This window comes from Salmo salar, chromosome 03 (assembly GCF_965601325.2).
Source record: "Salmo salar chromosome 03, fSalSal1, whole genome shotgun sequence".
NCBI classification, from domain to species: Eukaryota; Metazoa; Chordata; class Actinopteri; order Salmoniformes; family Salmonidae; genus Salmo; species Salmo salar.
In genome coordinates, this window is record NC_138293.1 from 13,159,867 (window position 1) to 13,304,045 (window position 144,179).

Here is a 144,179-nt window from a genome sequence, read left to right on the forward strand (position 1 = left end):
TTAGTAGTTCTAGGATGACTAGGTTGTTGAGAAGCAGGTGTCCATGTATGGACTACAAGTGGAGTTTGTTCTGGTGTTTGAGTTGCAGGCCTAAGCAGGATTGTAATTGGCTTAGCTGGCTCAGGGTAGAACTGTTGGTAGTGATGAGGGTAGTAGGGATGCAGGGGAGCTTTTGGCTTTTCAGTAGCAGGGGGAAGCATGGCAGGTGTAGGCTTTGGAGTCACAGGAGGATGCGTCACAGGCTTGGCTGGTTGAGGGTTCAAGGAATCCCAAGGAATTTGGGGGTATTTAGGGGGAGAGCCAGTTACAGGCTTGGGATGTGGTGGATAGAGAGGATGTGGGTAGTAAGGATGCTGCACATGGCCCTGAGGAGCTTTGGTAGCAGGAGTAGACACTTGAGGGGGAGGAGTTACAGGCTTAGCAGGCAGAGGGTAGAATGAAAAGTAAAACTGAGGGTTCCCAGGAGGCAGAGTATCAGGTTTTGGGTAGTAAGGATGTAGTGGAGCTGTTGGCTTTTCAGTAGCAGGGGGAAGCATGGCAGGTGTAGGCTTTGGTGTCACAGGCTTGGCTGGTTGAGGGTAAAAAAACTCCCAAGGAATTTGGGGGTCTTTAAGGGGAGAGACAGTTACAGGCTTGGGATGTCGGTAGTAAGGATGCAGCACATGGCCCTGAGGAACTTTGATAGCAGGGGGAGGAGTTGCAGGCAGAGGGTAGAATGAAAAGTAATACTGAGGGTTCACAGGAGGATGCGTAGCAGGTTCTGTGTGGTAAGGATGCAGTGGAGCTGTTGGCTTTTCAGTAGCAGGCTTTTGAGTGACAGGAGGATGAGTAACAGGCTTGGCTGGCTGAGGGGCATAAGGATATTGGTAGTAAGGATAGTACACCTTGCCATTTGGAGCATCTGTTGCAGGGGGAAGTGTGGCAGGCATACGAGTTACTGGCTCAGCTGGCTGAGGGTAGAATGAATCTGAATACCAAGGAGGCTGGGGGTCTTTAGGTGGAGAGCTAGTAACAGGCTTGGCTGGCTGAGGGTAGAAGGAAAAGTAATAATGAGGGTTCCCAGGAGGCAGAGTAGCAGGTTTTGGCTTCTCAGCAGGCTTTGTGTAGTAAGGATGCAGTGGAGCCTGGGGTTTAGGGGGTGGAGTAGGCCGATGAGGAAACATTGGCCTTGGTTGAAGCGCAATGGTGGGAGGAAGAGGAAACACAGGGTTTTGGGGGTAATTGGGGTGAGGGAAAGACTGGTCAACAGAACTAGGACAGGACAATTTAACCTCCCCTTCTCCAGCAAGTTCAAGGGTGAACATCCCATCCTGCAATAAAGAGATGAACATTTGAGTCAAATCATTGATTCCCATCCATGTCCTTCAAAACCAGCAAGGACAATATTTACACAAACCTTACAATTCAGGTAGCCATACCTTAGTTTCCACACAGGGTTCATAATGAGCAGAAATGATCACAGCTTCTAGATGAGCTACCACACTGTAGCCACACTGCTGCGAAACTCTCATCAATGGCTGCCAGTGTCCATTGACTAGAAGAGGGGAATGGAGTAGAACTTAAAGCATACAGTTAAAATGTACTTAACCAACTTGAGCTTGTGTTCCTCTTGAGAGAATGCACAAGGATTGAGACTTGTGGAAATTACTTACACTTAACCCTGAGATCCTTGGCAGAGGTGCCACCTTCCATTTTCACCACCATGCCCTCAGGGTAGCAGGAAACAGTAGGAGCGTTGGGTTTAGAGGGCTTTTTGGCAGGGCAGGACATTTTAAGTGGCAACCCCAACCAACGCAAAGGCAGAACATAATTACCATCCTGCAAGATAACATTTAAAGTTACTCATCTTGAATAAGTGTTAATTCAAATTAAATCAGAAACAATATAAATGATTTCCAACCTCCAGTGTGACATAACAGCCATTATAGATTGCAATGAAAAGCCAATCCTGGCGAGTGGCTATGATGGAATGACCACAGCTTGTGGGCAACTGTGACAAAGGCAGGGGAGACTGATTTCCTGCAAAAAATTGTAACAGCAAGAGAAAGTAAATGTGTTAACCAGTCACAACAAATTGCATCTAACTTGTACAGCTTTCAAATGACTCAATATCAAGTACCAGAATAAACAGCTGGATACTTGCCTCGGTCCACAAAAAAGAGAGACCCTGGTGTAGAGCCTGTGTCATGGAACTTCAGTTTCATGGAGTCCCCAACACATTCAACACTTGGCTCCATCTGCAAAAGACTTTCCACCACTGGACTACTTGGGCTAGCTTTGCCATAAACTTGTCCTCCCAGCTGCTTAGACTCCCAAGCTTTAAAGTAGAAGACAACTAAGGTATTTAACTACACCAATGGTAGGCCATTCTAAGCCTAGGTTGTAGGGCAATGCTACTAAAGCCATTCATGGGACTTAATCCCTAACAGCATTGTTTAAACCAAACACTTCCATTTACACTGGAAGGTGCAACTAATTGTTGGTAATTAAGTCACTGATAAATAGAAACAAAATTAGCATAATAAAAAGCAAGTTAGAGATCATACATACCCATGTCAGACTGGTAGTCAGCATCATCATCCAGTGAACCATTGGATGATCTGACTCTGGAGACAGTAGGTTCATCAGTAGAAAAACTCGCATTTCTTGGTTTGACATTACGTCCAAGTATAAGCCTTCCAAGTCGCACAGCACCTGTAGACTGCTCCTCTTTACCATTGTTAAGATCCCCCTTAAAATGGGGTCCCAGGACAATGGAGGATTTTGACGAGCTTGTTTGTGCTAATGCAGTGCACTGACCAAAGGAGTTCAATACTACCACAACTAGCCCTAAACATATTAAAGCGAGACGGCCTCCTTTTGCGTTCCATGCCATCGGACTAAAATCGCGTTTCACAAACACACCAGACCAACACATCAGTGTGCTGAAAGAGTTTCCTTCACTCACTGTGGCCAGAGGCTGAATATGATTACCGACCAATTAGACTTCAGACCTCCCACTCACAGGTGTCTCTAATCAAATGACCCACGTCACCTTCAGGAGGGTGCGACATTCAGAACGACGCAGACAGAAATGTCTTGTTCTGAGCTGACATGATTCCCTATTCTACATGAGAGGCATATGTCTATTCTACATTACAGCCTACATTTCTATCTGAACATTGCGTCCAAGTTGAACGCAACTGTGAGGATATGCAGCTGTGATCAATTAGTGGTATTTGGTTGATTGACGTGTACGCTTAGAATATTTTCCATCTATAATGGTTGATTGACGTGTACGCTTAGAATATTTTCCATCTATAATGGTTGATTGACGTGTACGCTTAGAATATTTTCCATCTATAATGGTTGATTGACGTGTACGCTTATAATATTTTCCATCTATAACCAGGTTTCCATCCACAGGAGGATGGTGGCACATGAAAACTAGGCTCATGGTAATGGCTAGAGCTGAATCAGTGGAATGGTATTAAATACATCAAACACATGGTTTCCATTTGCGCCGTTCCGGCCGTTATTATGAGCCGTTCTCCCCTCGGCAGCCTCCTGGGTTTCCAGCCAACCTTTTTATGCGAGTAAGGTACATGTCGGATAAAAAATGTCACTACACACATATGGAAAAAATAATATATTGACATATATTTTAACCTGTATGTACATGTGTTTACATATATATAAATGACCGATATCTAAATAGCAGATGAGGCTGGTGGGAGAGCCATAGGAGGACGGGCTCATTGTAATGACTGGAATGCAATTCATGGAAAGGTATCAAACACATCAAACATATGGAAACCACACGTTTGAGTCAGTTCCATTCATTTAATTCCAACCATTACTTTGAGCCAGTCGTCCTATAGGTCCCCCAACCAGCCTCCACTGCTAAATCTATGTTTAAGCCTTATATGTACACAAAAATATATGGACATATAACAAAATTTGCTGTTTTCATATATTTCTACATATATGTTTATATATTTAAATATATGGTGTGGAAATACACTTTGATAGCATTCTGTGGTAGCTAGTAAAATATATTCCAAAATACAAAAAAAATATAAATGCAACATGTAAAGTGTTGGTCCCATTTTTCATGAGCTGAAATAAAAGATCCCAGAAATGTTCCACACGCACAAAAAGCTTATTTCTCTAAAATGTTGTGCACAAATTTGTTTACATCCCTTTTAGTGAGCATTTCTCCTTTGCCAAGATAATCCATCCACCTGACAGGTCTGGCATATCAAGAAGCTGATTAAACAGCATGATCATTATACTTTAAAAAAATATATTTTTATTTTTTACCTTTACTTAACTAGTCAAGTCAGTTAAGAACAAATTCTTATTTACAATGACGACCTACACTGGCCAAACCCTAACCAGGACGACGCTGGGCCAATTGTGCGCCACCCTATGGGACTTCCGATCACGGCTGGTTGTGATACAGACCGGGATCGAAACAGGGTCTGTAGTGACGCCTCTAGCACTGTGATGCAATGCCTTAGACCGCCGCGCCACTCGGGAGCCCCTTACACAGGTGCTCCTTGTGCTGGGGACAATAAAAGGCCACTCTAAAATGTTCCATTTTGTCACACAGCACAATGTCACAGATGTCTCAAGTTTTGAGGGAGGGTGCCATTGGCATGCTAACTGTAGGAATGTCCACCAGAGCTGTTGCCAGATAATTGAATGTTCATTTCTCTACCATAAGCTGCCTCCAACGTGGTTTTAGACAATTTGGCAGTAGGTCCAACCGGCCTCACAACTGCATACCACGTGTAACCACGCCAGCCCAGGACATCGACATCCGGCTTCTTCACTTGCGGAATTATCTGAGACCAGCCACCCGGACAGCTGATGAAACTGTGGGTTTGCACAACCAAAGAGTTTCTGCACCAACTGTCTGAACCGTCTCAGGGAAGCTTATCTGTGTGCTCGTCGTCCACACCAGCGTCTTGACCTGACTGCAGTTCGGCACCGTGACCAACTTCAGCGGGCAAATGCTCACCTTTGATGGCCACTAGCATGCTGGAGAAGTGTGTTCTTCAGAGGAATCTTGGTTTCAAATGTACCAGAAAGATGGCATTGAAAGGGGCGAGCAGTTTGTGGATGTCACAGAATGCCCCATGTTGGCAGTGGGGTTATGGTATGGGCAGGCATAAACTACGGACAACGAACACAATTGCATTTTATCGTTCCAGTTCCCGACAATATCCAGCAACTTTGCACAGCCATTGAAGTAGAGTGGGACAACATTTACACAGGCCACAATCAACAGCCCGATCAACTCTGTGAAGGAGATGTGTTGTGCTGCATGATGCAAATGGTGGTCACAACAGATACTGACTGGTTTTCTGAACCACGCCCCTACCTTTTTTTAAGGTATCGGTGACCAACAGATGCATTTGTATTCCAGTCATGTGAAATCCATAGATTAGTGCCTTATGAATTTATTTCAATTGACTGATTTCCTTATATGAACTGTAACTCAGTAAAATCTTTGAAATTGTTGCATGTTGGGTTTATATTTTTGTTCAGAGGTATATTTCATAAATGTTAAATGTAGCTTTTTACCTTACATACTGTAGCTAGGCTACATATAAATTCAATGCATAAAACTAAAACATTCAGCACTAAATCACAATGGCATGCTGTGCTATACTATCAAAATATTAAATGAATGACTCAAGACTGACAACTAACAGAACGATTTCAATAATCTTTCTTTCTTTTTTAGCAAATAACTTGGTCCATTGTTCAGTTGTGGAAGGGGAGTCACCGGAAGGTCGCATCTGAAGGGCAAAACAATGTACAAATTACCTCTGTGCACTTAACACCTGTATGTGAAATGAAAAATGTCTTTATAGATCAAATTGATATTTACAGATTCCTTCACATCAAGTGTCAATTTTCAGACTCACAAGTTGACTGTTAACCTGTGGATAATACGGAGGTAGAGAAAACATTCCCAACAAATGAAGAATTAGGGGTTAATGTTCATTTAAATCTAATTGATATGTACAGTGCAGATTCCTTCACTTCCAGTGTCCATTGCTGACTCACACGTTGACAATAAAAAGGCTCTGCACGATCAATGCGACATCTGAAGTTACCGTACAGCATTTAATGCGATGCAGCCTCCGCAGACGTCAGCGCTGTTGTGAAGGAAGTTGTCAAGGAAGTGAGTTTGTGTTTATACAGGACGTTCTGACCCCACCTACCGTCAACCAATCATGTCAACGCTGAGCTATGCGGTGCACTCCACATTGTACCAAAATTTGAGTCGCACGGCGATGCGGTATACCACACCTTTCATACGAATCCTCCGACCACATTTTCAGTGGATAATGCAGACGAGTAACAGGCTTGGGGGGCAGAGGGTAGAAGGAAAAGTAATACTGAGGGTTCCCAGGAGGCAGAGTAGCAGATTATAGGTAGTAAGGATGCCGTGGAGCTGTTGGCTTTTCAATAACAAGGTAAAGGATGGCAGGAGTAGGCTTCTGAGTCACAGGATGATGAATAGCGGGCTTGGCTGGTTGAGGGTCATAAGGGTAGAAGGGATCTCGATACCAAGGAGGCTGAAGGTCTTTCTAACCCGAGCCAGTTACAGGCTTAGCTGGCTGAGTGTCATAATGATATTGGTAGTGACAATGCAGTGGAGCCTGGGGGTTTGGGGGCATAGAGTAGGCAGCAACCTTTCACACACAAACCAGACCACCACATCAGTGTGCCGCAAAGGTTATTTCACTCATTGTCACCAGAGGCTGAAGATGATTACCAACCAGACTTCAGATCTTCCATTCACAGGTGTCTCTAATCAAACAGCCTGGTCTCATAGTTTATACGTAAAGTAGTAAACGTAAATCCAAGACACTCCAAATGACATGTTATGTTTGGTATGTCTACATACGACAGAAGGTTACTTCATGCAAAAACGTAAGAAAACATTGGTCAGGGTGGAAGTATAACACGAACGTCTAGCAACCCAAAGGTTGCTTGTTCGAATCCTAATGGGTGGACTTTTTCAAATTAATGCATACCATACATAACATCAAACTAATTGGAGTGTACCATATTTAAATGTACTGTGTTACATCTACCCGAGTCCAGGTTAAATCAAATGGCCAGTGTCACATTCAAATGAGTTCAATACTATCACAACCAGCCCTAAACATGTTAAAGATAGATGCTGTCCCTTTTGTGTTCCATGCCATCAGAATAAAATTGTGTTTCACAAACACACCTTTCCAGCTGTGCATGATGACATAGTGCACATTTTTCCACAACATATCGTGTGATTCCAAGTTTACTTCAATATGGCGATTATTATATCAATATTTGTGCATTGATGCGGTTTCACCGCCATTTCCTGCATATAGAATTTTACCGACCCAAAAGTTCCCACCTTGTCTAGCGTATTTTGTTTTGTCGCCATTGGAAAAGTTTACAGACAAATTTGCTGTTTCCATCATGTCGGATATTTTTTTATCCGACATGTACTTTACTTGCATAAAAAGGTTGGATGGAAACCTGGTTATGGAGTCTCATCTCTGTAAGACTCTTTTTAAAACGACATCAAATCTTGTTCCTCTCTGTTTCCCCAGATCATGTAGTGTGTGAGGAGGAATTCAAGTATGCCATGTTGGCCCTGAACTGCATCTGTCCAGCAACCTCCTCCCTCATAACCCTACTGGTCCACACTTCACAGGGCCGGTAAGTTACACAACCACCCTGCACCCTCATATCTAGTCGACTCTTCAATGGTCTACACTCCATAGGATCTGCAAAGTACAGTAGGCAACCCACCTACCACTAAGTCTCTACCCACCAACCCACCAAGTCTCTACCCACCAACCCCACCCCCTACCCCCAAGTTTCTACCCACCTACCACTAAGTCTCTACCCACCAACCCACCAAGTCTCTACCCACCAACCCCACCCCCTACCCCCAAGTTTCTACCCACCTACCACTAAGTCTCTACCCACCAACCCACCAATTCTCTACCCACCAAACCCCCTACCACTAAGTCTCTACCCACCAACCCACCAATTCTCTACCCACCAAACCCCCTACCACTAAGTGTCTACCCACTAACCCACCTACCACCAAGTCTCTACCCACCAAGTCTCTACCCACCAACCTCACCCCCTACCCCCAAGTTTCTACCCACCTACCACTAAGACTCTACCCCCCAAGTTTCTACCCACCAAACCACCAAGTTTCTACACACCATCTGTTTATGGTCACCATTTGAAGACATTGGCCCCAAATCGACCCCTAGACCCTGGTCGAGTTCCCCTGCTCAGACGTTGGCCACATCATTGACTTTTCCATCAGGCACCAGATTGCTATAACTTACAGTGCATTCAGAAAGTATTCAGACCCCTTGACTTTTTCCACATTTTGATACATTAATGCCTTATTCTAAAATGGATTAAATTGTTTTTTTCCCTCATCAATCTACACACAATACCCCATAACGACAAAGCACGTAGTTTTTTTGGTGCAAATTTAGGAAAAATGTAAAATCACATGTACGTAAGTATTCAGACCCTTTACTCAGTACTTTGTTGAAGCACCTTTGGCAGCAATTACACCCTCGAATCTTCGTGGGTATTACGCTACAAGCTTGGCACACCTGTATTTGGGGAGTTTCTAACATTCTTCTCTGCAGATCCTCTCAAGCTCTGTCAGGTTGAATGCACAGCTATTTTCAGGTCTCTCCAGAGATGTTCGATCGGATTCAAATCTGGGCTCTGGCTGGGCCACTCAAGGACATTCAGAGACTTGTCCAGAAGCCACTCCTGCATTGTCTTGGCTGTGTGCTTAGGGTCGTTGTCCTGTTGGAAGGTGAACCTTCGCCCCAGTCTAAGGTCCTAAGCTCTCTGGAGCAGGTTTTCATTAAGGATTTCTATTTTATTTCACCTTTATTTAACCAGGTAGGCTAGTTGAGAACAAGGTGTCATTTGCAACTGCGACCTGGCCAAGATAAAGCGTAGCAATTCGACACATACAACAACACAGAGTTACACATGGAATAAACAAAACATACAGTCAATAATACAGTAGAACAAAAGAAAACAAAAAGACTATATACAGTGAGTGCAAATGAGGTAAGTTAAGGCAATAAATAGGCCATGGTGGCGAAGTAATTACAATATAGCAATTAAACACTGGAATGGTAGATGTGCAGAAGATGAATGTGCAAGTAGAGATACTGGGGTGCAAAGGAGCAAGATAAATAAATAAATACAGTATGGGGATGAGGTAGTTGGATGGGCTGTTTACAGATGGGCTATTTACAGGTGCAGTAATCTGTGAGCTGCTCTGACAGCTGGTGCTTAAAGCTAGTGAGGGAGATATGAGTCTCCAGCTTCAGAGATTTTTGCAGTTTGTTCCAGTCATTGGCAGCAGAGAACTGGAAGGAAAGGTGACCAAATGAGGAATTGGATTTAGGGGTGACCAGTGAGATATTCCTGCTGGAGCGCATGCTACGAGTGGGTGCTGCTATGGTGACCAGTGAGCTGAGATAAGGCGGGGCTTTACCTAGCAGAGACTAAGTACAGGATCTCTCTGTACTTTGCTCCGTTCATCTTTCCTCCATAGGGATGGTGGCAGGTTTCCTCTATAGGTGAAGCTTGGTTGTTCCAAACTTCTTCCATTTAAGAATGATGGAGGCCACTGTGTTCTTCGGGACCTTCATTGCTGCAGAAAATATTTTGGTACCCTTCCCCAGATCTGTGCCTCGATACAATCCTGTCTCGGAGGTCTACAGACAATTCCTTTGACATTCACTGTCAACTGTTGGACATTATATAGACAGGTTTGTGCCTTTCCAAATCATGTCCAATCCATTGAATTCACCACAGGTGGACTCCAATAAAGTTGTAGAAACATCTCAAGGATGATCAATGGAAACAGGATGCACCTGAGCTCAATTTCGAGTCTCATAGCAAAGGGTCTGAATACTTATGTAAACAAGGTATTTTTTTTATTATTGTTTTTTAAATAAACTTGCCACAATTTTTAAAAACCTGTTTTGCTCTGTCATTATGGGGTATTGTGTGCAGATTGATAAGGAAAGTGTTTTATTTCATCAATTTTAGAATAAGGCTGTAACGTAACAAAATGTGAAAAGTCAATGGGTCTGAATACTTTCTGAAGGCACTGTAAAAAAAAGCTAAACAGAAAATGTCTTTTCATTTGTTAAATGAATTAGACCAAGCTTATTTCTACAAAATAAAAAGTTAACAGAATATTTAGACAAGTTAGCTGGCTAACTCCATAATCCTGCTTTGTAGTATACCTCTGGCATTCATCAGCAATGTCTGGACAGAAAAACGCACCCACTATATGCACTGAGATTGACATGTTCCCCTGCTCAAACGTTGCATGCATAAACCAATGGTTGCTGCCACGTTATCCACTGTGCCATCGGGCACCAGATTGCCCATATGGTGTATATTGTGCTTTCAAGACAACTGGGAATCCTGTGGGGAAAAATTCTCTAGGGTGATTCCACAGTTTTCCGAATTCCAAGTTGGATGACCGTTCAAAAGGATTTTTCCCAGTCGGAGTTAGTTTGTTTCCAAGTTCCCAGTTGTCTTGAACGCGGCATTAGGTCAGGGGAGAACGACTGGCCTCTCTCATTGAGGACGTCAAGTTCAAGGCAAACCGGGGTACTGCGGGCAATGTTTTCAGAAAGCAGGATCCCCCATTATAGTCAATAGGTTGCTTTTTATATATATTTTGTTGTTACAATTAACTGCCGAAAATGTTGTTATCAAGGTAATTTGCTTAGTAGGTGACGTTAGATATCAGCATGTGGGAGAAGTCAGCGCTCAGGGATGAAAGATGAGTTTCCCGCTAGTAATTACAAGTTGGAGGGGCGTTCAAGTGGATTCTTCCCAGTCGTATGTGGTAAATACAACCTACCCACTTTTTTAATGACCGCAGCATTATACGATAAAATCCTCTCACGCTGTGTTTACACAGGCAGCCCAATTATTGTCAAAAGATCTGATCGGCCAAAACGACCAATAAGTGGTAAAATATCAGAATTTGACTGCCAATGTAAACGCAGCACCTAGTTTGGGAAACCGTGGTCAAGTGTGCACAGAAGTCTGCTGAGGGAAGAACGCCTCATAATAATGGCCGGAACAGAGCTAATTTCCACAGCGCCAGAGTCCACTGGCGGTGAGCTTCACACCACTCCAGCAGATGCTTGGCATTGCGCATGGTGGTCTTACGCTTGTGTGCGGCAGCTCGGCCACGGAAACCCATTTCAAGAAGCTCCCGACTAACAACTATTGTGCTGACGTTGCTTCCAGAGGCAGTTTGGAACTCGGTAGTGAGTGTTGCAACCGAGGACGGTCCCGTTCTGTGAGCTTGTGTGGCCTACAACTTCGCAGCTGTTGCTACTAGACGTTCCACTTCATAATAACAACACTAACAGTTGAGCGGGGCAGCTCTAGCAGAGCAGAAATTATACGAATCTACTTGTTGGAAAGGTGGCGCCCTTGGACGGTGCCACGTTAAATCACTCACGCCATTCTACTGCCAATGTTGGATTTATGGAGATTGCATGGCTGTGTGATCAATTTTATACACCTGTCAGCAAAGGGTGTGGCTGAAATAGCTGAATAAACTAATTTGAAAGGCTGTCCACATACACTATATACAAAAGTATGTGATTAGTTGTACGTAGAATACCTATCCAGGCATTGTAAGATCGGTAATGCGTCAGCAAAACCTGGGCAGAGGAACGCTCACATTATGTTCCAGCAATGTGGTGCTCGACCGCAGCTGATGACAAGGAACGCAACCATCTTCAATGTGGTGCTCGACCGCAGCTGATGACAAGGAACACAACCATTGGTTGATGGATGCAACGTCTGAGCAGGAGAACGCCAACTATGGCTGCGTTTACACAGGCAGCCTAATTCTGATCTTTTCCCCAATTATTGGTAAATACCAATTAGAGGAGAAAGATGAGAATTGGGCTGCCTGTGTAAATATGGCATATATTGTAGGGTGTCTTGCACGTTTTCCCACATCTCCTACTCTAATGCTGCAGCATTTTTACCGTAAAGATCAGTTTAATCAAATAACTCAACTACAGAATTGAAATCAGTTAATAAACCAAGAACACACAGGGTTACAGTTCTGGTTGGAATAGCTTTTATTTGATCCGTCTGTAAACAAAAGGTGATTTATCAATTTATAGCATTTTCCCAAATGTTGAAAATGCACATTTCATAATTTTGAATCCAAATGCATAAGGGGGAAAATGTATTTTTTGGTCTGTACATAGTCCACAAAGCCTGGAGTGTATCGGTTGATGCCAAAATATCCCAAAGGAAAATGCCATTAAAGTTAGTCCTTGCTGGGCCAGCAGTTTAAAAAAAGAATAATCTAACTCAAAGTAGCAACAGACCAGATCTGTGTTATGGCACAGGATACACAGTTTTTCTTAGAAAGTTTTCACAAGACAACTTAGTGTTCTTATTCCAACCAACACCATTTTTCTTAAATTTAGTGTACACACTATCACTATTTTTTCATATTTTTTTTTTTATTTACTGTTAAGTACCGTGCTATGACAGTTGCTGATACACATGATGATAAGTAGAGCACTAGGCAATAAATTCAAAGAGTTTGTTGCCCAGCAGAGCTTGGATTTACAGTCAAATGCATTCAGTGAGAATACTCTGGTTACCACAGGTGTCAAATGAGAAGTGCAATTATCTGTTAACAACAAATTATCAGCAAATCAATTCGTGTTTTAAAGTCATCATAAGAAGCAGTGTGTTTTACAGTCATCTGAAGTATAGTCTAATGATTACAGTCAAACAGAGGACAACAACAATCATCCTTCACAATGATTTGAAGCAATTCTGAAAAGTCCCCTAACTGTGACAACAATTGGTCCTATGGAAAATATAACTTGCCAACTTGACAAAACATGGTTATGTAGGGAGTCGGGACGATACGCTGCACAATAAAATCGGCAGCGTGAAATACAGGAGCTGGCAGATGGAATGTCCATGGAGACTTCAAGATGTAGTGAGAGTTCATGGGAGGAATTTCTATCAACAAAAAAACCTCAGCAATACTGATTTAATCTGCCATTACAATATTCCAACACCACAATGACGTGTAAGACCACATTCAAGTTACAACAGCAAAAGCATTTGATGGAAGACAATGCAAAAGGAAAAGTGGTCTGACTCATGGGTTTTAAGGTGTATGTATAGAGGATTATTCTGGATTTATGTCGTATCCAATGACAAAGCAAGAAATTGAGGGCTGAATGAAAATAACATTTTGCGGGAATATACAAGTTTTGGGAAGGGCAAGGAGAGTTCAGCTCTGTATGGTTATAGACAGGGTTAGGGTCAATTCCATTTCAATTCAGGAATTACACTGAAATTCCAATTCTCTTCAATTAGGAAAATGTGGAATTGGGTTAACTTTCTGAATTGTCTGGAAATAAAATGGAATTAACCCCAACCATGCTAAAAGATATGCATGCAACTTTCAAATCCTGACATGGAAGACACCCGGAGAAAAAGAAAACAATAGCAGCCGGTTCTCTCTTCAGTATGCTCATAAGGCATTGTCCCATCCAAAACTATCTGCACCATTGAATGACACAGCCATTCACAGTGTGATTCCTCATTTTCCAATTACTAAGTATTTGTTTTTACAAGCCGAGTCCAAATTTGGTATACACTTTATTACATTATTCATTTCTTTGCACATGTGTTTTGGTAAATATAAACTTCAACAATTTGTTATTGTAGTGTCAGAAATAGAGTTGAGTACATACTGTAGTGTTAATACTCTAAGAAAGGAGAAAAAAAAAAACATGAATTAACATGAAAATAAAATAAAATGGGTGTACATAAAAATGGAACTGGGAGAGAAATGCATCTGCTAACTAATCCTGGAAGTACTGTCAACACAATGAGGGGGAGCCAGAGGGAACTGCTAGGTGGGTAGACAGGCTGCCTTAAGATCCAGACTTCCTCAGGTACTCAGCCATAGTAAATGCTTTCTTGTTGAGCTGTCCGCCATGGACCCCTTCTTTTCCCATGACTAAAACCAATGCTGGAGCACACAAGGAAACAAAAGGAAAAATGACAAATTGACAAGAAAGTATTTTTCCCCGCTAAAAGTGGGGATAAAGGTGACATAGGACCTTACCGCCACCATTACTCTCCATTGCTATTAAAGTTTCCACGACATTTGACTGCTTGCAGGAGAAATCTTAACAGCAATATTTTATTTTCTCTTCTTTTTGTCCCTCAATTTTAACTAAGCAAGCTTGGTGACACTAGAACCCTGAATCCCTCAAGTATTTTGCCATTGAGTATGCCTTCTTATTCAATCCACCTCCATGGACCCCTTCTTTGCCCATTACAAGAACCAAGACTGAAAGAGAAGAAAGGAAAGGGGAAAGTTTAGAGCGGTCAAAGGGAAAGACAGTCAAGTGAGGAAAAGAAGGTTAGTGAGCCTATGGAAGTGTTTCCCCTATATTCATTTAGCAGAGGTGGCCCACTGCTGAATTTTTGCTACCGCTGCAACAAAAAAAAGATATTCGATATATATATAAAAAAAGATACATTTCTGCCGACACACACTTAAAAATGGATAGTTGTTGGCTCAATGAATGGAAGTTAATGGGAACTACCACCACTGCTGAAAAAAATCCTAGGGGAAACACTGTACAGTTGGCATAACAGAAGTTAAAGTTACAGGTAGTGATGAGGGTAATTTTTTTTTTTCTTTTTCGATAGTTCCATAATCTGGATATTTTTTGATCGTATCGTTTTGACAACTTCACAATATTACTTTAGCACTAATTGGCTGTACCTGCACCAAGAATTTTTTTTTCCCATCATAGTTTTGTTCTCCATTTACTGAAATAGGGAGCCAATTTGTTTTCAGCACTTTTATTAAATTAACCTGACTGATCAAAACTTCTCATGTCTCTTGTCCCTCTGCAACAGACATATGGTGAGCAATATGTTTGGAACGTCAAACCGCAATTACAATATAAAGTCGCAATACATACAGAATTGTGACAATCGCAAGATATGTATCGGTGAGGTCCCTGGCAATTTCCAGCCCTAGTTGCAGGGTAGAGCATGCATGGAGGAAATACCCCAAAAACCTTTGTAGGTGTCTTGACCACTGACAACACAGCTAACTACTGTTGTAGAATATATTTTTACGAGGTTAACACTTCTCATATTGCTACGCTATCAATCATCAATGTCATTGCCTGGATTCAAGCATATGGACAATGTACAGAATTGTATACAGACCTGACCGTAACTTCAACACGGCTTGAGAATTTATTATCTTTCTATAAACTGAAGCTTTACATTAAACCAAGTAGAGCCCATCCTTCACAAGTCACCTGACTACCTGCAAAGAAGTTCAACGCACAAATGTTTCGGATAAATGTTTCAAACAGATAAATAATGTAATAAGCCAGATGACCTCTAAAAAGTACAGCAAACATTTAAAAAACAAGCCATCTACCCTTTAGGAGTGTGATGCTCAGGTACCTGCACGTATCTCTGGTTTATTAGGCCACCTTTTGCAGTGTCATAACCACTCTACAGAGCACTTCACTCACTACATGCATATAGGACCTTCCCTCTGAGGAGTGGGGGTCCTGTGTGGTTCAGTTGGTAGCGCATGCCGCTTGCAATGCCAGGGTTTTGGGTTCGATTCCCATGGGGGGGGGGGGGGGGGACCAGCACAAAAAAGTATGCACTCACTACTGTAAGTCGCTCTGGATAAGAGCATCTGCTAAATGACTAGAATGTCAAAAGAGTTGAATGTGGCCAACATAAGGTAAATGGGTGGGGGATGTGTGTGGTATGTTTTTAAAGCCCCTTCTACACTGGAATCTAACTTGGGGTTATTACAGGGCTCTACAGTGCCGACCATTTTAATTGCATATGCGCCTACATATTTTGCTGTGCAACCTGGAATTTTAATTTAGGAGCACCAGTGTGCCAAGAAAAATGAAGAATTCTAGCTTTATTACCTCCTTTTTCATTGTACTCCTAAAGTTCTTTGTGTGGTCCTACATTTTCAAAATAGGCACACGTGCTCACTGTAAAAATATGTCAGCGTAGAGCCCTGTATTAGTGATGGTAGGGGTAAAGTGGCACAGGGAGATTGGACAGCCATCTACCATTTCTCTTCATAATACTTGGCGGTGTCTTGCCCAAAAACATTTGAGGCAGAATAACAAATGCAAGCAGCATATTAAAAATTTGACATTGCCTTGAAATTGGAAGTCCATGGACTGCTAGTTAATCAAAATGTAGGCTACAGACCCGTTTTGCCTGCGCCAAAATGTAGAGACATTGTAGGCTACTGTCCAGGGAGACGATAGAGGGCTAGAAATAATGTTAAACAGACTACCATAACAGCATGCATCTAAAATGTTAGTGAGGTTGACAACCACCTAATAGTTAAGAGGCAAGAAGAAGCCGAAAAAGGGTAAAGACCCTCAAAGTTGTTGATTAGACTCAAATGACAGGCGTCAGTAAGGACCACAAAGGAAGATGGACTTAAGAGTAGGCAAACCTTGACTTCTTGTTTCTTTACTTCTGCCATTTCAATACACTAACTTGAATGAGACCGCTTGTGAATTAGGCTTCATTTCTCTAATACAAAGCATGGATCTTCATAAGTAACACCTACGTACTTTGCCTCAATGGACATCTTGCCGACCGGTGATGAAATTCAACAAGTTCAATTCGATTTTATTTTTTTTAAACCCTTTTTCTCCCCAATTTCCTGGTATCCAATTGGTAGTTACAGTCTTGTCTCATCGCTGCAACTCCTGTATGGACTCGGGAGAGGCGAAGGTCGTGAGCCGTCCAAAACACAACCCAACGAAGCCGCACTGATTCTTTACACAATGCCCGCTTAACCCGGAAGCCACACGCACCAACGTGTCAGAGGAAACACCGTACACCTGGCGACCTTGTCAGCGTGCACAGCGCCCCCGGCCCGCCACAGGAGTCGCTAGTGCGCGATAGGACAAGGACATCCCTGCCGGCCAAACCCTCCCCTAATCTGGACGATGCTGGGCCAATTGTGCGCCGCCCCATGGGTCTCCCGGTCACGGCCGGCTGCGACAGAGCCTGGACTCAAAACCAGAACCTCTAGTGGTACAGCTAGTACTAAGATGCAGTGCCTTAGACCACTGCACCACTCGGGAGGCCCAAGTTCTCTTCGATTTCTATCCCAAAGTCACAGCAATGTCCTAGCTTAAATTGTACCATTGACTATATTGATAAATCAAATTGAACATGTGGATATTTCCCTTTGCATTTGACATGCTCAGAACACCGATATATGTTGTGCTGTATTCTGTTTCATAGTAAAAAAGCTGCATGATGTACTAATGAGAACAGAGCACTAGAACGAATCATCACCACCAATCCACAAGACGCTTGCATTGACTATAAGGCAACACTTGAGTATGTTAGGCTGTGATAGAAAGGCAGCCCTATTCTGATCTTTTTCATTAATTGGTCTTTTGACCAATTAGATCAGCTCTGATCTGAAAAGATGCGATTGGTCAAAAGACCAAATAGTGGGACAAAGATGAGAATTCGGCTGCCTGTCTAAACGCAAACTCGTAGGATGGATCTGGGGCTATAACGTTGCAATCACTGAAATGTTTTTACCACTAAAAGTAGTCACCCTTTACCTTTTCCGGCTTTGCCTACAGTAACATTGTATGTTGGCTCTCCTCCTTGACTCTTTGTCCTGATGTCCATTGTCCAGTCCCCTTCAATATGGAGGCTGTCTCTGATGACCGAGCACTTCTTCGAACCCAAGGTCATGCCGTTGGTGAAGAAGCTAGTCCTGTCCTTTCCAATGAGGACATCAATTTCTTGAGGCTGAAACACAGTTAATGCAGATTAAAAAGTGGACATGTAACATTTAGAAATGGCAGCACTACTAAAAGCATCTGGAATGGGGAGCACATCTGGATTTAAGTCATTTTGTAAAAAGGGTATGGTATGGCAAGAGGGATGTATCTACCAAAAAGACGGCAACTAAAGTTTTTCGTAACACATAGGTGATATTTTATACATTTTTGAAAGCTGACACGTTTCAACCTCAATTTTTGCCGAAGCTTGTTAGTTTTTTTGGTGGGTGCGACTACCCTGAACTCTTTTTTTTTTTTTAAATACACTCTGGGAATAATGAATAAGTAGTACAGCACTTAGTCTAAATTCAAAATGCATTAGTGGAGTTGGCTAGCGACACTTGTCTACAAAATAATCTAACTAGCTACACTGTACAAAAACAAAACGCAACATGTAAAGTGTTGGTCCCATGTTTCATGAGCTGAAATAAAAAAAAAACGGACATTTTCCATAAGCACAAAAATATCACAAATTGTTCACATCCCTGTTAGTGAAGATTTTCCACGATAATCCATCCACCTGAGGAGGGATATCAAGAAGCGGATTAAACAGCAGCACGTTGTGCTGGGACAATAAGGCCACTAAAATGTGCCGTTTTTTCACAACAGAATTCCACAGATTGAGGGAGTGTGCAATTGGCATGCTGACTGCAGGAATGTCCACCAGAGCTGTTCCCCAAGAATTGAATGAGACCAGATCCTGAGGCCTATTCATCCACCTCATGTTCAGCATGATAATGCATGGGCCCACGTCACGAGGATCTGTACAAAATTCCTGGAAGCTGAAATTTCCCAATTTACCAATGGTCTGCATACTCAGACGTTGAGAATGTTTGGGATGCTCTTGATCACTGTGTACGACAACATGTTCCAGTTTCCGCCATATCCAGCAACTTTGCACAGCCATTGAAGAGGAGCGGGTAAACATTCCACCGGCTACAATCAACAGCCTGATCAACTCTTTACAAAGGAGATGTGTTGCGCTGCATGAGGCAAATGGTGGCCACACCAAATTCTGACTTGCCTTTTTTTTTGTTGCCACACCCTTGCCTTTTTTTTTTAAGGTGTGTGACCAACATACACATATCTGTATTCCCAGTCTTGTGAAATCGATTATAGATTATGGACTAATGGATTTATTTCAATTAACTGATGTCCTTATATGAACTGTAACTCAGTAAAATCTTAGAAATTGTTCAGTTTACATTTTTGATCAGTATAGTTAGTAAGCTCACCCATTGTGGATGGCATGGGAGAGCCGCCATCTTGGGAAGCAACAAGGCAAGTTAGGTCCTGACTTGCGCAAAACGCTTAAGCACTCTTTCTGCAACTAGTTAATATAAACTACTACCTTGCACATTTACTTAGTTAACTAGCTATAACATAAAATGTCGAAATGTATCAATTGTCTAGGTTCTCCAAATGGAAACATTGGGTAACAAGCCGTAATAACTAGCTAGCACACCCGTATAGAATAAACAGATTAGGCAGGCCGTTAGCTAGTGACGGTTGGCAAGTGTAGGTAGGTAGCTAGCTAGCCACATTAGCTAGTTGGCTAACTTAACTATGGTATCTGACGTTAACTTTAGACCACGACACTCATTCATTGGATCTAACCTTAACGGGCTCCCGAGTGGCGCAGCGGTCTAAGGCGTCACTACAGCGACACTGGTTCGAATCCAGGCTGTATCACAACCGGCCGTGATTGGGAGTCCTATACGGCGGCGCACAATTGGCCCAGTGTCGTCTGGGTGTTTGGCCGGTGTAGGCCGTCATTAACTGACTTGCCTAGTTAAATAAAAAGGTGATATTTATAAAAAATAAAAAGGTTGTCTAGCATGCCAACTAGGTAGGCTAATTCTGGACAGTTAGCTAACGTTACCTAGCTAGCTAACATTGTTAGCAGCCAGGATAAATCCATAACAGTTTTAGCCTAATATTATTGGCCAAGTCGCATTGTACATATGACGTTAGCAATAGCAAGCTAACATGCTAACGTTACTAGCTTGCTGGCCAAACGGAATGGACGGTGGAGCTAGCTAGCAAACGAACTCGTTAGCTAAACTAGGCTCGGCAAGGTTATCATCCCTGCCAGCATTCATCCCTGCCAGCATTCATTCTGATTTACATTTGTTATTGGTTTCCATTTCATTTCTTACCGTTATGTTGTTAAAAGTACCACCGGCATGTGCTGCCCAAACGTATTTGGCGTCCGTATACCCAACAATGGCGGAATCCTGACAGCTGCCATCCGCCATCAGGTTATCCACGTAGCTTTGCCAAGACATGTTGAAATATACAGCTCCCTATGAACTCCGAAGTGTAGTTTATGGGATAAGACAGTTACAGCCGATTTTACGCTGCTTACGGATCAATTTAGTGTCTCTAATTGTACCCCCACTTTGACGTTCACACACGTCTTGGCTCGGGCAGTAAAGAAAGCCAATGTAATCAGGCAGCGCATGGGTGTAGTCTGCGTCAGATCACTCCGCACAATGAACTCACTGGCGCTTTAGCATAAGGGGCGGAAGAATAAAAAAGGACATGTCCTGCACTTCAGAGTTCTCTGGAGTGTCTTCAAGTTTTTGTACTGCATAATCCATTTTTTCCGAAACTTTATTGTTGTCAGTTAAATTGAGAAATTCATAGACAGGGTGAGTGTCTATAGCATGTTGCTGTAGTAATGTAACAACACCCTTCCTGATTTGTGGACCTCTGTATATTATTTCAGACAATATTGTAGTTTGACTCATAATACCCATAAAACCTAGCGGTCAAACAGGTAAATGGGTCCAATCAATTTTCCACCATTCATTTTTCCCATAGAGGATTTTAAGGCCTGTGTTTCGTGTAGGCTTACCTTAGCTTACACGTAAAACTTATCTATAATCAACTGACATTTCTTGATGTCTATAGTATTCTCTCTGGTATGCAATCTGGTTTCTGCTCAGGTTATGGACGTGTCACTGCAACCTTAAAGGTCCTCAATGATGTCACCATTGCCCTTGATTCTAAGCAATGTTGTGCTGCTATTTTTATTGATATGCCAAAGCTTTTGATACGGTTGAGCATTCCATTCTTGTGGGCCGGCTAAGGAGCATTGGTGTCTCTGAGGGTTCTTTGGCCTGGTTTGCTAACTACCTCTCTCAAAGAGTGTAGTGTTTAAAGTCAGAAAATCTGCTGTCTCAGCCACTGCCTGTCACCAAGGGAGTACCCCAAGGCTCGATCCTAGGCCCCACACTCTTTTAATTTACATCAACAACATAGCTCAGGCTGTAGGAAGCTCTCTTATCCATTTATATGCAGATGATAGTCTTATACTCAGCTGGCCCCTCTCTGGATGTTGTGTTAAATGCTCTACAACAAAGCTTTCTTAGTGTCCAACAAGCTTTCTCTACCCTTTACCTTGCTCTGAACACCTCCAAAACAAGAGTCATGTGGTTTGGTAAGAAGAATGCCCCTCTCCCCACAGGTGTGATTACTACCTCTGAGGGTTTAGAGCTTGAGGTAGTCACCTCATACAAGTACTTTGGAGTATGGCTAGAAGGTACACTGTCATTCTCTCAGCACATATCAAAGCTGCAGGCTAAAGTTAAATCTAGACTTTCCTCTATCGTAATCGCTCCTCTTTCACCCCAGCTGCCAAACTAACCCTGATTCAGATGACCATCCTACCCATGCTAGATTACGGAGACATAATTTATAGATCGGCCGCTAAGGGTCCTCTCGAGTGGCTAGATGTTCTTTACCATTCAGCCATCAGATTTGCCACCAATGCTCCTTATAGGACACATCACTGCACTCTATACTCCTCTGTAAACTGGTCAACTCTGTATACCTGTCGCAAGACCCACTCGTTGATGCTCATTTATGAAACCCTTTTAGGCCTCACTCCCCCTATCTGAGATATCTACTGCAGCCCTCATCCTCCACATACAGTACAACACCCGTTCTGCCAGTCACATTCTGTTAAAGGTCCCCAAAGCACACACATCCCTGGGTCGGTTCTCTTTTCAGTTCGCTGAACAGTTTTATCGCAATCTCTTCATTCAAAGACTCAATCATGGACACGCTTACTGACAGTTGTGGCTGCTTTGCATGATGTATTGTTGTCTCTACCTTCTTGCCTTTGTGCTGTTGTCTGTGCCCAAAAACATTTGTACCATGTTTTGTGCTGCTACTATGTTGTGTTGCTACCATGTTGTTGTCATGTTGTGTTGCTATCAGGCTGTGTTGTCATGTGTTGCTGCCTTGCTATGTTGTTGTCTTAGGTCTCTCTTTATGTAGTGTTGTCTCTCTTGTCGTGATGTGTGTTTTGTCCTAAATTTATAAATATATATATTTTTTTTTTAAACCGAACCCATGTCCCTGCAGGAGGTCTTTTGCCTTTTGGTAGGCAAAAAATAAGAATTTGTTCTTAACTGACTTGCCTAGTTAAATAAAGGTTAAATAAAAATAAATAAAATAAAAACCTTGGCTTGACGTTTTGATAACCATGTAAATATCTCTAGGACAAGGTATATTATATATCAATATATTTGCCTATATTTCCCCCCCATAAATGAAATGCAGCTAATATGGCTATCATAAAGAACTACAAATGCCATGATAATCTGGACAAGACTGCCAAATCGCCTCAAAGGTAAGAATCTCTGGATTAACTATCTAATGTTAGCTAAATGTAGTAATGAATAAATTGGCTACATTTCTTTAAATTTACAATTCTGCGAACTGTCTTGTGTACGTTTTAAATGGACACAATGCCTGTTAGCAAAAGTGTCAGCTGGAGATGACGTGCAGGAGCTTGCAGGGATTTGTAGTTTTGCATGATGTCTGGTTTGACGCTAATTAGCATTTTAGAATCAGAGAGTAAATAGAACAGAATATATTGATAAAACTCACCTTGTCCGAGAGAGATTTACATGGTTATCAAAACATCACGCCAGGGTAAGGATCCACGAAACGCAGCCCTTATTTTAATTGTTTGTAAAATTACCTATTGGAAAAATGAATGGTGGAAAAACTATTAGGAACCATTTCCCTGTTTGTCCGCTAGGTTTTATGGGTATTATGACACCTCCACTGTGGGGCTCGATGACCCCTAAATACCTATACAATAGGCTCATTATGATCTCCCTAACTGGAGCAGTGGGTAGCAAGTTGCCCAAAGGTTGGAAAGCCCAAGTTTGAAATCCTTATGGTGCATTGCACTGTCGCTGTTCGCTACACTGGTGTCACAAGTGGGAAGGCCTATGGAGAGGCGTGTACACGTCATGAGAGGTGTTAGCAGCAGGGTTGCCTATGGATTGGGAGACTTGTATTCAAGACCCATGACTGTGGTTTTATTTTAATTCCACCCGTGTCATAGGCCTTAGCCTGATGGGCAATCGATGAAGGCTGAAGCTTCAATTGAGCAAGTATGCCAGATGTTCACTTTCAACTAAAATGTTTGAGCTGGTCAATTTCCATCGCTATTCCTCTACCAGTCTATTCAGATTTTGAGACTATTACTTGTATTTTTAATACAACTCAGTAGACATAAGATGCCATTGCAGTGGATAGAGCAAGGATAGATCAGTTGATCTCATTTGTGGTCAACATATAGCAAAGTGTAATCATGTCACTTGTTTTGGAGAGCATTAGAGGATTTAGTCATTTTAAATAATTTCTGACAATTGTATTTTTGTCTAGGTTGTGTATTATAATTATCGAGATATATGTTTTTTATATTTTCCAGATTCTTCAAGAACTCTTCAAGAAAGAGTAATTTATATTTCTTGTTTCCATTTATACATTTTATTATTTCTTATCAAATCAAATGTTATTGGTCACATACACATATTTTGCAGATGTTATCGGTGTTGCGAAATGCTTGTGTTTCCAGCTCCAACAGTGCAATAACACCTAACATGTCGAAGTCGGCTCCTCTCCTTGTTCGGGCGGCGTTCGGCAATCGACGTCACCGGCTTTCTAGCCATCGCCGCTCCATTTCTCATATTCCATTGGTTTTGTCTTGTTCCATTACACACCTGGTTTTCATTCCATAATTACTGCATGTATTTAGTCCTCTGTTTCCCCTCCATGTCTTTGTGTGTAATTGTTTGTTTGTGATGTGAATTATTGTCAGGCGCTTTACTTTTGCAAAGTTCCGTGTTCTTGGCACGTTATTGTTTTTATGTGCTCTATTTTGTGGAACGGAATTAAAGTGCGCCTGTTCACTACACTCTGCTCTCCTGCACCTGACTTCGCCTCCCGTACACACCCTTGACATAACAATACATGCAAATCCCAAAAATACAAATAAAGGAATTAAGACATTTTGAAACATTAGAGTCCGGAATATAAATGTATATGATGGTGTGTATAGATGGTGTGTTATTGTTGCAAGGTCAAGTAGGAACCTGTAAGTAAGCATTTCATTTGATAGTGTACAGTGCCTTCAGAAACTATTCACACCCCCTTGATGATTTTTTTCCACATTTTGTTGTTACAGCCTTATTTTAAAATTGATTAAATAGAGATTTTGTGTCACTGGCCTAGACACCCCATAATGTCAAAGTGGAATAATGTTTTTACGAATTTTTGAAAATTAATAAAAAATGAAAAGGTGAAACGTCTTGAGTCAATATACAGTTGAAGTCAGAAGTTTACATACACCTTAGCCAAATACATTTGAACTCAGTTTTTCCCAATTCCTGACATTTAATCCTAGTAAAAATTCCCTGTCTTAGGTCAGTTAGGATCACCACTTTATTTTAAGAATGTGAAATGTCAGAATAATAGTAGAGAGAATGATTTACTTAAGCTTTTATTTATTTCATCACATTCCCAGTGGGTCAAAAGTTTACATACACTCAATTAGTATTTGGTAGCATTGCCTTTAAATTGTGTAACTTGGGTCAAACGTTTCAGGTAGCCTTCCACAAGCTTCCCACAATAAGTTGGGTGAATTTTGGCCCATTCCTCCTGACAGAGCTGGTGTAACTGAGTCAGGTTTGTAGGCCTCCTTGTTCGCACACGCTTTTTCAGTTCTGCCCACAAATGTTCTATAGGAATGAGGTCAGGGCTTGTGATGGCGACTCCGATGCCTTGACTTTGTTGTCCTTAGGCCATTTTGCCACAACTTTGGAAGTATGCTTGGGGTAACTGACCATTTGGAAGACGCATTTGCGAACAAGCTTTAACTTCCTGACTGATGTCTTGAGATGTTGCTTCAATATATCCACATAATTTTCCTACCTCATGATGCCATCTATATTGTGAAGTGCACCAGTCCCTCCTGCAGCAAACACCCCCACAACATGATGCTGCCACCCCCATGCTTCATGGTTGGGATGGTGTTCTTCGGCTTGCAAGCATCCCCCTTTTCCTCCAAACATAACGATGGTCATTATGGCCAAACAGTTCTATTTTTGTTACATTTCTCCAAAAAGTACGATCTTTGTCCCATTGTGCAGTTGCAAAACGTAGTCTGGCTTTTTTTATGCCGGTTTTGGAGCAGTGGCTTCTTCCTTGCTGAGCGGCCTTTCAGGTTATGTCAATATAGGACTCGTTTTACTGTGGATATAGATACTTTTGTACCTGTTTCCTCCAGGATCTTCACAAGGTCTTTTGCTGTTGTTCTGGGATTGATTTGCACTTTTCACACCAAAGTACGTTCATCTCTAGGAGACAGAAAGTGTCTCCTTCCTGAGCGGTATGACGGCTGTGTGGTCCCATGGTGTTTATACTTGCGTACTATTGTTTGTACAGATGAACGTTTGTACCTTCAGGCGTTTGGAAATTGCTCCCAAAGATGAACCAGACTTGTGGAGGTCTACACATTTTTTTCTGAGGTCTTGGCGGATTTCTTTAGATTTTCCCATGATGTCAAGCAAAGAGGCACTGAGTTTGAAGGTAGGCCTTGAAATACATCCACAGGTACACCTCCAATTGACTCAAATTATGTCAATTAGCCTATCAGAAGCGTCTAAAGCCATGACATCATTTTCTGGAATTTTCCAAGCTGTTTAAAGGCACAGTCAACTTAGTGTATGTAAACTTCTGACCCACTGGTATTGTAATACAGTGAAATAAAAGTGAAATAATCTGTCTGTAAACAATTGTTGGAAAAATTACTTGTGTCATGCACAAAGTAGATGTCCTAAACGACTTGCCAAAACTCTAGTTTGTTAACAAGAAATTAGTGGAGTGGTTGAAACACGAGTTTTAATGACTCCAACCTAAATGTATGTAAACTTCCGACTTCAACTGTATAACTAATAAAACATACAACTTACAAATTGTATGTACAGCCTTTCACTATACTGTAGGTCTTAGAATGCATTATTAGGAAAACCCTTGTGGCCCCCCTAAATGTGGACTATGAAATATTTTTTACATCAGTTATTAGATAGTGGCAACGATGATGATTATGAACATGGTCTTTTGCATGCTAATGCCCTCAATGCAGTGAAGAAAACGATATGACAACAATAATGTCTAATGTAACTGGCCCCTCTAACAGTACAACTGGCCCCAGCTTGGCCCCCCCAGTTGAAATGGTCTAGAACCGCCACTGGTCATCCACCACCACAGCTACTTATTTGCACCCAACAACCATTCTGCACCAGAACGCTCCCCAGTCGCCACCAGAGTATGTGAGCAGAGTTTAGCGGTCGGAAATCGCGCTCATCGCGTGCAGTGCTCTGGCTTCCACGTCCTTTCCAACTGCTCCACTAAAATAATCTCATAAAGAAAAAACTGCCACTCCAAATTCGCTCCATTCATTAAAATCACAATTTAATTAACACCCATCAATTTTTGTGACTACCTGGACCTACCATTTGGTTTTCAAGTATTGAAACCAAACCATATGATTTGAATGAAAAGTAATATACTGCTCAAAAAAATAAAGGGAACACTAAAATAACACATCCTAGATCTGAATGAATGAAATAATCTTATTAAATACTTTTCTTTACATAGTTGAATGTGCTGACAACAAAATCACACAAAAATAATCAATGGAAATCCAATTTATCAACCCATGGAGGTCTGGATTTGGAGTCACACTCAAAATTAAAGTGGAAAACCACACTACAGGCTGATCCAACTTTGATGTAATGTCCTTAAAACAATTCAAAATGAGGCTCAGTAGTGTGTGTGGCCTCCACGTGCCTGTATGATCTCCCTACAACGCCTGGGCATGCGCCTGATAAGGTGGCGGATGGTCTCCTGAGGGATCTCCTCCCAGACCTGGACTAAAGCATCCGCCAACTCCTGGACAGTCTGTGGTGCAACGTGGCGTTGGTGGATGGAGCGAGACATGATGTCCCAGATGTGCTCAATTGGATTCTGGTCTGGGGAACGGGCGGGCCAGTCCATAGCATCAATGCCTTCCTCTTGCAGGAACTGCTGACACACTCCAGCCACATGAGGTCAAGCATTGTCTTGCATTAGGAGGAACCCAGGGCCAACCGCACCAGCATATGGTCTCACAAGGGATCTGAGGATCTCATCTCGGTACCTAATGGCAGTCAGGCTACCTCTGGCGAGCACATGGAGGGCTGTGCGGCCCCCCAAAGAAATGCCACCCCACAGCATGACTGACCCACCTCCAAACCGGTCATGCTGGAGGATGTTGCAGGCAGCAGAACGTTCTCCACGGCGTCTCCAGACTCTGTCACGTCTGTCACATGTGCTCAGTGTGAACCTGCTTTCATCTGTGAAGAGCACAGGGCGCCAGTGGCGAATTTGCCAATCTTGGTGTTCTCTGGCAAATGCCAAACGTCCTGCACGGTGTTGGGCTGTAAGCACAACCCCCACCTGTGGACGTCGGGCCCTCATACCACCCTCGTGGAGTCTGTTTCTGACCATTTGAGCAGACACATGCACATATGTGGCCTGCTGGAGGTCATTTTGCAGGGCTCTGGCAGTGCTCCTCCTGCTCATCCTTGCACAAAGGCGGAGGCAGCGGTCCTGCTGCTGGGTTGTTGCCCTCCTACGGCCTCCTCCACGTCTCCTGATGTACTGGCCTGTCTCCTGGTAGCGCCTCCATGCTCTGGACACTACGCTGACAGACACAGCAAACCTTCTTGCCACAGCTCGCATTGATGTGCCATCCTGGATGAGCTGCACTACCTGAGCCACTTGTGTGGGTTGTAGACTCCGTCTCATGCTACCACTAGAGTGAAAGCACCGCCAGCATTCAAAAGTGACCAAAACATCAGCCAGGAAGCATAGGAACTGAGAAGTGGTCTGTGTTCACCACCTGCAGAACCACTCCTTTATTGGGGGTGTCTTGCTAATTGCCTATAATTTCCACCTGTTGTCTATTCCATTTGCACAACAGCATGTGAAATTTATTGTCAATCAGTGTTGCTTCCTAAGTGGACAGTTTGATTTCACAGAAGTGTGATTGACTTGGAGTTACATTGTGTTGTTTAAGTGTTCCCTTTATTTTTTAGAGCAGTGAATAATAAACATGAAAAGGTCTATTGAAGAAGCGCTCATCATTTCAAGTAGGCTACATGTCATATTAAACAGCATAAAACACTCTTAAAAGGTCAGGAGCCAGACATGGAGCCTGAGAAGGAACAAAATGAATTATTCAAGCTATATTATTTCTATTATTTCAAGGCTATAGCCTACAAAGAAATACATTGTGAAGCATTTGCGAGTGCGACACACTAGGCTGGTAAGGAGTCAGGACATTAAGCGTTCGGCATTTAAACAACATATCGTTGTATTAAATCATTATAGTCTATAAATTGTGCACATAGGCTGTCACTTGCTTAGAATTAAATACAAATGAACAAAAAATGCCTTATTTGACTCAGACTACAGTGCCTTTGAATTCATTTTTAGAAACACCAGTTTGGCCAATCAGGCTCATGCGATGGCGCCTGGAGAGCAGGCCAGCAGCGGAGAATATCCTGTCCGTGCTGGCAGAGACAATGGGAATGCTAAACACCCTTTTGGCCACTCTTGCCTGACTGTTATTTCTATAGGTAGACCTAAAGGTTTTAGGAAAAATAACCCAATCAAAACAGAAAGCTCCTTGAAAGTTGGAATATGCCAGGACTATTGGCACAAAATCAATTATGGCCTATTGTATAGATAAGATAAAGGTAAAATAAAGTTAAAGGTAAAATACATTTAAAAAAAATATTCCACAATGATTCTTCAGTTGTGGACATCACCGCACTCCCTCTCGTGTTCTTCATCTTTGTGCGTCATTCTTGATTTTGCACCTGTGTGTTTTATCCGTTTTTTTCTGAAAATATTTAGTGAGCTCCGTGTCAGTAGCTTAAGCAAGGGGCTATAGCCGTAGACTACAAATGCATGCTGGACCGGGCATGGCCTTAGCTGGTGAAGTGAGCGCTATTGGCGCTATTGGCGAAATTGGCGCTGACGCCAAAGGCTGCCTTTGGGAATCTCGCTCAGTCAAATTGGGCCCGCTCCGCTCACATACTCTGGTCACCACACATCAGTATCATCACAGCTGATAGGTGAAGGCCTGAGGGGTAAATGTGATGTGATGGGTATCTTTTAGAAACACCATAAGCATTGAGATACAGTAGGAAATATTATAATTCATTTAAAAAAATGTTGCAACTGATTTTTTGTATACTAAAACGCAAGACACCATTTCGAAGCTAATGTTATTGATGCAGATGTAACCTCTAAAACTTCTACTTCAACATTATAAGGAAAACTCACTTTGCATACAATGAAAGACATTGACCCTCAAGGATGAAAACCCTCAAAAACTACATTTTTGGTTCTCTATGGCTCAGTTTTCTAGAGCATGGCACTTGTAATGTCAGGGTTGTGGGTTCGATTCCTGGGTCCATTCATATGTCAAATGGATGCACGCAGGACTTTAAGTCATTTTGGATAAAACCATCTGCTAAATGGCATATATTATTATATTATATATTATTATACATTTCCATTGGTTGCACACAGGCCAATTTGAAGATATTACCAAAGATACTTAAAATAACCCCTTCTGTCTGTGATATTACTGTGTGAAAACGAATGCAAACGAATATACTGGAAAAGCTGTTTGTCTGTAATATGTTTAAATATATGCAAAGTTTTACCTAAAAAGGGCAAGCCCCTATGAACTCAAATCTGACAACCGGATTTCAAGGAAATGTTATAACAACATTCCCTTTGTGCTGCTAACAATACCTCTACAGGATCGGTGGGTCCCCCACGGGACGGTTGAGCTAACGTAGGTTAATGCGATTAGCATGAGGTTGTAAGTAACAAGACAATTTCCCAGGACATAGACATATCTGATATTGGCAGAAAGCTTAAATTCTTGTTAATCTAACTACACTGTCCAATTTACAGTAGCTATAACAGTGAAATAATACCATGCTATTGTTTGAGGAGAGTGCACATGTAACAGTTTTGCTTCCGTCCCTCCCCTCGGCCCTACCTGGGCTCGAACCTCTGCACACAGACAACAGTCACCCTCGAAGCATCGTTACCTATCTCCCCACAAAAGCCGCGGCCCTTGCAGAGCAAGGGGAACAACTACTTCAAGGTCTCAGAGTGAGTGACATCACCAATTGAAACGCTATTAGCATGCACCCCGCTAACTAGTTAGCCATTTCACACTGGTTTCACACAGTTATGAACTTGAAAAGTTATTAATAAACCAATTAGGCACATTTGGGCAGTCTTGATACAACATTTTGAACATAAATGCAATGGTTCATTGGATCAGTCTAAAACTTTGCACATACACTGCTGCCATCTAGTGGCCAAAATCTAAATTGCACCTGGGCTGGAATAATACATTATGGCCTTTCTCTTGCATTTCAAAGATGATGGTACAAAAAAGGAAAAAAACGCATGTTTTTTACTTTGTATTATCTTTTACCAGATCTAATGTGTTATATTCTCCTAAATTAATTTCACATTTCCACAAACTTCAAAGTGTTTCCTTTCAAATGGTATCAAGAATATGCATATCCTTGATTCAGGTCCTGAGCTACAGGAAGTTAGATTTGGGTATGTCATTTTAGGCGTAAATTTAAAAAAAGGGGCGGATCCTTAAGAGGTATTTAAATATACATTTTATAAAATGCATATTCCCATGGAAATGCAATGATTATGTTCTTCTAGTGACAAAGAACACTGTCTATGTCACTACCTGATGCAACGCCAGAAATATGTTAGACATTATGCAGACTATGCAGAGTTACGCAGTGTTTCCTTTTTCAAATATAAGAAACCGGTGCATCAATATAAGTAATAGAATTTAAAAATCCCCTTCAAAATATGTCAATTTAAACTAGAGATATATAATTTTTGCATGGGCTGTGTCTCAATCCACCACATCCTCCAATGGCGGCCTTCTGCATTTGCGGTGGAAGGTGGCTGAGCTACAGTGGTGTTTGTCAGACCATGAGACATCCCAAAAATAGGTTTTCTCACAAAAACGGCTGTAGCATCAGAACGGTTTGGTCTACAAACTAATTTGACCAATCCACAAGTGACTCCTCTGGAGGCAACCCCTACTTGTTTAAAAAATGAATGGAAGTGCGGAGGGAGTTTTGTGCCTACACCAAAAAAGGGGTTAAATATGTGTCAAAATATATATATACAGTACCAGCCAAAATTTTGGACACACCTACTCATTTCAGGGTTTATCTTTATTTATTTTTTATTTCTACATTGTAGAATAATAGTGAAGACTCAAAACTATGAAATAACACATATGGAATCATGTAGTGACCAAAAAAGTGTAAAACAAATCAAAATATATTTTAGATTTTAGATTCTTCAAAGTAGCCACCGTTTGCCTTGATGACAGCTTTGCACACTCTTGGCATTCTCTCAACCAGCTTCATGAGGTAGTCACCTGGAATGCATTTCAATTAACAGGTGTGCCTTGTTAAATGTTCATTTGTGGAATTTCTTTCCTTCTCAATGTGTTTGAGCCAGTCAGTTGTGTTGTGACAAGGTAGGGGTGGTATACAGAAGATAGCCCTATTTGGTAAAATACCAAGTCCATATTATGGCAAGAACAGCTCAAATAAGCAAAGAGAAATGACAGTCCATCATTACTTTAAGACATGAAGGTCAGTCAATCTGGAACATTTCAAGAACTTTGAAAGTTTCTTCAAGTGCAGTCACAAAAACCATCAAGCGCTAGGATGAAACTAGCTCTCATGAGGACCGTCACAGGAAAGGAAAACCCAGAGTTACCTCTGCTGCAGAGGATAAGTTCATTAGAGTTAACTGCACCTCAGATTGCAGCCTAAATAAATGCTTAACAGAGTTCAAGTAACAGACACATCTCAACATCAACTGTTCAGAGGAGACTGCATGAATCAGGCCTTCATGGTCGAATTGCTACAAAGAAACCACTACTAAAGGACGCCAATAAGAAGAGACTTGCTTGGGCCAAAGAAACACAAGCAATGTACATTAGACAGGTGGAAATCTGTCTCTTGGTCTGATGAGAAATTTGAGATTTTTGTGTCTTTGTGAGACACAGAGTAGGTGAACGGATTATCTCCGCATGTGTGGTTCACACCGTGAAGCATGGAGGAGGAGGTGTGATGGTGATTTGCTGGTGACACTGTCGGTGATTTATTTAGAATTCAAAGCACACTTAACCAGCATGGCTACCACAGCATTCTGCAGCGATTGCCATCCCATCTGGTTTCAACTTAGTGGGACTATCATTTGTTTTTCAACAGGACAATGACTCAAAACACACCTCCAGGCTATGTAAGGGCTATTTGACCAAGAAGGGGAGTGATGGAGTGCTGCATCAAATGACCTGGCCTCCACAATCACCTGACCTCAACCCAATTGAGATGGTTTTGAATGAGTTGGATCGCAGAGTGAAGGAAAAGCGTCCAACAAGTGCTCAGCATATTTGGGAACTCCTTCAAGACTGTTGGAAAAGCATTTCTTATGAAGCCAGTTGACAGAATGCAAAGAGTGTGCAAAGCTGTCATCAAGGCAAAGGGTGGCTACTTGGAAGAATATAAAATATATTTGGATTTGTTTAACACTTTTTTGGTTACTACATGTTTCGATATGTGTTAATTCATAGTTTGATGTTTCTCTATTATTCTACAATGTAGAACATAGTAAAAATAAAGAAAAACCCTGGAATGAGTATACTGGTACTGTACATATATATTTCCTGAGCTGTCTTAGATTTCCTAGATATAGGACAGACACTTCAAAACCTTATTCCTTATTATGCATTTTTTGACTGTCTTATTTTTTCCCATGTATGAATCTGTTTTTCAATGCATTTCTATAGGATTTGGTACTAAAGTCCAAATTCAATATTTTATCAAATATTTTTTTTATATATTTTTTTTACACTTAAAGGATCCTAAAATTCAAATTCAAATAGCTAAATGATCCATGGTATGACCATCTTAAAACGATTCCATAGGTCAGTTTATAACCTCCCTAACATCTTAGACTCTAGAGAATGAATCATGGGTTTTTCAGTGGAGGTTGGCTGTTCATAAAGTGTTGAAAATGCTTCGATACAACACTATGATCAATTTGTAAAGAATATGAATATGACCAAGTCTGGTGATCAGAGAATCATCAGTCATAAGGCTTTGCATATTGCTGCCGTGCCCCAAAGCAAGGCAAGTTACCATGAGCTAATTCAGTAAATAAGCATCTAAAGAAATTAAATATTACAGTGCTATGCAGACATTGTTGTTGTCAAACATTTTCTCTGTAGGCTACAGTAGATGTGTCTCACGTGGGTCCCACCTGGAAAACGAGGTCTCATGGGGACATTACAGCTGAAATAAATGAAAAGAGACAACATTTTGAAGAAGCTGAGTAATATTATGAGCAATCCAATAATCTCAAACGAATAAAGCAAAAATTATCATGACATGCTTGGAATGTCCCTCTAGTTATACTGTGAACAAGGTCAGATCTAAATATCTTTAGGCAGTGGTTCTAACTTACCCAGTGGTGGAAAAAGTACTACTATTTGAGTAAAAGTCTAAAAGTATTTTGTTTACTTAAAGTATCAAAAGTAAAAGTACAAATCATTTGAAATGTCTTATTAACCAAACCAGATGGCGCCCTTTTCTTGTATTTTCTTTTTACAGAAAGCCAGGGGCACACTCCAACACTCAGACATCATTTACAAACAAAGTATGTGTGTTTAGTGAGTCCGCCAGATCAGAGGGAGTAGGGATGACCAGGGAATTTTTTAAGATTTGTATACATCGGTGTGCATAATCAGAACCCGTTCAAAACAAAGACCCCCAGGGGTCGATGGAGGGGTTTTACTTTGAATTGTTGCCAGTCCCTTCAATAGTGTTAATCACCCATACATTGAGCGGAACAGATAGTAAGCGGTGGAGTTTATTACTAACTTAGCTTTTTTTGTACCCTTGTTTTACCAGGTAAGTTGACTGAGAACACATTCTCATTTACAGCAACGACCCGGGGAATAGTTACAGGGGAGAGGAGGGGCATGTCAGCCAAGTGAGTAATAAAAATGCCTAATTCAAATGATGCCTCAACAAATAACAATCAGGTTTAAAATACATTGAGAAATCTTGAGCTGCATACTAAATGTAGTCTGTAAATGCCTTTCAATTAAGACAAGTTGTTTAAAAGCTACTAAACTCAGCAAAAAAAGAAATGTCCCTTTTTCAGGACCCTGTCTTTCAAAGTTAATTCATAAAATCCAAATAACTTCACAGATCTTCATTGTAAAGGGTTTAAACACTTTCCCATGCTTGTTCAATGAACCATAAACAATTAATGAACATGCACCTGTGGAACGGTCGTTAAGACATTAATAGCTTACAGACGGTAGGCAATTAAGGTCACAGTTATGAAAACTTAGGACACTAAAGAGGCCTTACCACTGACTCTGAAAAACACCAAAAGAAAGATGCCCAGGGTCCCTGCTCATCTGTGTGAACGTGCCTTAGGCATGCTGCAAGGAGGCATGAGGACTGCAGATGTGGCCAGGGCAATAAATGGCAATGTCCGTACTATGAGACGCCTAAGACAGCGCTACAGGGAGACAGGACGGACAGCTGATCATCCTCGCAGTGGCAGACCACGTGTAACAACACCTGCACAGGATTGGTACATCCGAACATCACACCTGCGGGACAGGATGGCAACAACAACTGCCCGAGTTACACCAGGAACGCACAATCCCTCCATCAGTGCTCAGACTGTCCGCAATAGGCTGAAAGAGGCTGGACTGAGGGCTTGTAGGCCTGTTGTAAGGCAGGTCCTCACCAGACATCACTGGCAACAACATTGCCTATGGGCACAAACCCACTGTCGCTGGACCAGACAGGACTGGCAAAAAGTGCTCTTCACTGACGAGTCGTAGTGTTGTCTCACCAGGGGTGATAGTCGGATTCGTGTTTATCGTCGAAGGAATGAGCGTTACACCGAGGCCTGTACTCTGGAGCGGGGTTGATTTGGAGTTGGAGGGTCTGTCATGGTCTGTGGCGGTGTGTCACAGCATTATCGGACTGCGCTTGTTGTCATTGCAGGCAATCTCAACACTGTGCGTTACAGGGAAGACATCCTCCTCTCTCATGTGGTACCCTTCCTGCAGGCTCATCCTGATATGACCCTCCAGCATAACAATGCCACCAGCCATACTGCTCGTTCTGTGCGTGACTTCCTGCAAGACAGGAATATCAGTGTTCTGCCATGGCCAGCGAAGAGCCCGGATCTCAATCCCATTGAGCACGTCTGGGACCTGTTGGATCGGAGGGTGAGGGCTAGGGCCATTGACATCAGAAATGTCCGGGAACTTGCAGGTGCCTTGGTGGAAGAGTGGGGTAACATCTCACAGCAAGAACTGGCAAATCTGGTACAGTCCATGAGGAGGAGATACACTGCAGTACTTAATGCAGCTGGTGGCCACACCAGATACTGACTGTTACTTTTGATTTTGACCCCCCCTTTCTTCAGGAACACATTATTCCATTTCTGTTAGTCACATGTCTGTGGAACTTGTTCAGTTTATGTCTCAGTTGTTGAATCTTGTTACGTTCATACAAATATTTACACATGTTAAGTTTGCTGAAAATAAACGCAGTTGACAGTGAGAGGACGTTTCTTTTTTTGCTGAGTTTATTTTGCAATTCACGTGAAAGTGAGATTTTATATCACGAGAGAGAGAGAGAGAAAGAGAGAGAGAGAGAGAGACGAGGGAAATGAAATTCTCAATAATCATGTACGTAAATATGGTTGCGTACGGTACCCACGATGCAATGCGGTTGTACATAACTAGCCTAGGCTAGCTAGCCATCTTGACAAGAATGAGGGAGGTAGCCGCTGTTCGGAATTTCAGTTCCCTAAAGTGTGAAATAGAGACGATTTATTCTTGGAAATGTGTTACATATACCTTTGAAACAAGTGTTAGTATTGAATCGTTTTAAGTTCGTAAGTCAAGAGGGGAGAGGAGACTTGTTCCGAGAGATGTCTTACATACTTGTCCCAACGTAAAGGAGTGTTGTTGTAGCCAGCTAGCTAGTTGAGTGGAGAGGTACGGGCCCGCTTCACAGTCGGACTAAAGTAGCTGCCGCAGCTGGGGAACTATATCTGCGACAGCCGCCATCTGACAACTACGGGGTCCGGACATTACTTTACTGAACAGGCCGGTACGGACGGATCAAAGCTTTGGATCAGTTATCGAATTACTACTTCTATTGGCAAACGCTGCATTGCTGGACTTGGAAGGGTTGGTCTTCAATGTTATGAACTCGTAAAATGCAACAGGAGACGAGAGGAGGAAGGAACAAGGATGACTCATACTCCTCTTGATAATAGTTAAAAAAAACTTACATCGATGCAAATTCGCTGTTTCAGATAGCCAGTTGTCAGCTGATATTAGCTAACTCGCTTGCTTTTAACGCGAGACATTTAGACGGGAGTTGTGAACGCAGGCTCTCAAAATGTCTAAAATGCCGGCTAAAAAGAAAAGCTGTTTTCAGATCACAAGTGTGACACAGGCTCAGGTGGCGGCCAGCAGTGCCACGGACGACACGGAGAGCCTGGACGACCCAGACGAATCACGGACTGAAGACGTGTCGTCGGAAATATTCGATGTGTCCCGGGCCGACTTCGAGCCGGAGGTATGTGATCGAAGTTCGTCTGAGGAAACCCTAAACCATGTAGGGGAGCAAGAGGCACCCGGTGTTATGGCCCCACCGCGTAGTGTACCTAAAGTTGGGCAGATACCCGCAATGTCGGGGCCTCCAAATGAAGGTTTTTCTATTCGAAAGGCAGGAGTGGCAGGCTCGCCTCATGTTAGCCAGCAAACACTGGGAAGTGGTTCGTCAAGCGGCCTCCCTATTGCTCAGTCCGGGCTCATGCCACAGCCTGCCCCAGTGGCCAGTTGGGGGGTTACAACAGTGTCAGTGAGCACATCCCAGCCCGTAGTGACTAGTTTAACCCCTACTTCTACTACGTCATCGACAGCAAGTTGCAGTTCACGTTTCAGGGTCATCAAACTTGACCATGGTACTGGAGAGCCCTTCAGAAAGGGCCGATGGACTTGCACAGAGTTCTATGAGAAAGACTCAGAGGGTAACACTGTGGTTAACAGGACTACGGATAACATTAGGCATGCCAATGCGTTTGACCCCAGCGCTGACAGGGACAGCGGGCTGGGGTTGACGGGTGGTACGGTGGTTGCACCGTCGACTCACTCCGGCCAGGGCCTAGACTCCATAGTGGACGCTGCTGCTCTTAATGCCTTGCACGTTCACCCAATGGACACACTGCAACAGCAGCAGCCCCACCACCAAAATTACAACATTGGGCAGCCTGGAACAGCCACACACAGCACTTTCCCCACCAACAACCTCATGGCTGTCCCTGGTCAGCAGCCAACGCTGAGTACTATCCAACCCGCTGCCAACCAGAACCTTTTTTCTGTGGGGCTCAACGGTCTTCCTCAAAGTGGCATTCACATACAGAAATCCCCAAGCATGACCCCTGCAGCCCAGACCCAGACGCTGGCTTACCCTCCCCAGCAGCAGGCCATGCTACAGCAGCTTCCACTGGGACAGCACCTGCCCAACCAGCCCCCAGGCCTGCCCCAGAACCAGGCAGACTACTACCAACACCAACAGAACCAGCCTGGCATGCAGGCAGTGGCCTCAGCCGGCCAGACCCTCTATGTGGGACAGACTGTGGGTCAGGGCCCGTCACTGGTCATGACTCCCGCCACCGGGGTTCCGATGCTGGGGCAGGTAGGGGAGATGGCAGCGGTGGGGGGAGGAGGTTCTTTACCTGTCAGTCAGCCAGCTTCAGGCCTGATGGGTGGAGGTGTTGGGTCATCCATGGTACTGGGCGGAAGCTCTACTCTGCAACAGCTTGTAGGTCAGTATGCCCCCACGGGTATTCGTCAACCCGTCAGCCTCCACCCTTCGCCCCCCGGCACCCAAAACGTACCCACCATTGTGCCCAGTGCCTCCAGCGCCACCACATTAGCCCCCACTGTCATGCCAAACCTGACTGCCTCCTTGTTGCCCGGGAAACAGGCCCGCGATGGCAGGGGGGCGCAGGGCCTCCCGGCGGCCGGGTTCAGCCATGTGGAGGAGGGCCAGCCTCCCGCCTTCTCCGAGAAAAACCTGATGAAGATCCCTGAGAGCCTGCAGCTGGCCAACAACCCCTCTGTGAACAGCCTGTTTGGAATAGCCATAGACGGGGACGAGGACAGGTAAGCCACCACCTTTCACCCTGTCACAGTTCATTTATCATATGGAAGGGAATAACCTGGCTAGAAAGTCAACAAAATGCTGTCGGGCCACATACTGGAGACTCTCAGGGGCAGGGCCATTCAGACGCATGACTGAGGCCTAGCTAATAATAGCTATTGTGAAACAATAGCTCAATCTCATATGTTGAGGTTTAAAGCATTTTGGCACTGTTTCTCTCTTTTAAGCAGTACAATAGCTTGTACAATTAAGGGCTTGTAAGTAAGCATTTCACTGTAAGGTCTACACTTGTTGTATTCGGAGCATTTGACAAATAAAGATTGATTTGAATTGGCAGGCTTTTATAGCAGTGTGGAAAAACATTGCAGCTGTGGAGTGGTTTTATGAAGCGGGGGGGGGGGCATAAGCATGTGTGTGTGTGTTCACGAGGGGGAGGGTCTGTCTTTGAACTCATGGCTGCATGTAGCATCCAGCCAGCCAGCTCCCTGGACATGTAGATGGACTGGAGATCTCCTATTCCTTTCCTTTTGTCACGATGACGTCTTGTTGTCAGTGGTTTGGTTGGCGTGGCTGGACAGACAAACGGGGCTTTCTTCCAGGGCTCTGTTCAAAAGTAGAGCACTATGTAGGGACTAGCGTGTCATTTGGGATGTAGCATAGCTGTACATGGGAGTGGAGGGAGCAGAGGGGCACACAGGAAGGAAATATGTTTCTCAGTAGGCAGACTCGAAAGGTAGAGTGTAGCCCAAGTAACCCCCCCCCCCCAACTTAACACCTGGGTTAGATAGCAATGAGCATACATTATTAACTCCTTACTGGTGTACAGAAGTGTGTGTACTCGTGTTGCTTTGATGTATTCTGTTTTCAGTTGTTAGTCTAAATACATTATTGCTGACTTGACCCAGGCTAATCTCCAGCTATCCTAATTCTGTTGCCATCACACGTTAAAGGTCCAATTCAGATGTTTTTATTTCAAAATCAAATCATTTCTGGGTGTCAATTAAGTACCTTACTATGATTTTATTATATTGACATGGTCAAAAAGAAACAAAAATAGCTTCTTAGCAAAGAGCAATTTCTCAAGCAAGAATTTTGCTAGGACTGTCTGGGAGTGGTCTGAGTGGGGAGGGGAAAACTGAAAAGTAGCTGTTATTGGCAGAGGTTTGGAACTCTATTTCTTATTGGTCTATTAACCACTTTATCGCCTGGTGATGTCACCAGGCCAGACACAACTCCCGTTCTACCAAAAAAGGCAGACATTTCAGGTGGTTCCCCCCCCAACATAATTTTCACTATTTCACAGTACACACGTACATCACAGGCAAGTCACGTTTTTGACTGCACTCGGCCTTTAAGGCAATTTCTAAGTCGATGGCCTCTGTAACAAACTTGCAAAATAAGCTTATAGCCAGCCACCTTCTACACTGGAGGCTAGATATTCCTTTTGTATTAGTCCTCCTGTGTGCTTGACCTGTTTTAACAAACAAAAAAAATTGTTAGCTCCTGACCTAGAAAAAGGCTTCCTCGTTGAAGTATAGTGGAGGCTGGAGCTGGTGTTTTGCCACATTTCATGCTATCATAATTTCCATTCACTTAGCTAGTAGACCCCACTTAGGAAAAGGTTCTGAGAGGATGGGCTTGGAGTTGGTGCAGTGCTGTTGGGTGTTTTTTTGGGGGGGGTAAGTCTAGCCAAGTGGATTGCTCAAGGACTGTTAGGCTGTATGATGTGTATACATTTGATACAGGAGTCAAGTTTAATTTTTTTTAGATGGGCCTACAAACAGATATATTGAAGGATTGACTACAGTCTGGCATAGGAGCTTTACAGATGGTGACCTTTGACTGAAAATAGTCGTTTTAGTGTATACAGTTTAGGAACTAGACTTCAAAGCAGATGATCACATCCTAAATTATCATACAGTTAGGGTTGAGGGGGTTAGGGTTGAGGGGGTTAGGTTTGTCGGGGTTGTTAGGGGTGAGAGGTGTCACTCACACTTCCTGTTCATATGCTAAAACTTTCAGTTCCTGAGTTGAGTGCTCGTCGGGGTCGGCAAGCGTTAGAGGAAACCGTAAAGTGCCTCAAATCTCTTGGTGGTTTCCATATACCGGTTTTATAGACTGAAATATAGCCTAGACTAGGCAGCAGCACAGGCATTTTGTTTTCGGTCGCATGTCCTAGATACCTACAATCGTTTGACCTTTTTTGTTGATTTACGAGCCCAACTTGCCTTACGGGCTTTTTCAAAAAATAGTTTTTGCAGCACATGTTTTTTTATTTTGAAAGCTTTGGTTCTGCTCTTTGTTGATTCATGAGCTTAACTTTCCTTTTTAGCCTTTTGAAAAATAGATTTTAGTTGTGTTTGAACGTGTAAGTTACCCAGTTTTGCTATTCCTAAGTTGCTGTGTTTAAAACGGCAATGCAGAACCAGAAATCACTACTAGTTGTCACGTTCTTCTGCCATACATACTTTTTTCACTCTCTCTGCCTGAAACTTAATCGAAGCTCGTTGTTGTCAGTCACCCACCGTCCCTTGTCAGGAGCTGAGTGGCGTATGAAACTGCAATGCCTCAACCAAAACCACACTGTGGCCCTGGCTGGCGAGACTTGGCTGTAACTTTGCATCTGTTTCAGTGCTTCCAATGCAGTCATATAGCTGTGGCGCTGTGCCACGGCAAAATAATTTTCACCACGGCCCAAAAATATGGAACATGGAAAAAATATTTCTGCTGGGGCACACGTTGAAGATGCTGTAACAGTCCACATTTATTTTTCCTCTTCAAACGAAACGAGTAATAAAATAGGAAAATCTGACAACCCCGTAGTAGAATAGTTGATTTACCTAGTCGGCTTGTTGTGTGTTCTATGCCAGATAAATATTCAAGTTACGAGTGCCTTACGGAAACAATTACCTGACTCGAATATAGGCTGCAAAAACAGGCCCCGTGACCTTTTAGGCTCCGTGCTTCACATTTTTCCAGAGGAAATGCTCTTCTGTTCTGTGCATTATGTACCACTCCAGTGTCTTTTGTGTCAGCGGGGAACATCCTCTGTTGTAGTGTCTAGTGCCAGGCCCCTTGACTGACTGACAGGCATAGAGAGGCAAGGCAAACTGGCAGTTGTTGCTCATCAGTTAAGTGTTGAATGACATTTCTGTTTTGAGGTGACTGAGGTATTCCCAAAACTCTAGGAAGCCGGCGCAGAGTGAGTGGAGTTCCACGCTTCCTATTCTATACAATATTGTTTCCAGATTGGTGTTTAGGGTATGCATGTGAGCTATGTAGTAGGCCTGTCTCCCTTGTTTACATTAGGGCTATAACATCTAGGTCCAACTAACCAGTTGTAAGTTTGTTTCCCCATTCTCACAATAGAAATCAAATGCCATCAAAGATATTGGTGATATTGGGTTTGTAATTTGTTGCTGTGACTGCTACTGTTACTGTTATTGTAATGAGACTAAGTCATGATCTGATCTGTTTTGCACATTCTGCCTACATGTTTTAGAATTTGTAATGGGACATGGGTCCCCTTCCCTCATTAAATTGTTATTGTTTTTTTTAGAGTCAACTGTTGCATCATTCGTAAGGCAGTATCCCCCCTGCCAGTTCTTCCTGCAAGTGATTACTGTAAAGCTTAGCTGTGTCTTGAATCTTATCTTCCCCCCCCCCCCCCCCCCAGCCATAGATAGCCTGAAGATGGACGATTTAAACTGCTCTCCCCCCATTTATCTACTTTTTACTTCAGATTGACAGGCTGACTACACCGCTCGCGTTGCGTGCGCTCGCGTTGCAAAATAAATTTAGAAATCTGTTATTCAATTATTGCACCCACACTGCTCACGCGCGTCAACGAGCGTCTGCGTTGCCAAGGACTAAAATAGGATTCAGTTCTATTTCTGACGCAGATCGCGCTGCAAGTCCTGCCTCTCCCATCTCCTCATTGGTTTATAGAAGCAGGTACCCACGTGCCATCTCCTCATTGGTTATACCCACGTGGGTGATAAAGACGAATGAGGTCAGTGGCGGTAATGCACCTAATTTATGAAAGTTGCCAATCGCAATATAAAGTCTAGAATAAAAAGCCTGGAAGGAGGAGAGATGACTAGAAACGATTCGGTTGATCGTTTTTATGTGTGGATTAATTGGCGGAGTAGAGGACCTTGTGCATTTCAGGTAAAATAACAACTCCATGTTTATATCCCAGGACAAATTAGCTAGCAACAGCAAGCTAGCTAAAATGGACAAATTAGCTAGCAAGTACAAGCTAGCTAAAATGGACAAATTAGCTAGCAAGTGCAAGCTAGCTAAATTGCCATAAATGTTTAATGCTTTTCGACCTGTCCCCAAATTAATATAATTGGTGGGGTTTGTTTTGATATTTTAACCTGCGTGTCGTGATCACGTTTGATGTGGGGGGACAAAATAAATGTATGCACGATGCCGCACGCGCAGCCGGTTTGGGTTCCATGTTAGAGACGTTTAATGTTTGCCTGATGGTCGAAAAAGTTGTTGCAGAACATTTTGCAGCTTTATGCGGTGTTGTCAGAGTAACAGACATTTTAGGGGAAGATGTTTAACTAGATATACTTGTATAATGAACTGAGGCTATTTGCGTACAACGACAACAGTTTAACAACAATTGTAGCCTAATTGACCTTATGGTGTCAGTCACTCTGTAAATCACCTGGTGGATGGAATGTGTTATAGGTCTAAGTTAGCTGAGCTGTGCATCTTGACTCAGCAGCCCACTAGGAGACAAGGAGGGATTGACACTGAAATGAGCCAGTGTGTGGACAAGGAGGGTGTCTGGAGGGGGAGGGGGGGTTGACAAGGGTGTCTGGAGGGGGTGTTGGACAAGAAGGTGTGTCTGGGGGAGGGGTTTGTGTGTGTGGACAAGGAGGTTTGAGTGTGTGTGGGTGGAGGATGGGTTGGGATGAACTTTAAAAGTTTTGAGTACAATAGTCTGTTAGGGGAAGTATATGTATTTCATGTCAGGGTGTGTGTGACAATGAGTGGCACTTGGCCTTTAACCCCAGGGTGTCCGGTTATATCCTGAGGGACCTGGACCACCACTGATCACTGTGTCCTGACTCGCCTTCAGCCCCTGCTACTCATTTACAATGTACCTAAAGACATTAGCCTGCATCCAGCCCTATGTTCTTCACTTTCATACCATTCAGCAGGCCCTTTTGGCTAAAATGGGTGAACAGAATTAGCCTACCAACGTTAATCTTTGCACTCATCAGCCTCTCAAGTCCCGCCTGCCTTTTTCAACATTTTTATTGCTATTCTAAAAAAAGTGCATTGTTCTCTGCCGACCCACTCTGCCGGTCTCTCCATTGTCATATTTAGGTTCTCTTCTCAGTCATCATCTCTGCTCCAGGTACAGATTCCTGCCATTGTTTACAGAGAAAGGCCCGTCAGCCCTGGCTTCAGAAAGAAAGGCCCGTCAGCCCTGGCTTCAGAAAGAAAGGCCTGTCAGCCCTGGCTTCAGAAAGAAAGGCCCGTCAGCCCTGGCTTCAGAAAGAAAGGCCCGTCAGCCCTGGCTTCAGAAAGAAAGGCCTGTCAGCCCTGGCTTCAGAAAGAAAGGCCCGTCAGCCCTGGCTTCAGAAAGAAAGGCCCGTCAGCCCTGGCTTCAGAAAGAAAGGCCCGTCAGCCCTGGCTTCAGAAAGAAAGGCTCCTCAGCCCCTGATTTAATAGATTTACAGTACGTCACAAAGGGCTAAAGAAGAGATGTTATTTATGCACGGTATTTAGGTGAGTGGTGTTTTAAGTGATGTATGTTTGAATAGTCAAGAGGCCTTTCCTTTGCTCCACTTTCTTATCCGTGTAACTCTGAAAGCACTGATAGGTTGTCCAGGTAGGTTAAAGCAATGTCACAAACTTCATATCCGTAACTTTTCTGCCTAGCCTATCCACATCCTTACAAGAGTATGGGAAAACACGACATGGCCTATAGGACATACAGTGAGTCCAAGAAACCACAGTTCCACGAAAGTCAGTTCCCTCGACTCTCTCTATCATTTTGTTTTCCATCACCCCTGCTTCCTGATTTAGGGGCCTACAGTACAGGGGAACATTTCCAGAAGTGTGGCCATATTTATGAATTTACAGAGTGGGCATTGAGCCCCGTTCTCTTACTCCCCAACACCCCACTGAATTAAACCTGTGCCGCAGGGGGACTCCAACAGAGCGCTGGAATCTAAATAGTCTTGACCTAGTTCTGCCCAGGCTCTGATGGATGGGGCAGATGACAGATGGCCTCACCAGGAGAGATTGCTTCTTTCCAGGGCTGGGAATTGCTAGGGACCTCGCAATACGATATCGCCATACTTAGGTGCCGATACGATATGTCCTGCAATTGTCACAATTCTATACGTTTTAAGATTCAGTGTTCCTAACATATTGCTCACCATGTCTGCTGCAGAGGAACAAGAGAAATCTCACTATGTTTTGATCAGTCATGGAAATAAATAGCTAAAAATATCTTGGTTCGCCATTTTCAAAATTGGATAGAGAACAAGCTATAGATGGAAAAATACTGGAGTTTTGGTAGCAGTACAGCCGACTAGCGCAGAAATATTGCGATATTGTCAAAAAATAATATCCCGACTATGTAACCGAATTGATTCCCTCCCTCCCCTTCACAAAGTCCCTATGGCTTTTCACATGCTCAGTGAGTGAGGTTGCTTCGAGGTCCAACACCCTGCAAGCAAACCAACCAGCCACCAGGCTCACTCAAGGCGGTTCTGTGTGTGCAGGGGTGAACGCAGCCAACGTTTGACCCAGATAGAAATGGTTGACATCAATGGAAAAGAATGCCTGAAAAGGTTATTTTTGTTGAACCGGTTGTTCTGGGTCATTAGTTTTGCTTGAGGGCGGTATTGAGTTAGGTTAGGCACCTTTCAGCTATCAGTCATGTTGGAGCAAAGTTTTCTAGTAGTTTTTCAACCAATTTAGGCCTAGGAATTAACAGCTTACCTTGGGATATGGCTGTTATCTAGGCTACCTCAGCCATGGGCTGATGGGCGTGTTGCTTCATGGGTTGGGGTCTGTTAGTTTAGGAGAATGTTAAAACCAGTCATAATTGGGCTAAGGTGTCCTTTCAGTCGGGAGATTTCCAACTTGGAAACAGGTGAGGATAACCGCTCCAGTTCATCAGTTACATTGACGATGGTGTTCTAGAATCATGTGATCTAGGTTTGGGCGGTATACTAGGGTAGTTTGAAATACCGACGGTATGATTTTCAATATTGTCAACAACAACAAAAAAGCCTTGCAGGGTTGCGTGCTTTTACCAGCCAGGTAAGTTGACTGAACATATTCTCATTTACAGCAACGACCTGGGGAATAGTTACAGGGGGGATGAATGAGCCAATTGTAAGCTGGGGATGATTAGGTGATGGTATGTGGGCCAGATTGGGAATTCGGCCAGGACACCAGGGTTAACACCCCTACTCTTACGATAAGTGCCAAGGGATCTTTAGTGACCACAGAGAGTCAGGACACACGTTTAACATCCCATCCGAAAGACGGCACCCTACACAGGGCAATGTCCCTAATCACTGCCCTGGGGCATTGAGATAGATATATATATATATATCTATATATATCTTTTTTTTTTAAATGTATTTATTTATTTTTGACCAGAAGAAAGGGTGCCTCCTCCTGGCCCTCCAACACCCCTTCCGGTAGCATCTGGTCTCCCATCCAAGGACTGACCAGAACCAACACTGCTTAGCTTCAGAAGCAAACCAGCAGTGGGAAGCAGGGTGGTATGCTGCTAGCAAATGCTATGCCACTGCTTAAGTTAACAATCTAAGATGTGCCAAATAAATTAGATCCAGCTCAGGACTCCAGCTAGGCATTTGGTTTGCTAACTTGCAAGATCAATCAATCCCCTCCTGGATCAAGATCCCTGCTGCCTAAATGTGTTTTGTGTGTACAGGAACAGTATGAAGGTATGCCAGTCTGGATATTGCCCAACACTAATGTAAGCCCAGCTGAGCCCACAAACGACCTGCAGCAACTCTCTCTCCTAAGCTTGACCGGTGATGTAATGTCCTCTTTTACATGCGTGTGTGTAAACGGCTAATTGACCGGCATCGGTTAAATTATTTGAATTATATATTTTTTATTTTTTTCTGTGAGCTCAATGTGACATTGTTTTCTCCAGAGAGAAATTTGATCAAGCTGAACTGTGTTGTAGTTTCCAACAGGCCAATATTCTACATAGTTTAGTGCAGAAAACGTGGTAATGAATGACAATGACCATAATCCATTGCAAACCTACTTGTCCGGTCTAGGCGTCTTCTTGTCCGCCTGCTGTTTTAGTTTAATGTGGGGCAGACGTGGAGGGGGGAAGAGACAGAATGTTTGATGGAAAGGGATAGAGAGGACGTGGAGGGGAAAGAGACAGAATGTTTGATGGAAAGGGATAGAGAGCAGTTGTCTGCCTGCTGTTTTAGGGTAATGTGGGGCAGACGTGGAGGGGAAAGAGACAGAAGAATGTTTGATGGAAAGGGATAGAGAGGACGTGGAGGGGGGAAAGAGACAGAAGAATGTTTGATGGAAAGGGATAGAGAGGACGTGGAGGGGGGAAGAGACAGAATGTTTGATGGAAAGGGATAGCGAGGACGTGGAGGGGGGAAAGAGACAGAATGTTTGATGGAAAGGGATAGAGAGGACGTGGAGGGGGGAAAGAGACAGAATGTTTGATGGAAAGGGATAGAGAGGACGTGGAGGGGAAAGAGACAGAATGTTTGATGGAAAGGGATAGAGAGGACGTGGAGGGGAAAGAGACAGAATGTTTGATGGAAAGGGATAGAGAGGACGTGGAGGGGGAAGAGACAGAATGTTTGATGGAAAGGGATAGAGAGGACGTGGAGGGGAAAGAGACAGAATGTTTGATGGAAAGGGATAGAGAGGACGTGGAGGGGAAAGAGACAGAATGTTTGATGGAAAGGGATAGAGAGGACGTGGAGGGGAAAGAGACAGAATGTTTGATGGAAAGGGATAGAGAGGACGTGGAGGGGAAGAGACAGAATGTTTGATGGGATAGAGAGGACGTGGAGGGGGAAGAGACAGAATGTTTGATGGAATGGGATAGAGAGGACGTGGAGGGGGAAGAGACAGAATGTTTGATGGAAAGGGATAGAGAGGACGTGGAGGGGAAAGAGACAGAATGTTTGATGGGATAGAGAGGACGTGGAGGGGAAGAGACAGAATGTTTGATGGGATAGAGAGGACGTGGAGGGGGAAGAGACAGAATGTTTGATGGAAAGGGATAGAGAGGACGTGGAGGGGGAAGAGACAGAATGTTTGATGGGATAGAGAGGACGTGGAGGGGGAAGAGACAGAATGTTTGATGGGATAGAGAGGACGTGGAGGGGGAAGAGACAGAATGTTTGATGGGATAGAGAGCAGTTGCTTCGCGGTATCTCTACCTGAAAATACACGAGACAAGTTTATGTATAGTTGCTATTCAGCAGTCATAAAATAACGACTTATTTACTTTGAAGGACTACTAAAATAGTGTTGTTTTTTGTTGTCAGATCGCATAGACAGCAGCTCTATAGAGATGACTTGGAATTAAATAATAAAGTCATCAAATAAAACAGAAATATTCTATTAAAGTCATGTTAAATGATGAGCAGTAATGGACAGACACTACCAACATGAGATTTTTAATCATTGTTTTATGTTACAGCATTGAACCCGCGTAGTGCATTTTATGTATAACACTTCATTTTTTTGGACCAAAAACCGTATTTAAACAAAAAACAAAATAATTGAACCGAACAGACCTCAAAAAGCACTAATTGCTGGACACTATTAGTACTGCATGAGTTTGTATGCATGTTGGGTTTTGTATGATGCGAGACAGAACGTGAAGGTGGAGCTCCAAAAGTGTTTTGTGACAGAGTTTGTGCCAGAGATTTCTAGGAATAGAGCCTTGGCTCAATGTTCAGATATTCACACACATGCTGTACGGCGGGGGGGTGCACACGTGTAGTTCAGTTTATGGACATGGGGCTTTGGGGGGGGGGGGGGGGGGGCATTTCTCCGTCCTCATGGAACATGGTGTGCTTGTGGCCTCCAGAACCCCATAGTCGGGACATGGGAGGGAATAGTAACCATCTGAGCTCGCCCCCCTATCAACATAGTGGTTGGCAAAATAATTCCTTTCCTTCTCTGCAGAACTCAACACTTAAGCGATTTTACAGTTTTTGCCTCAGTTGCCTGTGCTGCATTCTAAATATTTTTAAGAGTGCGGGGTTAGATGTACATGTATTGTTTTTTCAACAGGCACTTCAAACCCCCCTCCCCCCCAGCAAGTTTTATTAGAATATTTGGGAAAAACGTACTGTGATCTCATCTTGAAACTGTGACAGCCGATTTACTGAAACAGCTTCAGGCACAGCCTCTGTCCTCCTATCTAGTTAACCATGCACACAGGGTGTTCTTCTGATTTAAGACATTTTAACAATACGAGATGGGTTTCTCCTTTTCTCCTGTCTTCTCTGATTCATCCCCTCTCTCCTTTTCTCTCCTGTTTTCTTTTGACTTTGGTTGACACAGGACCCCCTCCATGGTGTTCTACCGGGCCTTCCAGTCTGGCAGCAGGCTGCAGGACTCTAAGGCCCACAGTGATAGGTACTGTACTGGACTGGATGGGACAGGCCTGCCTGTGTGTGTTTATGGTGCAGTGCATAGCAGCTCAGTAACAGTGAGCTTTCCTTTGTGGATGTGCATGGATGGAAACCGCATGGCAGTGGGAATGTTGGCCAGCCAAACCTCTCAGCCAATAGGCCTACATCAGTAAATTTACATTTTAGTCATTTAGCAGACGCTCTTATCCAGAGCGACTTACAGGAGCAATTAGGGTTAAGTGCCTTGCTCAATGGCACATCAACAGAGTTTTCACCTAGTCGGCCCAGGGATTCGAACCAGCAACCTTTTGAGTTACTGGCCCAACGCTCTTAAGCGCCAGGCAATCTGCCTCCTCAGTAACACTAAGGCCTACTAAAGCGCATAAACAAACAGTTGTTCCCTGAACCTCCCCTCAACTGACTTACAGTCGTGGCCAAAAGTTTTGAGAATCACACAAATATACATTTTCAGTCTGCTGCCTCAGTTTGTATGATGGCAATTTGCATATACTCCAGAATGTTATGAAGCGTGATCAGATGAATTGCAATTTATTGCAAAGTCTCTCTTTGCCATGCAAATGAACTGAATCCCCAAAAAACATTTCCACTGCATTTCAGCCCTGCCACAAAAGGACCAGCTGACATGTCAGTGATTCTCTCGTTAACACAGGTGTGAGTGTTGACGAGGACACGGCTGGAGATCACTCTTGTCATGCTGATTGAGTTCGAATAACAGACTGGAAGCTTCAAAAGGAGGGTGGTGCTTGGAATCATTGTTCTTCCTCTGTCAATCATGGTTACCTGCAAGGAAACACGTGCCGTCATCATTGCTTTGCACAAAAAGGGCTTCACAGGCAAGGATATTGCTGCCAGTAAGATTGCACCTAAATCAACCATTTATGGGATCATCAAGAACTTCAAGAAGAGCGGTTCAATTGTTGTGAAGAAGGCTTCAGGGCGCCCAAGAAAGTCCAGCAAGCGCCAGGACCGTCTCCTAAAGTTGATTCAACTGCGGGATCAGGGCACCACAAGTACAGAGCTTGCTCAGGAATGGCAGCAGGCAGGTGTGAGTGCATTGGCACGCACAGTGAAGCGAAGACTTTTGGAGGATGGCCTGGTGTCAAGAAGGGCAGCAATGAAGCCACTTCTCTCCAGGAAAAACATCAGGGACCGACTGATATTCTGCAAAAGGTACAGGGATTGGACTGCTGAGGACTGGGGTAAAGTAATTTTCTCGGATGAATCTCCTTTCCGATTGTTTGGGGCATCCGGAAAAAAGGTGAGCGCTACCATCGGTCCTGTGTCATGCCAACAGTAAAGCATCCTGAGACCATTCATGTGTGGGGTTGCTTCTCAGCCAAGGGAGTGGGCTCACTCACAATTTTGCCTAAGAACACAGCCATGAATAAAGAATGGTACCAACACATCCTCCGAGAGCAACTTCTCCCAACCATCCAGGAACAGTTTGGTGACAAACAATGCCTTTTCCAGCATGATGGAGCACCTTGCCATAAGACAAAAGTGATAACTAAGTGGCTCGGGGACCAAAACATCGATATTTTGGGTCCATGGCCAGGAAACTCCCCAGACCTTAATCCCATTGAGAACTTGTGGTCAATCCTCGAGAGGCGGGTGGACAAGAAAAATCCGCAAATTCTGACAAACTCCAAGCATTGATTATGCAAGAATGGGCTGCCATCAGTCAGGATGTGGCCCAGAAGTTAATTGACAGTATGCCAGGGTGGATTGCAGAGGTCTTGAAAAAGAAGGGTCAACACTGCAAATATTGACTCTTTGCATCAACTTCATGTAATTGTCAATAGAAGCCTTTGACACTTATGAAATGCTTGTAATTATACTTCAGTATTCCATAGTAACATCTGACAAAAATATCTAAAGACACTGAAGCAGCAAACTTTGTGGAAATTAATATTTGTCATTCTCAAAACTTTTGGCCACGACTGTACAGTGGTCAGTATGACACTGTGCTAGAAAGGAAACTACTTTTCAGTCATATGAAGTCCTCTATTTAATCATCTGATTATTCCTATTGAACATGACACATCCGATACCTTTCCCTATCACGCCTACGTACAGAACAGATCATTTGCCAGTATATTATGACCTCCCCTACCCCTTTCAGACAGCTAGACGGAGGGTGCATTCAGGGGGGCAGGACATTCTTGAGGAGCATCCTATGAAAAGGGAACCACACCGTACCTTCAGAAAGTGTTCACACCCTTGACTTTTTCCACATTTTGTTGTCTTACAAAGTAGGATTAAAATGGATTAAATATTATTTTTTTTCTTTCAATGAGTTACACAAAATACTGTCTGTCTGTCAAAGTGGAAGAAAAATTCAAACATTCGTAAAACAATTATGAAAAAGAACGATCTTGATTAGATTAGTATTTAACCCCCTGAGTCAATACACGTTAGAATCCCCTTTGGCAGCGATTACAGCTGTAAGTCTAAGTTAAATAAAAATAGCTTTCCACACCTGGATTGTGCAACATTTGCCCTTTTTTTTTGTAAATTATTTTTTTTTTTTTTTTACATTCTTTCCACATCCTTTCTAAGCAACTATTTTCAGGTCTTTGCCATAGATTTTCAAGCAGATTTAAGTCAAAACTGTAACTCTGCCACATCCACTGACTTCTTGGTAAGCAACGCCTGGGTAGATTTGGCCTTGTGTTTTAGGTTATTGTCCTGCTGAAAGATGAATTCATCTCCCAGTGTCTGGTGGAACGCAAACTGAACCAGGTTTTCCTCTAGGATTTTGCCTGTGCCAAGCTCATGTCAGTTTCTTTTTATCCTAAAAAAACTCCTTAGTCCTTAACAATTACATACCCATAACATGCTGCAGCTACCATTATGCTGGAAAATATGGCGAGTGGTACTCCGTAATGTATTTGATTTGCCCCAAATGTAACACTTTTTATTCAGGACAAAAAGTTAATTGCTTTGCCAACATTTTTGCAGTATTACTTTAGTGCCTTGTTGAAAACAGGATGTGTATTTTTATTCTGTACAGGTGTCCCTTTTCACTCTGTCAAGTAGGTTAGTTTTGTCGATTAACTACAATGTTGATACAGACTTTTCTCATTTCAGTTATTGAACTATGTAACTGTTTCCTCTGGCAACTGAGTTAAGGACACCTGTATCTTTGTAGGGACTGGGTGTATTGATACGCCATCCAAAGTGTAATTTAAGAACTTCATCATACTCAAAGGGATGTTCAATGTCTGCGTCTTTTTTTTTCCTTTATTTTTTTTTTTACCCATCAACCAATAGGTGCCCTTCTTTGCGAGTCATTGGTAAACCTCCCTGGTCTTTGTAGTTGAATCTGTTTGAAATTCACTGCTCGGGATATTATAGATCATTGTATGTGTGGGGTAAAACACTCAGTCCATGCAACTTATTATGTGACCTTTTTAAGCAAATGATTACTCCTGAACTTATTTAGGCTTGCCATAACAAAGGGGTTGAGTACTTGTTGACTCAAGACATTTCAGCTTTTCGTGGTTTTATTCATTTGTAAAGATTCTGAAAAACATGAATCCACTCTGATATTATGGGATATTGTGTGTAGATCAGTGACAAAATATATTTAATTGATTTTAAATTCAGGCTGAAACACAACAAAATGTGGAAAAAGTCCAAGGGTGTGGATAGTTTCTGAAGGCGCTGTACAGGAAACCATATCTGAGGAGAGAGCAGCACCAGGATTGGAAATGAAAGCACGTCGTTAAAACAACGCTCAGCTGACAGACACCACTGAGGAGAACTGCACACATACATATGCAGTCATTTCAAACACCCGACCTCCCACAACGCTGTGTGCCTGAGCCACACTAGTACTAAAGCATTGATTGGCTGGCTGGCTGACTGACTGAGTGCTTTTTAACTGGGACGCTGCAATAATGTCATGTACTTCTTCCGTCTGGAAGAGTACATGCGGATTTCAGTTGTGCTGTGATTGTTTGGAGACTTTACTGTTACTGCAATCACCTGGAATGTCTATCTCTAGTTGGTTTACATCACCACCAGCAGCACCACAGGATGGCATCGGTGCCCTCGGCCCAACTTTCTGGTTAACTTCCTGTTTCTAGAGGTGCTGTATGTAGGGTGCTCCGTAGGCACACACACACACCCATGTGTGTCGGTTTCCACGGCAGAAGCGCAAACGGGCCAGGCTCAGATCATCTGTAGATCTCAATGGTTCCCTTGGCGCGGTGAGTCGGTATTTCATGTCAAAGTTCCCCCTCAGGAGGCTGAAAAGATTAGTCTGGGTAATATTTGGGTAATAGTTGGTTAACTATCTGCATTGACCCTTTTTTGCACCAACTTTTTTGACTCATCACATGCGCTGCTGCTACTGTTTTATTATCTGTCACGTTATACCTACCGTAAATTCCGGACTATAAGCCGCAACTTTTTTCCCACGCTTTGAACCCCGCGGCTTAAACAATGACGCGGCTAATATATGGGTTTTTCCCGCTTTCAAATTTTTTTTTCTCCAAAAAAACATTCTGTGACGTGCTCAGTTTTTTGCCGGCATGAAGCTTTCATTAGACCAATGAAATTGCCGAACGGGTTAAGGTCAAACAACTTTTTTGTTTACTGTTTAGATTAAATCGAGCGCTCTCAAACTTCCCATCATTCTGATTACGGTAGTCATTTTGTCACCCTCATCATGGCAAAGACACGGAGAAATGCATATGATGCAGCTTTCAAGTTGAAGGCGATTGATCTGGCTGTTGGAAAAGGAAATAGAGCTGCTGCACGGGAGCTTGGTCTTAATGAGTCGATGATAAGACGTTGGAAACAGCAGCGTGAGGAATTGACTCAAAAAAAGCCAACTAAAGGTTACTGCAAATTTTTTGTTACAAGCCGTGTTTCGTTAAAGCCTGTGTAAAGTTCATTTGTTTCAATGTACCGGTAGGCACCTGCGGCTTATAGACATGTGCGGCTTATTTATGTTCAAAATAATATATATTTTTTAAATTCAGTGGGTGCGGCTTATATTCAGGTGCGCTTAATAGTCTGGAAATTACGGTAGTTATCTGTAGATATCTACCTCGTACCTCTGCACATCAACTCGGTACTGGTACTCCTTGTATATAGCCAAGTTATCATTACTCGGTACTGGTACTCCTTGTACAGTGTATATAGCCAAGTTATCAATACTCATTGTGTATCTATTACTTTCATTATGTGTTTTACTTTTCTATTATTTCTCTATTTTCTTTCTTTGCATTGTTGGGAAGGGCCCATAAGTAAGCATTTAGCTGTTATTTCACACCTGTTTTACAAAGCATGTGACAAATATTATTATTATTTTTTTTTAAAGTAAGTTATTCAACCTAATTTTGAAACAGATTGTGCCCTGTCAACATGATTCCATAGAGATTGTTCCGATGTCTCTCAACATCATGCTTCACCGTTTCCTCATGTTTACTGTAAAGAGTACTATGGATGGATGCCCCATTGCCAATTCTCCAGACTGGTCCCTGTGTATCTGTTCATTTTTTTTCTAGTTACGAAAGGAATGTGCTTCCAGTCAAACATGGTTTTGAAAAGCCTTTCATGCTAGTAGCAGGTATGTACTCTCAAAGGTGTCAAGGTAGTCAAGTCAACCTGCAGGTACTGAACAAGTGGACTGGCCTTGCCTTTTGAGCTTCGTGCTGGTTTTATCGTAAGCCAAGCCGAGCCAAAGGCCCCAACTGGGCTTCTCTCCCTCACTGAAGCGCCAAAGTTACTGATCCTGGTGACCACTGAGGCAACAGTGGCTAGGGGCAAGGTATGACAACTATTCCAGGTTCCCACTCAGTCTTCGTCAATGTCAGAGCTCTTCATGACTGTCCACTCTTCGGTGGGTAATACGTCTTAGATTCACCTTCTCTTGAACCCTTGAGGTTTGAGCCGTCTCGGTCGTTCTGCTTGGAACACCAAACCCCAATTTGAACTCCATTTAAGCTCTGTCCGGTGCTTGAACAAGGTCAACTTTACAGAGTTGCGTAAGATGGGCGATAAGAACCCTTTTTTTCCCCCCAGCGGCTTTTTGTTTAATCTCAGCCCAACCCTTGCCCCTGTGGGCTCTGACGAACAGAGGCGAATTGACACCTTTACCCACGCAGAGCCGGAGAAGTAGCTTTATACCACCGATGGTACATGTTCGAAGTCAGTGTCTCGAACAAAGAGGGAGGCCTACGTGGCTTAGTTTAAGCCAATAGTTTCTAGTTATGTCAGAACAGGCTTGAGCGAACTTGTAACAGCACCTGGCCACATTTGTTTTGCCTTACAACAAAACTATCACCACTTCTAAGCGTAATTTTGCTTCTTGGACAGCTTTTTTTTTTGTTCTTCCTTTCAGACACTCATTGCTGCCATGGGCTTTGGTAACTAGTTATGTTGTTTTTCTTGGCCTATGTAGCAGTGTGTAACCAACCCTTCATGACTCAACACCAGCTTAATTAAAACCAGCTGATTTTGTTAATGCAGTTGATTGTCCAAATCATTGGATGGATGAGATGCTTTTGAAGGAAGCTGTGACTGTTCCACATCAACCATAAACAACTGCAAGCATCACAAAAATATTGTTGTTAGTGTCACAGTAGACACTCTATGTACCTTCTCAGATTATACCAGGGGTGTCAAACTCATTTTGCCACTGGGGCCAAATTCAAGACCTTCACTGAGTTTCGGGTGGTCGCACTGCAAGAATTATGAGTTTTCTATATAGATGCATAGGCCCACCAGAATGTCAAAAACGATACAAGGAAGGTATCGTATTAAAGTAGCTTAATTTGAGTGGGCACTGCCCAGACTGATCTATGATCAGCTGGTTTGTGGCAGCTCTGATTGGTGCTGAATACCACCATGGGTGCTAATCTAGCACTAGCTATCTTTGGCAATCCCCCAGTCCTCTACACTGAATAGCAGTATCTTCTATTCACTGTGCCTAATGGTCAGAACAGACTGTCCTCGTCGTGGTCACATTGACCTCTGCCACAGTCGCATAGTAAGACTCTACCATCCCCCTAAATATGTTGGGGGGGGGGGGGGGCGCGTCCACCACACCCCTGCCAGTGTCCACCACACCCCTAACCGTGTCCACCACACCCCTGCCAGTGTCCACCAGTGGCTGGTTTTATCCAGGCTCATCTTGAGCAAACCTGGAAGAACCACACTACTGTACTCCTATTTTATCCTGTAACCTGGGACTGTGCTCTGTCATGTTTGTCTTTTCTGAGCAAATGAATAAACAAACTCCCCTTCAGTCTGTCCCAGCATCTAAATCCGTAATGCTGGTATTAACCGTTTACGCCCAGTTAGGCAGTGTACATACTGTACACTCGCTAGCTAGAGAGCCCAATGTTTACATTAGTCATTTGGCAGACACTTTTATCCAGAGCGACTTACGGGAGCAATTAGGGTTAAGTGCTTTGCTCAAGGGCACATCGACAGAATTGTTTCTTTTTTTTCTTCACCTACTCAGCTCGGGGATTCGAACCAGCGAACTTTTAGTTACTGGCCAAAGCGCTCTTAACTGCTAAGATGACATGTTTAATTCTGGTTGTTTGATGTTGTGTAAGGTTTTATTAAAGTGCCAAAGGACCAGTGACACCATGGCGACAAAAGTGTTTGGGACTGGCCTAATCATGTGACGTAGGCCTAAACATGATTGCATTCATGCATTTTATTGAACAATTTCAACTGTTTTTAGTTTTTGGTCTCACTGGCATGGGACCAGTCTGGAGATATTTGGACTTGGGGCACACGGCGAGGTCTGTGCTTTTACAGAGCAAGAGATCCGTCTGGTCAGACCTTTTTGAAAACTTGCAGGAAACTTATAGAAGGCCTGTGTGCACACCTGGAACTAAACAATTAAACACACATTGAAGTTTGTCTTTTGCCTGCTTCAAGTCCCCCCCCCCGACAGTGGGGACCTGCCTGGCTTCGCATGTGTTTGCTTTAGCCTGCCTGGTGGACCAGGTGGGCAGGGACAAATACTTTCAATACGTTTCTATTAGTCCCATTGCAACAGGCAAGCACAGATGGAGTTTATTATCATTTTCTTTTTACTATTTCTAATAGTATGTGTTTTGGGGGAGTGTGCCCACTGCCTCCACGCGTGTGACATGTTTGTCTTATTCTTCTGTCTTCATTACCCATCATCCTCTTGTCGACGAGCTCAAAGAGGAGATTTAGTGGCACAAATGATGTCACTGGACTGGCTGCAGAGCTAGGAGGGCATTCCTCTGTGGAGAAGCCTGCTGATGTTAATCTGCCTGTACTTCCGCCCTTCTTGGACAACTAAATTGGATGGTGAAAGAACAGAATGTCTTGTTGTGCTCCAGGGCCATCCAACACTCATTTTGAGGGAAGCACTAAGTGTGTGTGTGTGCTCATTAGAGCCTGAGACATCAAAAAGCAGCAGCTGTCTTACTGGGTTCCTAGCCTTCTAAAGTGTGGATCACAACAATATGATGACCGTTGTAGAATGGCACCGAATGTCAACTCATGAAATCAGTCCTTGCTGATAAAGGCTACCACATCTGGTGGTCAATACTGCATGTATATTTATATATATACACACACTCTCTCACTCTGTGGGCAGTTTTAGGTACACCACCCGGGTCACGAACATGCTTAGTTCCTACAGACAGTCACGTAGCCATGGTTTGCTATATAAAGCAGGCAGACGGGCATCGCGACATTCAGTTACTTTTGGATTGAACGTTAGAATGGGCAAAACAAGTGACCTAAGCAACTTTGAGTGTGGTAGGATCGTCGGTACCAGGCGCGCCGGTTCCAGTATCTCAGAAACGGCCTCCTGGGATTAACACGCACAACAGTGTCTAGGGTTTATAGAGAATGGGGAAACAAACAAAAAACAGCCAGTCAGCGGCAGTCCTGTGGGTGAAAACAGCTCGTTGATGAGAGGAGAACGGCAAGAATCGTGCAAGCTAACAGGTGAGCCACAAACAGGCAAATAACGTCACAGTACAACAGTGGGGTGCAGAAAGACATTTCAAAACGCACAACTCGTCGGTCCTTGTCACGGATGAACTAGTGCAGCATACTACCACACCAGGTGCCACTCCTATCAGCTAGAAACAAAAAGTGGGTCCAGTGGAATCACCCACACTGGACAATTGAGTAGAAAAACAAATCCCGGTTCCTGGTGTGTCATGCTGATGGCAGTCAGGATTTAGAGTAAGTAGCATGAGTCCATGGCCCCATCCTGCCTGGCGTCAACGGTACAGGCTGCTGGTGGTGGTGGTGTAATGGCGTGGGGAATGTTTTCTTGTCACACTTGAGGTCCCTTTTATACCAATTGAGCAATGGTTCCATTCCCTGACGAATCCAGGCTGTTCTGGAGGCAAAGGGGGTCTGACCTGGTACTTGATGGGTGTACCTGGTAAACTGGCCACTGAGTGTATACTGAGCATTTTAATCAGGAAAATATCTTGCATGTCTTTCAGATTATTTAATTGGCTAAGATAATAAATTAATTTTTATAGTTAGTCGTTTTAAAGGTGTAGCCTTCATGTATATATTAAGCATGACACATCATGTGAACAGCTTTGAAAGTAATGCTGTTTGTCAAATGTTGGCTGTATGGTTCATATGATATATTATCAATGTCTTATTTCATGAAACCACACAAATCCTTTTTTTGGTGTGGGTGGGGTGGTGTGCCCCTTTACTAAACTTAATTTGAACCTGCATTCTCGTGCATTGCCAGCCTAACCTACTCCAAAATGCATGCGCTCAATAGGCATACATGTTACGGGTACTCAAAAGCAAGGTGATAATTGCGGATCCATTCCATTTTACTACTTCCCCTGTTTTGTGGTCATTCTCACTTGGATACATGCTGTTGACCTGAGTCATAAACCACCATTGCCATTTGATTTATGATTAGTCGCCTAGTAATACTCTAGCTTTTTATTATTATTATTTTTTTTATTTGTTTCTATTTGATTGACATGATTATAAATAACTGGATACATTTACCATTCTCTCCCTGCATGTGCATCAAGGTGAAGGTGACTGCGGGAGCAGTGAAATGTATCCCCGCCGCATACTTATCAACCCATGTCGTGTGCGGGTTCATGTTACATTTTTCCCGATGTAGCCTTTGTGATACTTATGGCCTCCAGTGCTTTTGTAGTGTCCTTTCAATCTATCACGTTCTATGAAAGAATACTCTCTCAACCATGCGCTACACACTATCCTATGAGCTACCGTGCTCTCCCGGTTCTCGTAGTTATTCCGGATCATTGGTCCATTACAGGGAACGACGCGGGTAACTGTATTGCTCATTACTTTAGTTCCACCGTCGCCCGTTTTCGATAGTGGAGCATTGGTTTTAAGTGTGTCGTTGATGCGGACTGGGTCTGTAGTTGTCGTTGGATATTTTGATTTTATATTTTCTAAATTAGGTTGGAAATGTGTTTTCAGTCGGATGTTTGGAATACGTTTTGTGCACACGTTCGATAAATGTAGACTACATTTCCAAAAAGGTCACGGTGCAGAATTCACACCTGTCGTTGAATGAATGCATGTTAGTTTAGTTTTTTTCATGCATATAGATTTGCCTCAGCCATGGGAGTACAACAATCACACACACACACACACACACACAATTATCGAGGCACAAAAAAACAGTTGACTTATTTTCATTCAGGTTCTCATAACTGATGGACAGGTGTCACAAGATGTTAAGTGTAGTTTTGTCAAACTTTTACGTTGCACGTTCATCTCGTGATATATTTTAATCGCACAGTATAGGAATGTGAGTCGTGGCTCCATTTTAAAGACATTAAGAAATCGCCCCGCCATTTCCTGGTTGCTAAAATTCGAATTGTTAGCTTAATTTCAGTTTGACAAAACTGTAGTGTAGAGAATTATTGTTTTGAAGCTGGTGTACAAAACCAAAAGTAAAAGATGCATAAACAAAACTTAAATGGGAAGGATAGAAATAGTGTAAATAGTTAAAGATCTATCGCTTCTAAGACATGCTTTCAATGAGAATATATAACTCACATTTCCATTTGAATTTTGTCCGGTCTTCCAAAAAGTTACATATTTCAGCGTTAATGCGGCCATATGGCTGGCCTTTCTCCTATAGGCTTTGCTGTGACCTATATTGAACTGTTGTCTAGGTCACTGCTAGTAGCTTAGCATGCTAGTAGTACTAGTAGCGTGCCATTCATATCTTAATAGGCTACCTTTTTAATATGATGTTTTACTCAATTTACTGCATTTGAAGCACTTACTATGTATGATAGAGTTAGGATATTTTGAGGAATAATATGGAAAAAAGTTCATGACTAATCAACCTGGTCTCAGAGCATTTTGTATTATTCTGTTCTTAAATCTGAGACACAACATTTAGTATTATATGTTATGTTTCATATGGTATGTATTAATTTGTGGATGTCCATCACCCATTTCATATATGTTACAAATTTACAATTCGTATTTTGTGTTACGAATTCCAGCTAGCCAGCTAACGTTAGCTAGGCTAGGGGTTTGGGTTAAGTTTAGGAGTTAAGGTAAAGGGTTAAGTTTAGGGGAAGACTTAGTTAACATGATAAGTAGTTGAATGTAGCTAAAACGTTAAAGTTGTTCGTGATGAGTCGAACTCACAACCTTTGGGTTGCTAGACATTCGCGTTTTACATCCACCCTACTTTTAGTTTTTGCTTTAAGTAACCATCTGTATTCATGTAACATATCATACTAATTTCAGTGACCCGGATTTACATTTACTATGTTACGTTTAGTCTATGAGACCAGGCTGGGCTACTAGGCTACTTTTCCCTTTACTTTCATGATCAACAGGCCCGTGGTATCTCTCAGGTTTCTAGTGTCAGAAATGTTAAAAGTTAAAGAAACCTTTTTTAAAGTGTATGAAAAGTAATCAATAATTAGTGAAAGAAGTCTGTCTAATATTCTCCTCTATTCCTTTTACAGTGCCTCTGGAGCCAGTGTTGTTGCCATTGATAACAAAATCGAACAGGCGATGGTAAGTGTTTTTATTTAATCATTCATTTTATGGTATCATTTGCTTTCATTCTTGTTTTAAACAGTCTCTTGTTGAAATCTCATTGTTGAAATGGAACTACTGTATTGCAAGGAACAAATCTCAACTCATGTCATGTTTTAGGTTTCTGGTTTAGGTCCCTCCTTGGTACTTAACTGAAACTAAAGTAATTAAAGTAATTTGCCATCTAGAGACTCCAACTAGTTTCCCTGGTCTGAGCCAGTTGCTGACTGAGGACGAATACAAGCATAAATTGTGGTCTGACTTATCGCTGACTTCATTGCCCCTCCGGGCCATTTTTGTTTGTGAAATCATCATGTGCCTACAGGGTTTGCTTTGTTCAGTTAATGTACATAGGCTAGTTGTTTTCTGCTCTGTCTTCTCGCATTGGCTGTTAGCGAGCTAAAGACCTAATAGCTTGTTCTGTTCTTTCCTCCCACAAAGGATGTTAGCGAGCTAAATGCTAATAACTTGTTCTGCTCTGTCCTCCCACAGAGGATGTTAGCAAGCTAAATGCTAATAGGATCTTCTGCTCTTTCCTCCCACTGAGGATGTTAGTGCGCTAAATGCTAATAGGCTGTCCCCTGTTTTCTCTCCCTTCAGGACTTGGTGAAAAGCCATCTGATGTATGCAGTGCGTGAGGAGGTGGAGGTGCTGAAGGAGCAGATCAAGGAGCTGTTTGAGAGGAACTCTATGCTGGAACAGGAGAACGCCGTGCTGAAATCCCTGGCCAACAGCGACCAGCTGTCTGAGCTCTCCGTCCGGCCGGCCGCCACAAACTCCTCCTGCAGCACGCCTCCCCAGCAAGGGGTAGGCCAAGGCCAGCCTCAGCTCCAGGCCCAGCCTCAAACGCAGCCTCAGCTCCAGGCCCAGCCTCAAACGCAGCCTCAGCTCCAGGCCCAGCTTCAAACGCAGCAGCCTCCGCTTCAGCCCCAGCAACTCCAGCCCCAGCAGGTCCAGCCTCACCAACTCCAGCCCCAACCCCAGCTTGACGCCAGCCAGCCTTTGCTGCAACCGCAGCCCAACGGCAACTCCGCTTGAAGTGCATCCTCCCCAGCAGGAGAAAAAAAAGCAGAAAAGCACCCTCCAATTATTCTAAATTAGCATACGAAACAACAAAAAAATGATATTGTCTTGTTCTCCACCAGCTTGGCCACCACAACCAAGTGCAGTGCTTCTGTGCCTGTTTGGCTTTCCCAGTGTTAATGCAATCATTGCGCGAGAGGGACGGGGGCTTTTCTTATGGGGCGCCATGCTGGAGCCTGGACTGGTTGAGTGCTGTGTCAGAGCCTGTGAACCAGATCCCCCCCCTCCCCCCACCACAAAGGAGTTGTGCAGCTCACATGAGAGGATGAATCAGAGCGTCCCAGAGATTTTTTTTTTGTTGTAAGAGATGTATTTTTAGCCTTGCTGTTTCATGTTGGAAGTAAGAAGTGGGGAGAGATCTATTTTCGGAGCCGCGCCGCCATTTCTTCTTCGACGTTAGTCCAATCCATGCATCAGTCTAAAGTTCTACGGTTAATGTTTATTTATTACGGGGCTGCTATTTTCATGAAAGGAACAATGTCACAAAAAAACTTTAAAAAAAAGAGCCTTTTTTTTGTCATCAGTGTTTAAAATAAGTCTGTACACACAATGGGCAGTGTATTACATTAACCAGTTGAATATGTAGGCAATAATAAAGAAACTCTGACATACGTCTAACACTAAACAGGCAGTTTTACAATGGAATTGTTTATCCGCACCAGTCAAGATCCAGTTTGAATGTACATTTTGTATAGTGTAAAGTATTAAGAACATAGCAAGGTTTGTACAGGTGAACACCAAGTCTTCTGACAGGAAATCTGAACGTGAATCTGCGGTAGACTATTTTTAACAAACTTCCAATCCAATTGCTAGTTTCTTTGTCTCCAAAATGGAGCATTTATTGTCATACACTCGTGTCTTCTTGTACATGTGTTTTTGGGGTGGGGGGAAAAAAGCTGTGAAATCGTTCATACCTACTTTGTAACCAAAGATGCAAAGCTGTAATTCGATTTATTATTTTGTAATGCGCACTTCTGTATTTTTTTTTCTTCTCACTTTCACAACAAAATGTTTTTGTTGCTGTTTAGCATGTTCTGCATGATCTGTAATCTTCAAACCACTTTCTTACCTCATATTTTTATTCAGCACTCTTATTGTAAGATAGTCTGTGAACAATGTAAATGGGGAAAAAGACATGGAGACAAAGAGCTAGGGTTTTGGTAGAGCGATACAAACAAGTGTTACATACACTAGCTACAGAAAATGAAGTGAGCCATGTTTTGTTCATTTAAATGGTGTTTGAATTTCATATGCCAATAGTTTTGTTACATTGCAAATTTAATGTATTTAAATAAATGCAATATTCAGATTCCATTTTTTTCTGTGAAATTACTACCCATTAGAAACTACAGGAGACATAATTGAAATTGTCACAATTGTATGTGTTATTAATTTCTCTACATAAATACAAAAATTGTGGTATGCTATTAGTTAGCTTCTAGCAAGCCTCACAACTTGGCCATTGAGGAGTAATTTCCTTCCAACAAGACTGGCTTGTTAACCTTGTAGTTTTCATTTTTGAGATTTGTTCCATCAAGCATTAAAGTCCCAGGCCGTTGTCACTGATGAACTATTGAAATAGTAGTGTTTGTCAGAGACTGCCATTAAACAGTGCCTGAGTGAGGCAGAACATATAAAAACTTTTACTTGCTGCATAATTGTTCCACTGGATATTATAGGTGAATGCACCAATTTGTAAGTCGCTCTGGATAAGAGCGTCTGCTAAATGACTAAAATGTAAGAAAATAATCTGCAATGCATAGAGGGAGTTGTACAGTTCTGTGTGGACTCTTTTCTTATGAATGGATTTCCTACCGCCACAGTCAATGTTTAAGCTTTTCTTGTAGAATTCGTTTTATCCTCCTGAGTAAAAGATGAGTGTCCACCATTAATTTATTCTGAACAAAAATATTAATGCAATATGCAACAATATCAATGATTTTACTGTGTTGCAGTTCATATAAGGAAATCAGTCAATTTAATAAATCCATTGGGCCCTAATTTATGGATTTCACATGACTGGGCAGGGGTGTAGCCATAGGAGGGCATAGGCCCATACTTGGGAGCCAAGCCAATCCGAATGAGTTTTTTTTCTCACAAAGGGGCTATATTAGACAGAAATACTCCTTGGTTTCATCAGCTGTCAGGGTGGCTGGTCTCAGACGTTCCTGCAGGTGAAGAAGCCGGATGTGATAGTCCTGGGCTGACGTGGTCTGCCATTGTGAGGCCAGTTGGACATGCTGACAAATTCTCCAAAAGACATTTGAGGCAGAAATGAACATTCAATTATCTGGCAACAGCTCTCTCGTGGACATTCCTGCATTCAGCATGTCAATTGTACACTCCCTCAAAATGTGTTGTGTGACAAAACTGCACATTTTGGTGGCCTTTTGTCCCCAGCACAAGGTGCTATGTAATGATCATGCTGTTGAATCAGCTTCTTGATATGCCACACCTGTCAAATGGATGAATTATCTTGGCAAAGGAGAACAACAAATTTGTGCAGTTTGAGTGTATAGAACATTTCTGGGATTTTTATTTTAGCTCATGAAACCAACACTTTGCATGTTGTGTCTGGGCGAGGAGTATAGTTGATCCAAACTTTGACCTCACAACTGTCTAAAGTTAGCTAGCCAGCTACTTCCAGACATAAATGAGAGAACATCTCACTGACCATTTTACTCACCCTAGCATAGCTGGTTAAGCTGTTTTCATGTTATCCAGAGCGTTGGTGACTGTTGCTGGCAACAACTTTTTGTTGCCGATGTTTACTGACAACCACTATATTCAACGGGTGTTGAGCGTTCGTAAATAATTAAGTTATTCTGTGCTCTGAAAAAGGAGTGGATAGCGAGAGTGAATTTACGAACGCACCCAATAGGTGAAACTTCAATGTTGGTAATCAAAAGAAAACAAATCAGCTAGCTATACTTAATGACAGAAAAGTTAAATATATTGTCCAATTTCCACGTTGAGGTAAAACAAAAAGGTTATTTTATTCAAAAACAATGCACATAAAAACACTTAATACATTTCAATAAAACTAGCAGAGCAAATCAGTCTATGCTACCATAAGGGCACCATGGCAACCAAATCTGAAGTAGCAACGATATTGCGTTAAGTAACAATGAGAGCCAAGGATATCGAACGAGTCGTGAATATTCAACAAAACACAAGTTTATTTCCAGCGAATTTCTTAGTTACATGACTGTATAACTAGCAAAGGCGTTTTGAAGTTTAGGTTTAGTATTGATGAAGTTTGGCAATGACGAAAACTAGCATAGTTTAGCCAGGGAAAACAAGGTCGGGAAGGGTTATAGCTGGGCGCACATGGGCACTATGCTAATTCCGGGGAGTATAGTTTATGTGCACCGATATCCGGAGCTGGCAGCGAAAGTTCGATTAAACAATTAAGAGACAAACGAATACATTTACATTTTAGTCATTTAGCAGACGCTCTTATCCAGAGCGACTTCAGATGACATATTTAAGGAGAGCCAAACTATATACAATCCCGAAATCAGCTGTAACTGTCAATAGTAAAACAAAGCTTTAAATGATTTTTGAGTGAAACTGAATCCAGAAAATGAATGGTGGAGCCACTTCCGGACAAGGTAGACTCCTCACAACTTTATTTCACAGGATTTGTTTTTGGATGGAAGCTGTAGAGATCGGTAACAAATGTAGCTTCTGTAGCCAAATATCTTTTTTTTGTTACCATTAAATTATCTGGTATGATTGGAACATTATACACTTCAAAGCAGTTATTTTAGCCCTTTTGTCCAAAGTCTACCGTAAAGGCCAAATTAAATACTATGTACATCCCAAATGTCAAAAGTAGTGCACAATGTTGGGGGTAGGGTGCCATTTGGGGCAGTTCCGGTCTCATATTTTTGCCATTTCTGTTGCATGCAAGGTAAAAAAAAACAAAAAAACAATTGCTACAGAAGAACAATAATATGGCTGGGAGCCTACCAATTTCCCCCCTCTCTCTTTGATACCTACCAAACTTTTGCAGGCATAGGCTACTGCGCTCCTAAAATAATAAATTGGGTAGCAAACATCAGGTGGCTATCCGAGAGCAACCGCATCCGTGCAGGTACGGACAAGATAGACCTCTTATAATTGTTTTCCTAATGAATCCATTTTCTATATTTAACACTGGATATGCTCTGCAGGCCTTCCGTGATTACGCAGAAATAATTATAAAAAAAGCCTTTTCGTACGTTAATTTGGGATTTATTCAACAAAATGACTTTGTAGTTAGTATAAAAACATTTAAAAGTATAACATTTCCTATGGAACAGTAGCCCATATCAATACATATAAAAAACATTTCTTTTACATCAAAAAGGCGGTGTCAAAATCTGGCTTGCCTAATATTTACTCGAACGGCATACTATTTAGAATTATGCCTACTGTTTAATAAAAATGAATGCAAGTAAGCAACAAATATCAGCATACTCGGCTCATCCTACTGAGAATTCGTTAATTTTGGTACAGCGAGTCCCATCAACTGTTGTCAAACGGGAAACACTTTTCATGCCACATCGATGCCGAAGTTGGAGGAGCTATAGGAGGCTGATGGGACGAGATAATTGTAACGGTATTAATGTGGTTTCCATATGTTTGTTAAGTTCCATTTATTCCATTCCAGCCATTACCATGACCCTGTCCTCCTATAGCTTCTACTACCAGCCTCCTCTGGTGGATAGGTGTAGTGAACTGTGGTTAAGGGTTGTGTTGGAAACAATGTGCCACATTTATTTGAAACATTGTAAAACAAAACAGAATTTTTTTAAAGTACACTAAACAAAACCCTTCATTACTGGCACAAAGCAACCTCCCTATTGAAAAACAATCTTCCAAATAAACTAAAAGTATTTTTCCTTTTTGTCCTGATGTTGAAGCTCCTTAACACCGACATCTGAGTACAATGTTACAGATAATGCTATAGGGTTCCATCGTGGTAAAAAAAACCAAAGATAGTTCACCTTCCACGATAATTGCACCCGTATAGTTTTCATATTTACACATTGTTTCTCTTTCTACACAAAGTGTGCTCCATAAGGAAAGTCACTCAGGAGGATCAGCTTACGATTAGCTCAGGGTCCTTTTAAAACGATTCTATATCATCAGATAGGTGGGGATCAGTGTGTGTGTGTCTTTCGTGTCATTGTCTTAACCCACAGTGACGAATCGGCTGCCTTTGCTGGTCTGCGCAGTGGCGACTCGCTCGTCTTTCAGGATGCGGAATCGCTCATTCAAAGTCATCGCAGTCTGATGTGACAACAATTGGGAGAGAACGCTTGTCAGAAAAACATTCAATTCACTTCACAAAATCAAATCAGAATGTATTAGTCGTGTACACAGACGTTATTGCAGGTGCAGCGAAATGCCTGGTTTTCTAGCTTCAGCAGTAATACCTAGAAATAATAATAAATTTTAAAAAATCAGATTTAAAAAATATATAACTAGCAATGTCAGAGACCAGAATATAACATGCGCCGAATACTTTCAGCTGTAGACCGTACAGTGAAACGCTTACTTCCAAGCCCTTATCCAACAATGCAGTTTAATTTTATTTCTTTTTTAAATGCAAATAGTCTGGATAGCCATTTGATTAGCTGTTCAGGAGTCTTATGGCTTGGGGGTAGAAGCTGTTTAGAAGCCTCTTGGACCTAGACTTGGCACTCCGGTACCACTTGCCGTGTGGTAGCAGAGAGAAGTCTGACTTGTGTACATATAATACATTTGCATATAATGGTGTGTACATACAGTATAACTGGGTCCAGTTCACTAGAAACGAAATGGAGTCAAACTGACCGAATCAGGGAGACACTATCTGAACTTCAATAAGTTTGTTAACATTGCACGTTTTAACCTTTTTGCTTCAGCGTGCACTAATGAACGACACTATTCACCAATTCACAGGGGAGACTTAGATCTTGAACCACTAGGGGGAGTTAGACTATTTACGTCAAACAACCGTTCATAACATTTATACAGAGTGTACAAAACATTAGGAACACCTTACTAATATTGAGTTGCACCCCTTTAGTCCTCAGAACAGCCTCAATTTGTCAGGGCATGGACTCCACAAGGTGTCGAAAGCATTCCACAGGGATGCTGGCCCATATTGACTCCAATGCTTCCCACAGTTGTATCAAGTTGGCTAGGTGTCCTTCGGTTGGTGGATCATTCTTGATACACATGGGAAACTGTTGAGCATGGAAAAACCCAGCAATGTTGCAATTCTGGACACACTTTAACCGGTGTGCCTGGCACCTTCTATCATACTGTTCAAAAGGCACTTCAATCTTCTGTCTTACTCATTCACCCTCTGAATGGCACACATCCACAATCCATGTCTCAATTGTCTCAAGGCCTAATCCTTCTTTAACCTGTCTTCTTTCTCCCCTTCATCTACACTGATTGAAGTGGCTTTAACAGATGACATCAATAAGGGATCATAGCTTTCACCTGGTCAGTCTCATGGAAAGAGCAGCTGTTCCTAATGTTTTGTACATTGAGGCTCCCGAGGACATTATCTGAAACAACTTGGGGTGTGTTTACACAGGCAGCCTAATTCTGATATTTTACCTAATCAGATTAGCTCTTTTGCCAAAAATGTGCCAAAACATCAGAATTGGGCTGCCTTTGTAAATGCAGCCTTTGTGTATGATTGCCCAATTCTATCTTATTCTCACCGGTTTCCCCACACTGTTGATGTCAAACTGCAAGGGAACTCCTTTAGGTGGTTCCGTTTTCTTCTCCTCTTCCACCTTCATCTTGACTGGGGCAGAGCTGGTGGGGGCCGGGGGGTGCAGTGACCAAGCACAGGGAGGCCTGGGAGAACAGAGAAGAAAATATGGCGAGTGGTTATGGACAGTTGTCGAAAATATAATGGCACCCATGCACTTTTCTTAAATAATTCCCTATTTATTCTAAAACTACATTGCAGAAACAATTTAATTTTTGTAAATGTAAGTTTAGAATTGAGAAAATAAAAGATGAATGGACACAATTATTGGCACCCCGGAGCTAGTAATTGGTGGCACAGGCTTTGGACAAGAACTGCAGACAAACGCTTCTTGTAGCCATTAATGAGCTTGTAACAACGGCAGCAGCTCTTGGCATAGGTTATGGATATGATTCTGATTGGAACTCTTCACTGGCCACTCCAGAACAGTCCAGCATTTCTTCTTGAACCATTCCAGGGTGCTTTTGACATTTGTTTGGGATTATTTTCCTGCTGGAAGTTCCACAACCTTCAGACAGACACAGTTTTGGGGCCTAGTATTGGGGGCCTTGAATGTGTGCAAGACATCATGAAATCAGCAGATTATCAAGGTGTTTAGAGTGCAATGTTCAACTCACTGTCAAAAACTGTCTGTTGAAGGTTGTGGAAATTCCAGCAGGACAACAACCCCAAACACACATCAAAAGCACCATGGAATGGTTCAAGAAGAAAAGCTGGACTGTCCTGGAGTGGCCAGGGAAGAATCCAGACCTGAATCGCATCCAAAACCTATGGCGAGATCTAAAAAAAGTAGGTGGAGGGCATCCCTGAAACATTACAGAATTTTTGCAGCTTCCTGCTGAAAAGTGGGTCAAATTGCCAGTAGAAAGGTGCAGCAAGCTCATTGATTGCTACAAGAAGAGTTTGTTACACTACATGACCAATAGTATATGGACACCTGTTTGTCAAACATCTAATTCCAAAATAATTGGTATTAATATGGTGTTGGTCCCCCCTTTGCTGCTATAACAGCCTCCACTCTTCTGGGAAGGCTTTCCACTAGATGTTGGAACATTGCTGGATCATTGGGGCGGCAGGTAGCCTAGCGGTTAGATCGTTGGACTAGTAACCGGAAGGTTGCAAGATCGAATCCCCGAGCTTACAAGGTAAAAATCTGTCGTTGTGCCCCTGAACAAGGCAGTTAACCCACTGTTCCTAGGCCGTCATTGAAAATAAGAATTTGTTCTTAACTAACCTAGTTAAATAAAGGTAAAATTAATAAAATTGCTGCAGGGACTTGCTTCCATTCAGCCACTGGAAGTAATGTGCACAGCTCAAACCATGAAAAACAGTCCCAGACCATTAACTCCTCCTCCACCAAACTTTACAGGGGGCTTCCAAGTGGTGCAGCGGTCTAAGGCACTGCATCTCAGTGCTTGAGGTGCTAATACACCCTGGTTCGATCCCAGGCTCTATCACAACTGGCCGTGATTGGGAGTCCCATTGGTCTGTGCACAATTGGCCCAGCATCGTCTGGGTTTGGCCGGAGTAGGCAGTCATTGTAAATAAGAATTTGTTCTTAACTGACTTGCCTAGTTAAATAAAGATTACATTTAAATATATGCATTGGGGCAGGTGGTGTTCTCCTGGCATCCAACAAACCCAGATTTGTCCGTCGGACTGCCAGATGGTGAAGCGTGATTCATCACACAGGAGAACGCATTTCCACTGCTCCAGAGTCCAATAGCGGCAGCTTTACATCATTCCAGCAGTTGCTTGGCATTGCGCCTCGTGATCTTAGGCTTGTGTGCGGCTGCTCGGCCATGGAAACCCATTTCATGAAGCTCCCGACAAACAATTCTTGTGCTGACGTTGCTTCCAGAGGCAGTTTGGAACTCGGTAGGACAGACTATTTTTTACGCGCTTCAGCACTCGGCGGCCCCATTCTGTGAGCTAGTGTGGCCTACCACTTCGCGGCTGAGCCGTTGTTGCTCCTAGACGTTTCCACTTCACAAGCATTTCGCTACACCTACAATTACAGCTGTCAATCACGTGTATGTGACGAACAAAATTTGATTTGACAACAGCACTTACAGGTGACCAGGGCAGCACTAGCGGGGCAGAAATTTGCCAAACTAACTTATTCAACTTATTTTAGAAGAAGTAACGAATGATGTAAGAAAAGTCCAAGGGTGCCAATATATTTGGTCGCCACTGTATATATAGGGCCAGGAGTATTTACATTTGTCGTCATTTAGCAGATGCTCTTACCCAGAGCGACTTTCAGGAGCAGTTAGGGTTAAGGGCAATACTCAAGGGCACATAGACAGATTCTTCACCTAGCCAGCATGGGGATTCGAACCAGCAACCTTTCGGTTAATGGCCCAAAGTTCTTACCTGCTGCCCTCATACCACTTGAACGGACTAGGAAAAACTACTGGCCCGTAGTTAATATCAGGTTCTTTGGTATGATAACTACTGGCCCTTAGTTATGATCAGGTTCTTTGGTATGGTAATTACTGGCTCTATGTATTTAGTCAGCCTCTGCTCATATAGTGGTATGTGTGGCTTCATAATGTGACTCACTCAGACTGTGTCATGGCAGTGGGGTTGTCGATAGAAACGGTCAGGATCCCACTGCTGTTTGTTGACGTGCGCCACCTGGTGGACAGACAGACACATACGGTTAGACGGTTTGTGGATAAAGACGAGCAAAGGTTTGATGTTTAGTCTTCAAGAATGATGAGGGTGCACTATATTATAGAGTGGAATGCAGTCTGTCAAGAGGCGACAGTCAGAATGTGTTAACAGTCTCACACCCATCCACACACACACACGTCAAATACTCACTGGCGAGGTCTAACTGGGGCAGGGGGTATAGATGTTAAAGCCGGCTTCGGCACCTGGGTGTGAACCTGCAGTATGGAAGAATGTACAGGTGGGACAAAGACAGGACTTTCCATGCACTGTGTCCAATAAATAAATAAAAAAGTCTGCATTCGGTCAGAGACACCTACGGGCCAATAGAGTGTACCTTGAGGCCCCTGCGGAAGAGAAACGTGGCTTGGCGGGCTTCTCTCTGGGTTTGGACAGGGGGCAAGGGCCTACAGGGAGAAGACAAAATGGATGGTTGGTCTAGGAATGGAGATGGAATTGTTTCCTGATGTCCTTCGTTTGTGCAATGTCATTGGAGAGCACTTGGAACAACGCTGCAGACCCAATTTGTTCCCTACCCCTTTGCTTTGATGTTAACCCTTCGATATTTGCAGATAGGCCTATATAGGTATAAGCAGTGTATATGGCGCTTCCCCCACATTACTTAAAGAGGAAATCTGCAGTTGCTACATCCTTTTTGGACTTGTAAATGAATTATATGTACCCATCGATTCTTGAATATAACTTATAAAGGCCTCATGAGCTTAGTTCAACAGTCGTACCCCATCAGAACCAAAAAGATAAGCTTGTTTTACTCCAATGTTTGTAAACAAAGTAAATGTAAACAAACACCATATAGCTTCAACACATGGTTAAAACTATACTTTTGATATAATGGATGGTCAGTCCTTGCAGCCATAGCTGTATGCATTTTAGAATGGTTACATTTCTTCACCCCAAATCCCTCAGCTGTTTACTAATAACAGTAGCAGGGAGAACACTTTGTTATTGTTTCAACTGCTGATTGGCCCTTTAATACATACAGATCTGCAAACATTGAAGGGTTAGGGCCAAAGGGAAGAAGGAGTAGATAGCGGTCTGGGACCGGCTGATAGTGTGACGAAGTGATGTTCCATGGAGGGGAGTCATCCAGGAGAAATGCTACAAATGTTATTTACTCACCGTCTCCGCTGCTGAAAGGGTCTCGTCGAGTTGAGGCCTCTCTGTATGTCTGTCTGTCTGTACGGCCTCCTTTGGCCTTGCATCTGTCTGTATTGGGCTGATTGGATAAAAGGCCGCGATTGGTTGTTGAAGGGCCGCGATCGGTTGTTGAAGGGCTGTAACTTCTGAGAGAGAAAATGTAAATAGAGATGGTGAACAGAGGAGCAAGGTCTTCTTTGGAAACTAACTCTCTCCTCTTTGATCCCAACAAGGGTCATGTTAACTAGGCATGAAACAGAGGAAAACAGTTCGAAACAGCGAGGTATTATCTTAACTTGTCCAATAAGGGATGCTCATTTTGGTTTTGATGTATGTTTTGCTACAGTGTGCCCTTAGTACCCGGTTGATAGCAGGCCGGTTGAGCGGACTGATGCCTTTCTGTAGTGCTGCAGTCTTCCGGGCTGCCAGTCCAGTGATAACCCCTTGACCCCGGCGTCGACCAACCGGAGGGGGAATCTTTCGGCCTCTTCCAACACCCGCTCTCGTTATCGCACCTCTTGGTACACCACCTCCTGGAAATGACACTGCTTCTTATTCATGTGGAGAATCCAATTGATGTGATGTATTGGAAGGTCTAACTAGTTCTCTGGCATTTCAAATATCCCAGGCATGATTATATGAAGTTATTTAAGCAATATTTAAAAAAAAATATATATATATATATATATATATATATATATATATATATATAACCTTTATTTAACTAGACAAGTCAGTTATGAACAAATTCTTATTTACAATGACTGCCTAGGAACAGTGGGTTAACTGCCTTGTTCAGGGGTAGAACAACAGATTTTGACCTTGTCAGCTCAGGGATTCGATCTAGCAACTTTTCGGTTACTGGCCCAACTCTCTAACCTCTAGGCTACCTGCCGCCCAAGGGTTGTGGTATATGGCCAATGTACCACGGCTAAGGGCTCTTCTTACAAACAACGCAAAGCGGAGTGCCTGGATACAGCCCTTAGTAATTAGAGCAGTAAAAATAAATATTTTGTCATACCCGTGGTATATGATCTGAAATACCACGGCTGTCAGCCAAATCAGCCTTCAGGGCTCGAACCACCTAGTTTATAGTCAATGGAGAACTAGCTGCAGTGATGAGCACCACAAACAAAACTACTGTACACACCTCTTTGGGTCTGTCCCCTGGCCCTCGCTCCAACTGGCCTCCCTTGGACAAAGACCTTCCCCTTCTGTAGTGGCCTGCGGTTCCCCGGGCTCGGCCTCCTTGCTTGTTGCTCTTTCTTGTTCAAACGAATTATATCATCTAGGATAGTCAGATGAACAAAACAATAAGTTTACTTGTCAGTGAGCTCTTTCAGTCAATCTAACGTTATGTATGCCATGCTTATGAATTAAAGTTTGTCTGGCTCTTGGAAGTCTTGGCTGAATTTGTGCATTCTAGTTAACTAACTACATTCATCATTCTCGCTGACATTTGGATGGGCCAATAGCCCTGCATAACAACAATTAACGTTAGCTAGCTGTTCGTTAACTGACTAGTAGTGGCTAATTGGCTTGGTCGCGTTGAATGAACGCAGCTAACTAACGGTTAGCAAACAAAGTTGCCCAGACTAGTAAATAAGTAGTTTGAAATAAACAGTGTAATGTATCTAAAATAAATGCACGTAATTAGCTATATAAAGATGCATATTATAATCCCTCATATGCGAACATTTAGCAAAATAGCAAGCTAGCTACAACAACCATGCTCGAGCTGCTGGTGACCCACCCACATGCGAGCGGCCTTACCTAAAGACATGTCGACCTTATCAGGAGCGCCTGAGGTGATCCCCCGTGTAGCCGAAAAACCAACGTTACTCATACTGTGGAAATCTGTAGCTACACACAGGAAAATATTCAGGATGAAATTCCCCAAAAATTATCACGCCAGTTAGCCTGCCTAGCAACGTCAAATATCCCCCCCGTCTAAACGGTTGTCACTAGATACAACAGCCACAAAGACGACATTTGCTATTTCTCTCTCTCTCAAAAAAAAAAGAAGGTGCTATTTGGTCTTAATTTAGGGTTATGCATAAGGTTAGCAGTGTGGTTAAGGTTATGTTTAAAATCATATTTTAAGAAGATCAATTGTAGACATGGGGGAGCTTTATGACTTTGTGGCTGTGGTAACTAGTGACGACTGCAAAAACGTCTTTACGCACGAAAACTAGAGACACGAATGGCATTTTGGGATGTGTAGTTGTCATAGTACCCCCCTCCCCATAAAGATCTGCTCTTACAAAACAAAAAGAACACGACACACATATGCTGTTGTTTGAATACATACATATCAAGAAGCCTCAGTTTAACATATTAACTCTGAAAAGGACTGCGATACACGTTCTCAATAATCTGTATGCATCGCAGGTAAGGCATTTCTTGCCAAACATTTCAGTGCGATTGTCATTTAATTATTTCCTGGCTTACTTCAAATGGTGCCTTGGTCTGCATGATAACATCCTGTTTTGTCATGGTTGCTTGCATTATTAGAACATGTATTGAAGATGAAAAAGTGATATTTCTTTAGTAATTATCCTCCAATGCTTCCCTCTATCCAGTTTGTTGCTCATTCCAGCATCCAAGTACATTTGGAAGTTTTTGACACTCGAGAGCCAAAGACACTGCTCCTTTACCAAATTAGTAGGCCTAAGCAGCATTAATCGAACCACCATGCCAGCAGAAAAACGCAAGGCAACATTTGCCAAAATGGACAACACCAAACAGCAGAAGCTGCAGGCTGTAAAAAATGGGAAGAGGGGTAGAGAAGAGGGCTGGCTGCAGGGTGTGGTGGCAGAGCAACGGAAAGAGAAGAAGGACTTGAAATTCAACAAGAAGCGCCTCCGTTTTCTGTCCCAAGCCCAGAAGATAAAGCAAGGTTCAGAGGGAGTAGTCTACTGGATGAACCGGGATCACAGGGTCCAAGGTGAGAAAATCTCCAGTATATCCACTACCAATAGCAGTGGATATACAGTGGGCTCCCAAGTGGCGCAGTGGCCTAAGACACTGCATCTCAGTGCAAGAGGCATCACTACAGTCCCTGGTTCGATTCCAGGCTGTATCACATCCGGCCGTGATTGGGAGTCCCATAGGGCGGTGCACTATTGGCTCAGCGTCGCCCGCGTTTGGCCGGAATAGGCAGTCATTGTAAATAAGGATTTGTTCTTAACTGACTTGCCAAGTTAAATAAACAAACAAGAAACAAGATGTCTGATAGAAAGTGTAGCCTTTTCACACTGCCGAGCTGTGTGAAATCAAATCAAATTTAATTTGTCTCATACACATGGTTAGCAGGTGTTAATGCAAGTGTTGCGAAATGCTTGTGCTTCTACTTCCGACCATGCAGTAATATCTAACAAGTAATATAACCTACCAATTCCACAACAACTACGTTATACACACAAGTGTAAAGGAATGAATACGAATATCTACATAAAAATATATAAATGAGTGATGGCCGAACGGCATAGGCAAGATGCAGTAGATGGTATAGAGTACAGTATATACATATGAGATGAGCAATGCAAGGTATGAAAACATGATATGAAGTGACATTGTTTAAAGTGGCTGGTGATACATTACATCAAGATGCAATACATGGTATAGAGTACAGTATATACATATGAGATGAGCAATGTAGGGTATGAGAACATTATATAAAGTGGCTAGTGATACATTTAATTACATCAGATGGCAATATGCAGTAGATGGTATAGCGTACAGAAAATACATAAGAGATGAGTAATGTAGGGTAAGTAAACATTATATAATATAAAGTGGCTAGTGATAAATTGATTACATCAATTTTACCATTATTAAAGTGGGTGGAGTTGAGTCAGTATGTTGGCAGCAGCAACTCAATGTTAGTGATGGCTGTTTAACAGTCTGATGACCTTGAGATAGAAGCTGTTTTTCAGTCTCTCGGTTCCAGCTTTGATGCACCTGTACTGACCTTGCCTTCTGGATGATAGCGGGGTGAACAGGCAGTGGCTCGGGTGGTTGTTGTCCTTGATGATCTTTTTGGCCTTCCTGTGACATCAGGTGGTGTACGTGTCCTGGAGGGCAGGTAGTTTGCCCCCGGTAATGCGTTGTGCAGACCACAGCAGAACGGTTATGGGCGGAGCAGCTGCCGTACCAGGCGGTGATACAGCCCGACAGGATGCTCTCGATTGTGCATCTGTAAAAGTTTGTGAGTGTTTTGGGTGACAAGCCGAATTTCTTCAGCCTCCTGAGGTTGAAGAGGCGCTGCTGCGCCGCCTTCACCATGCTGTCTGTGTGGGTGGACCATTTTCAGTTTGTCCGTGATGTGTACGCCGAGGAACTTAAAACTCTTCACCCTCTCCACTACTGTCCCGTCAATGTAGATAGGGGGGGTGTTTTGGCCTGGTTATGCATCCACCATGCTCGAAATGACAATGGGAAAATAAACTATTCAAGCCAGTATAGTTTGGGTTGGCATTGTAGTGGGATTTTTTTTTGTGGATTCATTTCAGTATTTGCAGCCATATTCACCAGTAACAGAATGTTTTCTTCTCTCTTTGACTCTTACTGTAGATAACTGGGCATTGATCTATGCCCAGCAGCTTGCCCTTGAAGAGAAGCTGCCCCTGCATATCTGTTTCTGTTTGGTGATACCACAAAACTCAGAGTTGGCCACCATCCGCCATTTTGGCTTCATGCTGAGGGGACTGGAGGAAGTCGCTAAGGTAGAGAAATCCTCCATCGTTGTCTGGGGTAAAAATGACTTGTGTGTTCTCTTCCCTGTTTTTTCTGTCTAAGGAGCAGGTTGACTTTTATTGTCATGAGTCTTTCCCTGGAGGCAGAACTGAGCACATTTTTTTATTTAATTTTCTTTCCCTCTTAGATAGACCAGCTGCAAAGTCAATATTGAATTTATTGTATAAATTCATGAAAACAAACATTATTTTTAGTCTTCATTTTAAGGTTAGGCATTAGGGTTAGCAGTGTGGTTAAGGTTAGGTTTAAAATCAGATTTTATGATTTTGGAGCAGAGCTTCCTCCAGAACAAGATTCATGATGGAAAAAAAAGACAACCTGCATCTAGGGACTGGCTCAAATTGTTTTCCCAATTGAGAAAATAACAGCTGCTGGGAGACTTTGAGATGGAGATGGCCCAACCAGTGCAATAACTGATTGGGCCAATCAGTGCCAAAAGAGATTCCACATCTGTAAATGTAATTTGCCTGATGGAGTGATAGAGGAGGACAGCCTCATTTCTTACAAGCGCATTTGTTTCCACGTTTCATCTCCTCATCGAGTGGATGCTAGGGGGCGAGAGGAATCGAGAAAATCCGTTTGAGATTCTCCTCTATACTTGCTTCCTTCTTGTCTCATGCACGTATCTGTCCCCCCTTTCATAGGACTGCAGTGCCCTGGATATTCAGTTCCACCTGCTTCAGGGCTCCGCTGGAGAATTGCTGCCAGGGTTTGTGGCGGACTGGAGTTTTGGGGCAGTAGTGACTGACTTCTCCCCTCTAAGGACACCGCTGCAGTGGGTGGAGGAGGTCAAAAAGGGTCTTCCATCGGATATCCCCTTCATACAAGTATGCGGATCAGTCCCGTTCAGGATTACTTAGCATTTTTCTTTATTTGGTAGTTGCGAGCGAAAGTGCTTTATTTTGCTGCAGCAATTCTGCTATTTTGCATGGCAATTTGCGAAGATTTTTGTCAAATGTATCACAAAAATGCACAGACGGTGTGTTGTGGCTTGATTTAACATTATGGGGTAAAAGTAGGATGAATGTCGCACCCAGATCCATATTCTTGTCAGTGTTATTGAGGGCCAGTGCTTCTTGAGTATCATTTTGCAAAAGATTTGTGTTAGAAGGTTTGTGTCCCGTGTTGGGTAGACAGGGATGGAACTCACTCTGTTATACCAACACTGAACACCTATTGAATTCCAGTATAGCGTTCTTCCTTCAATTTCTCAGGCTATGTTAACAAAGGATTTCCAGTCTGTCAACTATCACATCTTCCCGTCACTACCGCAGGTCGATGCCCATAACGTGGTGCCCTGCTGGGTGGCATCAGACAAGCTGGAGTATTCTGCCAGGACGATCCGTAACAAGATCACCAAGCTTCTGAACGAGTTCCTCACAGAGATACCTTTAGTGGACAAACACCCACACACTGCTCTCCGAACCGCCAAAGTAAGAGGTTACTTATAGAAGGTGGGCCTCATTAAGATGAGGGATTCATTAATGGTATTTGTATAGAGACAATCCACTAAACTGGGTTGGTTAATGGGTTGTTCTCTGAGTTGGTTCATTCCTTGCCTGATCAGAAAACAACCCATAGTCCCCACCGTCTCCCTTCCACCGTATTAGCAGAATACACAGGATATGTGTAAGCAATAAGGTGATGACTTTGCAAAGCCTTCCAATGGAGCTTCTGCTGTATTGCTTACACTTATCATGTCCCTCCAGACCTGCAAACAACAAAGTGGAAGTAAGTTTGATGTTGTTTTTAGAGAAGACCTAAGTTCTTCCTCATATCTTTCCTCCTCTGTTGGTATGGGCCACTCCATATATATTTAACTCTCCACAACCTTAAATAAATTAAGCTCTTCTCTCCTTCCAGCCAGTAGACTGGCCAGAGGCATTGTCCTCTCTGGAGGTGGACAGGACGGTGGAGGAGGTGGATTGGGCCAAGTCTGGCACGGCAGCAGGCATAGCCATGTTGGAATCTTTCATCGACCTGCGCCTCAAGAACTTTGCCACTCAGAGGAACAACCCCAATTCTTCTGCCGTTAGTCAGCTCTCGCCGTGGATCCGCTTCGGTCAGTTGAGGAAGTAACTTACTGGAGTTTGTGCCAACACAAACTTTAGTGTTATTTCAGCCTATAAACACACACCCACTATGACCCTGCAATACACACCTGTGTCAGCTCTCCCCTTTCTAAATGTTGAATTAAATTCAACATGCCAACTCAAAACACGGTGTTCACCTGATACCAGCCTACAAACACACCTCTTATGACCTTATACACCTAGCACCCACCTGGTGTGAAGCCCCACTCCCACCCACCCGGTGTGAAGCCCCACTCCCACCTAAAGAAACACAGGCTTTGCAGGCCTGCTCGTATCCAATGTTATATGTATGCAAATGTTTTTCAAACTTATTTCTGAAGCTCAAGGTGGACTCCACTGACTGTCCCTCCTTCTCTTTCCCCCGCTCTCTATCCCTCCATCCCTTTCCTTCTCCCCTTTCTACCCTCTCTCCATCCCTACCTTTCTCCCTCCCTATCTCCAGGTCACTTGTCTGCCCAGCGCGTGGTGCTGCAGGTAAAACGCTGTGGGAAGAGTGCCGGCGAGTCCGTTTCCTCCTTCACAGAAGAACTGGTGGTGCGCAGAGAGTTGACCGATAACTTCTGTTTCTACAACCCCAGCTATGACAGCATGAAGGGTGAGTGAGGAGGACCGAGTTCTCTTGAGTTAAGACATGATCTGCATCCCAAATGGCACCCTATTCTCTATGTAGTGCACTACTTTTGACCAGAGCCCCAAGCAAATACCTGATTAGAATGGCGCTGCGATGGATAGCTGCCGTTCTACAGGCTCATGACCAGTTCTGCTGTTTTTTGTTGTTGTTGTTGTGCTGATCATAGTTTACTATTACCAAAAAGAGCTTCTGGACACCAGAACAGCAATCACTAACCTCGATTTAGATTAAGATTTCTACTTCAAGGAAACTGCGGAACAGGGCGTACTGCTCACCCTGGACCAGGCCCTAATCCCAATGACTCGGAAAAGGAAGAGACGCCATAAGGGAGGCCGACATGCGAGCACCCTGACGAATAAATAGTTCGCCTTTACCCACTGTTCTATTGGCGAACGTACAATCACCGGAGAACAAACTGGATGACTCCGTTCAAGACTATCCTGTCAACGGGACCAGAAGAACTGTAATATCCTATGTTTCTCAGAGTCCATCATGGCTGAACAAGGACATGGATAATATATGTCTAGCTGGTTTTTCTATGCATCTGCAGGATCAAACGGAAGCCCCAGGTAAGCTGAAGTGAGGGGTGTGTTTCTCTTTGTTAACAACAGCTGGTGCCCGAGCTAGAATACCTCATGATAAGCTGTAGACCATACTATTTACGAAGAGAGAGTTAATCTAAACTCAGCAAAAAAAGAAACGTCCTCACTGTCAACTGTGTTTATTTTCAGCAAACTTAACATATGTAAATATTTGTATGAACATAACAAGATTCAACAACTGAGACACAAACTGAACAAGTTCCACAGACATGTTACTAACAGAAATGTAATAATGTGTCCCTGAACAAAGGGTGGGGGTCAAAATCAAAAGTAACAGTCAGTATCTGGTGTGGCCGCCAGCTGCATTAAGTACTGCAGTGCATCTCCTCCTCATGGACTGCACCAGATTTGCCAGTTATTGCTGTGAGATGTTACCCCACTCTTCCACCAAGGCACCTGCAAGTTCCCAGACATTTCTGGGGGGAATGGCCCTAGCCCTCACCCTCCGATCCAACAGGTCCCAGACGTGCTCAATAGGATTGCGATTCGGGCTCTTCGCTGGCCATGGCAGAACACTGACATTCCTGTCTTGCAGGAAATCACACACAGAACGAGCAGTATGGCTGGTGGCATTGTCATGCTGGAGGGTCATGTCAGGATGAGCCTGCAGGAAGGGTACCACATGAGGGAGGAGGATGTCTTCCCTCTAACGCACAGCGTTGAGATTGCCTTCAATGACAACAAGCTCAGTCCGATGATGCTGTGACACACCGCCCTGGACCATGACGGACCCTCCACCTCCAAATCGATCCCACTCCAGAGTACAGGCCTCGGTGTAACGCTCATTCCTTCGAGGATAAACGCGACTCTGACCATCACCCCTGGGTGAGACAAAACCACGACTCGTCAGTGAAGAGCACTTTTTGCCAGTCCTGTCTGTTCCAGCGACGGTGGGTTTGTGCACATAGGTGCCCATGGTGAGAACCTGCCTTACAACAGGCCTACAAGCCCTCAGTCCAGCCTCTCTCAGCCTATTGCGAACAGTCTGAGCACTGATGGAGGGATTGTGCGTTCCTGGTGTAACTCAGGCAGTTGTTGCTGCCATCCTGTCCCTCAGGTGTGATGTTTGGATGTACCGATCCTGTGCAGGTGTTGTTACACGTGGTCTGCCACTGCAAGGATGATCAGCTGTCCGTCCTGTCTCCCTTTAGCGCTGTCTTAGGCCTCTCATAGTATGGACATTGCAATTTATTGCCCTGGCCACATCTGCAGTCCTCATGCCTCCTTGCAGCATGCCTAAGGCACGTCCATGCAGATGAGCAGGGACCCTGGGCATCTTTCTTTTGGTGGTTTTCAGAGTCCGTAGAGAGGCCTCTTAAGTGTCCTAAGTTTTCATAACTGTGACCTTAATTGCCTACCATCTGTAAGCTGTTAGTGTCTTAATGAACATATACCTTTTGGAACGGTTAATTGTTTATGGTTCATTGAACAAGCATGGGAAAGTGTTTAAACCCTTTACAATGAAGATCTGTGAAGTTATTTTGATTTTTACGAATTATCTTTGAAAGACCGGGTCCTGAAAAAGGGATGTTTCTTTTTTTTCATAGATGTCTATTTATCACCACAAATCAATGCTGGCACTAAGACCACATTCAACGAGCTGTGTAGGGCCATAAGCAAACAAGAAATGCTCATCCAGAGGCGGTGCTCCTAATGACGGGTGATTTTAATGGGAAACCGATGCGTTCTACCTCATTTCTACCAGCATGTCATCTGTGCAGCTAGAGAAGGTGGTCAGATGAAGCAGATGCTAAACTACAGGACTGTTTTGCTAGCACAGACTGAAATATGTTCTGGGGTTCATCCAATGACATTGAGGAGTTTACCACATCAGTCACCGGCTTCGTTAACAAGTGCATTGATGACGTCGTCCCCACGGTGACCGTATGTACTGTCGTGTCTTTGGCTATCCCGGATTATGTGATATGACATGCTATTCTATAAAATCCTTTCTCTGTAATTAATATTAGCTGATTGAGCTAATCATGTAAATGTAATTAACTAGAAAGTCGGGGCACCACGAAAGAATGTTTATAGAGCTGTTATCTTCCAAATAAACTCTTAAAGACCTAGTAATATTTCACATCAATAGCAGTCAATATTAATCGTCATTTTATTTCAGTCTCATCTGAAAGTTGTAAATTCTTGGTTATCTTCACGAACCCTGGCTAACAAGTTGAATCAGCAATACAAAATTGGGTTTAATTATTTATTTCCTAAATACCTAACTAATCACACAGAATTACATATACACAGAATGCTAATTATGTCATACAGAAAACATCCCTGGTGGACGGAACCTGTATGATGGCTGGTTACACAAAGAGAGGGGGTTGGGCTTGAATGAAAGAGCGGGAAGACTGAGGAACAAAGGGAAAAGCTAAGCTTTCGTAAATACAGTATCTTATACATTCTAAATTACCGCCCACTTGGAAAAGGAAAATGCAATAAATATTTACTCTGAGCTGCGCTTCGCTAGGTTGGTCGTAGATGCTGGCCGTGTTGGCCAACAGAGATCTTCCTGTCCTCGGAAGAATGTCTCTGGTGGTAAATTGAATACGTCGTAGTATCGTCGTTGTGTGTTAGATTGGATACGTCGTCCGTCCTTTCCCAGCCCACGTTTACAGCTGCTGTTGCTAACTCAACAGCTAGGAGGTCTCACTTCTTTAGTGAATAAGAGTTCAAAATTCATACCATTCACAACCAAAGCTCACGCTGAGGTTGGCTTAGTTCTGTAGTTGACATGTTAGGACGACGATCCATACGTTAAAAGGGTCTATCGTCCTCGGAACAGGAGGTTACATTTTCGTCAAGGGCTTATATAGTGGAGGGAGAGAAGGGTGTGTTTCATAGTTTATAACCCATGTCTCTTCACAGGGGCGGGCCACTGATTGAGCAGGGCTCTAACATTATGAAAACCCAACTCTCTCATTTGGAAGCTAAAATTACATTTAATCTTATCACAAATAGTTTAATATTCAAACAGACATTATATACATTAAGTACCAACGCATATTTTCAACTGGTTCTATTACCGAAATATGGTTCCTTTCCCCCCACTTGTTTGATGTTCCCAGACTCTCTATGTTTAACAAAGGCTATTCAAGAGTCCTTCAGTAGAGTCAGAGAGAGAGGGAAGGGAGAAAGGTATTTATGGGGGGGTCATAAACCTTACCCACAGGCCAACATCATGACAGTACATATCCCAACCAGAAGCCATGGATTACAGGCAACATTCGGGCTGAGATAAAGGCCAGAACTGCTGCTATTTTCTTTTCCTTTTTTCACCCCCAGCTTCATCTGGAATGCTTTTCCAGCAGTCTTGAAGGAATATGCTGAGCACTTGTTGGCTGCTTTTCCTTCACTCTGCGGTCCAACTCATCCCAAACCATCTTAATTGGGTTGAGGTCGGGTGATTGTGGAGGCCAGGTCATCTGATGCAGCACTCCATCACTCTCCTCCTTGGTCAAATAGCCCTTATACAGCCTGGAGGTGTGTTGGGTCATTGTCCTGTTGAAAAACAAATGATAGTCCCATGTATCGCTACAGAATGCTGTGGTAGCCATGCTGGTTAAGTGTGCCTTCTAAATAAATCCCAGACAGTGTCACGAGCAAAGCTCTTCCATGCTTCACGGTGGGAACTACACATGCGGAGATCATCTGTTCACCTACTCTTTGTCTCACAACGACACGGCGGTTGGAACCAAAAATCTCAAATTTGGACTTGTCAAACCAAAGGACAGATTTCTACCGGTCTAATATCCATTGCTTGTGTTTCTTGGTCCAAGCGAGTCTCTTCTTCTTCTTGGTGTCCTTTTAGTCGTGGTTTGTTTGCAGTAATTCGACCGTGAAGGCCTGATTTCACACAGTCTCCTCTGAACAGTTGATGTTGAGATGTGTGTCTTACTTGAACTCTGAAGCATTTATTTGGGCTGCATTTTCTGAGGCTGGCAACTCCTAATAAACTTATCCTCTGCAGCAGAGGTAACTCTAGGTCTTCCTTTCCTGTGGTGGTCCTCATGAGAGCCAGTTTCATCATAGCGCTTGATGGTTTTTGCGACTGCACTTGAAGACCTTCATCTCTTAAAGTAATGATGGACTGTCGTTTCTCTCTGCTTATTTGAGCTGTTCTTGCCATAATATTTTTTTATTTATTTAACCAGGTAGGCCAGTTGAGAACAAGTTCTCATTTACAACTGCAACCTGGCCAAGATAAAGCAAAGCAGTGCGACAAAAACAATAACGCAGAGTTACACACAAACAAATGTACAGTCAATAACACAAAAGAAAAGAAAAATAGAAAAATCTATACAGTGTGTGCAAATGTAGGGGGGTAGGCAATAAATTGGCCATAGAGGTGAAATAATTACAATTTAGCATTAATACTGGAGTGATAGATGTGCAGATGATGATGTGCAAGTAGAGATACTGGGGTGCAGAAGAGCAAGAGGGTAAGCAATAATATGGGGATGAGGTAGTCGGGTGTGCTATTTACAGATTGGCTGTGTACAGGTACAGTGATCGGTAAGATGCTCTGACAGCTGATGCTTAAAGTTAGAGAGGGAGAAATGAGACTCCAGCTTCATATAGACTCCAAAGGAGGTGTTGGCTTTGGGGATGACCAGTGCAATATGCCTGCTGGAGCGTGTGCTTAGGCTGGGTGTTGCTATGGTGACCAGCGAGCTGAGATAAGGCGGGGCTTTACCTAGCAAAGACTTATAGATGACCTGGAGCCAGTGGGTTTGGCAACGAATATGTTGTGAGGGCCAGCCAACGAGAGCATACAGGTCGCAGTGGTGGGTAGTATATGGGGCTTTGGTGATAAAACGGATGGCACTGTGATAGACAACATCCAATTTGCCAAAGTCAAGGATGGTCAGTTTTACGAGGGTATGTTTGGCAGCATGAGTGAAGGAGGCTTTGTTGCGAAATAGGAAACCGATTCTAGATTCAATTTTGGATTGGAGATCATTAATGTGAGTCTGGAAGGAGAGTTTACAGTCTAACCAGACACCTAGGTATTTGTAATTGTCCACATATTCTAGGTCAGAACCGTCCAGAGTAGAGGTCGACCGATTAATCGGAATGGCCAAATAATTAGGGCCGACTTCAAGTTTTCATAACAATCGGAAATCGGTATGTTTGGATGCCGATTTGGCCGAATGTCTTTTTTAATTTTATTTAATTTTTTTATTTATTTTTATTTTTAATTGTTATATTTTTTATTTTATTTAACTAGGCAAGTCAGTTAAGAACACATTCTTATTTTCAATGACGGCCTAGGAACGGTGGGTTAACTGCCTTGTTCAGGGGCAGAACGACAGATTTTTACCTTGTCAGCTCGGGGATTCAATCTTGCAACCTTACGGTTAACTAGTCCAACGCTCTAACCACCTGCTTTACATTGCACTCCACGAGGAGCCTGCCTGTTACACGAATGCAGTAAGAAGCCAATGTAAGTTGCTAGCTAGCATTAAACTTATCTTATAAAAAAACTATCAATCAATCATAATCAGTAGTTAACTACACATGGTTGATGATATTACTAGTTTATCTAGCCTGTCCTGCGTTGCATATAATCGCTTAGGTACACGTTGCTCCAACCATAAACATCAATGCCTTTCTTAAAATCAATACACAAGTATATATTTTTAAACCTGCATATTTAGTTAATATTGCCTGCTAACATGAATTTCTTTTAACTAGGGAAAATGTGTCACTTTTCTTGCAAACAGAGTCAGGGTATATGCAGCAGTTTGGGCCGCCTGGCTCGTTGCGAACTGTGAAGACTATTTCTTCCTAACAAAGACAGCAAACTTCGCCAAACGGGGGATGATTTAACAAAAGCGCATTTGCGAAAAAAGCACAATCGTTGCACTACTGTACCTAACCATAAACATCAATGCCTTTCTTAAAATCAATACACAGAAGTATATATTTTTAAACCTGCATATTTAGCTAAAAGAAATCCAGGTTAGCAGGCAATATTAACCAGGTGAAATTGTGTCACTTCTCTTGCGTTCATTGCACGCAGAGTCAGGGTATATGCAACAGTTTGGGCCGCCTGGATTGTTGCAAACTAATTTGCCAGAATTTTACGTAATTATGACATAACATTGAAGGTTGTGCAATGTAACAGGAATATTTAGGCTTAGGGATGCCACCCGTTAGATAAAATACGGAACGGTTCCGTATTTCACTGACAGGAAAAACGTTTTGTTTTTGAGATGATAGTTTCCGGATTCGACCATATTAATGACCTAAGGCTCGTATGTCTGTGTGTTATTATGTTATAATTAAGTCTATGATTTGATAGAGCAGTCTGACTGAGCGATGGTAGGCAGCAGCAGGCTCGTAAGCGTTCATTCAAACAGCACTTTCGTGCGTTTGCCAGCAGCCCTTCGCAATGCATTGCGCTGTTTATGACTTCAAGCCTGTCAACTCCCAAGATTAGGCTGGTGTAACCGATGTGAAATGGCTAGCTAGTTAGCCGGGTGCGCGCTAATAGCGTTTCAAATGTCACTCGCTCTGAGACTTGGAGTGGTTTTTCCCCTTCCTCTACATGGGTAACGCTGCTTCGAGGGTGGCTGTTGTCGATGTGTTCCTGGTTCGAGCCCAGGTAGGAGCGAGGAGAGGGACGGAAGCTATACTGTTACACTGGCAATACTAAAGTGCCTATAAGAACATCCAATAGTCAAACGTATATGAAATACAAATCGTATAGAGAGAAATAGTCCTATAATTCCTATAATAACTACAACCTAAAACTTCTTACCTGGGAATATTGAAGACTCATGTTAAAAGGAACCACCAGCTTTCATATGTTCTCATGTTCTGAGCAAGGAACTTAAACGTTATCTTTCTTACATGGCACATATTGCACTTTTACTTTCTTCTCCAACACTTTGTTTTTGCATTATTTAAACCAAATTGAACATGTTTCATTATTTATTTGAGGCTAAATTGATTTTATTGATGTAATATATTAAGTTAAAATAAGTGTTCATTCAGTATTGTTGTAATTGTCATTTATTATTAATAAATACATGTAAAGAAACGGCCGATTAATCGGCATCGGCTTTTTTGGGCCTCCAATAATCGGGACCGGCGGTGAAAAATCATAATCGGTCGACCTCTAGTCCAGAGTAGTGATGCTAGTCGGGTGGGAGGGTGCGGGCAGCAATCGTTTGAAGAGCATGCACTTAGTTTTACTAGCATTTAAAAGCAGTTGGAGGCCACTGAAGGAGTGTTGTATGGTGTTGAAGCTCGTTTGGAGGTTTGTTAGCACAGTGTCCAAAGAAGGGCCAGATTTATACAGAATGATGTCGTCTGTGTAGAGGTGGATCAGAGAATCACCAGCAGCAAGATCGACATCATTGATATATACAGAGAAAAGAGTCGGCCTGAGAATTGAACCCTGTGGCACCCCCATAGAGACTGCCAGATATGGACTTGGTCTTTTACCAAATAGGGCTATCTTCTGTATACCACCCCTACGATGTCACAACACAACTGATTGTCTCAAACGCATTAAGAAGGTTCGGAAATTCCACAAATTAACTTTTAACAAGGCACACCTGTTAATTGAAATGCATTCCAGGTGACTACCCCATGAAGCTGGTTGGGAGAATGCCAAAAGTGTGCAAAGCTGTCATCGAGGCAAAGGGTTGCTACTTTGAAGAATCTCAAATATAAAATATATTTTGATTTGTTTAGCACTTTTTTGGCTCCTACATGATTCCATATGTGTTATTTCATAGATCTGATGGCTTCACTATTATTCCGGATTGTAGAAAATAGTAAAAATAAAAACCTGCAATGAGTAGGTATGTCCAAACTTTTGACTGGTATTGTCTATGTTCATATCTACCTCAATTACCTCGTACCCTGCACATCGACTCGGCACTGGTACCCTGTGTATAAAGCCAAGTTATCGTTACTCATGAAGTATTTATTATTACGTGTTTCTTTCTCTATTTTCTTTCTCTCTGTTTTGTTGGTAAGGGCCCGTAAGCATTTCAAATAACATTTGATTAGTATTTACATGGTAGATTATGTGCAGGGTCTTAGACAATGCAACAATTTAAAGTCTATTGTGACATTTTAAAGGGGAAGGGATGTTTCCGTTCTGTTTTGCTAAGTTAACATTCATGATCCTTGTATTTGATCTAGGTGCAAATGACTGGGCCCAGAAAACGTTGAAAGATCACGCCAAAGACCCCAGACCATACGTCTATACCCGCGAGCAGCTGGAGAAAGCCCAGACCCATGACAAGCTCTGGAACGCAGCCCAGGTATCATTTACAGTACTGACCGCCCATAGACTATCAACATGCAAACCAGCCAATTCAGCAATTCTCAGAACAACAACAAGACTTGTATTTATTTCTTAACATAAATCATGTAATTAAATCTGCAGTTTAGCAGACACTTTTATCCAAAGCAACTTATAATATAGTGAGTGCATGAAAACAACTCCAATCACTTTGACACATATGAATGCACTCATTGCTGTAAGTTGAAGCATAAAAGGGAATTTTCGACTTCCCTCTGGTGTCGTTTCCTGCTAACCGTTTGCTGGTTAGCAATTCCCAGAAATAACTATACCTTAGGGAAGTTAAAAAGAAGCTCAGTCTTCAATAAAGTCAACTCACTGCCGGGCTGACCCCATTTACGATTGTTTTGTCGATAAGCTCTTGGTCGACAGAGATTGCTACTGCTCGACTGAAGAAATCAACAACAAAACATCATAGTGTACAAGACACCTGTCTGAGTGGACTAATCCATTGTGAAGGCCGTGGGGATGGCAAGGTCCATCACGCTAAGACGTGCACTACTGGAATTGTATATGGTTATATTACATAAGAACAATGGCGCAACACTAATAAAAATATTATTTTATAACAAATGCGCTTTCTTTTGCGTTGGATAGTGGTCGCTGGCCGCGGTTCTGAAACATGCTGTTAAATTGGCGCCTTTTCCTAGACCATGTTGCTATGTGCATAATAGCAAAGTTACCCAGCATATTGGTGTTGAGAACAATGCGGCAGAGGCAGCAGTGAAGTTGAGAAGAAAACAGACCTTGACTTAATTGTCTAAGAAAAGTGAGGAGAGAGTGAGAACCCCAACTTAATTAGCTCTATAATCAAAAGCCTAACTGTTAAATGTGCCTGGCTTTATAAATCATCCATATACACATGGCCAAAAGTATGTGGACACCTGCTTGTCGAACATGACATTCCAATATCATGGGCATTAATATGGAGTTGGTCCCCCTTTGCTGCTGTAACAGCCTCCACTCTTCTGAGAAGGCTTTCCACTAGATGTTGGAACATTTCTGAGGGGACTTGCTTCCATTCAGCCATGAGCATTAGTGTGGTTGGGCACTGTTGTTGGGCGATTAGGCCTGGCTCGCAGTCTGCGTTCCAATTCATCCCAAAGGTGTTAGATGGGGTTGAGGTTAGGGCTCTGCGCAGGCCAGTCAAGTTCTTCCACACCGATCAACAAACCATTTCTGTATGAACCTTGCTTTGTGCACGGGGCATTGTCAAGCCAAATCCAAACTGGCCTCCCTTGAGAGGCATTTTTCTGCACCAGGACAACCCACAGTTGAGCTGATTGGCTAATTCTTTTATTTTAAAAAATGATCAAGGGAGGAGGCCAAATACTTGCTGGCATCAGTCAATCAAATGCTTGTCAAGCTGAAACAGGAAAGGGCCTTCCCCAAAGTTGGGAGCGTAGAATCGTCTAGAATGTCATTGTATGCTGTAAGATTTCCCTTCACTGGAACTAAGGAGCCAGATGCATGAAAAACAGCCCCAGACCATTATTCTTCCTCCACCAAACTATTTCAGTTGGCACTATGCATTGGGGCAGGTAGCGTCCTCCTGGCATCCGCCAAACCCAGATTCGTCCGTCGGACTTCCAGATAGTGAAGTGTGAGTCATCACTCCAGAGAACGTGTTTCCACTGCTCCAGAGTCCAATGGCGGTGAGCTTTACACCACTCCAGCCAACGCTTGGTATTGCGCATGGTGTTCTTAGGCTTGTGTGTGGCTGCTCAGCCATGGAAACCCATTTTATGAAGCTCCCAACAAACAGTTTTTATGCTGACGTTGCTTCCAGAGGCAGTTTGGAACTCTGTATGGAGTGTTGCAACTGAGGACAGACTATTTTTACGCGCTTCAGCACTCAGTGGTCCCATTCTGTGAGCTTGTGTCGCCTACCACTTCACGGCTGATCCGTTGTTGCACCTAGATGTTTTTACTTCATAATAACAGCACTTACACTTGACCGGGGCAGCTCTAGCAAGGCAGAAATTTGACGAACTGACTTGTTGGAAATGTGGCGTCCTATGACGGTGCCGTGTTGAAAGTCACTGAGCTCTTCAGTTAGGCCATTCTACTGCCAATGTTTGTCTATAGAGAGTGCATCCCTGTGTGCTTTTTTTTTTATACTTCTGTCAGCAACGGAAAAAGCCGAATCCACAAATTTGAAGGGGTGTCCACATACTTTTGTGTATATATAGTTTATATGTACAGAAATAAGACACATCCTGCTTCTGTTGCCAGTTTGAGTGTGTTTTAATAGCCGACTGATTCCATGAGCGCCAAGCCTCACGCAACCACAACATGTCGGATAAACAATTTCACGTTCTGCTATTTTTAATCTTTGCTATGCTGTAATAAAGGCTTTGCACTTTTTTTTATCTCGTAAGAACAGCGTCTCTCACTTATTCAGTGTTTACACTGTTCCAAATTGTCAGAAAAATATTTATAACAATAACCCAACTTTTTCTTGTTATTATGATCAGCATAATAAGTAATGTAATCATCATTAGTAGGCTTAGTATAGCAGCCTTGTATAACCACCATCAAGCTGTAGACCTAACAGCGCATCATGTTTAGTCTTAATACCGTAACTTACTTAGGCCTATATTTCAATACTTATATAGGCTACTGTATCAGTCATTCATTGGTTAATGTCATCACGAAGCATACGAGTCATTCATGATTTTAAATGCAATCAAGTAATTTGTTTGTCATAATTATTTCATAAAATAGTTCACTTAAAGCATCAGACAGGCTCAGTGCATATAATTGATTTGTTACGTTACAGCCTTATTCTAAAATAGATTTTTTTTTAAATCAATCTACACACAATACCCCATAATGACAAAACAGGTTTTTAGAAATGTTTGCAAATGTGTTCAAAATAAACAGAAATACCTTATTCACATAAGTATTCAGACCGTTTGCTATTACTCGAAATTGAGCTCAGATGCATCCTGTTTCCATTGATCATCCTTGATGTTTCTACAATTTGATTGGAGTCCACCTGTGGTAAATTCAATTGATTGGACATGATTTAGAAAGGCACACACCTGTCTATATAAGGTTCCACAGTTGACAGTGCATGTCAGAGCAAAAACCAAGCCATGAGGTCGAAGGAAGTGTCCTAGACAGGATTGTGTTGAAGCATAAATCTGGGGAAGGGTACCAAAATATTTCTGCAGTATTGAAGGTCCCCAAGAACACAGTGGCCTCCATCATTCTTAAATGGAAGACGTTTGTAACCACCAAGACTCTTCCTAGAGCTGGCCGCCCCGCCAAACTGAGCAATCGTGGGAGAAGAGCTTTGGTCAGGAAGATGACCAAGAAATCGATGGTCACTCTGACAGAGCTCCAGAGTTCCTCTGTGGAGATGGGAGAACCTTCCAGAAGGACAACCATCTCTCCAGCACTCCACCAATCAGGCCTTTATGGTAGCATGGCCAGACAAAAGCCCCTCCTCAGTAAAAGACACATGACAGCCCGCTTGGAGTTTGGCAAAAGGCACCTAAAGGACTCTGACCATGAGAGACAAGATTCTCTGCTCTGAGGAAACCAAGATTGAACTCTTTGTCCTGAATGCCAAGCGTCACGTCTGGAGGAAACCTGGCACCATCCCGACGGTGAAGTATGGTGATGACAGCATCATGCTGTTTGGATGTTTTTCAGTGACAGGGACTGGGAGGCTAGTCAGGATTGAGGGAAATATGAATGGAGCAAAGTACAGAGAGATCCTTGATGAAAACCTGCTCCAGAGTGCTCAGGACCTCAGACTGGGGTGAAGGTTCACTTTCCAACAGGACAACGACCGTAAGCACACAGCCAAGACCACGCAGGAGTGGCTTAGGGACAAGTCTCTGAATGTCCTCGAGTGGCCCAGCCAGAGCCTGGACTTGAACCCGATCGAACATCTCTGGAGAGACCTGAAAATAGCTGTGTAGCGACACTCCCCATCCAACCTGACGGAGCTTGAGAGGATCTGCAGAGAAGAATGTGAGAAACTCTCCAAATACAGGTGTGCCAAGCTTGTACCGTCATACCCAATAAGACTTGAGGCTGTAATCGCTGCTAAAGGTGCTTCAACAAAGGACTGAGTAAAGGGTCTGAGTACTTATGGAAATGTAATATTTCAGTTATTTAAAAAAAAAAAAAATTGCTAAGATTTCGAAAAACTTGTTTTTGCTTGGTCGATATGGGCTATTATGTGTGGATTGAGGGGAAACAAACAATTTAATCAATTTTAGAATAAGTCTGTAACGTAACAAAATGTGGAAAGTCGAGGTCTGAATACTTTCCGAATACACTGTATATGAAAAAATACAAGTTTAAATTTAGACAAATCGATTGATTGAAAGAACAGATGACTCTCGATCAACCAAGATTTTTTGGGGTCCGGGACAGCCCTATATCACTGTAAATAAATTGTCCATCTTGTATCCTTCCTCCTGTAGTACCAGATGGTGATTGAGGGTAAGATGCATGGCTTCCTAAGGATGTACTGGGCCAAGAAGATCCTGGAGTGGACCTCCTCACCAGAGGGAGCGCTGTCCATCGCCATCTACCTCAACGACCGATACGAGTTGGACGGGCAGGACCCTAATGGATTCGTAGGTAAGTGACTCACTGGTGGTTGGTTCAATTCTTACCCAAAGCACCTATTATTTTGGTGTAAGGCCAGGTTCCATTTCTGCACCTAGCCTCTTCCTACACCCCTTCAATGTTCCTAGATCTGATAGAACTGGGTAGGTGAAAGCAAGGTTAATTTATAGGTGTACGGGCAGACCTAACCAATGTGTCATCCCATTGAATTTGCCTTGAGCTGGTGGAGGTGCAGCTTTTTACTTATAATAAGTCTAATTTGTAATTTCTCCACGTGACCTTTGACCGGATAGAAATGGAGCTAGCAAGGTAGCATACAGATATAAATAGATGGATCTGGGAGATCATAAATAATAATACCCTTGCCTGCAAACCAAAATGTCCCCCTTGGGATCGTAAAGTTTGATAATGCTGAGACTTCTACTTGTCTAACAGTCAATGCATCTTATAAGGTAATGTTGACGCATCTATGTCAATACATCTTACAAGGTAATGTTTTGTTACGGAATTTTGTCAAATAAATGCATTTATGCAAGAAAGTCTGTCTTTAAGACAACTCCAAATACCTGATGTATACTTAATGCACGTTTGTTCTGTGCCAAATAGGAAGGTCTGTTCTCTCCACTAATGCGCACTGTCTCCCGCCAATTCATATGATTCATTGTTTCATTGTGTCAGTTGTTTGTCAATTCCTTGTTAAATATACAGTATCTAAAATTACCGTTAATGCCAGTAATCTAGAATATTTGGACACTGTAAATTATGTTAATACATTCATACCATTCATACCATTCTCATTCCCGAAGTGGAAATGTTTGTAGAGCTCACAAACTGCACTACACTCATTTGAAAGAAGTTTGGTTTATTTCATTCTGTTTACCAGTTTAGTGTCTATCTTCATTGTCTTCTTTTGGAGAGCATGTGTCCAGTTTCTCTGTCTTGTTAATGTTTTGTGAAAGCCCGTGCACAGAAGTACCTGGCATGACGCGTCAGGATAGGTGTGGCTTATTGTATTTAGGTGCCTGTTTGGTAGGCCTGCATTGCGTTTTTGTACCAAATAGTGATTTTACTTGCGATTTTAATACTCAAAACACTGGGGTAAACTGTTGGAATCCTAGGAATAGAATTATCATTCTAATTTTATGGTTGGAGTACAATGGGAACTTGGAATGCAGTTTTGTTTAGCATAACAACGAATGAAAAGGTCAGGGTAGGAACCAAAGTGTTGGTCAGTGTTTCACAGGGGACCCTAATTAGATTTAAATAGATGGGTACATTCCGACATATATTTTAGAATATTCTGTACCTTTTCCTCTGATTTTAAGAGGAAGCTATTCAACCAACATTGCTGATTTACTCCACCCTGTTACCGGCCTATATCAGCGCAAAAGTTAGCAAGAGTTTGCTAGCAAGAGTTTCCCTAGCTCAGTGGATTTAGCTAGCGATTAGCTGTTAACCAACCCACTGTTTCTAGGCCGTCATTGAAAATAAGAATTTGTTCTTAATTAACTGACTTGTCTAGTTAAATAAAGGTAAAAAAAAAAAATATATATATTTTTTTTTAAATTATTTTTTTTTTTTTAAATAAGGTGAATGGGCAAGACAAAATATTTAAGTGCCTTTGAACTAGGTATGGTAATAGGTTCCAGGCACACCGGTTTGTGTCAAGAACTGCAGTGCTGCTGGGTTTTTCACGCTCAATAGTTTCACGTGTGTAAAGAATGGTCCACCACACCAAGGACATCCAGCCAACTTGACACAACTGTGGGAAGCATTGGAGTCAACTTGGACCAGCATCCCTATAGAATGCGTTCTACACCTTGTAGAGTCCATGCTCCAACAAATTGAGGATGTTCTGTGGGCAAAGGAGGGTGAATTAGGAAGGTGTTCTTAATGGGTTGTACACTCTGTGTGGAGAACGTGGGCTTAAATTAAGAAGCAAAGTTCTTGTTTGGTAAAATCTGTTGACTGCATGCTGTTTGGTCAATGCATGCAGAGTGAATCTGAAACACAAGGAACTGCCTGCTTGAGTGACAGGGTGCGGGGCTTGGTGTATGTGGTATTGAGAAGCGGCCTTAAGAGGAGAGATCTCCGGCCTAAAGAGGAGGGATCTCCGGCCTAAAGAGGAGGGATCTCCGGCCTAAAGAGGAGGGATCTCCGGCCTAAAGAGGAGGGATCTCCGGCCTAAAGAGGAGGGATCTCCGGCCTAAAGAGGAGGGATCTCCGGCCTAAAGAGGAGGGATCTCCGGCCTAAAGAGGAGGGATCTCCGGCCTAAAGAGGAGGGATCTCCGGCCTAAAGAGGAGGGATGGAGAGGGATCTCCGGCCTAAAGAGGAGGGATGGAGAGGGATCTCCGTCAACTCGAGCAATAAATCAAAAGTAAAATAAATGGGCGTTAAAGATGGCTAATGGCTAAGTGCCGTTTCAAAAATATCGCAGATTTGCGATTATGGATATTGCACATGTCTATATCGCAATTTTGATTAATTGTGCAGCTCTACCGTTTGGGTATGTTCTTTTGATTTTGGTAACTTAATGGGGAGGCTGCATCTGAGCCTAGTAGACTCCACTTGCGCTTTCTGGTTAAGACAGGTTTTGCCTGATTTAAGGGGTTATTATTATATTTTTGGTCTTTTGAATGCTGCCATTTGGAAAGCAAACCTTTTTCTAAATATATTAACTTGTACATTTGTCACCGTCATCACCAGCACTGTGTAAATTAAACCAACATCCATTTGCACCTCTACATGCTTGCCTCGTGCTGAATCTTTGTTCTTACGACTGCTACCATGTCTGTTTTACACTGCAACGTTTTTTTCCCCCACCCTATCTATCTCTCTGTAGGTTGTATGTGGTCCATATGTGGGGTCCATGACCAGGGCTGGGCCGAGAGACCCATCTTCGGAAAGATACGGTACATGAACTACAAAGGCTGCACCCGCAAGTTTGACGTGTCACAGTTTGAGAAGAAGTACTGCCCCAAAGACCTGTAATGAGGATGGGAGCAGAGGCAAGTTGGGGGAAGAGTGTGTAGACTCTGGGAGCCATAATATCCCATACCTGGGTCATATTCGTAAGGACAAAACGTATCAAAATGATGTTCAATGCAAAAAGGAAAATAATCCTTTCTTATTACACATTCAGGTGGTCCCTCCGTTTCATTCAGTTTTGTTTGTTTTGGTGCCTAGTGAATACTACCCTGTACTCAGACCTACTCCAGACTTTAAGATGGGGTCAAGTTCGGTACGGGACTTTTTTTTTCTCTGTGTTCTTATTGTTCAGGGCCCGTATCCACAAAGCATCTCAGAAAAGGTCCTAGGAATCCTGTTCACTTGTTTTAAGGAAACAACATAAAACTACTCTTAATTCTTACCTAATATGTTGGCATGCATAACTTATTATAAATGTTTTGTTTTTTTACAAATTCTTATATTTATAATCTGAAAGGCATTGCACTGAATCATACAGTATGATGGTTGATAAAAGCAGAATTTTGATTATATTACTGTTATATCAACACACTCATCTCTCCCCTTCAACGACTTTGAATCTCTTTTTAGCACAGTAGGCATCAAGTCACTTGCCGATAATGTTGCCTAAAACATTTTGAAAGGTCTATCATTAATCACCAAACACATAGCCCCTAGATGCTGTCAATTGCCAAACTTATAAGCATGCCCAATTTAGGGATATTGCACTCCAAAGGGACATCTTGATATAACATGTAGGTTAATGAAATAGTCAAAATAAAAATGTGATAATTTATTAGCCTAGTGGTTATAAGTATTTAGGCATATCATCATGTGAATTAGGCCTCGTGTAAAATCATTGTCAAAAGCACAAGAGATACCTACTGTTGCATGAAGGTCTAGATTATTTATGGGTTGATCGTATAGAAATATCAAACCATTCTTTCAACTCCAGATCAATTGCTTGTCTATAGTGCAGGAACCAGTGACTCACTGCCCTTTACTGTTATCAAGACAACTGCTGGTAACTCTTAACTGGTTAGGACAGCTCATGAGGTCTCCTAAATATCTGCCGACTAGGTGGGACTCTTATGACATGAGAGTAGGAGAAAAATGGCTCCAGTCTCAGCACTTGCGACCAATGTTCTACTCTGAGACGCTTTGTGGATATGGGCCCAGGTAGTACCTCCCCGTTTCACTCTGTTTCAAAACGTTTTCCCCCTACTGAGCACAGCTGGGGTTTTTCAGCCACAGCATGCTGCTATTTCAGGTTTATATAACTACATGGACTGCAGAGCAATGTATACACGCATAACTGTAAGTCGCTTTGGTTCAAATCATCTGTTAAATGGACATACTGTAGCTATATCAATGTGTGTTTGGTTGGGAAGCAGATCAAACATGTCAAATAGATGTCAAACACTCTTCTTAGGTCAAAGGTAATAATACTTCATTTTATTTGTATCTGGTATCTAAGCGACTATGTAAATTTGCCAGTATATGTACATGTATTACAGTTTTGCGTGATTGATTTTCTTTGGCTTGTCAAGAACATCACTGATGTTTTATTTCATATGTATTTCCTAGTGTTATTTTGGTAACACTTTCCTTGACACCCAGCGTGGTAACACTTATGTAGGTGTCATAACCAGCCTTAAAGTAACGCAATATATGTCACAACACGTGTAAGTATATTGGTCATGACAGTGTTATGACGTTGTCATAACATGTTATGGCGCTTGGTGTCAAGTAAAGTTTGTTTTTTTGTGTCACAGACTTACACAGAGAATAGCATTATGCTTTGTATTTTTGAATAAAGTTGTTATTTGTTTTTAGTATAGTGTTCTGTGTCCAATAAATTATTATTCTATAATGTTAACCCATCAACTATTATATAAGATTTGTAAAACTTGAAAACCGACTAATTCACAGCTGAAAGATTTTCTCTACAATAATTGTATCATATCCCAAAGCCAGTCTGGTTTCAGAGCTAAACATAGTATAATCAGCTGTAACCAAGGTGATCAGTGATCTTCAGGATGCACAGGACAAAAAAAGAGCATTGCGTATCACTTTATTGACTAACTGAAAGTTTTCGACGTTGTTGACCATGCCCTGCTGTTGCATAGACAACAAAAAATAAGTTTAAAGATCGTCAGTCAGCGATGCACAAAGTAATCGATTTCCACAACAGCTAAGAGCGTTGAAGTGCCAGACTGAAGTCGTTGAAGTCCCGAGCGTTGAAGTCCCGCAGCCATCATGTGTAGCTATTGCAGCGAACCCATGCACATGCGCGGATACTTTGTGATAATCCTTGAGTGTATCATCTTGCATTGCGCTCATCTGTAACATCTGTGGTGCTGCTTGTGGCATCGTCATATCGCTGAGTAAAAACAAAGATGATCTATATAAGGACAAGATGCAGGACTCAAGGCTCTAACAATACTAATGTCTGCAAACCGGGTGGAGGTGGGAGCAGGTGGGAACATTCACATGTGAACAACGGGCACAACTATGATAACATTGGTTTTCTCAAAGTTGCCGGGATGCCACATGCCTGATTTTTATTAGTACATTTGTAACAACCTGACCGTTTATAAACTTCGATCAAATAAGCCTTGCATATAAAATGCAACTTCATTCTATTGACCAATTTTGACACTCCCATTGACCTCCATACAACAACTCCCACTTCCACTGGTTAGCGCCAGAGATGAAGAGGGTTTACTCCACCCAAAATCTCTCCACGTTAAGCAGATAATTCATTATTAAGCAAGTGAAGAGTTTTTGTATGTGGTGCAATGAGAGTTGAATTTAGTCAAGGTAGCAATTTGTTTTTATTTCGATACGTGAGGCTTATAAGAGCTAATAGAAGTTTCATAAAGGTTGTTATCAGAACAGCCTTAATTCGTTGGGGCATGGACTGTACAAGGTGTCGAAAGAGTTTCACAGGGATGCTGGCCCATGTTGACTCCAATGTTTCCCACGGTTGTGCCAAGTTGACTGGATGTCCTTTAGGTGGTGGACCATTTTTGATACACACGAGAAACTGTTACGCGTGAAAAACCCAGCTGTGTTGCAGTTAACGCAAACTGGTGTGCCTGGCACCTACTATCATACCCCCGTTCAAAGGCACTTACAGTTTGGGGTTTTGCCAATTCACCATCTGAATGGCACACATACACAATCCATGTCTCAAGGCTTAAAAATCCTTCTTTAACCTGTCTCCTCTCCTTCATCTACACTGATTGAAGTGGATTTAACAAGTGACATCAATAAGGGATCATAGCTTTCACCTGGATTCACATGGTCAGTCTGTCATGGAAAGAGCAGGTGTTCCTAATATTTTGTACATTGTGTAGATGAGGCCTTGAGTTAGACGTGTTGTGTGGCCATCTAGTGGAGACGAGTCATTAGCACTGGCCTTGGTATACTTTGCAAAGTGTCCCACAGAGAGAAATATTTAGAAATATGCAATCCTCTTACTTTTCTGTACATCAGGACAGTTATTTTTATAGTTTCCCATAAATGTACAGGTAAGGCCGTCAACACTTTTTTTACGTATTTACATGGGAACAATTTCCTATGCTAGGCAATCTACCCTACTGTATTTAGGCTGCTGGCTACTTGTTCAGTAATTAAAGTGGGAAATTCAAACATTGCAGATTGTAAAATAGATTTTCAATGCAACAGCATAGTAATCAGTAACTTATTATTATACAAATAAAACACAACTGTCCTGTAGGACTATAGTCTGCCGCTGGTAAATAGGCTAATTTAGATGCATCGCAACTATATTGTTTGTCTGCCTCACCTACTTCCCAAGTAGATTGGACATCACAAACACTTCACTTGCTACACATTGAAATTTAAAGGAGGGTTACTGTCAAAAATATTTATTTAAAAAGTAATAAAATGTAGACAGGTGTGAGATGGGGAGCACATGGGCCCCCAGAGCTTGTGGGGCCCCCCACCTTCCGGGGGCTGCAGGGGTTTCCACTACGGCCGTGAGGGTACCCCCTAATCATAAACACAGACAGAATGTAATATGAATATCATACTTCGTTTTGAGTTTTTTTGGAGGTGTGCCCCTTTCTATATAATCAGGTCATTTCTGGGTGATATTTATGTCCTTTTACAGGGACCCCTGTTGTCATTGAGGAATAAGTTTAGTAAAACCTCTTAAATGTTGGAATGACCTTCAACTTCCTTCAAACTGCACGCAGACACAAAAATTGTATCCATGAGTTCATCTGACTCAGGAAATTACCCAAAATCCCCAAATAATTATTGGATCAGTCTGAAACTTTGCACTGCTGCCATCTGGTGGCAAAATCTAAATTACACCTCTACTCCTATCTGAAAGTATGGTCTTTCTCTTGCATTTCAAAGATGATGGAAGGAAAAAAACGCATGTTTTTTGTTTGTATTATCTTTTACCAGATCTGTGTTATTCTCCTACATTAATTCACATTTCCACAAACTTCAAAGTGTTTCCTTTCAAATGGTATCAAGAATATGCATATCCTTGCTTCAAGTCCTGAGCTACAGGCAGTTAGATTTGGGTGTCATTTTCAGCAAAAATGGGGAAAAAAAGGGTACAAACCTTTTAAACAACACTTTCCATACATGTTTACCCATGGAAGAAGTGGTCAGAAAGTGATTTTTTTTGGACCTGAAGGCCAAAATATTAAGGAGATAGAGGTGCTCAAAGTTGACTATTTTGCATACCATACCATGATACATCCATGTCTTCATCACTGGAAAATATAAATGGTGGAGTTTGATATCATTTTTAAATCTTACGAACAGGGTTGTCAAATTATTTTTAATTATTTAATTTTTGTTGTTGGTGGAAAAAGTGTATTTTTTTAACCTTTTAACGTCAATTATTTAAAAACACGTGAACTCAGATTTGTTTCATATTCGCATATGTTGTCACTTAGACCCTACTTTACATCAACTGAAGTATTTGTGTTGTGCCCGCACTTGAATACAGGGTGGGTGTAATTTCTATCATTGAAATATAATTCAAGGAATGGACTTATCCCTTCAGACCACTGAAATTTAGCTGGTACACCATTTAAATTTAATTGAAATGTTAATTTCTAATGACTACCACAAAGATGGCCACCAGTCCACCCACCGTCGAATGTCAACTTAAATGGTCATGTCTATTCTATTGTCTATATTTCTACGATTACAATAGGTTTCATATGAAGGATTGACAGTATTATTTTAAACAACAGATATTGCCATTCAAGTCAACATTCTCTAGAGTGGTCCTCCAACCAGCTTTAAGCTTTAGCATTTGAAAGCCAAAATGTCAATTTTTATTTCTGTTTTAGTACATTTATCAGCCAAACCATAACACCCACCCTGTATTAAAGAGCATGTCTCAGCTGATAGCAGGCACAACACAACCTCTTATGTCATGTAGCTATAACATATGCAAATATGAAAAACAGAGTTTTATGCGTTTTTAGATCATTGAATTTTTTTTCCCAAAATTTAAGAAATGATGAACACCTTTGACAACCCTCTTTGTAAGCTTTTAAATGATCTCGAACTCTATATTTTCCAGTGATGAAGACATGGATGTCTCATGGTATGGTGGGGTATGCAAAATAGGTCAACTTTGAGCACTTTTATTTATTGAATATTTTGGCATTCGGGTCCAAAACGTCCTTTTGTATGATCTTCTACAATGGGCACGTATATATTCAAGATTTTGTTCAAATCAGAAAGGGTGCTTTCAAAAAGTGATTGAATTCATATGGATTTACTCATTTTCCTCAAGTTTGTACTAAATAGTAAAACCAATCATGTGGTGCAGTTTGGGTCTACAACATCATAATGTGATGTACCGGTCTTCACTGGAACCCATGTCCTCATGAAAAATACATGACTCCCCAGTAAAGCAACAAATTAACTTTTGCTACATTTACCATGAGGTGTGCATCAGCAATTTTGCCACCTCAAACCCATCTAAACTATCTCCAACTGCTAGAACTGTGTCGTGTATTCATGGATTCCAAGGGAGGCCAGGCTTCCCCAAATATTTGACCAATAAAAATAAAATGTATCTTTTGTCTTTCTGTGTTTTTCATAACTATCCTTAAATGTGCCAGTCTCCAAGCAAGCAAAACAGCACCTCTCTGTCTCAGTATGTGTATCCAATGTATCTGATGCTGTCTGGTAAAAAATAAATTACGTTGCTGCAGTAGCATTTGATTGATTGATGCCAGCATTTGGCCTCTCTTGATAATAACAACATTTTTTGGGGGGCCAATCATCGTTGAGCTGAGCTCAACTGTGGGTTGTCCTGGTGCAGAAAATGCCCCCCAAGGGAGGCCAGTTTGGATTTGTCTTCACACCAATCAAATCACTTCTGAAACAAAATGTAATTTTCAGTGTCTGTTTCTGGTCTGCTTGTGTCCTGCAGTAGCTAGCTAGCTAAATCCACCCTTTCCTAAGAAAGGATCTAAACCATCTGACCAAGATGGTTTTCTGGGGTCAAGTTTAAGGAGCTCCTTTAAGCACCTCAGACTCAGTGACCGCCTGCAGGGAGAAACTTTGTAGCGGGGAAGGGGGAAAAGAGGGAAGAGCATCTGGGCTAGTTGCACTAGAAGGGCTGGGAGATTAGGAAATGTTGGACGGGCAATGAGGCATGGCTGAGTCAAATAGGAATTCTGACTTAATGAAGTGGTGATTAAAGAGCTCAGCCATGTATATACTTACAGTTGAAGTCAGAAGTTAACATACACTTAGGTTGGAGTCATTAAAACTCGTTTTTCAACCACTCCACAAATTTCTTGTTAACTATAGTTTTGCCAAGTCAGTTAGGACATCTACTTTGTGCACGACACAAGTAATTTATCCAACAATTGTTTACAGACAGATTATTTCACTTATAATTCGCTGTATCACAATTCCAGTGGGTCAGAAGTTTACATACACTAAGTTGACTGTGCCTTTAAACAGCTTGGAAAATTCCAGAAAATGATGTCATGGCTTTAGAAGCTTCTGAGAGGCTAATTGACATCATTTGAGCCAATTAGAGGGGTACCTGTGGATGTTCAAGGCCTACCTTCAAACTCAGGGCCTCTTTGCTTGACATCATGGGAAAATCAAAAGAAATCAGGCAAGACCTCAGAAAAAAATTGTAGACCTCCACAAGTCTGGTTCTTCCTTGGGAGCAATTTCCAAACGCCTGAAGGTACCACGTTCATCTGTAAAAACAATAGTATGCAAGTATAAACACCATGGGACCACGCAGCCGTCATACCGCTCAGGAAGGAGATGTGTTCTGTCTCCTAGAGATGAACGTACTTTGGTGCGAAAAGTGCAAATCAATCTCAGAACAACAGCAAAGGACCTTGTGAAGATGCTGGAGGAAACGGATATAAAAGTATCTATATCCACAGTAAAACAAGTCCTATATCGACTTAACCTGAAAGGCCGCTCAGCAAGGAAGAATCCACTGCTCCAAAACTGCCATAAAAAAGCCAGATCACGGTTTGCAACTGCACATGGGGACAAAGATCGTATTTTGTCCTCTGGTCTAATGAAACAAAAAGGGAATTGTTTGGCCATAAGGACCATCGTTAAATGTCAGGAATTGTGAAAAACTGAGTTTAACGGTATTTGGCTAAGGTGTATGTAAACTTCCGACTTCAACTGTATGTACATGATAGATATATATATATATATATATATATATATATATATATTATATATATATATATATACAGTTTGTAATTAAAAGTCTGGCTACATTTTCAGGAGCCTCTCCCTCATGTTAGCATCAGTTTTGATATGACCGACTATAGCCAATACGCATAGGCTATCACCTACACTTAATTATTTATGTACATTTACATGCCTTCTTAACAGAATAGCTAGTGGGTTTTTTTCAGTTTTCAAATACATTTAATTTGATATTTTGGCAAATTTCTGTGGTGCCCAAGCAGATGGTCTTGGCGCCCTGGCAGATTTGGCACATCTTATGCGACTGCATGACACGCTTGCTTGTATTATGTCTGCGTTTAAACTACTCACTACTCATCTTCCTTTGGAGGTGTGTCTTAGAGTTGTGACGGATGACCATATATGGATGTCTTAACTCAGAGGTATGCAACCTACTGACTTGAAAAGATAGGTTTATTTCATGTATTGAGGTGTTATATTTAAGCGTAATGCTGCGTGGGTTTACACACAGAGTGGATGTGATGCCAAAGGGGTTAGAAGCCACACATATAATGTATTTTCATTATCACGTACCTTAAATTGATGGTGTGCTTTAAAGGGAGATGTTTGTTTCATAGAGCGCAGAGGGTTCTGGTAGAACGTTTTATAAATACATTTTTCCAGCCATCCGGGGCTGAGAATAGCTCTGTTGGCACTAATAATGTAAACAGAGAAGCGCAAAGAAAATCATCATCCCAGCTCCTCTCTTATACCCTTCTCACACCCTTTTACAATGGCAAACTGTACTGTACGGTGCTGGCTCAGATGTTTTACTTTCATGTTATCTTTTCCAGCATTGTTTCAGCAACTATGTTGGATGGCTGACCAGGCCACACAATACAGTTGGGCACAGCTCAGTAGTGTGAAAGGGTAGCTGATGGCTCTTTCTTGTGGGCACAAAGCAAGTTGATTTTAAAAGTCTGATTCAAAGAGCTCTGGTTTTTACCAGGAAATAAGGTTTAGAATTCTTGGGCCGACTCTTTTCTCTGTATACATCAATGATGTCACTCTTGTTGCTGGTGATTCTCTGATCCACCTCTACGCAGACGACACCATTCTGTATACTTCTGGCCCTTCTTTGGACACTGTGTTAACTAACCTCCAGACGAGCTTCAATGCCATGCAACTCTCCTTCCGTGGCCTCCAACTGCTCTTAAATACAAGTAAAACTAAATGCATGCTCTTCAACCGATCGCTGCCCGCACCTGTCCGCCCGTCCAGCATCACTACTCTGGACGGTTCTGACTTAGAATATGTGGACAACTACAAATACCTAGGTGTCTGGTTAGACTGTAAACTCTCCTTCCAGACTCACATCAAACATCTCCAATCCAAAGTTAAATCTAGAATTGGCTTCCTATTTCGCAACAAAGCATCTTTCACTCATGCTGCCAAACATACCCTCGTAAAACTGACCATCCTACCGATCCTCGACTTCGGTGATGTCATTTACAAAATAGCCTCCAATACCCTACTCAATAAATTGGATGCAGTCTATCACAGTGCCTTCCGTTTTGTCACCAAAGCCCCATATACTACCCACCACTGCGACCTGTATGCTCTCGTTGGCTGGCCCTCGCTTCATACTCGTCACCAATCCCACTGGCTCCAGGTCATCTACAAGACCCTGCTAGGTAAAGCCCCGCCTTATCTCAGCTCGCTGGTCACCATAGCAGCACCCACCTGTAGCACGTGTTCCAGCAGGTATATCTCTCTGGTCACCCCCAAAGCCAATTCCTCCTTCGGCCGCCTCTCCTTCCAGTTCTCTGCTGCCAATAGCCCATCTATAATTTAGCCCAAACAACTACCTCTTCCCCTACTGTATTTATTTATTTATTTTGCTCCTTTGCACCCCATTATTTCTATTTCTACTTTGCACTTTCTTCCACTGCAAATCTACCATTCCAGTGTTTTACTTGCTATATTGTATTTACTTCGCCACCATGACCTTTTTTGCCTTTACCTCCCTTATCTCACCCCATTTGCTCAGTTTGTATATAGACTTATTTTTCTACTGTATTATTGACTGTATGTTTGTTTTACTCCATGTGTAACTCTGTGTTGTTGTATGTGTCAAACTGCTTGCTTTATCTTGGCCAGGTCGCAATTGTAAATGAGAACTTGTTCTCAACTTGCCTACCTGGTTAAATAAAGGTGAAATAAAAAATAAATAAATTAAAGAAGAACCCTTCCATGTATAGCGATTTGAAGAGCGATTTGAAGATAAAAATCGAATTTGAAGAAAGTTCTCTCTTTGGCACTGAGAAACTTCTTTCCTCACCACAGAAGTTTTGATGAGCGTAAGATTATATAAACCAAAACCCGGAAATACTAAACCAAACACCCTTTTAACAAACACACCACCCCGAACCACATAAAACAAATACCCTCTGCCACGCCCTGACCAAACTACAAAACAATTAACTTTATATACTGGCCAGGACGTGACAGTCATACGTACATCGCACATCACATTTTCCATTTCTTTGTCATGACATTTCTATCTCCCGTATACTTTCAATATTGCCTGTGATCTACATTCATAGCGAGTGGGATTTTGATAGTGTACCTAGTACAATAACGCATGGAAGAAGACAGTTACAATTTAATCGTGTCTCCTGAAACATATGAACAGAATAAGATCAGTATTATATTAATAAGCTATTTTACAAAGCTGGGTATCGTTTATTTTCAAAGTTTGATTATTACATAAGCTTATATAAATAATGTGTTCAACCTGAATATTAATATCCGGTTGAAGAACACTTTCATCTGCACAGAATAAACAGTTGAATATCCCACATATATCTAATTGTATGTGTGTGGGAAAACCATTTTAAATTCAAAGTCGAAGGACTAAACTTTATTACTTTCTCTCTATCCACTCTGGCTGTACACAGTTGCAAGTTGACGTTTATTGAGATGCCGTGTTCTGGAGGCAGAGCTGAGTGATTTCCACTAGATGGGCCAGCTGCAAAGTCAAAATTGGCTATATGTTAGGGTTAGGCAAAAGGTTAGCAGGGTGGTTAGGGTTAGGTTTGAAATCTGATTTTATGACTTTGTGGCTGTGCCATCTAGTGACCACTCTACAAAGCTGCCTTCAGTACATGAGTCATCCCAATAAATGCCTACCTGCTACACATTCAATCAGTGATCGATTTAATAATCTTGTTACATTTTGGTACCTCATCCTGGTTAATTTCGGTATCGCCCAGTGAGAATTCCTCTTTAAATCCAAAGGGCAAAACTTCAACTTCAACTCTGTTGCTTTCCATCCAAACTCTCACTGTACACATTCAATCAGCTACACGTTTTCTCATTTTGGTACCCAATCTTAGTTCATTTTTATACATTGTTTTGTTACCCCCACCCCATCACCCTCTATCTAATCAGGGCTTGTATTGCCATATACATGCTGGCCGTGGGGGTTTACGTACACATTCTGCTCCTGTCTGTCTGGGGTGATTCTCTCTGGGGTCCCATTATGTTGCGGCTTCTCATAGACGATACTACGTAGGGTCATTTGGGTGCTACGGGCGCTCAGCCGGGGCACGTTGCCGCCACAGAGGCCGGAGTGACACGTGATCTGCTGGAACATCTCCCGGAAGCGGGTGGACATGAGGTTGTAGAGGATGGGGTTGACCGCCGAGCTGAGGTAGAAGAAGACCCCGGAGACGATGTGGACGTACTGGAAGACCAGGTGGTGGTGGCCGGTCCAGGTGTTTATGAAGCTCCACATGAGACGGTCAATGTGGAAGGGAGCCCAGCAGATGCCAAAAACAATCACCAGTATGCCTGCATAGACAGTTGGACAGACGGACAGACAAGACATTTGCAGACTTTGAGAGTAAGAGCAATGTTTAAGTGACAATGAACATGTTTAGAAACTAATCTTTTGGTTTGTACTTTAGCACAGGATTTTAAGTCCCAATTCCAAATAAATATTGGTCTATAATTTGTCGCATTTCCAGAACATCTTATCTTCTGAGAGCAAGAGCAATGGTTAAGTAACAACAGACATGTTTAGGAACTAATCTTTCAGTTGTACTTCAGCAAATAATTTTAAATCCCTATTCAATAGAGAGATCGGTCTGTAATCTGTAATTTCCTGGACATCTCCTCTCTACCCTTCAGGCACTATAGAGAAAGTGGATGATGAACTCACAAAGCATCTTGGTGACTTGTTGGTGGCGCGCCCTCTGCTGGTGTCTGCAGTGGCGGTCAGGACCAAAACCCTGCCCGGTCCTGACCCCCTGCATGCCCCTCTTCATCCTGAGCTGCAGGCCAATGCGCACGTACAGCACAGTGATGGTGAGCATAGGCATCAGGAAGAAGACCAGTGTGGTCACTTGAATAATCAGGTTGTACATCCACATGGGCTTGACCATCATGCAGACGGCCGACTCTGGGAATTGGCGGCCAAATCGGGGCCTCAACACGGCCAACCCGTGGAGGCTGGTGTTTGGCATGGCGCACACCATGGACATGACCCACAGCATCAGGATGACACGCTTGGCATGGGCGTGCGTGGCCACGTGCTTGACTTTCAGCGGGTGTAACACGGCGATGTAGCGTTCCACGCTCAGTGCCGTTACATTGAGAATGGAGGCAAAGCAGACCGTCTCAAACAGGAAGGTCTTGAAGTAACAGCCGCCGGCGCCGAACAGGAACGGGTAGTTGCTCCACATCTCGTAGAGTTCCAACGGCATACCCAGCAGTAGGACTAATAAATCGGACACGGCCAGACTGAACAGGTAGTAATTAGTTGGCGTCCGCATCACCTTGTAGCGCACGATGACGGCGCAGGTGAGCACGTTCCCTAACACTCCCACAGCGAAGATAATGAGGAAGGTAATGCAAACCGGCAGGAAAACAGGCGACCGCTGGAAGCCTAGAAACTTTTCCAGGTACTGACTCCGATTCAGGCACGTGTCCTCCATGTCATCAGCACTGACGTTGCCCAGGGCCCGGGACACATTCCAACCAAGCTGGTCAGGAGTGGTGGCAGGCAGACCCAGAGAGGAACAGTTATACTGAGCCATTGGTTTATGGGGACACAACACCTGAGGGGGAGAATGGAAATAATAGGAATGGAATGTTTTGCTTGGTTCAGTGTAGGTGACAGTTTAGCAGTAGTCTGAACAAACAACATTTGGCAGTTGGTGATTATGACGTGACCTATTATGTGCATGCTCATATGTCAGTCATATGTCACAATGAGGGTGTCTTGTCCTGCTTCTGAATTCATCCCAGTCATCAGCAAATGAGCATTGGGGTTTGTACTGTATGTCTGATATCAATGTGTGTGCAATAACAATGCTAATTCCAGGAAATGTTATCTAACATAGCCTACTACAAGTTTGGTGTAATTGAATGGTTTGCCTTGTGTGGTAGGTTTTTGTGGGTTTTGACACTTATGTAGGTGTCATAACCAGGTTATAAAATATCACAATATACTGTATGGCACAACATTAACATGTACATTGTAGTCAACAAAATGTCTAAATATGTGTGAAAACAGTGTTACAATGTTATTTATGACAGGCTATGACAGCTGTTATGACATGGTTATGAAGTGTTATAAAGTGTTATGACGCACCCTGGTCTCAAAAACTAGACGAAACATAGTAAATGTGCACCTGGGACATTCAAATGAGTATGATATGTTAGGTTTGGTATGGTTATATAAGACTGAAGGTTACTTAAGGCAAAAATGAAAGGATGGTGGTTGGTCGGGATGGGTGGGCGAATAACGCTAAGGTTGCGTGTTCGAATCTCATCATTTTAGCTAATTAGCAAATTTTCAACTACTTACTACTTTTTAGCTACTTTGCAACTACTTAGCATGTTAGCTAACCCTTCCCCTAACCCTTTAACCTAACTCCTAACCTTAACCCCTAGCCTAGCTAACGTTAGCCACCTAGCTAACATTGGCGTTAGCCACCTAGTCACCTAGCTAACGTTAGCCACAACAAATTGTAACTCTTAACATGTCATACTTATTTGTAAATTGTTAGATATTGTACGAATTGCAATTAGAAAAAAATATCATAGGAATTGTTATTCGGAACATATTATACAAAATGTGTGATTGACATCCACAAATGAATACATACCATATGAAACTTAACATATCATACTAAATGGAGTGTCTCGGATTTACACTACCGTTCAAAAGTTTGGGGTCACTTAGAAACATCCTTGTTTTCCATGAAAACATACATTAAATGAGTTGCAAAATGAAGAGGAAATATAGTCAAGATGTTGACAAGGTTATAAAAAATGATTTTTAATTGAAATAATAATTGTGTCCTTCAAACTTTGCTTTCGTCAAATAATCCTCCATTTGCAGCAATTACAGCCATGCAGACCTTTGGCATTCTAGTTGTCAATTATTTGAGGTAATCTGAAGAGATTTCACCCCATGCTTCCTGAAGCCTCTCACACAAGTTGGATTGGCTTGATGGGCACTTCTTACCATACGGTCAAGCTGCTCCCACAACAGCTCAATAGGGTTGAGATCCGGTGACTGTGCTGGCCACTCCATTATAGACAGAATACCAGCTGACTGCTTCTTCCCTAAATAGTTCTTGCACAGTTTGGAGCTGTGCCTTGAGTTATTGTTCTGTTGTAGGAGGAAATTGGCTCCAATTATGTGCTGTCCACAGGGTATGGCATGGCGTTGCAAAATGGAGTTATACCCTTCCTTCTTCAAGATCCCTTTTACCCTGTACAAATCTCCCACTTTACCACCACCAAAGCACCCCAGACCATCACATTGCCTCCACCATGCTCGACAGATGGCGTCAAGCAATCCTCCAGCATCTTTTCATTTTTTCTACATCTCACAAATGTTCTTCTTTGTGATCCGAACACCTCAAACTTAGATTTGTCTGTCCATAACACTTTTTTCCAATCTTCCTCTGTCCAGTGTTTGTGTTCTTTTGCCCATCTTAATCTTTTCTTTTTATTGGCCAGTTTGAGATATGGCTTTTTCTTTGCAATTCTGCCTAGAAGGCCAGCATCCCAGAGTCGCCTCTTCACTGTTGATGTTGAGACTGGTGTTTTGCGGGTACTATTTACTGAAGCTCCAGTTGAGGACTTGTGAGGCGTCTGTTTGTCAAACTAGACACTCAAATGTACTTGTCCTCTTGCTCAGTTGTGCACCGGGGCCTCCCACTCCTCTTTCTATTCTGGTTAGGGCCAGTTTGCGCTGTTCTGTGAAGGGAGTAGTACACAGTGTTGTACGAGACCTTCAGTTTCTTGGCAATTTCTCTTATGGAATAGCCTTCATTTCTCAGAATAAGAACGTACTGACAATTTTCAGAAAAAAGGTATTTGTTTCTGGCCATTTTGAGACTGTAATCGAATCCACAAATGCTGATGCTTCAAATACTCAACTAGTCTAAAGAAGGCCAGTTTTATTGCTTCTTTAATCAGGACAACAGTTTTCAGCTGTGCTAACATAATTGCAAAAGGGCTTTCTAATGATCAATTAACATTTTAAAATGATTAACTTGGATTAGCTAACACAACGTGCCATTGGAACACAGGAGTGATGGTTGCTGACAATGGGCCTCTGTACGCCTATGTAGATATTCCATTACAAATCTGCTGTTTCCAGCTACAATAGTAATTTACAACATTAACAATGTCTACACTGTATTTCTGATCAATTTTATGTTATTTTAATGGACAAAAAATGTGCTTTTCTTTAAAAAACAAGGACATTTCTAAGTGACTCCAAACTATTGAACGGTAGTGTACCTACAGAATAATACGTAGCTAAGCTTCAAATAAAGTGTTACCGATTTCTTTTTTTTTAATGATTTCATTGTTGCCCATAATACAGGTTGAAACTGATTTAATATCCAAAGATTACAAACTTGTTACCCTCGGGGTTTTGCGCGTTACAATTTTTTTTCATGAACAACAGAACACGATATGATTGAATCAAGTGGCACAATAGATCCATTTTGGAGGAGCCAATAACTTGTGATTGCATACCTGTAATGTGATGCCTTGCTATGCCCTCATCCATTTAGAAAACCTTTCATGCACCAACCAATGTACTGAATGGAGCAAGAAAAGGGGTACTTTTTTTACTGACAGAAAAGGAACAGAATTGTTGATTTACTTTCCCATTAAAATGTTTTTTTTTTTTTATATGAGTTATGCTACATTTCATACTGAATGAATATAGCTAATGTTGGCGGTGGTATTTTCCTCTACCAAGGGAGATTGATTTCAGATTTTCTAGTCTGTAGCAGGAAGATATGAAGGGGTGAATACATCTTGTCTCTCTAATACCGGTTTGCTAACAGACATTGCAAAATGTAACACAGGTGGTTCAGTGAACCAAGCTCGCATGATGGTTAATTCTTGCATGAAAACTTGTGTTGGCTCACAGGAGATCTCGGTTATATTGGTGGCATGACCTGGTTCTCCTGGCAGTGTTAGCCTTCTATGCTAAAGCCAATGTCCCAGACCAGGTTACTCGTCACATGAACTTGGTTCACCAGACTGAACAAAAATATAAACGCAACATGTAGTGTTGTTCCCATGTTTCATGAGCTGAAATAAAATATCCCGAAAATTTTCCATATGCACAAAAAGCTTATTTGGCACACCTGCACCTGCTCCCCCTCCCTGGCGCGTTCCTCAGAATTACGCACTCCTGCCTCCATCATTACGCACACCTGCCTTCCCCTGAAGCTCTGTTTGAGGATTAATTGTTGTATGTCGTTGTGTTACCCATGTGCTGACACTGTTCCTGTCTTGTCCTATATCTGTTCCTTATTTAAATGTTGACTCCGTACCTGCTTCTCTACTCCAGCGTTGGTCCTTACATTATTACTCTCAAATGTGCTGTGCAAATTTGTTTACATGCCTGTCAGTGAGCATTTCTCCTTTGCCAAGATAATCCATCCACCTGACAAGTGTGGCATATCAAGAAGCTGATTAAACAGCATGATCATTACACAGGAGAACCTTGTGCTGGGGACAACAAAAGGCCATTCTAAAATGTGCTGATTTGTCACACAACACAATGCCACAGATGTCTCAAGTTTTGAGGGAGTGTGCAATTGTCATACTGACTGCAGGAATGTACACCAGTGCTGTTGCCAGAGAATGTAATGTTAATTTCTCTACCATAAGCCGCCTCCATAATTTTAGAGAGTTTGGTACGTCCAAACGGCCTCACAACCGCAGACCACGTGTATGGTGTCGTGTGGGCGAGCGGTTTGCTGATGTCAACGTTGTGCACAGAGTGCCCCATGATGGCGGTGGAGTTATGATAAGGGCAGGCATAAGCTAAAGACAATGAACACAATTGCACTTTATCGATGGCAATTTGAATGCACAGAGATACTGTGACTAGATCCTGAGGCCCATTGTCGTGCCATTTATCCGCCGCCATCACCTCATGTTTCAGCATGATAATACACGGCCCCATGTAGCAAGAATCTGCACACAATTCCCCTGAAGTTGAAAATGTCCCAGTTCTTCCATGGCCTGCATACTCACCAGACATGTCACCCATTGAGTATGTTTGTGACGCTTTGGATCAAAGTGTACGTCGGCATGATCCAGTTCCTGCCAATTTCCAGCAACCTCGTACAGCTATTGAAGAGGAGTGGGACAACATTCCACAGGCCACAATCAACAGCCTGATCAACTCTATGCGAAGCCCATACTTATTTTTGAAGGTATCTGTGACCAACCTGTCATAAATCATCATTACATTTTTCTGAACAAAGCTAAAAGATCCAAATGGATTTTGTCACTCCAAATAACCAATATAAATGATAATAATCCTAACAATAGTAACAATTCAGTTAAAATATTTGGCTCCAAACCAGCCACGGATCCAACTGCATAAACACAGTCTGGTTAAAGTCATGATTAATTCAAAACAACAACCTACTGCTCTTTCCCATCCAAATTCATATCAAGTTCAAGATAATTAACCATGAGAGGTATTAAAATACATACATGAAAATGGATATAAAAATATGACTACTCCCATATGATTTATACTGTATAAATGTATAAAGTATACTGGTCATTTTAACATTCTTACTATAAACAGTGTTGAACCCATGTTGAACCCATAGCTGTATATATTTGTATAATTTGGGAAAGTACAGTGGGCCTGTTTCTTGTCTTTGTCTAACAAGAACCACTAATGCACCTTTTTTATGACTATGGAAGAATATTTCTGCAACGACTACCATGAATGGTAGTCGTTGCAGAAATGTTCTTCCATCGTCATATGCCATGGATGGAAAGATGGAAAACTTACCTTGTCCTTTTTAAATGTCCTCTTCTTATTTCTCTTCAGACACGGATGTATGTAAAGGAGAGGGAAAAAGGTCGCAAATTGATGTTCGTCATTTGTCCTCCACTGCTTGGATTTCAACTTTGCAACGATTACGTCCTCCTATACTTTACTGGTTTGGTTCACCGTGTTAAAATCTCCTGAACTGCCGGAGTGAAGACAAAGAGTGCTGTTCTCTCCTCTCAGTCTTCATGAATTGGAGAGCATAGCACCAAAAATATAATCTCTCTCTCCCTAATTCCTTTTCTCTGTGAGAGTAAATGATGCTCAGCTCTCTGTTCTCCTCCTCCCTCTGGTCTTATCCCCTATGTACATCTCCTAACTGCACCACACACCATGTAAGATTGAGTCCTTGACCTGCAGTGAACCAATGATTGTGCCAATTGATGTCTGATGTAGTGATGTCTGATAGAGCTTTTGTTCACAGTGGCAACCAATTTAAAAAAGGTTCCACTTTTATTACCCCACTCTACACACACACACACACACACACACACACACACACACACACACACACACACACACACACACACACACACACACACACACACACACACACACACACACACACACACACACACACACACACACACACACACACACACACACACAGCCCGACCCCAGTTAAAAGGGCAGTGGTCACACACAAAAATAGAGTTTACCTTGACAAGATGGCCTCTATTATTTTACCTCTTCAACACGTTGTCCAGGGTGAAAGCTAATGTTCCTACTAAATACTCACCCAATGACCGCTTCTATACAACAACAGCCAAAGAAATAAACAAGAGAAGAAGACGTGAACTGTAAAACATCAATTGTGAAAATGCTTAGAAAAAAGTTGTCTCTGTACTGCAAGTCCAATGTTCCGTTTTAAATATCACTTAAACACTCATTTAAAACACTTCAGTCCACCATATGCTGAGGTGATGTGGACATAATATTACTAATATTTGGGGTGGCAGGTAGCCTAGTGGTTAGAGCATTGGGCCAGTAACTGAAAAGTTGCTGGATCAAATCCCTGAGCTAAGAAGGTAAAAATCTGTCGTTCTGCCCGTGAACGAGGCAGCTAACCTACTGTTCCCCGGTAGGCCGTCGTTGTAAATAAGAATTTGTTCTTAACTGACTTGCCTAGTTAAATAAAGTTTAAATATAAAAAAGTAACAACATGTGGATAAAGTCACGGTGTGTGAATACTTTCAAAAGGCACTGTATCCTATTTATATTGAGTGACTGACAGGACTCTCTCAGCTGCAACCTGCAGTGTCCTTCAGCGTTCTCCTGCAGAAAAGTGAAGAAAAATAATTTAGTGAATGAGGAAGGACAGGTTCTGAAGGTTTCCTGAAAATAACCCACTGAGATAGTTTGTGAGAGACATCTTAGATCACCGGATAATAATGACACCATGATGATGTAGTGATGTAGTGGTAAAAAAATGTTTGGTGCTTAATTTAAATTAACACTCCCCTATACTTTCAATTCATTTTTTCACGATCGGTGGGAAAGTGATCACACAAAAGGCGTTTACGTGCGTTTTACCCTCCACTATACAACAGAATGACACCTATTTATTTCACAACATTGACATAGTTTGTGGGAGACATGTCCAATAAATTACATTTCTCTCACCACATCCTCAGTGCATGGGGTCTGATGTACAATGGTAGTCTTATTCCAACCATCACATTTCAAATTTAAAGAGAGAGTTCGGATACCATGTTTATGTATTTGAATGCAGATTGAAGGAAGTTGCTAACTAGCATTAGCGCAATTGCTAGAGCTGTTCCTCTAGACTTCTATTCATTGCGCTAATGCTAGTTAGCTTTGGTTCTAAAAAACTACCTCTTAACTTCCTTCATATCAAGTTTGAGAAACAGGGTTGCAAATAGACTGGGTAGCCATTTGATTAGCTGTTCAGGAGTCTAATGGTTTGGGGGTATAAGCTGTTTAGAAGCCACTTGGACCTAGACTTGGCACTCAGGTACCGTTTTCCCGTGCGGTAGCAGAGAGAACAGTCTATGATTAGGGTGGCTGGAGTCTTTGACAATTTTTAGGGCCTTCCTCTGACACCGCCTGGTATAGAGGTCCTGGATGGCAGGAAGCTTGGCCCTGGTGATGTACTGGGCCGTACACACTACCTTCTGTAGTGCCTTGCGGTCGGAGGCCGAGCAGTTGCCATACCAGGCAGTGATGCAACCCGTCAGGATGCTCTTGATGGTGCAGCGGTAAAACCTTTTGAGGATCTGAGGACCCATGCCAAATCATTTCAGTCTCCTGAGGGGGAATAGGTTTTGTTGTGCCCTCTTCACGACTGTGCAAATGCAAATCAATTTATAACATTTTTGACATACTTTTTTCTGGATTTTTGTTGTTGTTATTCTGTCTCTCACTGTTCAAATAAACCTACCATTAAAATTATAGACTGATCATTTCTTTGTCAGTGGGCAAATGTACAAAATCAGCAGGGGATCAAATACTTTTTTCCCTCACTGTAGATGTTCCTTTTGTCAAGGTGGGAAAGGGCAGTGTGGAGTGCAATAGAGATTGCATCATCTGTGTATCTGTTGGGGCGGTATGCAAATTGGAGTTTGTCTAGGGTTTCTGGGATAATGGTGTTGATGTGAGCCATGACCAGCTTTTCAAAGCACTTCATGGCTACAGACGTAAGTGCTACGGGTCGGTAGTCATTTAGGCAGGTTACCTTAGTGTTCTTGGGCACAGGGACTATGGTGGTCTGCTTGAAACATGTTGGTACTACAGACTCAGACAGGGAGAGATTGAAAATGTCAGTGAAGACACTTTCCAGTTGGTCAAGGCATGCTCCCTGTACATGTCCTTGTGAATGTTGACCTGTTTATAGGTCTTACTCACATCGGCTGCGGAGAGCGTGATCACACAGTCATCCGGACCAGCTGATGCTCTCATGCATGTTTCAGTGTTACTTGCCTCGAAGCGAGCATAGAAGTGATTTAGCTCGTCTGGTAGGCTGGTGTCACTGGACGCAGATACGTAAAAATGGTATCCAGTAGTTAATCTGACTAGGTAAAGGGCCTCATTGCCCAAATCAGTATGACACATAGCCTGGCAGTTATACCAGACTGAACGCTGCGTTCACCACTGGTCTGGTTTAACCAGGCTAAGTATAACGTATCACGACTAGAAATTCCATAACTTATGCAAGAACCCCCTATCAAGTCTAGAGCTTCTAAGAAATTATCCTATGTTTCTCTCTTCCTGTTTTTCTGTTGTCTCAAGTGCCGGCGGAAGCCACTTAATGGCCGTCATTGTAAATATAAGTTATTTAACTTGCCTGGATAAATAAATGTTGACTCGACTGCATAAATAAAATGTTACATAAATAAATAAATAAAATAAACATACCAAAAAACAAGGGTCTCAGCCGGCTCACTAATTGTGGCTAAATGACGTGACAGCCAGTCGTAGTCTGGCGCTGCAGCACAGGATTAAGACCTAGTGATTGAATAAACATAACTATGTACACAACTGAGGGTGAGTGGAGATAACGAGACTTGTGTTTGCAGACACCCATGGTCCTACTGGGCAGAATGAAATCACATGCGGCTATGCAGAGAGGTTTATTTTTTTGTAAGGGGTTTAGTTTTTTTTAAATCAAATTGTATTGATTCTGGTTTATCCATTTCCATGGCTGCCATGTAATCATGCAGGTCTGACCTTTTTAGAACTCCTGAATGGGATGGTCCCCAGCAAACACACCACCACGCAATGTTTTTTCAAAGTTGACTCTGAGTTCAAGACCCCGTAACTCCTAGGAATGAACTAGACACTGCTCTAGACCCGGTTCAATATTGTATACGTGCCAACTTCTCTATCATTGTCATGCCACACATTTTTTATTTATTTAACCTTTATTTAACTAGGCAAGTCAGTTAAGAACAAATTCTTAGGCTTGGCACCTAAAACCCTCAAAAACTTTTACAGATGCACAATTGAGAGCATCCTGTAGGGCTGTATCACCGCCTGGTATGGCAACTGCACCGCCCGCAACCGCAGGGCTCTCCAGAGCGTGGTGTGGTCTGCCCAACACATCACCTCGTGGTAGGCGGCATCACCATGCTGTCAGCAGTACCAACACACTGGCCCAGGGGTTTCCCCAAATAGTCAATCTCAAGGCTAACCACTGGGTCACGGTAAGTAACCTCCGCTGCCAGGTAGGTACTGTTAAGGTGTATGACTCCAGTGGAGTTTCTCTCACAACTCACCTCTCATCTTTTCCTGGGACCATCCCTTACCTCCCTCATCAACCCCACTGACATAACAAATTTGACAGGTGAAAATGTAGATGTCCACGTAAATAGACATACCCCAATGTAACTGCTATTCATGTATAATTACATGATTCTGACATGCAAAAACCTGGTATATTTGGAAAGAGGACATCTGGGAAATGATCAGAAGATAGATATGAGTTACACAGTTCTGAATACACAAGATCAATGATGATTCGAGCTGGAAACACATCAAATGGCCTTCACAACATGTGAACAATATCAGAAGAAAAATGGGATTGATAGACTTAACTAGAAATGGTCAGATATTTTAGTAAGTGGTATCAAATGTGGTCACGGGACGTTTCCAAGTGTCCCTAAACTTTTCAAAAGTGGCATATGTCTGTAAATTAGATAATTCCAGTGCTATTACATATTTGCAATCCCTAAATGCTATTTGTTCAGTATAAAAACAACATTTTTACCATATCAACCTCACTCAAACATTGTGGTGGTGTTATGGGGTATGCAGGATACACAAGTGTCCTTTCAACCTCTCCAAAGTGTCCCGAATGTGGTAATTGCACACTTTTTCAACACTGGATGTGCCTAAAAGTTATTGTTCACTATCAAAACCTCTCTCAAACATTGTGCTGGTGTCAGGGGATATACAGGGGATATGGATGTCTATGGCACATAAGCAGGCAACATCATATTTTTGATGCGCAAAGATATATTCAATGTTGCCATTAAGTCATACATCATCAGATAGCATTGGTAATAGGCTAGATGTGTTCCTACCAACCCAAGGATTCATTTCATACCCTCCCATGTAGCTATAGCTCAGACACAGATGAAAATGGAAGCTTACCTTCTAAGATGTTTGGTGAAAACGTTGTGTAAAATGAACATTTTGACTCTCGGGGAAGGTGATCAATAACGGTTGGTCACAGGCAGACAAATAAGATATCCTCATGATCTGTGGAGTCCCAGCTTTCGGTGTGTTTATATATGGCAGTAAGTCATACCAAAGATTTGAAGGCACCACTCAATAGCCAAGATACTCGGCTTTCCGCAGACACCCTGCTTTTGCAGATAGGGGCTACCGTTCTCATACCAGACTGAATTGAATAAAAAACATCAAATAGGGTCCCCAAATATGTGGACTACATTTAAGAGGTTGAGGTGTATGACTCCAGTGGTCATGACACCACCCCAGAGTTTCTCTCACAACTCACCTCTCATCTTTTCCAGGGACCATCCTTTACCTCCCTCATCAACCCCACTGACATTGAACATAAGACAGGTATCCTTTATTTTCTGTCTGCCATTAACATTATTGTATGTCTAATCAAACATTTACATGAAATTATTCAAAGCTGTATATTTACATACCTGATCAACCTGTAACCTGTGTTTGCTTGTTTACGTCTCTGTCTCCTACCCTGTTCCCTTCACTCTGTTCCTGTTCTCCAGGACCTAGGGCAGGGTTACTCAACTACTATTTGAGAAGGTCCAGTGACACAAATTTCCTAGGTTGGAAAGGTCCGGATGGATATTGTTCTTTATCGGCGCTGTGGTACAGCTTAGTAACAAACAGTCATCAACAAAAAATAAATTCTGCCTGTTGAGAACAAGTGACAGGCAAAACCTCCCACCCACACAGAACCCACCTCCTCTCTATTCCACACATCAGAATTCAGTATTTCAGTGTATGATTGCCATGTGAGTGTACATCAAATCTGTGAAAGTAAATTGACCTACCTGTACCAAATAAATATCAACGTTTATACAGTGCTTTTGGAAAGAATTCAGACCTAATGACTTTTTCCACATTTTATTTTAGCCTTATTCTAAAATTTATAAAATAGTTTTTCATCAATCTACACACAATACCCCATAATGAAAAATCAAAAACAAGTTTTTCTGAATTTTTTTCACATTTAGAAAAAACCCCCGGAAATATCACATTTAAGTATTCAGACACTTTACTCAGGACTTTGTTGAAGTACCTTTGGCAACGATTACAGCCTCGAGTCATCTTGGGTATGACGCTACAAGTTTGCAGATCCTCTCAAGCTCTGTCAGGTTGGATGGGGAGCATTATCAGGTCTCTCCAGAGATGTTCGATCGGGTTCAAGTCTGGGCTCTTGCTGCGCCACTCAAGGATATTCAGAGACTTGACCCGAAGTCCCTCCTGCGTTGTCTTGGCTGTGTACTTAGGGTTGTTGTCCTGTTGGAAGGTGAACATTTGCCCCAGTCTGAGGTCCTGAGCTCTCTGGAGCAGGTTTTCATCAAGGATCTCTGTACTTTGCTCCGTTCATCTAGGCCTATATCCTCACATACCCCCTCAATTCAAGCCCTGCTATTAACCATAAGACAACTCCACAGAAATTGATAGCCTAAGGATTGCATGGTGACTGTTACAAAAAAATGTTCAGTCTAAGCAATTTTTTTCCCTGAGTTCACAGTTGTCTTAAATACACCTAAGTCGGAAGTCAGAGATTGCTGAGTTCTGAGTTGTTTTGAATGCGCCGCTAGAGACCTAGCCTACCTCTTATCTCTGAATAGGGCTACCTCCAACAAAGAAGCCCTTGTGCCTGTATTGATGTGAGAAATACGCATATCTACACAGTAATGGTGTCTGGCTGCAAATCAACTAGCCTAATATTTTTTTTGTATTGAGGTTATGTCTATTTTAGCTAAATTGACAAATGAAATCAATTAGATTACTCTGACAAAGATTTTTTACCAAAGAATGTACATGTAGATTTCAAGGCGTTCATGGTCAGATCTTTAATAATAAACTAAACCATCACTTACATCACTTACACATGACTAACACATGATGTGTAAGTGTCGCTTGTACACAAAGTGAAAGCGTGATGTGCATGTAGATGTCATGTAGACGTTTTTTTAAGGCATTCATGGTGAGATCTTTCATAATAAACTTACACGCAACTGACGTGTGAGTGCCACGTTACACAACGTGAACGCTTTGGCAGTTTGACGCCTTAGAAAAAAACTTGTCTCCATTGACAGTCCATGTTAATTCATGGCGGTATCTTATGGCGCTAGGAAGACGTTAGCTGACTTGGAGAGAGGTATCAGTAGCTTCACTAGGCTAAATTCTGGCCTGAATCACCCCCCATATACACAACCCTCCGGCCCTCCCCACCACTCACTCACTCAGCAACAGCTGCCTGACAGCAGGCGACAGTCAAATATATATATTTTTAATGAGAAATGCCATAGCGACCACGGTGCAACTTAGAAATAGCCCAAAAAAACGCAACCCGCGACCAATACATTTTCACCCGTGACATCGTTTTCAATGTAGCCCAATTTGCGCAAAAACCTTAAACATGGCAACACTGTCCATCACAGACAAGCAAGTGCCCAAGTTACCACGGTAACAGCCAGCAGCGGAACATTTTTGTCCCACCTACTGATAGTGCTTGAGTAAGCATGGATTACCCACTAAACATTTTATTCATTAACTTTTAGTTAACACACTCAAATACTTGAATTGTTCTCCTAGATTTATTAGTGTACTTCTATATTTCTACTTAAGATCACATAGATTTTTTAAATCTACAGTACTAGTCAAAAGTTTGGACACCTACTTATTCAAGGGTTTTTCCTTTATTTTTACTATTTTCTAAATTGTAGAATAATAGTGAAGACATCAAAACTATGAAATAACACATATGGAATCATGTAGTAACCAAAAAAAGTGTTAAACAAATCAAAATACATTTTGTATTTTAGATTCTTTAAGTAGCTACCATTTGCCTTGATGACAGCTTTGCATACTCTTGGTATTCTCTCAACCAGCAGAACCTAGAATGCTTTTCCAACAGTCTTGAAGGAGTTCCCACATATGCTGAGCACTTCTTGGCTACTTTTACTTCACTCTGCAGTCCAACTCATCCCAAACCATCTCAATTGGGTTGAGGTCGGGTGATTGTGGAGGCCAGGTCATGTGATGCAGCACTCCATCACTCTCCTTCTTGGTCAAATAGCCCTTACACAGACTGGAGGTGTGTTGGGTCATTGTCCCGTTGAAAAACAAATGATAGTCCCACTAAGTCAAACCAGATGGGATGACGTATAGCTGCAGAATGCTGTGGTAGCCATGCTGGTTAAGTGTTCATTGAATTTTAAATAAATCACGACAGGCGGCCTGGAACACACAAGTGGAATAGGATAAATGGCATGTGATTAACAACGTTAGCTGTCACACTAATGAAGGAATATGAAAAGTTCATCCCTGTTTACGTGAGTAGCTAGTGGAGCGTGAAGGGTTGTCTTTCTCAAAACTGAACTCGCAGCAGTGGTGGCAGCGTTTCTTTGGGCGTCATGAGACTGGAATACACACGAGGATCTCAGATAAGTGGCATGTGAACAGAAACGGTACATGACAGTCACGCCAATGAGGAAGTATGGGAAAAAATGTGTCCCTCTTTACAGGGCTTCCTCCTGGGAGGCGTCCTGCCATTTTCTCTGTTGCCTCCATTCTTATTGCAGATAAGATACCAGCCAATTACAGACCACCAGGTGGGTAGGGCTGCCACTGCGTCCGAGTCAGGTTACCTGAATATATTGAAAGCTACCAAAACACAGTACATCCAGTGGCACACAATAACATTAACACTGGAGCAGTATTCATAGTTCATAGTTCAATTCACACTCAATTTCCAATAACTACTCACTCTGTCATGTTGAATAGTTATGTTGCAGCTGTGACAGTCACACCTGCAGAAGGGTGAGGGAAAGGGCACACACACAGGTGAATATGTGAGCATTTTAAAGAAATGATAAATGAATGGCCTGTCTTGGTTTGAACCCCACTCACCGAGTCAAGGTACTGACAACGAGCGGGTTGTCAGCAGACAAAGACGATGTTAGTTAAGAACATAAATGCAGTAAAGAGACCAATGGAACACAGGATGCCGTCATTGGTGCACATTCAACAAATCTAAATGTAACAAAGTGAAAATGTGTTTTTTCCTTTTACAATTTTAACTTATTTCTAAATGTTTACAGGGTGTCTCCTACTGACCTCAAGTTACGCTTCAGTGTTCTGGGTAATTCCATCACATTGTAGTTGTGTTCAGGAACACAAGTGGTTTCCTGAACAGCATAACCACGATCGATAGAGTCTGACACCACATTTTCCTCACATACATCCACCGTCACAGATATATCATTGTGATGTAACCATACATCTGACACAAAAGTAATATCGTCATGCATACCCAGTATCACAGTGATCAATGTCTGCTTCATCATTATCAGCTATCTCGTCAAGATCCTCAACCTCAGCATAGTAAGTGTATTTGTATTTATTAAGGATCCCCATTAGTTGCTGCCATGCAGCTACTCTTCCTGGGGTCCAAACACACTAAGGCACTTACATTACACATAAAACAAAAGATAAAACAGATATAACATTATTACACCGCTACATATCTACAATTAAAACATGTACAATACAAAATGTATAATACCACCATACAACAATATTACAATGTATGTGTGTGTGTGTACAGTGCGTGTGCTAGCGCTTGTGTGTGCATGCGTGTGTCTGTACCTGTGATCATGTGTAGCATGATAAACATGGCCACTTACCTCTGTACTTACCTTACTCCTTTGTTTTTCCCTGGGGTCTTGTGATCGCTTTTGTAGATGATCTGGAAAAAGACACAATGGTGGGCACAGCAGTCCGGTGAGGCTGACTCTTCCCATGTCATCACGGTCAAAAACACTCATCTTCAAAGTGAAGGGCACAGAGTTGAGTGTTGGGTGGGTCCCCAATCCATCCGCCTGACATTTTCTACCCACTGTTGCAGCTTTGGCCTGTCATGAAACGGAAACCTGTTGAAAAAGATCATGTATTTAATAGTAGGCTAGAGAAGGAAGAAATTATTTCTTATTTATTTCACCTTTATTTAATCAGGTAGGACAGTTGAGAACAAGTTCTCATTTACAACTGCGACCTGGCCAAGATGAAGCAAAGCAGTGAGACAAAACAACACAGAGTTACACATAAACAAACGTACAGTCAATAACACAATAGAAAAATCTATGTGCAGTGTGTGCAAATGTAGAAGAGTAGGGAGGTAAGGCAATAAATAGGCCATAAAGGCTATTATTTGTTGCATAGCTGTTTCAATTTATACTAAACATTTCACAAAGAAAGGCCAGACAGTGAAATGGTTACCAGTAGAAGTACACAGTGTACCAACACAAAATAATGACAAGATTCTTCTAGTGTAAAAGGTCCTTAATTGACACAAAGGTTGTAGCCTATTCTAGAAGAAAAAAACACCACGTCATTTGCAACCAAGTTTTAATCTGATTTGTGTCAAACAACTTTTCTGTCAGTTAATGGAGACACAATGTAGCTAACTACACTCGGCCAAATTGTAGTTAATATTAACGAGCTAGTTAGATAGCAAGGTATTAATTGTATTTACCTAGCCAGCTAGCTAAGTGATTGTGAAAGTTAACGATATTCAGCTAATGCAAATTTGAAGCAGGCTACTAGCTAACTACCCTCATTGATATTGATTGTGGGCTAAACAAGTTAGCTACCTATAGCAAATCACAAGGCAAACTGACAAGATTGCTCAAATGTACTTTCTTTTCCAGATGAAGTAGCTAACTAGTTACTTATTATACAAAATCATAACTACAAATCGATCACCAATTTACCTAAACTGCTAATGTGATATTATTTGGATCCATTCACTCACCTTCCATCTCTGGAATTCAGCACCTTAAATGAGCAGGTCCCGGACGAGAGCACGTGAGTTATTTTCATTGTTTTTCCTTCTGCCTGTGCATGTGACACTTGTGTATCAAGAATGGTCCACCACCCAAAGGACATTGAACCAACTTGACACAACTGTGGGAAGCATTGGAGTCAACATGTGCCATGCGCCAACGAATTGAGGCTGTTCTGAGGGCAAAAGGGGGTGCAACTCAATATATTAGGAAGGTTTTCTGTAGTTTTGTACACTCAGAGAGAGGCAAGCAACCGTAAGGAGACAGGTGTCAGTGCAGGCAGGGTTGGTGTAGATGTGAGTGAGGAGACTTGTTCTCAAAAAGTGATAACAAAAAGTTATCTAACAACTAGAATCTCTTTCAGGGTCTATAAATTCCCCAAATACAGGTGTGCCAAGCTTGTAGCAACATACCCAAGAAGATTCGAGGCTGTAATCAAAGGTGCTTCAACAAAGTCTGAATACTTATGTTAATGTGATATTTCAGCTTTTTTATTTTCATAAATTTGCCATAAAATCTAAAAACCTGTTTTTGTTTTGTCATTATGGGGTGTTGTGTGTAGATTGAGGGGAAAGACTTTTTTAAATCAATTTTAGAATAAGGCTGTAAAGTTACAAGGTTATTGTATTGATGTATAAAGGTGGAAATACAGTACCAGTCAAAAGTTTGGACACACCTGCTCATTCCAGGGTTTTTCTTTATTTTTCTACATAAAACTATGAAATAATACATATGAAATCATGTAGTAACCAAAAAAGTGTTTAAAAAATATTCTTCAAAGTAGCCACCCTTTGCCTTGATGACAGCTTTGAACACTCTTGGCATTCTCTCAAGCAGCTTCATGAGGTTGTCACCTGGAATGCATTTCAATTAACAGGTGTGCCTTGTTAAAAGTTCATTTGTGGAATTTAGCCAATCAGTTGTGTTGTGACAAGGTAGTTGTGGTATACAGAAGAAGATAGCCATATTTGGTAAAAGACAAAGTCATGGCAAGAACAGCTCAAATAAGAAAAGAGAAATGACAGTCCATCATTACTTTAAGAGATGAAGGTCTTCAAGTGCAGTCGCAAAAACCATCAAGCGCTAAGAGGAAACTAACTCTCATGAGGACCGCCACAGGAAAGGAAGACCCAGAGTTACCTCTGCTGCAGAGGATAAGTTCATTAGAGTTAACTGCACTTCCGATTGCAGCCCAAAATAAATGCTTCACAGAGTTCAAGTAACAGACACATCTCAACATCAACTGTTCAGAGGAGACTGCGTGAATCAGGCCTTCATGGTCGAATTGCTGCAAAAAAAACACTACTAAAGGACACCAATAAGAAGAAGAGACTTGCTTAGGCCAAGAAACACAAGCAATAGACATTAGACCAGTGGAAATCTGTCCTTTGGTCTAATGAATCCAAATTTGAGATTTCTGGTTCCAACCAACTGTCTTGTGAGACTCAGAGTAGGTGAACGGATGATCTCCACATGTGTGGTTCCCACTGTGAAGCATGGAGGAAGAGGTGTGATGGTATGGGGGTGTTTTGCTGGGACACCGTTTGTGATTTATTTAAAATTCAAGGCACACTTAACCAGCATGGCTACCACAGCATTTTGCTGGGATATGGCATCCCATCCGGTTTGTGGGACTATAATTTGTTTTTCAACAGGACAATGACCCAAAACACACCTCCAGGCTGTGTAAGGGCTATTTGACCAAGAATGAGAGTGATGGAGTGCTGCATCACATGACCTGGCCTCCACAATCACCCGACCTCAACCCAATTGATATGGTTTGGAATGAGTTGGACCGCAGAGTGAAGGAAAAGCAGCCAACAAGTGCTCAGCATATGTGGGAACTCCTTCAAGACTGTTGGAAAAGCATTCCTCATGAAGCTGGTTGAGAGAATGCCAAGAGTGTGTAAAGCTGTCATCAAGGCAAAGGGTGGCCACTTTGAAGAATATAAAATATAAAATGCATTTTGATTTGTTTAACACTTTTTTACTTACTACATGATTCCATATGTGTAATTTCATAGTTTTGATGTCTTCACTATTATTCTACAATGTAGGAAATAGTAAAAATAAAGGATAGCCCTTGAATGAGTAGGTGTGTCCAAACGTTTGACTGGTACTGTATGTGATGATCAACCTTTCCATTACATAAATCACACATCTACAAACCGTGTTTTTTTTCCACCCTGATTATAAATCATGAGATGGAACAGACCCTACTTTTTGAAGTACTAGACAAATGTGATTGTTGACAGAGCAGCTCACTCTAAATGTGTCCTTTAAAGTAAACTTCACTGGTTATCCAGTAACACAGGACATTGTTCACTGCCTCTGTCTGGCTCACTGTATAGGTCCATGTCTGCTGTGACAGAATGTTAGAGAAGAAACTGATCGGAATATTAGCTAGGCTAATTAACTTGTTATTATTTATTATTATTTATTATTATTATTATTTGTTATTATTAACTTATTATTTGAGCTTACTCAAAAACACTTTAATTAACTAGTATAGGCCTGCTATTTATTTATTTAATCTCATACTTTTATAACCTACTGGACTCAGAGAGCTACTCTCTCAAATGATTTTGTTGGGGTGAGTGACTTTTTGAACTTACAATGGCTAGCCCCAAGTCGTTTTTTTCTTGTGCTTTATGCTATGTGTCTCATGACTCCTGAGTGCTTTGTTGACTATGAACTTGCTTGTTTACCCAACCGTGGGACCGAATATGTTTGTTCCCACACTCGGGCTCAGACTTTCTATTGGTTACACGGACTCTTGGCCTCCCATCCTATTCTAACCACCTCTTACTGGCTTTGCATTCATGTTATCTAATGAAATTGCTGTACAATATGATCTTGTTGCCATCTGATGCACGTTTAAATGTCATAAAAAAATCAACACTGCAGATCTCTCCCTGGCCTCTGCCATGCCCTGATTGTATTACTTCTGATGACATCTGGAAATGTGCATGTACAGTCGTGGCCAAAAGTTTTGAGAATGACACAAATATAAATTTTCACAAAGTCTGCTGCCTCAGTTTGTATGATGGCAATTTGCATATACTCCAGAATGTTATGAAGAGTGATCAGATGAATTGCAGTTAATTGCAAAGTCCCTCTTTGCCATGCAAATGAACTGAATCCCCCAAAAACATTTCCACTGCATTTCAGCCCTGCCAAAAGGACCAGCTGACATCATGTCAGTGATTCTCTCGTTAACACAGGTGTGAGTGTTGACGAGGACAAGGCTGGAGATCACTCTGTCATGCTGATTGAGTTTGAATAACAGACTGGAAGCTTCAAAAGGAGGTTGGTGCTTGGAATCATTGTTCTTCCTCTGTCAACCATGGTTCCTGCAAGGAAACACGTTCCCTCATCATTGCTTTTCACGAAAAGGGCTTCACAGGCAAGGATATTGCTGCCAGTAACATTGCACCTAAATCAACCATTTATCGGATCATCAAGAACTTCAAGGAGAGCGGTTCAATTGTTGTGAAGAAGGCTTCAGGGCGCCCAAGAAAGTCCAGCAAGCGCCAGGACCGTCTCCTAAAGTTGATTCAACTGCGGGATCAGGGCACCACAAGTACAGAGCTTGCTCAGGAATGGCAGCAGGCAGGTGCATCTACACGCACAGTGAGGCAAAGAATTTTGGAGGATGGCCTGGTGTCAAGAAGGGCAGCAAAAAAGCTACTTCTCTCCAGGAAAAACATCAGGGACAGACTGATATTCTGCAAAAGGTACAGGGATTGGACTGCTGAGGACTGGGGTGAAGTCATTTTCTCTGATGAATCCCCTTTCCGATTGTTTGGTGCATCCGTAAAAAATCTTGTCCGGAGAAGACAAGGTGAGTGCTACCATCAGTCCTGTGTCATGCCAACAATAAAGCATCCTGAGAACATTCATGTGTGGGGTTGCTTCTCAGCCAAGGGAGTGGGCTCACTCACAATTTTGCCTAAGAACACAGCCATGAATAAAGAATGGTACCAACACATCCTCCGAGAGCAACTTCTCCCAACCATCCAGGAACAGTTTGGTGACGAACAATGCCTTTTCCAGCATGATGGAGCACCTTGCCATAAGGCAAAAGTGATAACTAAGTGGCTCGGGGAACAAAACATCGATATTTTGGGTCCATGGCCAGGAAACTCCCCAGACCTTAATCCCATTGAGAACTTGTGGTCAATCCTCGAGAGGCGGGTGGACAAACAAAAACCCACAAATTCTGACAAACTCATTCAGCCTATTCTTACATTGATTATGCAAGAATAGGCTGCCATCAGTCAGGATGTGGCCCAGAAGTTAATTGACAGTATGCCAGGGCGGATTGCAGAAGTCTTGAAAAAGAAGGGTCAACACTGCAAATATTGACTCTTTGCATCAACTTCATGTAATTGTCAATAGAAGCCTTTGACACTTATGAAATGCTTGTAATTATACTTCCGTATTCCAGTGTAACATCTGACAAAAAATATCTAAAGACACTGAAGCAGCAAACTTTGTGGAAATTAATATTTGTGTCACTCTCAAAACTTTTGGCCATGACTGTACACGCTGGCCCATCTACTGCTAGCCCCAATTCTGACTTGTGCTCTAATATCTGTTTCACTGATTTCTGCTCTCTTAAACGCCTGTGTTTTTCTGCACATTAACACTAGAAGCGAATAACCTAAATGTATCAATTGAAAGTGTTGGTTCACAGCTCCAATCCAGATGAGTTGGTCATTACTAAGACGTGGTTAAGGAAGAGTGTTTCAAACACTGATGTTAACCTTTCTGGTTCTAACCTTTTTCGGAAAGACAGATCTTCCAGAAGATGGCGGACTGAACACAGCTATGTAGACCACCTCAACATAAGAACGCAATATTCTATATCGGTAAATTAGATGAAATATTAGCACTACACAATCTGGTGGGTAATAACTTTCAATCTGGATAACGACACAAAAGAAATCACAAGACTAGAGAAATTTATCGACAAATATTACAAAGACAAGCAACACCCAAACATGACGGAGTGTAAGACAGGGGAACCTATTTCAAAATGAAAAACGGGACTCTTCTACAGACAATTTAATCTTTTCACCACCGGGAATGGTAAAGGTTGAAACCCATCTGTTAAAATCAATAAATGACAAACTGGGTATACTTGAACTAGTCAGTAAGGATATAAAAGAGTAAAAGGCACGCCTCGAGATGAGTGTGTAACGATCATCTGAAAGAGGGGACCAAGTTGCAGCGTGGTGAGTGTTCATATTGAAGTTTTAATAATACAAAACACTTGAACATAAGAAACAAACGAACGCCAACTGTTCTGTCAGGTGCAAACCACACAACAGAAACAACTACCCACAAAACCCCAAAGGAAAACAGGCTGCCTAAGTATGACTCCCAATCAGCGACAACGATGTACAGCTGTCCCTGATTGAGAGCCATACCAGGCCAAAACAAAGAAATACAAAAACATAGAAAAAATGACATAGAATGCCCACCCAAATCACACCCTGACCAAACCTAAATAGAGACATAAAAAGGCTCTCTCAGGTCAGGGCATGACAGAGTGATGAAAAATCTGCGACATTGGAGAAAGATACAAACAAGCTAAAAGGGACAGTCAATGAGACTGAAACCAAAGTTAATGAACTTAAAAAGGAGAACATCATTCTGAGAGAAGCCTTACTTGACATACAGACTAGATCTATCAGAGAGAATCTGGTACTTACAGGTATCCAAGAGAAAGAAGGAGAAGTTCCTGAGTCTGTAGTGGTGAGAGTTCCTCCTTACAGCTCTTCAGATCCCACGCGAAGCTATCGACAAAATTCAACTTGATTGTGTACACTGCTTCGGACAGAGAGGGCAGAGGTATGAACGCCTATTCGTTGCCAAATTTGCTTTCCTTAAAGATAAATAATGGTTAAAATCCTGGGTGAAAGACTTGCTGGCACGAAAATAGGCATGAATGACCAGTTCCCGAAGGAAATTGCAGAACGGCGTAAAGTTCTGTATCCATCTTTCAAGGAAAATAGATTGAAAGGGAAACGTGTAGCTCTCGTGGTCGAAAAACTGTAAATTGATTACCAGTTGTTCAGAGACACAAAGACTACTCCATGTCTATTTAAAAAATTACAACGTTAACATATTTTACCTTTATTTAACCAGGTAGGCTAGTTGAGAACAAGTTCTCATTTACAACTGTGATCTGGCCAAGATAAAGCAACGCAGTGCGACACAAACAACAGAGTTACACATAGGATAAACAAACATACACTCAATAATACAGCAGAAAAATCTATATACAGTGTGTGCAAATGTAGTAAGATTGGGGAGGTAAGGCAATAAATTGGCCATAGTGGCGAAATAATTTGGGTACAGATACTGGGGTACAAAGGAGAAAAAAAATTACAATATGGGGATGAGGTAGTTGGGTGGGCTATTTACAGATGGGCTGTGTACAGGTGCAATGATCGGTAAGCTGCTCTGACAGCTGATGCTTAAAGTTAGTGAGGGAGATATAAGACTCCAGCTTCAGTGATTTTTGCAATTCGTTCCAGTCATTGGCAGTAGAGAACTGGAAGGAAAGGTGGCCAAAGAGGAGTTGGCTTTGGGGATGACCAGTGAAATATACCTGCTGGAGCTTGTGCTACGGGTGGGTGTTGCTATGGTGACCAGTGAGCTGTGACAAGGTGGGGCTTTACCTAGCAAAGACTTATAGATGACTTGGAGCCAGTGGGTTTGGCGACGAATATGAAGCGAGGGCCAGCCAACGAGAGCATACAGGTTGCAGTGGTGGGTAGTATATGGGGCTTTGGTGACAAAACGGTTGGCACTGTGACAGACTACATCCAATTTGCTAAGTAGAGTGTTGGAGGCTATTTTGTAAATGACATCGTCGAAGTCAAGGATCGGTAGAATGGTCAGTTTTACGACGGTATGTTTGGCAGCATGAGTGAAGGATGCTTTGTTGAGAAATAAGGAAGCAGGTTCTAGATTAAGTTTGGATAGGAAATGCTTAATGTGAGGCTGGAAGGAGAGTTTACAGTCTAATCAGACACCTAGGTATTTGTAGTTGTCCACATATTCTTAGTCAGAACCGTCCAGAGTAGTGATGTTTGACGGGCGGGCGGGTGCGAGCAGCGATCGGTTGAAGAGCATGCATTTAGTTTTACTTGCATTTAAGAGAAGTTGGAAGCCACGGAAGGAGTGTTGTATGGCATTGAAGCTCGTCTGGAGGTTTGTTAACACAGTGTCAAATGAAGGGCCAGAAGTATACAGAATGGTGTCGTCTGTGTAGAGGTGGAAAAGAGAAGCACCAGCAGCAAGAGCGACATCATTGATATATACAGAGAAAAAAGTTTACCCAAGAATTGAACCCTGTGGCACCCCCATAGAGACTGCCAGAGGTCCGGACAACATTCCCTCCGATTTGACACACTGAACTTTATCTGAGGAGTGTTGGTGAACCAGGCGATGCAGTCATTTGAGAAACCAAATCAAATCAAATCAAATGTATTTGTCACATACACATGGTTAGCAGGTGTTAATGCAAGTGTAGTGAAATGCTTGTGCTTCTAGTTCCGACCATGCAGTAATATCTAACAAGTAATCTACCAATTCCACAACAACTACCTTGTACACACAAGTGTAAAGGAATGAATACGAATATGTACATAAAAATATATAAATGAGTGATGGCCGAACGGCATAGGCAAGATGTAGTAGATGGTATGGAGTACAGTATATACATATGAGATGAGTATTGTAGGGTATGAAAACATATAAAGCGGCATTGTTTAAAGTGGCTAGTGATACATTACATCAGGATGGCAAGATGCAGTAGATGGTATAGAGTACAGTATATACATATGAGATGAGTAATGTAGGTTATGAAAACATTATATAAAGTGGCATTGTTTAAAGTGGCTAGTAATACATCTAATACATCAAGATGGCAAGATGCAGTAGATGGTATAGCGTACAGTATATACATATGAGATTATTAATGTAGGTTATGTAAACATGATCTAATATAAATAATATAAAGTGGCAAGTGATAAATTGATTACATCAATTTTCCCATTATTAAAGTGGCTTAAGTTGAGTCAGTATGTTGGCAGCAGCCACTCAATGTTAGTGATGGCTGTTTAACAGTCTGATGGCCTTGAGATAGAAGCTGTTTTTCAGTCTCTCAGTCCCAGCTTTGATGCACCTGTACTGACCTCGCCTTCTGGATGTTAGCGGGGTGAACAGGCAGCGGATCAGGTGGTTGTTGTCCTTGATGATCTTTTTGGCCTTCCTGTGACATCGGGTGGTGTACGTGTCCTGGAGGTCAGGTAGTTTGCACCCGGTGATGCGTTGTGCAGACCTCACTACCCTCTGGAGAGCCTTCCGGTTATGGGCGGAGCAGCTGCCGTACCAGGCGGTGATACAGCCCGACAGGATGCTCTCGATTGTGCATCTGTAAAAGTTTGTGAGTGTTTTTGGTGACAAGCCAAATTTCTTCAGCCTCCTGAGGTTGAAGAGGCACTGCTGCGCCTTCTTCACCACGCTGTCTGTGTGGGTGGACCATTTCAGTTTGTCCGTGATGTATACGTCGAGGAACTTAAAACTCTCCACCCTCTCCACTACTGTCCCGTCAATGTAGATAGGGTGCTGCTCCCTCTGCTGTTTCCTGAAGTCCACGATCATCTCCTTTGTTATGTTGACATTGAGTGAGAGGTTATTTTCCTGACACCACACTCCGAGGACCCTCACCTCCTCCCTGTAGGCCATCTCGTCGTTGTTGGTAATCAAGCCTACCACTGTAGTGTCGTCTGCAAACTTGATGATTGAGTTGGATGCGTGCATGGCCACGCAGTCGTGGGTGAACAGGGAGTACAGGAGAGGGCTGAGAACGCACCCTTCTAGTGCATTGGGGACAGAGAATAAAAGGAGCAGATTCTGGGCATGGTAGAATAGATTCAGGGCATAATGTACAGATAATGGTATGGTAGGATGTGAGTACAGTGGTAGTAAGCCTAGGCGTTGAGTGACGATGAGAGAGGTTTTGTCTCTGGAGGCACCAGTTAAGCCAGGTGAGGTCTCCGCCTGTGTGTTGGGTGGGACAAAAGAGCTGTCTAAGACATGTTGAGCGGGACTGAGGGCTCTACAGTGAAATACAACAACAAGAACTAGCCAAGACAGCAGTAGACATGGCATATTGACATTAGAGAGAGGCATAAAGCAATCACAGGTGTTGATCAGGAGAGCTAAGTCAACAACGGGTAAATGGCAATGAATGGGCAGAGCGGGTCAATTAGGTACATACAGGACCTGAGTTCGAGGCTGGGACCTAACAGGTAAAGAAAATGAGGTACCATGTTATTGAAACAGTCCAAGGAGCATCAGCTGTGTAGCCGAGTGATCATAGGGTCAAAAGAGCAACAATAGGTGAGTCAGGGTGCCGTTCGGTTGTCACGACTACGCTAGGCGAGCAGGGGATGGATGGTGTGGTGTGAGTTTTTTGGTGTTTGGGAAAGTGTGGCATTGAGTGAGAAAGGAAATGGTTGAATATCCCAGAACCTATGTATTTCTGTGAGCAGGGGTTGTGAGAGAGCTTTCAATTTTGTGCAGATGAGGGATATACATTTTACAATAAATTATACATGTTATTTATTTATTTATGTATTGTCCTATCATGGTGGAACAGCGTTTTAAACGAAATTATACATCTAATTTATTTATTTATGGTCCTATATTGATGGAATGGTACACAAACTTATACCCTAGAAACTTACCTGAACGACCCAGATACTAAGGAGAAGTCCCTATCTGTTTTATGGGCCTGCTGTAAGCGGCCTGTATGAAGCCAAAATGCGGTCAGAGAGATTCTAGAGCAGCAACGCCCCCTCAAGATTCTGAGCCTGCCTAGGAGGGTTGGTCCTGCAAAGCCAAAGCCCCCTGTAGGGAGAACATAATATACAAGGAAATTCTCAAAGCTGCTAATGAGAACCTTGACAACCTTGTATCCAGCCGGTGGGGATTCCGGTGGGGTGACCCCACCCAGGCAGTGGCAGTGCTGGCAACACTAGCTGCAGTAACCCATGGGGAGGGGGTCACACTCGGACATTAGGAGAGGGGGCATATTATTGTGGCCTTGGTGGCACTAAATCAAAGGTCTGACTGCACGGAGATGCTTGGGAATATGGTCAATACGGGGGACCATGTTGTGGGTGTTTCAGGGGAAAGGGGTATATCTGACCTCCATCATCTAGGATGTGACAATGGTTAATCAAATCTCCCCATTTCTGCCCATTTTTATGCACAGTTTTGCAGGGCTTCTCATACAGCTGCAACTGTATATGCATTTGTAAATCAAGACCGTTCTTGAGTTGGGCTCTGGGATGGTGCAACTGTTGAGAATCTGAGTCTATGTTTGTTGTGGGGGAAAAGGGTTGAGTGTGTATGAGTGTGTGTGGGGGGGTGTGTATATCCCACAACTGTTGCGAGAGAGTAAAAGATGTTAGGGACAATATAGGATGATTCACAATATAGGATGATTGCCATAATGTAATTTTGGTGATGGCGAGACTGGTGAGAGGTAAAAATCCTTTGCATAAATTGCCTACATTACTACAAATATTAATAGCTAATTATGGAAAATAAGATAAACAGGATTTTTAAATATAATATATATATATATATATATATATATATATATTATATATATACATTATATATATATATACACTGCTCAAAAAAATAAAGGGAACACTTAAACAACACAATGTAACTCCAAGTCAATCACACTTCTGTGAAATCAAACTGTCCACTTAGGAAGCAACACTGATTGACAATAAATTTCACATGCTTTTGTGCAAATGGAATAGACAACAGGTGGAAATTATAGGCAATTAGCAAGACACCCCCAATAAAGGAGTGGTTCTGCAGGTGGGGACCACAGACCACTTCTCAGTTCCTATGCTTCCTGGCTGATGTTTGGTCACTTTTGAATGCTGGCGGTGCTTTCACTCTATTGGTAGAATGAGACGGAGTCTACAACCCACACAAGTGGCTCAGGTAGTGCAGCTCATCCAGGATGGCACATCAATGCGAGCTGTGGCAAGAAGGTTTGCTGTGTCTGTCAGCGTAGTGTCCAGAGCATGGAGGCGCTACCAGGAGACAGGCAAGTACATCAGGAGACGTGGAGGAGGCCGTAGGAGGGCAACAACCCAGCAGCAGGACCGCTACCTCCGCCTTTGTGCAAGGAGGAGCAGGAGAAGCACTGCCAGAGCCCTGCAAAATGACCTCCAGCAGGCTACAAATGTGCATGTGTCTGCTCAAACGGTCAGAAACAGACTCCATGAGGGTGGTATGAGGGCCCGACGTCCACAGGTGGGGGTTGTGCTTACAGCCCAACACCGTGCAGGACGTTTGGCATTTGCCAGAGAACACCAAGATTGGCAAATTCGCCACTGGCGCCCTGTGCTCTTCACAGATGAAAGCAGGTTCACACTGAGCATGTGACAGACGTGACAGCGTCTGGAGACGCCGTGGAGAACGTTCTGCTGCCTGCAACATCCTCCAGCATGACCGGTTTGGCGGTGGGTCAGTCATGGTGTGGGGTGGCATTTCTTTGGGGGGCCGCATAGCCCTCCATGTGCTCGCCAGAGGTAGCCTGACTGCGATTAGGTACCGAGATGAGATCCTCAGACCCCTTGTGAGACCATATGCTGGTGCGGTTGGCCCTGGGTTCCTCCTAATGCAAGACAATGCTAGACCTCATGTGGCTGGAGTGTGTCAGCAGTTCCTGCAAGAGGAAGGCATTGATGCTATGGACTGGCCCGCCCGTTCCCCAGACCTGAATCCAATTGAGCACATCTGGGACATCATGTCTCGCTCCATCCACCAACGCCACGTTGCACCACAGACTGTCCAGGAGTTGGCGGATGCTTTAGTCCAGGTCTGGGAGGAGATCCCTCAGGAGACCATCCGCCACCTCATCAGGAGCATGCCCAGGCGTTGTAGGGAGGTCATACAGGCACGTGGAGGCCACACACACTACTGAGCCTCATTTCGACTTGTTTTAAGGACATTACATTTAAGTTAGATCAGCCTGTAGTGTGGTTTTCCACTTTAATTTTGAGTATGACTCCAAATCCAGACCTCCATGGGTTGATAAATTGGATTTCCATTGATTATTTTTGTGTGATTTTGTTGTCAGCACATTCAACTATGTAAAGAAAAAAGTATTTAATAAGATTATTTCTTTCATTCTGATCTAGGATGTGTTGTTTAAGTGTTCCCTTTATTTTTTGAGCAGTATATATATATATATATATATATATATATATATATATATATATATATATATATATATATACAGTTGAAGTCGGAAGTTTACATACACTTAGGTTGGAGTCATTAAAACTCGTTTTTCAACCACTCCACAAATTTCTTGTTAACAAACTATAGTTTTGGCAAGTCGGTTAGGACATCTACTTTGTGCATGACACAAGTAATTTTTCCAACAATTGTTTACAGACAGATTATTTCACTTATAATTCACTGTATCACAATTCCAGTGGGTCAGAAGTTTACATACACTAAGTTGACTTTGCATTTAAACAGCTTGGAAAATTCCAGAAAATTATGTCATGGCTTTAGAAGCTTCTGAGAGGCTAATTTTCAATAATTTGAGTCAATTGGAGGTGTACCAATTGGATGTATTTCAAGGCCTACCTTCAAACTCAGTGCTTCTTTGCTTGAGATCCTGGGAAAATCAAAAGAAATGAGTGAAGAAAAATTGTAGACCTCCACAAGTCTGATTCATCCTTGGGAGCAATTTCCAAATGCCTGAAGGTACCTCGTTCATCTGTACAAACAATAGTACGCAAGTATAAAACACCATGGGACCACGCAGCCGTCATACCGCTCAGGAAGGAGATGCGTTCGTCTCCGAGAGATGAATGGACTTTGGTGCGAAAAGTGCAAATCAATCCCAGAACAACAGCAAAGGACCTTGTGAAGATGCTGGAGGAAATGGGTACAAAAGTATCTATATCCACAGTAAAACGAGTCCTATATAGACATAACCTGAAAGGCCGCTCAGCAAGGAAGATGCCACCATCTCAAAGCCCTGACCTCAATCCTATAGAAAATTTGTGGGCAGAACTGAAAAAGCGCATGCGAGCAAGGAGGCCTAAAAACCTGACTCAATTACACCAGCTCTGTCAGGAGGAATGGGCCAAAATCACCCAACTTATTGTGGGAAGCTTGTGGAAGGCTACCTGAAACGTTTGACCCAAGTTAAACAATTTAAAGGCAATGCTACCAAATACTAATTGAGTGTATGTAAACTTTTGACCTACTGGGAATGTGATGAAAGAAATAAAAGCTGAAATAAATCATTCTCTCTACTATTATTCTGACATTTCACGTTCTTAAAATAAAGTGGTGATCCTAACTGACCTAAGACAGGGACTTTTTACTAGGATTAAATGTCAGATCGAGGTGAGGGCGATGGAAGTGCATTTGGTGGTTGATCTGCTTCTGTTCTGTGGGTGGCACTGTGTGCTCTTTTCGAAGGATGGGTCCCGATCTCTCCGGGGCTATGGGATCCAGGGGGTCGGGGGTGGTCTGCCGGGCATTGGGATGACAACCCAACTCGGGATGAGGAGGGCTTTTAGTGGGTGGAATAGTGGGGACCAATTGGAGGTTTATTTAGTAGCAATGCAAACATCATGGTACAGCCATATAGACACTCAATCATCATGTTACTTTATAATGGTACGTTTACAAACATATATTTTGATAAATAGAATTGACAGTTGTGTCTCATTATGGTAAGTGGTGAAATAAATATAGACAGTGTGGTGGATGAATCAGAATTAGTTGGGTAACATAGATAATTAAGATGTTTTATTACTATAATATGCTTATGTGAGATACTTGTCATTAGAAAGTGTCCTTTGGACTCTGGTATGTTTCAGTTGCACGTTTCCCTTAGCTGGGGCTCAGACACTTGGGGCCCAGAGAGGGGAGAGGTCAGACTTGTTTTTTACATGTCTCTGTTGCTATGCAGAATATCAGCAAGAGAGGAGGACAGAATGAAATATTGTCTTCATATGTGAATGTCTCTTTACCTATTCTTAAACCATGTGAAGGGATGGCGTGATTAATGGGGAACCAATGACTTGTCTCCACAATGTCTGTGAGCAAGTCACTCCCTCCTTTTTCCTTATTGTGGGGCGGTTTATGGCAATGTCTGGACCATTGTATGTCCTCTGTTAGATCTCGCACTTATCCTGTGATAGTATATGGCCCAGAGGCTCACTCCCCCCAGTGAGCCTGTCCAGGAGTGGGAACAAGAGGTGTTTTACTGAGGATGGGCCTCTATGAGATAGCACTGACAGAGGAGATTTATGATGTATTTTGATAAGAACGCCTAAAAAGCATTCCAGAGGACATGAGCTAATAGTTCTGTTCTATACCGTACCAGGGAGGGACGGTTCTAAGGGGACCAGATACTGGGCTATACAATGAACCCTGTTGATATAGCAGTTACTGCCTGCTGTATTTTATGGATATCTGTCATACAAAACTTAACCTTGTGACCCATTCTATGTATCTGTGGTTTGTCATGTACGTTGAAGGGGGTGGATATTTGCTATAAAATATCTCAGTAGCCATTGTGTAATCACCTTATTCAATGGTTTAACTCGGACTGGTGTGTTTGTAACTCTCCTCATTTTGTAATGCAGAAATTAGCCACCACAACAGTTATAATCGTAATGGCTTAGCAGATAATAAGAAAAGACGATCAGTATTTAACTGGCTAAAAGAGAAGGAATGTATTGTTTATATTGTTTATTGTTAAAAAGCATCAATCAATATGTGCACAGTAAGCACCTACACTTATATGGTACCCTTGCACTGTGACTAACATGATACATTTCTCCATTCAAGTACTTACAGTCACGTTACATCTGTGTTATTATAAACAGTAAATAAACTAAATGGATCTCCTTCATACTACCATCGTAGTTTCCTTTAAAACTGGACAGTTTTATCGCCATCTCTTCATTCAAAGACTCAATCATGGACACTATTACAGACAGTTGTGGCTGCTTGACGTGATTTCTTGTTGTCTCTACCTTCTTGCCCTTTGTGCTGTTGTCTGTGCCCAATAATGTTTGTACCATGTTTTGTGCTGCTACCACGTTGTGCTGCTACCATGTTGTGTTTCTACCATGTTGTTGTTATGTGTTGCTGCCATGCTATGTAGTTGTCATGTTGTGTTGCTACCATGTTGTTGTTATGTGGTGTTGCTGCCATGCTATGTTGTTGTCTTTATTTTTAAACCCAGCCCCCGTCCCCGCAGGAGGCCTTTTGCCTTTTGGTAGGTCGTCATTGTAAATAAGAATTTGTTCTTAACTGAGTTGCCTAGTTAAATAAAGGTTAGAAAAAAAAAAAAAAAAAAAGTGACAGTGAGGAGAGTGAAGTCAGTGCAGGCATGAGCAGCAGCAGTGTTGATCTACAGGTGAGTGAGTGATTGTGATGACTTTTCCTCTAAAGTGAAAATAAACAGTCATGTCCATGATACTACAGAAAGCAGTAGTTCAACATCTTAGATACTACAAGTGTAACATTTTCAGACTGTTGTGACCAGGGGGGTGGGGAGTGGGGCTTCACACACTCAAACAGTTGTAGAAGTTGCACTTGTCATCTCCCGTCTGGATTACTGCAACTCGCTGTTGGCTGGGCTCCCTGCCTGTGCCATTAAACCCCTACAACTCATCCAGAACGCCGCAGCCCGTCTGGTGTTCAACCTTCCCAAGTTCTCTCACGTCACCCCGCTCCTCCGCTCTCTCCACTGGCTTCCAGTTGAAACTCGCATCCGCTACCAGACCATGGTGCTTGCCTACGGAGCTGTGAGGGGAACGGCACCTCCGTACCTTCAGGTTCTGATCAGGCCCTACACCCAAACAAGGGCACTGCGTTCATCCACCTCTGGCCTGCTCGCCTCCCTACCTCTGAGGAAGCACAGTTCCCGCTCAGCCCAGTCAAAACTGTTCGCTGCTCTGGCACCCCAATGGTGGAACAAGCTCCCTCACGACGCCAGGACAGCGGAGTCAATCACCACCTTCCGGAGACACCTGAAACCCCACCTCTTCAAGGAATACCTGGGATAGGATAAAGTAATCCTTCTAACCCCCCCCCCCCCCCCCCCCTTAAAAGATTTTGATGCACTATTGTAAAGTGGTTGTTCCACTGGATATCATAAGGTGAATGTACCAATTTGTAAGTCGCTCTGGATAAGAGCGTCGGCTAAATGACTTAAATGTAAATGTAAATGTTGTTTATTTCTTGTTTTCAACCAGTACCCAGAGTTGGAGCCCAGGGCATTGCAGGTGCAGCTAGACATGCTAGAGTCTAGCTACACATACAGCACCTGCTGGATTTGGTCGATATCATTAAGAACATGGTACTGGAGATGAGAAGTCTCTTCAAGCAAGTAGAAACCTGGGTGAGACTTCTACTTGTTCCTGCTGAGGTTGATAGAAGCTTCAGTGCCCTGAGAAGACTGATAATATGGCTCAGAACATCAATGACACAGAAGAGATGTGGCTGTTTGCCATGCTCACCAGAAAAGTATGGACAAGATAGACCAGACAACATTTATTTGACTCCAGTCCAGTCTCTGGCAGACACCATCAGAGCCCAGACAATGTCTGCCTTCCAGGTTTAATCCAGTCTCTGTCAGACATCTTCAAAGTTCAGTTAATGTCTGCCTCCTTGAAAGGTCAAGTCCAGTCTCTGTTAGCCACCGTCAGAACCCAGCCAATGTCTGCCGCCTTCCAGGTTTAGTCCAGGCTCTGTCAGCCATCTTCAACGTCCAGCTACTGTCTGCTAGAAAACTCCAGTCCAGTCTGTCAGCTGCAATGAGGCCTGCCAATGTCTGCCTCCATCAAAGTCCAGTCCAGCCTCTGTCAGCTGCTTTCAGATTACATCAACCCTCAAGCTTCAGTACCAATAAGGGAAATATTACTCCTGGAGTAATTTACCGGTTCAATGGTGCCCCCCCCTTCTTCTCTCTCTCTTTCTTTCTTTCTTTCTTTCTTTCTCTTCTTTCTTTCTTTCTTTCTTTCTTTCTTTCTTTCTTTCTTTCTTTCTTTCTTTCTTTCTTTCTTTCTTTCTTTCTTTCTTTCTTTCTTTCTCTGAAGAGAGGCATCTCTCGAAACATGTACCTGGACTGCAAGAATAATAAATAAATAAGTGCGTTTTAATTATCAACACGATTTTCCTAGATGTTTCTAAAGGGTACTATTAGCAGAATTTCAGAACTGGACACTTTGGGGACTAACGATGCATAACTGACCTTTTTTCCCCCAAACCAAACAATAGAAAGATGGTGACATCAGTAAGCGATGTCCAAGAGTGGTGCAGTGGTCTAAGGCACTGCATCTCAGTGCAGGAGGTGTCACTAAAGTCCCTGGTTCGAATCCAGGCTGTATCACATCCGGCCGTGATTGGGAGTCCCATAGGGCGGCGCACAATTGGCCCAGCGTCGTCCAGCTTTTATCCGGGTTAGGCCGTCATTGTAACTAAGAATTTGTTCTTAACTGACTTGGCTAGTTAAGTAAAGGTTAAGTAAAAAATATAGAAAAAATAAAAGTGGTATTAAAACGAGTGCCTTGTTATCATCTCTCGAAACATGTTCCTGGACTGCTAGAATAATAAATAAATAAGTGCGTTTTAATTATCAACACGATTTTCCTAAATGTTTCTAAAGGGTAGTGTTAATACCATAAGGCATTCAGATTGAGTCCATGTAACAATTAAATCTCTCGTACTGCGTATGTATTATTGGGCAGTGTCCGCACACATAATTCAGAATAGTTCATGTGGGTGAAAAAGGAGTGCGATGTCTTGCATGAACATATAGACCACAGGTTAGAGTATTTGGCGTCTGCCCACGTAATGCAGAATAGTTCATGTGTGTATAGTAGGAACCGTGTAAA

General features: G+C 42.4%; 6 protein-coding genes across 8 annotated transcripts in view; 2 read left to right on the forward strand and 4 right to left on the reverse strand.

The window, feature by feature from the left end:
• The window catches only part of LOC106598794 (uncharacterized), a 3,502-nt gene extending 567 nt beyond the window's left edge, over window positions 1-2,935 (reverse strand). Inside the window, exons 1-6 of the mRNA XM_014189799.3 lie at window positions 2,551-2,935; window positions 2,144-2,317; window positions 1,901-2,019; window positions 1,653-1,818; window positions 1,419-1,534; window positions 1-1,310 (exon numbers count right to left, since the gene is read on the reverse strand). The exon at window positions 1-1,310 is cut by the window's left edge and continues 567 nt beyond it. Of these exons, the coding sequence (XP_014045274.2) occupies window positions 1-1,310; window positions 1,419-1,534; window positions 1,653-1,818; window positions 1,901-2,019; window positions 2,144-2,317; window positions 2,551-2,917 (2,252 nt within the window). The 5' untranslated portion in view covers window positions 2,918-2,935. The remainder of the gene's footprint in view (window positions 1,311-1,418; window positions 1,535-1,652; window positions 1,819-1,900; window positions 2,020-2,143; window positions 2,318-2,550) is intronic.
• A 9,226-nt stretch (window positions 2,936-12,161) lies between these two features.
• Window positions 12,162-20,451, reverse strand: pfn2a (profilin 2a). Of its 2 annotated transcripts, none has more exons than XM_014189805.3 (3): window positions 20,132-20,451; window positions 17,748-17,940; window positions 12,162-14,434 (listed from the first exon to the last, which is right to left on the reverse strand). In XM_014189805.3, exons 1-3 carry the CDS (start codon window positions 20,258-20,260, stop codon window positions 14,337-14,339), a joined length of 420 nt encoding a protein of 139 aa, XP_014045280.1. In that variant the 5' UTR covers window positions 20,261-20,451; the 3' UTR covers window positions 12,162-14,336. The 2 variants fall into 2 exon arrangements, with proteins under 2 accessions (XP_014045280.1, XP_014045278.1); XM_014189803.3 differs by having other exon boundaries at window positions 12,162-14,110; window positions 20,132-20,442.
• Window positions 20,452-36,240: 15,789 nt separating this feature from the next.
• Window positions 36,241-63,790, forward strand: LOC106598799 (TSC22 domain family protein 2). 2 transcript variants are annotated; one of them, XM_014189806.3, is made up of 4 exons: window positions 36,241-38,685; window positions 49,262-49,336; window positions 61,323-61,374; window positions 61,996-63,790. In XM_014189806.3, exons 1-4 carry the CDS (start codon window positions 36,914-36,916, stop codon window positions 62,431-62,433), a joined length of 2,337 nt encoding a protein of 778 aa, XP_014045281.3. In that variant the 5' UTR covers window positions 36,241-36,913; the 3' UTR covers window positions 62,434-63,790. The 2 variants fall into 2 exon arrangements, with proteins under 2 accessions (XP_014045281.3, XP_014045285.3); XM_014189810.3 differs by lacking the exon at window positions 49,262-49,336 and having other exon boundaries at window positions 36,242-38,685.
• Window positions 63,791-66,701: 2,911 nt separating this feature from the next.
• On the reverse strand, window positions 66,702-75,005 carry fytd1 (Forty-two-three domain-containing protein 1). Its single transcript, NM_001140359.1, is given in 9 exon segments — window positions 66,702-67,758; window positions 69,189-69,327; window positions 71,807-71,881; window positions 72,071-72,135; window positions 72,255-72,324; window positions 73,058-73,221; window positions 73,436-73,608; window positions 74,226-74,363; window positions 74,849-75,005. Coding segments are annotated over 9 exon segments (996 nt in total). The 5' UTR covers window positions 74,922-75,005; the 3' UTR covers window positions 66,702-67,659.
• A 301-nt stretch (window positions 75,006-75,306) lies between these two features.
• Window positions 75,307-98,929, forward strand: cpdp (CPD photolyase). Its single transcript, XM_014189811.3, has 10 exons — window positions 75,307-75,466; window positions 75,658-76,022; window positions 77,651-77,802; window positions 78,478-78,660; window positions 79,108-79,266; window positions 79,697-79,895; window positions 80,369-80,521; window positions 89,332-89,453; window positions 93,940-94,099; window positions 96,932-98,929. Exons 1-10 carry the CDS (start codon window positions 75,456-75,458, stop codon window positions 97,078-97,080), a joined length of 1,653 nt encoding a protein of 550 aa, XP_014045286.1. The 5' UTR covers window positions 75,307-75,455; the 3' UTR covers window positions 97,081-98,929.
• Window positions 98,930-106,660: 7,731 nt separating this feature from the next.
• LOC106599180 (neuromedin-U receptor 1-like) lies at window positions 106,661-115,514 on the reverse strand. Its single transcript, XM_045714503.2, has 4 exons — window positions 115,112-115,514; window positions 114,334-114,429; window positions 108,971-109,868; window positions 106,661-108,600 (listed from the first exon to the last, which is right to left on the reverse strand). The coding sequence occupies exons 3-4, from the start codon at window positions 109,845-109,847 to the stop codon at window positions 108,191-108,193; spliced, it is 1,287 nt and encodes a 428-aa protein (XP_045570459.2). The 5' UTR covers window positions 109,848-109,868; window positions 114,334-114,429; window positions 115,112-115,514; the 3' UTR covers window positions 106,661-108,190.
• Between the last annotated feature and the right edge of the window lie 28,665 nt (window positions 115,515-144,179).

Bases quoted from the DNA above. Each gene is read 5' to 3' on its own strand.
- LOC106599180 (XM_045714503.2), bottom strand. From the start codon at position 109,847: ATGGCTCAGTATAACTGTTCCTCTCTGGGTCTGCCTGCCACCACTCCT. The intron at 108,601-108,970 runs GTGAGTTCATCA...CTGTCTATGCAG, and splicing joins ACAAGTCACCAAGATGCTTT to GCATACTGGTGATTGTTTTT.
- pfn2a (XM_014189805.3), bottom strand. From the start codon at position 20,260: ATGTCTTGGCAAAGCTACGTGGATAACCTGATGGCGGATGGCAGCTGT. The intron at 17,941-20,131 runs GTAAGAAATGAA...ACTGTGTTTCAG, and splicing joins GTACTTTTAACAACATAACG to CCTCAAGAAATTGATGTCCT. The intron at 14,435-17,747 runs GTAAAGGGTGAC...CTTCTCTTTCAG, and splicing joins TGTAGGCAAAGCCGGAAAAG to TCTTGGTTCTTGTAATGGGC.
- LOC106598799 (XM_014189806.3), top strand. From the start codon at position 36,914: ATGTCTAAAATGCCGGCTAAAAAGAAAAGCTGTTTTCAGATCACAAGT. The intron at 49,337-61,322 runs GTACTGTACTGG...TTCCTTTTACAG, and splicing joins TCTAAGGCCCACAGTGATAG to TGCCTCTGGAGCCAGTGTTG. The intron at 61,375-61,995 runs GTAAGTGTTTTT...CTCTCCCTTCAG, and splicing joins ACAAAATCGAACAGGCGATG to GACTTGGTGAAAAGCCATCT.
- cpdp (XM_014189811.3), top strand. The intron at 77,803-78,477 runs GTAGAGAAATCC...CCCCTTTCATAG, and splicing joins GACTGGAGGAAGTCGCTAAG to GACTGCAGTGCCCTGGATAT. The intron at 78,661-79,107 runs GTATGCGGATCA...TCACTACCGCAG, and splicing joins CGGATATCCCCTTCATACAA to GTCGATGCCCATAACGTGGT.